This window comes from Rhinopithecus roxellana, chromosome 1 (genome assembly GCF_007565055.1).
Source record: "Rhinopithecus roxellana isolate Shanxi Qingling chromosome 1, ASM756505v1, whole genome shotgun sequence".
NCBI classification, from domain to species: Eukaryota; Metazoa; Chordata; class Mammalia; order Primates; family Cercopithecidae; genus Rhinopithecus; species Rhinopithecus roxellana.
The window spans coordinates 43,968,326-44,111,816 of NC_044549.1; the positions used below are offsets into that span (position 1 = coordinate 43,968,326).

Genomic DNA, 143,491 nt, shown 5'->3' on the forward strand with positions numbered 1-143,491 from the left:
GGCATGTCAAAATAAGACACAGAATTCGATTATATCAAGTTAGTGAAAAGGAATCACTTCATCGTGAAGTTGTAGACCAATTTTGGGACTTTTTCAAGGAACTCTTTTCTGAATACTGTCTCTTTCGAGCACTTTTATAGTTTTCTGAAACCAGTTTGTTATTATGTGAGGCTTAATGATGTCTATCTCAGTAAGTATCAGTGAATCAAATGTACTGGGGTTTAAGCAGAATAAAATAGATTAAAATCAAGAAATGTATAGTGAACCCTGTAGCAGATATTGTTGATGCCCTACCCAATAGCTACCTTTTTGTTAAGAGAATATATGTACTCTTCAGATATCGGGTAGTCATGTATTTCAAGGATGGATCACTTCCAGTCCCAGTCCAACAGTCTTAGTCATTCAAAACCATTCTGCTAATTCTGCTGGTGATTGGCTTTGAAAAGGACAAGTGACTGATTTCTGTCCAGTGACCCATTAGTAGCTACTGACTGGGTAGATTCTTCCAAGAGAGGTTTCTGAGTCTTAAATAAAGGCACAGGGCCAGGCACGGTGGCTCATGCCTGTAATCTCAGCACTTTGGGAAGCCGAGGTGGGCAGATCACGAGGTCAGGAGTTCGAGACCAGCCTGGCCAACATGGTGAAACTCCATCTCTACTAAAAACACAAAAATTAGCCAGGCGTGGTGGTGCATGCCTGTAATCCCAGCTGCTTGGGAGGCTGAGGCAGGAGAATCACTTGAACCCGGGAGGCAGAGGTTGCAGTGAGCCAAGATGGCACCAGTGCACTACAGCCTGGGTGACAGAGCAAGACTCTATCTCAAAAAAATAAAACAAAAAATAAAGGCACAAAAAAAAAGACTGTCCAGTTTCTGCTTCTGGATGGTGATGTGTGAGGATGTGATGTCTAGAGATAGTGCAGCTATCTAGTGACTGTGAGGAAAGCTAGCAAGTGTACTGAGAATGGCAGAAAGTAGAGATGGACAGAGCTGGGGTTTTTGAGGTTGTTAAACCTCAAATTGACCAATAAATTGACCAACCCAAGAAACTGTCCTTGTTACATGAAATAATAGTAAATCTCTTCATCATTTCATGCATTTTAAGTTGTTTTCTGTCATTTGAAAGCTCTTTCCCACCAGGAGTTTACAATCTTTTTTAGAAATTTAACTGAATGAATCTTTTAAATACATGACACCAGTTGCTCTCAGACAAATATATTTTTCCTAACTGGTACTAACGTCCATTTGAACTTTTCATGAATGATTATTTGAGAACAGCAGAACTCCCTAGGTAAGCCAAGCTATCTTATTATTAGGTAATTATAAAATGCTCCCCAAGGTTATGAGCTGACAATATTTTCACCGTCTCCCTGCCCTGCCTGCTCCCCTTCATCTTCTCCATGTTACTTTCCTGATCCGACCTGTGGAGAAGGGAGATACTCAGAATATGAAGTATTATTACAAAACAAATGTCATGAGCAAGCTGCTCTACCATGTAGACACTATAGAAGATTTTTTTCCAGCCTTGTGACAATATTAAAGATATGGCTTTCATATTGCTTGTGCTTAAGAGGTTGTTGAGAGTCAAACATTAAAAGAACTTGGGGAAATCATGACCAGTGGCATATCTGGAGAAAAGTGCCACCTGGTGATGAGAAAGATGATAATGTCAGTGATGGGATAAGCTGGGGTCAAAAGACACCTGTGCAGCTTCTTGGCAGTGGCAAAGGATAATCTTCCCTCACACTCTAAACAAAAACCTCCTAAATATAGAAGGCACAGCGTGTGAGTCTAGTTCCTGGGGGTAGAGATGCAGATGTAACTGACCCAGCTTCCATGGCTGCGCAAGAGTTAAAGGACACCAATGGCCACAGTGAGGAAGAAAAAGCTATTCTGGAGGTCCAAGCAATCACTGAGGAGGCAGCTCCGACCTTTGATTTGCTAATTAATTTTGCAAAAAGGCAACCTGCAGTACATGGCTCCCAAGAGCAGACAGGACACAACCTTCATCCAGCTTTCAGAGAGACAAACAAACAGCCAAAAGCAAGCTGACTTTGGGGCTTTTCCAAAAGAGCAATTTGCAGCTCGTTTCCTGGGGTCAGTGATCACTCAGCCCTCTGGGCCATCCTGTCTGCTGCAATTACCGCAGTACAAAGAAGTGGCCGATATTTGGGAGGCTGACCAAGGAGCCTGTATGGCACAGAGGTACACCCCAGGCTTTGATGCCACCTCTCTCTTGCCACTCCTGCCTCTAGTCTCCACCTATTGTTAGGAGTGTGACCTCAGCCATATTTCTTATCCTTTTTTTAACCTTAGTTTTTCTGCTTGTGAAGACAACAGGCCCAACTGCCTTACAAGATTATTGTGATAAAAACTAAAGGAGATGGTGTGAATGTAGTGAGTGCCTACTGTTTTGTGGAGCAATACCCCTTTGTCTGGGGACTCCCACACCCATTCCACCTACACGGTTTCCAGGGCAGTCATCCTATGGTGTCAAGGTCCCCTGCTCCTTGGCCACAGTTAATCGGTTCTGAGATGCACACCAACCAAACCAGGCCAACTACAGTCCTATCCTGGGAAGTTGAGGAACTGAAAAAATGAAGAAGGGCCAATCTCACTCCTGGAAACTGAGGACCAATAAAAGATGAAGATATCCTTGTTCTGCAGAGCAGAAAAAGATGGGCCTCAATGAGAGAGAAACCGAAAGAGTCCAAAGACAAGCAGGAGTGAGGAGAAGGAGTTCTTCCTGGGACTCCGCAGGGCTCCAGCCGGGTCCTAGTCAATTCTCAGTACAACAGTGCGTTTATAGGCCCCATAAAGCCCTTGGATACATTTCCAGTTTTGCCTAGCTTAGCAAAAGCCATTTTCCAACACGTACAGTGCAGAGAGTTCTTCATAATACAGCTTATTGGAAGTCAGGGGGTTCTCACTCACTCATTCAACAAATAGGTCTTGAGTGCCTCATTCAACAAATATGTCTGCGCCAGGCACATCCTGAGGGCTGGAATGCACAGTCCCCATCCTCACAGAACTTATGGTCCCGTGAGGAATATGGACATTCCCCAAATAATCACCCAAATAAATATATGATGATATAACTCTTGGTTCCTTTCCCTTGCATTATTAGAAAAACGCTAACTTTTGTCTTACACAGACATTTAAGAAGATCGAGAAGCATCTTAATGGGGTTAAAGGTCAACGCTGGCACTTCAACAGTTAAACTTCAGTCATGTGGAAAAGGCAGCAATCCCAGCAGCTGCTTCCCTTCTGCCAGATGAGGGAGGCGGCACTGTGTATCCGTGGGCTTCACGGTTCCCATCCTCACCTTTATTGCTCTCTTGAAATCCTGGGGTTTCAATTTTCCTTCCCATCAGAATGATTCTGCTTTTAACAACCCCAGACCTTTCTCCTTGTTATTCTCTAGCCCCAGGCTGGTGCATCCACATCATCTAAGAGAGGCATCGTTTCCAAGCAGAGGGCAGCACGGACCCCAAGGAGCTGTGTTGTCACTGATTTATGACTCCCCATCCTCTGCCTGTTGAGGAAAATCACTTTATCAAGATGAGAAATCAGGGCTGGGGGTGGAGCAGGGTTTCCTGATTGGCTCCAAACAGTCTCCCGCATATTTCAGAGACACTTATATTTACAAGTCATCAGGACTGCATGCAAGTGATGTGGAGAGAAATGACCAAATATTGAACAGAAGGGCGTGATTTGCCTTGTATTTATTCAGTTATGCTTTTCAGGATTTAAAGGGTGGAGTGTAGCAATTCTGAATGTAGAAATAAGGAGCCGGAGCAGCTGGCCTGCACACATTTTAGGACAGATACTTTTCTGCCTCTTAGTCTCCCATTCGATGGATCTGAATGCACTTGGGGTTCAATAGTATCATCTTCATCACCACCCACGTCATGATCATTACATTTCAGAGCCAGCAGGCTCTTGAGCATCCTCCTGGTCAAATCTATTGTTTCACAGATTAGGAAGCTGAGGTTCAGAAAAGAGGAAAAACTTGCTCAAGGTCACACTGTGAGGTTGAGAGTGGGGCTAAAAGCCAGGTCCTCTGACTTCTGATCCATTGTTGTCAGGCCTTTTGTAGGCAGCCTGAGGTGCTGCATGCTGTACAATGGCCTTAGCATTGTTTGCAGGGTTTTTTTTTTTTTTTTTTTTGGACGGAGTTTCGCTCTTGTTGCCCAGGCTAGAGTGCAATGGCACAGTCTCGGCTCACTGCAACCTCCACCTCCCAGGTTCAAGCAATTCTCCTGCCTCAGCCTCCCAAGCAGCTGGAATTACAGGCATGAGCCACCACACCTAGCTAATTTTGTATTTTTAGTAGGGATGGAGTTTCTTCATGCTGGTCAGGCTGGTCTTGAACTCCTGACCTCAGGTGATCCACCTGCCTCGACTTCCCAAAGTGCTGGAATTACAGGTGTGAGCCACTGCATGCCTGGCCAGGGATCTTAACATTAGGGTGTCTCCAGCCTCAGACAGACATATTAAAAAATGCACAAGAGAAATTTTTTGTTTTTACCATTTGTTTCCAGCTTAACAGTAATGTAATCATATTATAAAAACCTAGAAAGCAGGAAAAAGAAAGAATTAGTCTTATCATTCTAACACAATCTATGTTAGCATTTTGTTCTTTTACTTTCTGCTTCCTTTATGTTTTTTTCCCTCTGCCTGTAGTTGTGATTATAGTATATCTGCACAATTTTGTGTCCTACGTTTTCATTTAACTTTATGGCACAAGCATTTTCCATGTTATTACTTTGGCTTCATAACCATAATTTTAACAATTACTTAATATTCTACCAGAGAGATGTGCCACAGTTTACTTATCCATTCCTGTATCATTGGACATTTAGGTTTTGCCAGTTTTCCACTAACATAGATAATGCTTCAATGAACATCTTACGCATACAGCGTCCCCCTACATTGATGTTATTTCTGTAGGATAGCTTCCAAAAGTGGAATAACTAGGCCAATGATTCTGAACAGTTTTATTCTCTTGATACATATTGCCAAATTGTCTGCTAAAAGCTTCTTACTAATTTACATAAACAATTTTGAACAAGAGTCAAAAGAGCAACTAAATAAAAACTTGGCAAAGAATAAAATAGGAATAAAATAAGAAAATGTACACAACACGGATGTTAAACGCATTCTGGTGCATATGCTGTGGGATAAGCATCTCACTCTCATAGTTGAAAAGAGGAAGAAAGCAAAGACTCTCAGGCCTGTCATGCTGTTATTATTTCCAGGCTTAGGCACTATAGCTCTTGCAGTTGCATAATAGAATCACCTAAAATATTTCAAATTGCTGCTATCCAGGGTTGGTCCCAAAAGATTCTAGTTTACTTAGCCCGGGACGTGGTCTCACTCTGAGACGGCAGAAGTTTTCCCGGTGATTCTACTGCGAGGCCAGGTCAAGCACCCCTGCGTGGGTTGGGAGGTAGTCAGAAAGATCGAAGAGGTCAACAGAGACAGAGACACTGAGCGATGTCCCAAGCCCCGGTGTTTCCTCCTCTGTTTCCTGTGCCCTGGGGAGACCTCAGCCCATGGGTGCTGACAAGTCTCTCACTGCTCCTCCCATCCTGAGGCCGGATATGCCGGCTACATCCTAAGCTCCCACGGGCCCCAAGGACTCCTAAGAGGATGAAATGAGGAAGAGCACAAAGTCAGGGGCAACTGTGGAGCTTCCAAACTGCCAGCCTAAGGGACCTTAAAAGGATGGGAGGCCGGGCGCAGTGGCTTAAGCCTGTCTTCTCAGCACTTTGGAAGGCCGAGGTGGGAGGATCGCTTGAGCCCAGGAATTCAACAGTCTGGGCAACATAGTGAGACCTTCGTCTCTACAAAATTGTTTTTAAAAAATTAGCTAGGCATGGTAACGTGTGTCTACAGTCCTACCTATTTGGGAGGCTGAGGTGGGAGGATCACCTGAGCCAGGAGTTCAAGGTTACAGTGAGCTATCGTCACACCACTGCGCTGCAGCTTGGGTGACAGAGCAAGGCCCTGTCTCAAAAAAAAAAAAGAAAAAGAAAAAGAAAAAGAAAAAATGGGAATTCCAAATGTTCAACTTTAGCACTTGGTAAACACATCATAGTATATTCACATCCTGGAGTGTCATGTAGCCACTCGAAAGAATTTATTTGTGCTAAAATGAAAAGTTCTTCAAAATTCTAAATGAAAAAATAGGTGCAGAAGAGATGTACAGTATAACCTGATTTAGGTAAAAAGAACCCTATTACATACATACTCACTTGTGTACACACAGAAGGTGTTGGAAAAGATACATAAGAAATGAACAGGGCTGGTTGCAGTGGCTCACGCCTGTAATCTCAGCACTTTGGGAGGCCAAGGTGAGCAGATCACTTGAGGTTGGGAGTTCGAGACCAGTCTGACCAACATGGAGAAACCCCAGCTCTACTAAAAATACAAAAATTAGCTGGACATGATGGCTCATGCCTGTAATCCCAGCTACTTGGGAGACTGAGGCAGGAGAATCACTTGAACCCGGAAGGCAGAGGTTGCAGTGAGCTGAGATTGCACCATTGCACTCCAGCCTGGGCAACAAGAGCGAAACTCTATCTCAAAAAAAAAAAAAAAAAAAGAGAAAGGAAAGAAATGAACAGGAGTATGGATCTTAGAAGGGTGGGTTTGGAGGCGTGGGAGTGAGGAGAGTGAAGGGGAGTTGAACTGTTCACCTTGGGCCCTTCTCTACTGCTTATAGTATATGTCTTAAATATGTATTACTTTTGTAATTTTGTTTTTAAAAGACTATTATATGGTTTTCCAATAACGGGAGGGCAGGGAAGAAAGACAATAGTAAGAATAATAATCTCATACATTCCTCCTAGCACATTACAGTTCAAAAGTACAATCACTCTTTTGTGATGAGTTGGGTCAGTATTATTCTCATTTTATAAGCAAAGAAACTGAAGCTCCAAGAAGCAAACAAACAGCAAGATAATCAGGGCTGATCACATGTAGACTTGAGTTCCAGGCTTCCAACTTCTGACCCTCTGACCTTAGCATCCTTTCTGTGATTCCATGCTTCAGAAATAAATCCCAGAGAAGCAGGATTCGGATGTCCCAGAAAACACTGATTTCCACCTGCCATGGCTTTTCCTATCCTCAGTCACCCACACTGGAGCTTGGGAGGCATGGAAAAGTACCCCGGGGAGCCTGCTCCCACAGGAGAAGGGGAGAAGCAGAGCTGGGCAACTGCCCTTCAAGGAGGCCAGTGGTAATAATGGGTCCACTTAGCAAGCAGACCCCTCCCCTGGGAGTTCTGTGGTCTGAGGCTCCCTCTCTCCCAGGATGTGAGCTGAATGAAGGGGAGAGGCAGTCTGAGAGTGACCTGGCTAGAAGTGTGTGAGGGAAGAGGAGAAAACACAATCACTGATCATTGAAAATGCAACATGAAGCACGAAGCTTAGCAGCTAAAGTTAGCTCCCAGTCCAACCCTAATCACCAACTCTGGGACGGAAAGGGTTAACCACCCATCACCACTGAGTTTGGGCCTCAATTCCCCCTTGCCTCCAGGCAGAATTCTTCAGAGCAAAGCAGAGAGAGATAGTAAACAGCTCAAGCTCCATCAGAGCCCCATAAAACACCACACTGGCTGAGGCCGAGAGAATCTTTTAAAGGTCATTTGTGTACCTGGCTTCCACCCTGTACACCTCTCTACCACTCTCCTCTGTATCTGCAGTGCTTGTTGGGCAGGTGTGGGAGAGGTGCATCTTCCTGGCCTCTGTGTCCCCCACAGCACTTTGCCTCCAACTGGCATAAAAACACCTCCATAAATGTATATCAAAGTAAAAGGCATGGACACCATCAAAGATGGTGATGGCCAATAATTATTCCATTTAATTAATTAATGCCATCAATTATATACATTATACATTATATGTTATAAACATAACACATTATTACATTTCATCAATTTTATGTTTCTATATATTTTTAATTTATAATGCTTTTGTTTATTTACAGCTTTCTTTCTTTCTTTCTTTCTTTTTTTGAGACAGGGTCTGACTCTGTCACCCAGGCAGGAGTGCTGTGGCACAATCACGGCTTACTGCAGCCTTGACCTCCCAGGCTCAAACGATCCTCCCACCTCAGCCTCTTGAGCAGCTGGGACTACAGGTGCTTGCTACCATGGCTGGCTAATTTTGTATTTTTCATCGAGACAGGGTTTTTCTGTATTGCCCAGGCTGGTCTCGAACTCCTGGGCTCAAACAGTCCTGAACCGCCCCCCCTCAGCCTCCCAAAGTGCTGGGATTACAGGCATGAGCCAGCATGCCCAGCCTACAGCTAATTTTTTATGAAGCTTGTGAAATAGAAACTAACCCTTACTACTCCATGTTACAGATGCAGACACTAAGCCCTACAGAGGTAAAGGAATTGTGGCCTCAGGCTGCACCATGAGTAAGGGGAAGCCTGGAGTCTAGAAATGTGACTCAGAGTTAGCGCTGCTGCCCATACAACTTTGGAAGGACAGTGTGTTTCTCCAGCAGAAAGTGTTGAGCCATAATTAGTCAGTAAGAGGTTTCCCAGGGAAGGATGGGGTAGTCAGAGTGGTAGGTTCAGAGCTATGTTTGATAGGGAATTATTTGGAATTGTTAAGGTAAAGAATGAACCCGCGAGGTGTTTTCATCTGATGAAAAATCTATCAAGCCACACTTACGATTTGTGCACTTTTTTGTAGGTTATGCTTCAATAAAAATTAAATTAAAAAGAATGAGTGAGCAAATGGTCCCCGAGGCCCCTGGTGCTGTCTTATATAGAAGGATGACTGGTTAATGCTTTTGCCTCCCAGTGGGATAGGAGAAGACAGGTGTTCGCTCCCTTGGAATCTCTCCCTGCTCCACAGCATCCTCCACACTGGCACCAAGCTGTCATCCTGAAATAAGGGCCCAATCAGGTCCTCCTCTGCCAACAACTCCTCAGTGGCTTCTTGTTACCTGCAGAATAAATTCCACACTCCTTGGCAAAGCCAGTCACGTTCTGTGCCTATGCAGCTTTCCAAGCTAACCTTTCATAGGAGAGGGGGCAGAGGTAGTAATTGATTTCTTTCTTTCTTTTTTTTTTTTGTTTTTTTTTTTTTTTTGAGACGGAGTCTCACTCTGTCGCCCGGGCTGGAGTGCTGTGGCCCCATCTCAGCTCACTGCAAGCTCCGCCTCCCAGGTTCACGCCATTCTCCTGCCTCAGCCTCCCGAGTAGCTGGGACTACAGGCGCCCGCCACCTCGCCCGGCTAGTTTTTGTATTTTTAGTAGAGACGGGGTTTCACCGTGTTAGCCAGGATGGTCTCGATCTCCTGACCTCGTGATCCGCCCGTCTCGGCCTCCCAAAGTGCTGGGATTACAGGCTTGAGCCACCGTGCCCGGCCCCACTTCCCATTTTTCATCTGACTAACCTGACACCTTAGATTATTTCCTCACCATTCTGTGACCATAGGATCATACTCTTCCCCTCCCATTCCTACATCTTCTCTACCCACCAAATTCTCCCCTTGTCTCTAAGATGAACTCAACTGCCATTCCTCTGGAAAGGCTCTCTCCAGCCCCTCCCTACCAATGTGAAACTTCTCCACCCTCTCTTGTGGTCCCATAGTGCTTTGTGCCTCCACGGGAGTACTTATTCTGTGGCACTTATTCTGTGCCACATTTGTTCTTCAATAGGGGACTTTCTCCATCACTGTTGCATAAACATCTTGCTCATCTCCACGGACCTCCCACTGAGTGATGGGCACTTTACACATTGGAGAGGACAGCACCTGAGATGATTGTCCAGCATGTGAACATCCCAGCCCCTTTCTCTGAGACATGTCACTGTCCCCAGCAATTATTTTGTGCAGTGCAACTTCAATCCCACTTCCCAAGCCACTGTTGATAGGGCTAGGGCTGAGCAACCGATCCAAGCTAGCCTGATCAGTATATGCAGTCCTGGGAATCATAAGTGGACGGAACAGCTGCTGCTGGTCTGGCCAGCACTGCCCCATCCCCGCCTATTGTGGGTGGAATTGTGTTCTCTTCCCAGCAGATAATGTTGACGTCCTAATCCCTAGCACGTGAATGTGACCTTATTTGGAAATGGAGTCTCTGGAAATAGATGATCCAGTTAAGATGAGATCATTAGGGTGGGCAATAATCCAACAGGACCAGTGTCCTTTATAAAAAGGGGAGATCTAGACACAGAGCCAGACATGTACAAAGAGAAGATGATAAGAAGACACAGGGGAAACACCAAGGAACCACGAGGCTACCAGACACTAGGAGAAAGGCAGGGAAAAGATTTTTCCTCACAGCCTTCAGAAGGAGGCAACCCTGCTGATACCTTGAGTTCAGACTTCTAGCCTCCAGAACTGAGGCACTAAATATCTGTTCTAAGCCACCTAGTTTGTGACACTTTGTTACAGCAGTCCTAGGACACCCTCCTTTTGGTGAGCTTCTCCTCTCTTCTCAAGCATGTGGTTCAAGAAGTTACTCCTTTCCTCCTCCCCTGTGGTCATTGTCATTGTCGTCGTGATCATCATCATCATCATCAACATCATCATCATCATAACTAACCCATACGGAGCCTAACTTTGTGCTGCGCACTATTCTAAGCAGTCTAAATTTAATCTTTATAAAATCTATGGGATGGGTCCTATTGATATCCCTACTTAACAGACAAGAACACTGAGATATAGAGAGGTTTAAGTGCCAAGAGTCCCAGAGCTAATCAGTAAAAGAACCAGGATTTAAACCCAGGCAGTCTGACTTCAGAGCCTATGAGGAGTAGAAACATGTCCCAAGCAGGATCAAGCAGAGTTCTAAGGGTTCTTTCAAAAAAATGGAAATTTGGGGAAGAAGAGTCAAGCCTCTTAGGTGGTAAGATACATCAGTCGTCATCAGGGGTTCATGGCCTTCAACACGTGTAAAGGGCGGGTCTGTATTAAAGAAAGGATGCTCACAGTCAGAGAAGAGAAATGGGGATATGAATGATATCCAGTCCCTGTCACCCTCTGTCAAGGAGGCTTAGTCCCAGCCCTGCCCTTTCCAAGGCTTGCTTATAAGAGCCCATAAATTATGGTTTTGTCCAAGCTAGTCATGTTGGGCTTTCATCATTTGCAAGCAGAAGATCCTGGACCAGCACACCTGCAAATTACAAACTGGGACTGAAAGACTCCATTTCTATTGGGAGTGGTCTTTTGAGTGGCAGGGATAAAAATAAACCTTGGCTCCTTTGAGACAGGGATCTCCTGCAAGAGACTGGGTATCAGACAAAGCTGGGCTCTGCAGCCGGGGAGGAGGCAGTAAATGCCAAGAAAAGCAGAGAGGGGATGGAGAGAGAGCATGCCATGGAGTCCTGAGAGTTTTCCAGTTCTGAGGGTTGGCTGCGTTCTCCCTGAATCCTTGTAATCAACACCCCCTTTTTGGTTTAAACTGGCACAAGTTGGATTCAGTAGGTTGCATGCAAAGAATCATAAATAATACACATGCAATAGGAACTCAATAACTGTTAAATAGAATGGAAGGTTTTTAAGTGAGGCAGTAAGTAAGATGGGGATTATTTCTCAGGAATATTGCTCTGGAGCCTGTATGGCTGGGAGATGAGGTGGCAGAGTGCAGACGGGGGCAGAGACTATAAAGATATCCACGGAGGTGAGCATGAGAGGGGAGAGGCCAGAGTGGCTAAGAAGGGAAGTGGAGGTGCCAAAGGGAAGGACTTGGTAGAATTCCACAACCAAGGAGATAAGGGAGTAACAAGAGAGAGGATGTCAAAGATGACTGGGAATTTGTGACTGATTTCCAGAAGGACGGATGATACCATTAATAGAAGGAGGGAAGTCAGGAGAGAAGATGAGCAGGCTCTGGCTCTCACACACTGATGCTGAGCTGAGGCACCAGTGATAGAGCTAATTAGCATTAACTGAACAGAAAGAAATGGGGCCTGGTGTTCGGGAGAGAAGTCAGCTGCTGAATTAGAAATTCAGGGGTTCCCCTTAGCTGAAAGCTGAGGCTTGAGAGAGGCTGAGGCAGCCCAGGGAGAGCGCAGAGGAAGAAACCAGGGGAGACACATTATTTAGGAAATTAGAGACTAAATAACCTAAAAAATAAAGAAAGAGCAGTGGGAGAGCTGGGGCAGAAATGTAGCATGTGCAACACAGAGGAAATCGAGGAAGGAGAGGGTTTTCAGAAGAGGATCCTGGTGAATGGTACCCAAAACTGCACACAGGCCAAACAAGGACATTCTCAGGGGACTGAGACCAGGCGATTTAACTCACTGAGGAGGAGCTGGTGGGAAACCTCCACGGGAGCAGCAAGTCAGTGATGAGGGTGGAAGACAGATAGGAAGGCCTTGCGGTGAGGAGGCTGCAAGTCATTTAATGCCACAGTGGTCTCCAGCTGTTTTTGCCTTCTCAGTGAGTGGTGACAATGATTTTACAACTAGGAAAATACTCGGATGGCCTGTTTGACAAGAAAGGTTGAAGACTCCAGGACATAACCTGGATATGCCGGTGAGGTCATGAGAAACTTGAGCTACGCTGCCTAATAACAGGGCAGGGATTGAGGGGTTGGGGCTGTGGATTGGGAGTGGAGGTTAGCAGCCGCCACATTTAATAGAGGGAGAAGATGTGGAGTGGTATCAGCCAGGACTCTTGTTTGTAAACAACAGAAACCAGCCCTGACCCTAGCTAACTTAAGCAGAAAAGAAACTCACAGGGAAGGCTCACAGAATCCAGGAGAAGGCTGGGTGCGGTGGCTCACACCTGTAATCCCAGCACTTTAAGAGGCTGAGGCAGGAGGATGGCTTGAGCCCAGGAGCTCGAGACCAGCCTGAGCAACATAGTAAGACCCCATCTCTACTAAAAATACAAAAAATTAGCCAGGCGAGGTGGCACGGGCCTGTAGTCCCAGCTACTCGGGTGGCTGAGGTGGGAGGATGGCTTGAGCCCAGGAGGTCAAGGCTGCAGTAAGCCATAATGGTGCCACTACACTGCAACCTGGGCAATGGGAATGAGACCTGTCTCAAAAAAAAAAAAATAATAATAATCCAGGAGAAGTATATTAGCTATTATGGTACACAACAAATTACCCCAAGGCTTACAGTCAAAAAAATAACACACATTCATTATCTCATAATTTCTGCTGTTAAGGATTAGGGAGCAATTTAGCGGGGTAGTTCTGGTTTGGGGTCTCTCATTAGGCTGTAGTCAGGATGTCCGGTGGGCTTCAGTTTTCTGAAGTTTGACTAGGACTGGAGGAGCTGCTTCCAAGATGTCTCACTCACTGGGATGCCAATAGGAAACCTCATCACTTCACTGGCTACTGGCATGGGGCTTCATTCACACACAGGCAGGACTCTCCATAATCCCACCTGAGAGTCCTTAGGACATGAAAGGTAACTTCTCCCATATGGGCAGTCCGAGAGACAGAAAGGAGGAAGCCACAGTGCCTCTTCTGGCCTGGTCTCACAGGTCACACATGGTCACTTCTGCCATATTCTTTTTTTTTTTTTTTTGAGACAGAGTCTCACTCTGCTGGCCAGGCTGGAGTGCAGTGGCACGATCTCGGCTCACTGCAACCTCCGCCTCCTGGGCTCAAGCAATTCTCTTACCTCAGCCTACCGAGTAGCTGGGATTACAGGCGTGTGCCATCATGCCCGGCTAATTTTTGTATTTTTAGTGGAGACAGGGTTTCACCATGTTGGCCAGGCTGGTCTCGAACTCCCAACCTCAGGTGATCCGCCCACCTAGGCCTCCCAAAGTGCTGGGATTACAGGCGTGAGCCACCACACCCGGCCCACTTCTGCCACATTCTTTTCATGAGAAGTGAGTCACTAAGTCTAGCCCATCCTCACAGAAAGGGGGATTAAGCCCCAGTTCTTCCAGGTAAGAAGTATCAAAGAATTTGTGGACATATACTAAAATTAGAACTGTCCAGGAAAGTTGGAGAATGAGACTTGAAAAACAGGTAGAAAGCTGGACAGCTGGTGCCCCAGCCAAGGCCACACCAAGGAGTAGCCTGCTCAGGGCTGGACACCCTAGGCCATGTTGCCCAGACATGGGTGCCCCTCTTATAAACTATAAACATTTCTTCCGTTATTCATAGCACTCCCTCCAAAGATACAGTCACTGGCCTAGGCAGCTGGTTGGTTGAGTTTAGATCACTGTGCCCACCCCTCAGTTGCAATATGGCCTTTGGGGTTGCTGCAAATAGGAGGCAGGATTCTGACTGTCACCAAGACCTACATGGTTGCGGGTCTGCCAAACACACATACATCCACAGGTACCACTAGAGCAATCCCCATCACAGAAGGGTTTCTGTCTGATTCTCCAACCCCAGATGGGTGTCCAGCAATTCAATTCAATTCTAACACTGACTCCCAGAGTTAGTGTAGACCCCAAAGGTTAAGGGTCCGCCTCATGTTTGTGTCAGCACAGGATGGAAACAAACAAAGTGCCAGTATCTCTAGCTCCAATATCTCATTTCCACTGAGATGCGTATGCCTTGGTGGAAACGAGATATGGGAGCTAGAGATGACAAAGGAAAACATCTCATCCCCGGGAGCCCCCAGAATCCCACTGTGAGAGTCCTCGATCGAGACTGTCTAAAGGTATTTAGTGGGGAGAAGGTGTTGGGTTGTTTCCCCTCATAAGTGGGAAAAGGTTTTGAGTCATTTAAATGTAACTATTAACAGAAGGGTGACCCCACAAGATAGAGGATCTGAGGATATCCTGGATGCTGACATTTGGCTTTAAATATAAACTTGGAGCCTTCAGTAATGTGAATGTTATTGTTAAGGAAGAAAATGATGTCTTCTAAGGTCAGCCCTAGATTTGGTTATAGCAAGTCAATGTGTTTTTTTTGTTGTTGTTTTAAATGAGCTAGAGCCTGGGGCCTTGTAGGTAAAATCAGTTGGAGAACTAAGTTATGAGAAAAAATGGGGAAAGTGAAAAAAATACAGACACATTGGAGATATAATTCTCAAGGGAGACCTTCTGAGCAGGATGAAGTTCAAATGCACTACCACAGGGTCCTCTGGTTTCACTTAGGGTCCTTCAAAGAGGCCCAAAAGCACAGGTCCTGGAACTGGGTAGAGTTTGTCTGGGGGATGCCAGCCACAAGAGGGGGTGGTCATAATTCTAACTGAAGGCCAAGGGGTGGGCCTGCAGGACTACAGGGTTAAATAGCTCACCAGCTGGAGTCAGGATGGGTGGGTGGAAAGGAGGGCAAGATGGTCAGAAGAGATAAGGACCCAGGCTGGAGAGGACAGGCAGAAAGCACACATACCAACTTAAGAACTGGGCTTTGTAATGTGATGTTTTCTTAATGAAATGTCAGAGGCAGGCCCTACAAATGAGTCTATGATGAATGTCCAATCAATGTCCAATAATGAGTTACTAATTATTGTTCAATAACCAACCACATGCTTCCTAGGCCTGCCCTGAAACAAAGGTTGACTGTTGTCACGGTCAGTCTCTCCTGGGGAGATGGGCTGCTCACCCAGTTTCATTCTCCTGAAGCTGTCCTTCCATATGCCCATTTTTGGAAGGATGTAGCCTAACCCAGGCCTGTGACAGTTCTTTTTTGTCTTAAAATTACTTTATCAGTTTGTTCCGCTATTTGTCTATATTCATGTTGACAGGGTTTCCTTATCTGTGTTGTCAAACCCTCTTGCTACAGTTCATTTCAGACATTTAATGAGCTCCTACTATGTGCTAGGCACTGGGGATACCAAGATAAATGAAGTAAACCAGATGCCGTGCCATCTTTGTCCTTAAGAGTTAACACCGTGTGTGTGTGTGTGTTTGTGTGTATGTTGGGATATGGGTGTTGGAGTGGTTGAGAAACTGGATGTTGTAGGAAAATATAATATTTTGTAAAGAGGACTATCAAAGAAGAGCTAAATATCCATCCAGTACAAATGCTAGCTAGATATTTTACACAGATAATCTCATTTACTCATCAATATAACTCTGTAAAGAAAGTACTGTTACTATTCCCATTTTCCAGAAGGGGGATGTGAGGTCATGTCACTTCTCTAAGGCCACACAGCTAGTAAGTGGCAGAGCCAGGGCTGGTATCCATGCCTTTATAAGGCCACAGTTTCTTTTAATTGTAGTAAATACACATAGCATAAAATTTACTGTAACTATTTTTAAGTGTACATTCAGTAATATTAAGTACATTCACATCGTGGTACAACCAAACTCCAGAATGCTTTTTATCTTGCAAAATAGAAACCCTATACTTATTAAACATCTACTTCGTATTTTCCCATTTGTTTCTCCCCTGACTCCTGGCAACCACCATTCTAGTTCCTGTCTCTATGAATTTGACAATACTTGGTAATTCATAAGTGGAATCATACGGTGTATGCCTTTTTGTGACTGGCTTATTTCACTTAGAATAATGTCCTCAAGGTTCATCCATGTTGTAATTTGTATCAGAATTTCTCTCCTTGAAGGATGACTAATATTCCATTGCATACCATGTTTTGTTTATCCAGTCATTCGTCAGTGGACAGTTGCATTACTTCCACATTTTGGCTCTTGTGAATAATGCTGAATGAATATGTGTATACAAATATCTCTTCAAGACACTCCTTTCAATTCTTTTGGATATATGCTCAGAAGTGGAATTGCCAGGTCATGTGGTATTTCCACGTTTAATTTTTTGAGGAACTGTCATGCTACTTTCCATAGTGGTTGCACAGTTTTACCTTCCCACCAACTGTGTACAAGGGTTCCAATTTTCCACCCATTGCCAGCACATATTATTTCTTCATTTCTTTATTTAATTTATTTTTTTCTCCCTCCCTCCCTCCTTTCTTTCTTCCTTCCTTCCTTTCTTTCTTTCTCTTTCTTTCTTTCTTTCCCTTTCTTTCTTTCTCTTTCTTTCTTTCTTTCTTTCTTTCTTTCTTTCTTTCTTTCTTTCTTTCTTTCTTTCTTTCTTTCTTTCTTTTCTTTCTTTCTTTCTTTCTTTCTTCCTTTCTTCCTTTCTTCCTTTCTTTTCTCTTTTCTTCTTTCTTTCTTTCATCTTTCTTTCTCTCCTTTCTTCTCTCTCCTTCTCTCCTCTTTCTCTCCTCTCTTTCTTCCCCCTCTTCTTTCTCCCCTCCCTCCCTCCCTCCCCTCCCTCCCTCCTTCCTTCCTTCCTTCCTTCCTTCCTTCCTTCCTTCCTTCCTTCCTTCCTTCCTTCCTTCCTTCCTTCCTTCCTTTCTTTCTTCCTTCCTTCCTTCCTTCTTTCCTTCCACTATAGCAGCCATCCTAATAGGTATGAGGGGGTGTCTCCTTGTTGTTTTGGTTTTCATTTCCCTAATGATTAGTGATGTTGAGCATATTTTCATATACTAGTTGTATATTTTCTTTGGATATGTGTTTTCAAGTCCTTTGCTTATTTTTAAATGGTGTGTGTGTGTGAAAGAGAGTGAGAGAGTTCTTTCTATATTCTGGATGTTAACCCATTATTAGATATATCATTTGCAAGTATTTGCTCCCATTCTGTAGGTTGCTTTTTTACTCTGTTGATTGTGTCCTTTGATGTACACAAGTTTTAAATTTTGACACAATCCCATTTATCTATTTTTACTTTTGTTGTTTGTGCTTTTTGTTTCGTATTTAAGAAATAATTGCCAAATCCAATATCATGAAGCTTTTCTACTGTGTTTTCACCAATAGTTTTATAGTTTTAGCTCTTATATTTAGGTCTTTAATCCATTTTGAGTTAATGTTTGTATATGGTATGAGATAAGGGTCCAATTTTATTCTTTTGCCTGTAGACGTCTAGTTTTCCTGACACCATTTTTTGGTTCTCCATTGTTAGCCACTTCTAAGTGTACCATTCAGTGGTATTAAGAACATTCACGTTGTTGGGCAACCATCACCATTATTCATCTCCAGAACTTTTCATCATGCTACACTGGAACTCTATACCCATTCAACAATAGCTCCCTCCCCCTGGCCCCTGGAAACCAGGTTTCTACGTTCTGCCTCCATGAATTTAACCCAGTCTTTGTTCTTGAGGACCATGTTCTACATGGGAAATTGTAAGAGCACAGAGCAGGGACACTTAGCTCTGGACTGGTGGGGTGTCAGTAGGAGAATGACAAGTATAAGAAGAGGCTTTTGAAGGAGTGGTGCTCAAGCTGGGTAGGTACCAGCCAAGCAAGGAAGTGAGGGAGGAGCTGCATGTCAGCAGCTGGGATGAGCGGAAGCAAAGGCTTGTGAGGCAGCTTGGGGTATTCTGGGCACCACGAGCTGTCCTGGTCAGTCCCTCTTGGGGGGATGGACTGCTTGCCCAGGCATTGAGGTTACTGAATTATTTCCCAGCTGTTTCTTCTTTGGGATCCTCCCTTCCTTTCACCTTCCCTGTTCAGAGTTGACTTTTCTTTCCTTCCACCTCATTCCTCCTCTTTTTAAAAATCTTGAACTTCTTTGTGAAATGTAACATATGTACCTTGTATTATCAGTCCATTTTTGCATTGCTGTAAAGAAATACCTGAGACTGGGTGATTTACAAGAAAAGAGGTTTAATTGGCTCGTGGTTCTGCAGGCTGTTCAGGAAGTATGGCAGCATCTACTTCTAGGGAGGCCTCAGGGAGTTTTTACTCATGGTGGAAGGCAAAGCGGGAACAGGCGTCTTCACATGGCCAGAGCAGGAGGAAGAGAGAGAGAGGGGGGAGGTGCCACCCACTTAAACAACCAGATCTCATGAGAACTCACTCACTATACAGTACCAAGGGGGGATGGTGCTAAACCATTCATGAGACCACCCCCATGATCCAATCGCCTCCCACCAGGTCCCACCTCCAACACTGGGGATTACAATTTGACATTTGGGTGGGGCGACAGATCCCAACCATATCATACCTTATAATCCATGGATGTGTGTGATTAATTCTCACAGTGTAAACATGCCCGTGTGCCCCGATTCAGATGTGAAATCTTACCAGCACCCCAAGAGACCCCTTCCAGTGACTACTGACATCCTTTCCCCAAGGGTAACCACTATTTTGACTTCTAACAAAATAGACAACCTTCGCCTCCTGTTTCTCATATAAACGAATCCTACAGAATACACTTGTCTGTGTCTGGCTTCTTTGGTTCAACGTTTCTCCTTTTTTTCTGGGCCGATTCTTATCTTGCCTGAATGTCAGAAAATGGTCATTGTGCTAGTCCTCATCCCAGCCGAGATGATGGAGGGGAACTGGCTACACAAATGTAAGGTGGTGTCACAATTCGCAATAAACTGCAGGACAAGAAGTGTCTCTGGCCTGGCCCCGCGGGGCTGCTGCTAGAAAATGGATAGTGCCCATTGAGGGCTCTAATGGAGGAGGGACAGTGCTTGCCCTGTGCTATTCTCCTAATATTTCAAGGAGAGTGAAGTGAGAATTGGTAAGCATTCCCAGAAGGGCCACAAATCGCATTTTAGCTTGTTTCAATTGCAGAATGAAATGGCTTGTTTCTTGGACATTGTTATTCCACCCCCCTCAGTCCCTTGCCCTCTGTTTCCCTGGCTCTCAGGTGCATAGCTTCCTTCCTCCCTTCCTCCCTTCAACTCTTGCCCCTTTTGGCAGTTACATTTCTGCAGAGTTCAGCCCTCCCTGTACCCAGGAACTTTTAGCCAGTCTTGAACTTGGAAGATACAAGAGCTAAAAGGAATCCTGATGATTAGCTGACTCACACCACCCTTAAATGTTTAGACTTAAGAAAAAGACTGAGAGATAGTGTATATAAAGTGTAAAATCTTGGTATAGAGTTTAGATAATGAATCAATTCAGCTGGAATAATAAATTAATTTTAACACATGTTAAATGTCATGTAACTACCATTGAATCAAGATATAGGTTGGACATGGTGGCTCATATCTGTAAACCCAGCACTTTGGGAGGCCAAGTCAGGCAGATATCACTTGAGCCCAGGAGTTCAAGACCAGCCTGGGCAACATAGCAAAACCCTGTCTCTACAAAAAATCCAAATTAGCCCGGTGTGGTGGTGTGCGCCTGAGGTCCCAGCTACTCGGGAGGCTGAGGTGGGAGGATGGCTTGAGTCCGGGAGGTGGAAGTTGCAGTGAGCTGAGACTGCATCATTGCACGCCAGCCTGGGCGGCAGAGTGAGATTCTGTCTCAAAACAGAGAAACAAAAAAGCAAGATGCAGAGCGTTTCCAGTACCTGGAAGGTTTGTTCATGCTTTCCCCGCAGTCTGTCTCTATTCCTTGTCCACTTGTTTTCTTTTATCATCACAGATTGTACTTGCCTGTTCTTGAACTTTAGATAAATGGAATCACACAGTATATATTATTTTGTGTCTGGCTACTTTTGCTTAACATCGGGGTTTTGAGATTCATCCACGTTGTTGTATATAATCAGTATACATATAATTGTATATAATCAGTAGTTGTATATAATCAGTAGTTTGTTCTCTCTCTCTCTCTCTCTCTCTCTCTCTCTCTCTCTCTCTTTTGCAGAATATGCTATCAGTAATTTATCTCCTCTCCTGTTCTGACAGTTGGGTTGTTTCTGGTTTGGGCTACTGTACCACTTTGTTAGGGCTGCCGTAACAGACCACCACAGATTGGGTGGCTTCAATGACAGAGGTTTGGGTTTTTTTTATTATTCTGAAAGCTAGAAATCCATGATCAAGGTTTTGGCAGGGTTGATTTCTTCTGAGGGCCTCTCTCCTTGGCGTGTCCCATCTGTCTTCTCTCTGTGTCCTCACATGGGCTTTTCTCTATATATGTGTCCTACTGTCTTCTTTTTGTAAGGATACCAGCCATATGGGATTAGGGTCCACCACAATGACCTCATTTAACCTTAATTACCTCTTTAAAGTCTCTAAGTAGTGTCATATTCTGATGTAGTCGGGGTTAGTTAAGACTTCAACATACGAATTTGGGGGGGACACAAGTCCATAACAGCTTCTATGAATAAAGCTGCCATGAACATTTTGGCGCAGATTTTGCACATGTACAGTTGTCCAAAGTAGGTGAGCCAATTTACACTCCCACAGCAATGTGTGAGTGTTCCAGTAGCTCTGCATCCTCACCAACCATTTCATTTTACAGATGAGCAACAAAGGCCCACAGAGAGGGGTGCAAGGCTCACTTCCCCATGTGCAGATCATAAATTCGAGGTTGCAGAGCAGAGCATGCCATGGAAGCCCTGTCCCAAAACTGCTTTAGGAATTTCTGACACTTCCCAACACATTACCTCGCTCAATCATTCATTCATTCACCAAAAAGAACATTGAGAACCATCTGTGGCTCCGTCCTGTGCTAGGCCCTGGAAGCAAGGTGATGAACAGAGAGACAGGAAACTGACATTCAGGCTGGAGCAAAAGACAATGAACACAAGGACTCAGTAAGTCTTGTGGATGGTAGTAGGTGCTGGGCAGAAAAGCAACAGAACCTAAGCAGAAGTTGGGATAGAGAAAAAGGAGCTCGGCCGTGGGGAGGGTAAACTCACCTGTAGATGGACTGCTCTTGAAGGGCCTCTCTGAGAGGGGATGGATAGGAGAATCCTAAAGGATTCCAAGGCGCCAGCCAGACAAAGGCCTAGGAAATTGCTGAGGCAAAGAATTTAGGAGGAGCACAAGCCCTGAGGTAGGAGCAGCTCTGGAGAGGGGAGGAATGAGGAAATGATGGTCTGTGTATCTGAACCCAGTGGACAGGGTTTGGGGGAGGCAGGAGATGAGGTCTACCAGGCGAAGGCCTAGACCATACAGGGCTTGCAGGTTGTGGGAAGAGTTTGGATTTTATTCTAAGGGTAACGGGAAACCACTGGAGAGTTTCAGGGGAGGGGCAAGCAAGATTCAACTGACATTAACAAATGGATGGTATGGGGGAGAAGCAGGCACACTCTTTCAGAGACGGTTACCCTTCCCTAGGTAATAGTCACTGACATATCAGCGACTTAGACTCGGGAGGAGAGAGAAGAGATATATTTTGGAGGTAAAACTGACAGGATGCGGCGAGGGGTTGGATGAGCCTGTTGGGAATAGGAAGTGAGTGATGGATAGCTTCGAAGTTTTGAGCTTTGACTCTCCTGACAGAAGGCAAGGACCTTTCAGCTATAACTTACCAACCTCTGACTGTGCAGTTCTCTTGTTCATCTCACTACTGGATATCTTGAGCCTCAGGACGTAGTAAGTGTTCAATAAACATTCTTGAATGTATAAACTGACTGCATGCATGAATGCTTTAGTTAAATGCTTTAGCACAGCAGGGCCCAACCTTTTTGGCACCAGGGACCGGTTTTGTGGAAGACAAGTTTTCCACAGATGGTGGGGGGACAGGGGATGGTTTTGGGGTGAAACTGTTCTACCTCAGATCATCAGGCATTAGATTCTCATAAGGCACCCACAGCCTAGATTCCTTGAATGTGCAGTTCATAACAGGATTCACACTCCTACGACAATCTAATGCCACCACTGATCTGACAGGAGGCAGAACTCAGGCAGTAATGCTCGCTGGCCCACCACTCGCCTCCTGGTTCTTAACAGGCCACAGACTGTCCAGAGGCCCAGGGTTTGGGGACGCCTGCTTTAGCACATGGAATGGGTTAAATAAAGAGTTTTTCTCTTTTGAAAATGTTTACCCAGGCAAAATTCGCATAACATCAATTAACTATTTTAAAGTGTACAGTTTACTGGCATTTAGCACATTCACAATGTTGTGGAACCATCATCTATCTAGTTCCAAAATGTTTTATCACCCCCGAAGGAGTCCCTATACTCATTAAGCAGTCATTCCCCATTCCTTCCTCCCCACCCCTGGCCCTGGGCAACCACTACTATGCTTTCTGTCTCTGTGGATTTACCTATTCTAAATATTTCATAAGATGTAATCACATCATATGTGACTTTTTGTGTCTGACTTCTTTTATTAGCATACATTTCTGAGATTCATTTATTGCAGCACGTGTTAGCATTTTATCCCCCCTGCCTCTTTTTTTTTTTTTTTTTTTTTGATACAAGGTCTCACTCACTCTGTGGCCTAGGCTGGGGTGCAGTGGCATGATCTCAGCTCACTGCAGTCTCCATAACCCAGGTTCAAGTAATCCTCCTGCCTTAGCCTCCCAAGTAGTTGGAGCTACAGCTCCTTGCCACCACACTGGCTATTTTATTTTATTTTTATTTTTAGCAGAGATGAGGTCTTGCTATGTTGCCCAGTCTGGTTTCAAACTCCTGGTATTACATGATCCTCCTGCCTCAGCTTTCCAAAGTGTTGGGATTACAGTCATGAGCTGCCCTGCTGGGCCATTTTATTCCTTTCAATGGCTAAATAACATTCCATTAGATGGATGTATCACACTTTGTTCATCCATTCATCCTTTGACAGACGTTATTGTTTCCACCTTTTGGTTATTGTAAATAGTGCTACTGTGAACACTGGTGTACGTGCATTTGTCTGAATACCTGTTTTCAACTCTTTTGGGTATTTACCTAAGGGTGGAATTGCTGGTCATATGGTAATCTATGTTTAAGTTTTTGAGGAACCACCAAATTGTTTTCCAACAGCTCAATAATGTTTTACTGAAGTTAAATAGAATAAGCAGGGGGGAGTCTGGGAGGCAGGGATGAGGGCTTTTCCTGTCCTTCACAGGCAGCACTGGACTCTGCCATTTACCGGCTGTGTGATCTGGGTCAAGGTACTTAAATTCCCTGGGCTGCCTCCTAATCCTCAAAGTGGAGAAAATAAAACCTAATTTCTGTGAGCTGCGTGAGATACTGTTTCTGAAGCTCCAGGCACAGAGTAAGCCCCCCGTGCATTAATTGCCTTTCGTTACTCCCTGACCTTGCCTTTTCACACTTCACTCGCTGCCACGTGGCGTCGGAGCCCAGTTCGCACCCGCAGCCCCCAGCTGAGCCAGGCTGCAGACTACAACTCCCAGCGAGCACTTCTTCCTGGCCGCCTCTCCCCGGCTGCTGCGCATGCTTTGGCAGACGTGGCACCGGGAACTCGGAGGCGGGGAGCGGCTGGGAAGTGGCGGTGGTGGTTGGCCGAGGTGGAGCTAGCAGGCGGGCGGGCGGGCGCGGGCGCCGGAGTGGAGACAGGAGCCAGCAGTGGGCAGCGGCTGCGGGGATGGCGCGGGCCGGGCCGGCATGGCTGCTGCTGGCAATCTGGGTGAGACTGTGGGGCAGGGGTCCGGGCTGGGCCGGCACGTGTGCCCCGCGTGCCCTTCTGCGCTCTCTGCTCCAGCCCTCTCCGGGACGTGCGGGAAGCTGCCCCGGGGCACCGGGATGAGGGCGTGCATGCCAGGCAGGCGGGCACCGGGTGCTACGCGGGAGACAGCGGGAATCCCGGTGCCCTCCCCGCCAAGCGCTCCCGGGCGCAGGGGCAGGAGGCAGCTGTGGGGCGCCGGGCGATCCCTGGCAGGGTGCTTACGCCACGGCCACAACTTTGCGGGGATGCAGGTCGGGGCACAGCCACCAGCTCAGGCGGGACGCTGGCGGGCTGCGGGTGTGCTCAGCCCCAGACTCCGAGCCCTGCACCTGTGTGAGTGCGGGGTGGTATGGGGGTGCTTACTACCTGCACTGCCGGAAACCTTGGTTTAGGGGCCACCTTGTTCTTGGTTTCGACCCCAGGCGTCTGGGAAACTGCGGGCCACTACCTGGGCCTCCGCCCACAGGCCAGGCTCGGTGGGCTGGGTGGGGTCGACGCAGCCCGCCCCTGCTGAGGAGCTGCTCCTACACCCAACTGAGGGGCTGGCTCGAGTCTCAGCCACTTTCTAGCCGTGTGACGCGCCGGTTCATTTAATGTATCTGAGCTAATCTCCTCAGCCATGATATAGAAAGGCAAAGGTACCCCCATAGGGTGGTTCTGAGGGTCGGATGAGGTCTCAGAGAAAGAAGCTGTGTAAACTGCAAAATCTTACGAAAGTGGAAAAGGAGTGGGCTCCAAGAGGAGTTTGCTACACTTGTTGGGGGGACTCCAGGCATCCCTGAGAGAGGTCGGAATGGGTGTGCCTGCTGGCCCAGGACTGGGGTTTGGCCTTCGTGTCGCTGTGGGTGTGTGATGGGATATTGTGGCCTCCTTCCTCATCTTTTCCATAACTTATGCCCTCCCTTATTTTAGGACCATCCTGACTCCTTTTCTCCTGAAGTTCCAGGGAACTTCCTGCTCCTGGCACCCTCCCCAACCCAGATTTTCCGTTATTTTCCATTTGGGTGTGGCAAGGACACTGGGCAAAGGGGAGGAGAAAAAGAGTGTGGATTGAGTTGCTTGAAACACTTCCATCTCCCAATACCCTGGATCACCAGTGAGGAGTGGCCTGGTACTCTGGTTGGAAACGGCTGGGGAAGGAAGCCCCCTGTTCTCTTAGGTCTGTGTTCTCCCTCTCGGGGAGAACCAAGCTGGAGTGGGGCAGTGTCACTTCATTGCGTCTGGGTTTGTTGAACGCTGTTTTGCCATCAGTCCCCTGGAGCCATTTGGTCTGGGCGGGTCTCCGCCAGGAGGAGGGAGCTATCTTCTGCAAGGCCCCCACGGGTCTTTGCACTTGGACTGAGGAGGAGGTCCTGCTTTCCTCTCTTTCCCCTCCTTCTTGTGAAAACAGTGGGCTTGATAATCTGAAATTTCATTCGGCAGACGTTTATTTATCAATCACATTGTTTGGATCGATATTTTGCCCTCCACTGGGTTGGATTTTGGGTAGAGAGCAAAACACACATTGTGCCTGCCGTCTGGTGTTGCCCTGGATTGGGCAAAGGAGTCAGTCCTGTGAGCAAATAATGACAGAACAGTAAGTGCTGTGACCTTAGGTACTGGTACCTTCACTGAACAGGAGCCGTACATTGATTTAAAGGGAGGTCAGCCATGGCTTTCCTGAGGTGGTGGAGCTGAACAGTCCGAAAGGAGTGTGGTAGTTAGCTAGGCATTGGGGGGCTGCGGGTCCCCTTCACTGGGAGATGCGGAAGAGCAGGTAGGTTTGCTGAAAGCACTAGAACCTGGGAGTCCTGAGCAAGCAATTTCTATCTTCTCCTTTCCCTAAGCCCTAGAGTTGGCTTAGCAGGTAGGAGGTGGAGGGAGCATGCCAACAGGAGCAGTGGTGAGTGATTGCTGGACAGTGGGTTGGGCCTTTGTAAATTTAAATGCTGTATCTATCTGATAAGGGCTCTCCAGGTTCCTGGAAGCTGGTTGGGTTTCTTTGTTCACTCAATATTTACTGAGGGCTGATATGTGCACCTGGGCTGTGACCTGAAGGATATAAAGGCATCTGCAGGGATTCATGTACAGGGATATACACCCACCACATTTTTTTACAATAGCAAAAATGCGGAAATGGGTTAAATGCTCAATAATAGTGGCTTGGTTAAATAATATCTGGCCTTGTCCATATCATGAAAAATGATGTTTATTTTTGTCAGTTTGGCCTGCTATAACAAATATCCCATAGACTGGTGATGCAGAATTATCAAAATGTATTTTTTCAGTTCTGCAGACTGGAAGTCTGAAATCAGGGTGCCAGCATGGTTGAATTCTGGCAAGGACCCTCCTCCAGAAGACTGTTGACTTCTCATTGTATCCTTATATGATAGAAAGAGGACTAGACAGTTCTCCTGGGTTCCTTTTTCAAGGGCACTAATCCTATTCGTGAGTGATCCACTCTCATGACCTAATTACCTGCCAAGGGCCCCACCTCCTAATACCATCACTTTGGGGGTTAGGATTTCAACATATGAATTTTCGGGGGAATGACAGAAATATTCAGTCCTGGCTGGGCACAGTTGCTCACACCTGTAACCCCATCTCTTTGGGAGGCTGAGGCGGATCACCTGAGGTCAGGAGTTTGAGACCAACCTGGCCAACATGGTGAAACCCCATCTCTACTAAAAATACAAAAATTAGCCGAGCGTGGTGGCAGGCACCTGTAGTCCCACCTACTCAGGAGGCTGAGGCAGGAGAATTGCTTGAACCCAGGAGGCAGATATTGCAGTGAGCCGAGATTGTGCCACTGCACTCCAGCCTGGGGGATGTGGCAAGATGCCATCTCAAAAAGAAAGAAAAAACAAAGAAGAAGAAATATTTCAGTCCATTGCCATGTTTGTAAAGAATATTTATATTTACTAGAATGTTATGTTTATTATGAAAACATTTTATGATGTTTATGAAGAATATCTAAGGATGTGGAAAAATGCTCAAGTGTGATAACTAAGGGAAAAGCAGGATATAAAACCAAATCCCAGGGTGGTTGAAGTTACGTGCATGAAGAATTAGTGCATCAAAATGTTAACAGTCATTGTTCTGGAAGGAGGAGTTGTGATGACTTGTGCTTCTTTGCTTATGCTTTTCTGTGGTTTCCAAGTTTTTCACATGAATATGTATTAGTTTATAATCAGGAAAGTTAATGAAGATTTTTTAAAAATGTTCCTTTGGGAACCCTCAGCCTTCCAGAACAATACTGGGGTGGAAGGTGTCACAGTCAAACACATGGGACAGGTTAGTTCCAAGAGCTTCCAGGCTGGGTGTCTGTGCCCTCAGAGGCTATGGGTGGCGGTACCTTCCCTCCCAAGCACCTCTGGGCACAGGGGCGGGAGGTAGCCCTAGGGCACAGGGCGATCCCTGGCGGGCCATGCTGTCCTGCTCCCATCCCTGCACTGACTGCCTGCTTTCCTGCTGTCCAGCTCAGCTCCTCCCTGCAGCTGACCCTTCTCTAGGGCCATCCATGCTGATTGTCCTGTGGTCTCCACCAAGCCTGTAGGATGGAGAAATGTCGAGCTGGAGTGAACTCTAGGTCTCCTAGCTCAGTGATTCTCAAGCATCGGGCCAAGGACTGAAGTTGGGCTGGGCTGGACTTTTCTGGTCTACAGTCAAACTGGAAAAAAAAATGGCGTATTTGTTTGTTTGTTTGTTTTTCATGAATCCAAACGTTTTCAGTTTAAAAACTTGTCAATTTTTCTGACACGATGACCATATTTTGAGGGGGAGGGGGTTACAGCATCCTTTTGAAAAATAAGGCTGGTTGTGGTATATTGTGATTTCTTTTTAAAAGTCCTGTCTTGATAAAATTTATTTTTAATATAAAATCCGTGTTGCATATTTATATTTAAAAATATATATATTCTGCTGATCTGTGAGATTCAGAACTGATCTAACTCAGCCTTCTCCTTTTATAAGAGAATAGCGAGGCTTAGGGAGGGAAGGGACTCACTCAAGGCCACCCAGTTAGTGAAGGCAGAGCTGGGAGAAGAGCCAGATCTGCTGAATGTAAATCGGGTTCTTCCCACTCCTCCATCTCCCGCCTGCTTCTCTGCCTCTGCCCCTGATGGTCGCTTGAAGCTCAGACCCTGGAGGACAGTGGGTGGAGGTGCAGGAGGCAGATGTTTGCTCCTGGCTTCTCCTGTAGAGCTTTTAAGGTACACTTATTTAGGTTCTGTATTTCTCTGGGATCATTATATATTTAATAGGCTTTTGTGGGCTGGCCTGAGGACTGAATTGCCATTTAAAATGCTGTTTGGAACCTGGAATGCACATTTCCCACAGAAATAAACACATTACAGTGGAAGTCTTAAAACAGACCTGGCATATAAGGTAGAAGTGTGGCTGAGTGCCATAAGAGCGGCAACCCCCGTGTGCTGGGGATTCAGGACGAGGCCAAGCAGTGGGACACCGAGTGACCAGAGAAGGCCCCAGGAAAGAGCAGGGTATGAGCTGACCTCACAAGAAGGGCAGACTTGGAGCTCTGTGACAGCAGGGAGTACCCTGTCCTGGCTGTGGTGTCCCCAGCACCTAACTCGGTCTGGCATGTCATCAGCCCTGGTCTGTGTTTGGCTGATGGAATTAATGTCACAGGCAGAGAAGGAAACCTTCTAAGCCAGAGACATGGAAAATGAGGAATGATAGGCCAGGCTGGATGGAGGGAGGATTTGAGTCTGGGGATGAGGGGAATATGACTGAAAAACTGGATCGTAAAGAACCTTAAATGCCTGGCAAAGCCATGGGGACTCGATTCTGAAGGTAATGGAGAGACATGATGAAAGCTGCCCTTTTAATAACAAGATCAATCAGGCCACATGTAGGGTTGGGTGGGAGGGGGAGAGACTGAATTAATTTTCCCAGAACAACACTTTCATCCTTACTTTCCTCTCCGTTATCTACAAGATAAATTCAAGTGTTATGTAGTGGAAAGAACATGGGCTTTCAGCCAGCTAGACACTCAGGAGCTGCCTGACCTTGGGCCCTGCCTCAGTTTTCTTGTTTGTAAGTGGTGGTAATGATATCCATCTTGAAGTGTTGAAAGGATTAGAAGAGATACAGGAAGCACCCAACACAGTACTTGGCACAGGAAAGTGTCCAGTCACTGGGAGTCTCAGCAGTCATTGCCAATTGTTGAAGAAGAGATGATGGGGAAGTCAGTTAAGAGGAGGAGGTGGGCAGGGAAGGGCCAGAGAGAGGCTGCATGATTTGAATGCCTGGTAGGGGGCCCCCTGTGCTGCTAGGATTCTCCCCACGGGAGTTACCTGGAGCTGAGCTCTTGACTCCCTCCTTGCCCCCTCTCTGCCAGGCCGCTGCAGAGATCCCAGGTGGGGGCGGTGTGCAGAAGAGCTCAGGATATAAGTGTGCTTGGTTTCTCTCCCCTTTCTTCTGAAAGTAGATCCCCTCTTGGGAATGAAGACACCAAACACACTATATCCCTGGAGGTTTTGCCCCAGCTTTGTGGTTTTGTTCTGTCAGGCTCTTGTGTCTTGCTTGGTGGTTGTGGTAGCTTTTGAGGCTATCTGAGTGACAGTGGGCCAGAAATGAATGCATGGGGTATGAGGAGAGACTGAGGTTCTTCCACATTACCTGGACTTGGGATGGTTTATTTGCCCCCCACCTCTCCTTCCTTGTGCGTGTGCATGTGTGTGGGGGGGAGGGGGTGGGGATGGGGGTGGTGTTGTCTTTAACACCTGACATCTTAGGTCCCAACGGGAGAGGGAAGGAGCAGGAGTTCTCAGCCCTGGTGGGCTGGCCCATCCCCTTCTGCCTGGCCATCTTTCAGCACTGCCTGGAGCCTCTGGCTCCCCGTGTGATCTGTTGGCAGAATTGTTAAATCGGATGCATTTGTAGAGGGCTTTAGAGTTTGCAAAGCATTTCCATGTATTTCACGTCAGTGTGGTTTTGAGCCCCATGTAACTTAGTGAGGTGAGTAGGCTAGCCCAGTACCATTACCCCGGAGAGGGATGGGTGGCTGGACAGGGAGGTGGTAGGCGACATGCCCTTAGACGAGGTTGAGGTGTCTGTGGCCTGGAAGGTGAAGGAATAAAAAGATAGGTGGGGACCACAGTCAGAGTTCTCAGTGCCTGGCTTGAATGTGTAAGCAGCTGCGTTGGCAGCCATTTTCCAGGAGTGTCCCTGAAACTTGTTTTTTAGCTGCTCCCTGGTGGCTGTGACATTGTACGGGAGTGGCCAGCCAGGCACGTGCTGACTGTGTCCTTCCCCCGAGGAGCTCCAGTTCACTGTCCCCTATTGCCACCCTACATCAACAGGGCCTCTTTCCATATACCAGTTTGCTATCACTTATAAATAATTAGCTTTGTGATCTCGCACTGGGGGGTTGAAGACACTCATGGAGTGTGGGATTAAAAGAGTCTTTATTCCTCAAAATCATACTGAGGCACCAGTTTGATGCACATTCCATTCCTAGATGGTGTGATGGTGGGCCTGTGTCTGGCTTCAGAGTTTCCAACCCATTAAAGCTGCGGAGGCGCAGGGGTTGAGTGTCCATTTGCTGCAAAGAATCCTGCAGTTCCTCCAACCCCTTGGCGCAGACAGATTTCTTGAATTTGTGAGCAGGTCCTTTAGTCCTTTAGAAGATGTTGATGAAAATCAAGGTTAAGGGTTGTAAGCTGGGGCTTAAACATAAAGGTGATCCAGTATCTGAGCCCACATGTGGGCCTGGTAGGAAAGCTCTATTGTTGGGCCAAGCAGGGAAGGGTCTTGAGGACCAAGTGGATTTGTTCTCATCACGGGGTCTAGTCTTTATGGGTCCTGGGCAGAGTATTAGTACATGCCCCCTATTTCAAAGGAAAGTGGACCAGCATCAGCATCCTACATGTGCCACAGATGTTCATTCATTCAACAGATACTTCTTTTTTTTTTCCCAAATGGATATTTCCTTGAGAATCTTTTATGAGCCAGGCCTCATGCTAAGGCATTGGGGATAACCATAAATAAGTCAGACAACATCTCTTTCTCTCATGGCCTAGTGGGACAGCCACTGATTAATTATTTAGTTCAGGTAATAAGTGCTGGAAACAGAAAGTGTTAATATAATGTGGTAAGAGAATGTATAACAGGGCTCCCTAACCTAATTCAAGGAGTCAGGAAAGGCTTCTCTGAGAACCTCTGGGTTTTTCTTTGAATAATGTTTTTAAATGTGTAAAGTAAAATGCATAGAATTACAAAGAAAGCAGTTATATTGAAATACAGTTATCAAAATATAACAAGGTTGTGATAAAATAATATATATGTTTTTTTTTTATTTTTATTTATTTATTTTTTTTGAGACGGAGTCTCGCTCTGTCGCCCGGGCTGGAGTGCAGTGGCACGATCTCAGCTCACTGCAAGCTCCGCCTCCCGGGTTTACGCCATTCTCCTGCCTCAGCCTCCCAAGTAGCTGGGACTACAGGCGGCCGCCACCTCGCCCGGATAGTTTTTTGTATTTTTTAGTAGAGACGGGGTTTCATTGGGTTAGCCAGGATGGTCTCGATCTCCTGACCTCGTGATCCGCCCGTCTCGGCCTCCCAAAGTGCTGGGATTACAGGCTTGAGCCACCGCGCCTGGCAATATTTATTAATGCATCGTATGAAAAGATTGAAGGTACAAGTTTGATAACTTCTATAATTTTAAGTAGTGATGAGCATAAATAGTGTTTCAGGATATCTTGTAATGTGGTAAGGAAATCTGATTTCTGTTGGTGGCAAAGTCACAGACACTGCTACCCTAATTACTACTGTAATTTGTTATCTACATTCATAAATGTAGAAAGCATTTATACATTTATAAATACATTCATAAAATAGGAAAGGCTAAATTTCAGTTAGAGGTTAGTGAAGATGAAGATGTCATTTTTCTTCATCCAAATTCATAGACTACAGTGGAAAAAAATTATCTAAAACTTGGAAATAAAAGATGATTTTGTGACCTTTTAGTATCGTACTAGAGTATTGTATAAGAGACCACCTAAGGACCAGCTGTGCTCTAGGGAATGTAACTCTGTTTATTATTTGTTATGGGCCATACTTTGTAAAGTTAGGTAGGATGCAAATTATTTCTGTTTGGTAAAGAAGAGAAACACAAAGATTATTGCCCTGAAGGACATTAACCTGTTGGTATCTAATGTAGCAGTCTTATATCAGGATTATATCCTCTTTTTTAGGGTATCTTATTAGAGAGTTAAGTAAAACTTTGAAATATGCTCAATACCTATTTGTATGAGAATTAGGCTTTTAACATTTTAGAATTATACTTGACTCCAGTTTAAGAACTGCTGAGTAAGCAGGACGTAAAGATGTGTTGCTTAGAAGAGAGATCTGGTCTGGAGATGTCGATTTAGGGGTGCTATTCAGGAGAGTGGGTGAAGTTGGCTGGGGGACCATATAGGGTAGGAAGAGAGGGTAGACTGAGTGAGCTGCAGAACTTCAAATTTAAAGAATGGGAAGAGGAGGGTTTACAAAGGAGAAAGGAATGATTGTTAGAGAGGTAGGAGGGAAACCAAGTGTCGCATCCAGTTCAAGAGGCCAAACAAGATGAGAACTGGAAGTGCCTGTAGGGTTTATCTACAGGGAGGTCATTGTTGAGCCTTCACCAAGAGCCTGTTTGGTGGTGGTGGTGGTGGGGAGGGCAGATTTCAGAGGGATGAGCAATAGAAGGAGGCAGGAGGATGGGAGGAGCGGGGGAGATGGAAAATTCTGGCTAACAGTGGACAGGGGAGTGATGTGGGGCCCAGAGAGAGGGTTTTTCAAAGATGGGTCAGTGATGGAGTTTCTTCACCTTAAGGAGATATGTGTTAAATGGATTCCTGCGCTCCCAGACCCTGGAGATGTTTTTCTTCAAGAATAAAGCCCAGGAATCTGTATTCCCAGAATACTGAGTGCTGTGGTACAGCTACAAAACTAGACACATTTCGAAGTTAATCTTACATGGCTGGTGGTATTTTGCCAGCCGAGCTGGGTGCTCTCGATTGAGTGTGTAGCACAAGTTCTGCTCACATTGGAGCTGTGTCACCGTTGTCTGCTTGCTGTTACGTGACCTGAGCAAGTGCTTTTCTCTGAAGGGATTTGGGGGCTTGTGAACATGCTGGTAGCAGAGGGAAGATGGATCAGGTTGTCACTGTGGCTCTTTTCAGCAGGTCACACTCAATAGCTAGATTGGAAGGGAAAGCAGACTTGCCAGCCTCTCAGGTATTATTCTGGGTGGAGCAATGGGGAGTGGATGATGCTCCAGGGATGTCTGTCTGAACTATTCACATTGACAGGCCAAGAGAAAAGCATCAGATCTGTCCTGGCAGGGTCCTGGCTCTACTGTTTTAGGCTTAATCTGAGGCATATGCCTTCTCTGAGCCTCAGTTTTCACATCTCTAAAGTGGGGATAGTACCACCTCTGCCTATAAACACTGATTGTTTATGATAGTTTTTCAACTCCTGCAAGAATAGTTATACATTTTACAGTGTAACCCAGTAATATTCGGTTCACTGAATGCACAGTGTTGCTACCTATGCTACTCACTGATGTTTTCTAGTCAATGTAATTTTTTAAAAATGCTACTGTAACTCACTGATTTTTATGACTATACTCGGGTTGAGACCTGAAGGGTGGAACCAGTGGCTTAGACTCTCAACTTTAGAGGATGAAATGAGATCATGTGTGTAAAAGCATAGATGTACACCATGGGTCATGAGCACTGAGTTGTTATTTTCTTATCAGTTAACAGAGCTTGGAGGCAGAGTTGATTTCCGGAGTGGGAATTCACCTGCTCTTCCGCCCTCCCTGCTGCCTAATTCAATGTTCCCTCTACTAGTTCTTCCTCGTTAACAGGCCTGGCACACCAAGCTGGCAGTGATCCAGAGCGCTCTTGGCTCACGAAGAGGTTTTCCAAAACATTAAAAGCTTTAGGGACTTAAGTCCTGGCTAAATGCACTGCAGTTGCAATTTCAGGATAAGAAAACCTGTTTTCATAAGCTCTCAGATAAGTTGCCCTGCCCCTGAATTGTCTATTGTTGACAACCACATTTGTGCCGTGGGGAATACAAGAGGGGAGAAACTGTGCTGCGTAGCCCCAAATATAAGGTGTGGCTTTTTAAAGGAAGCGAAATAGAAGAAATGCAGCTGGCCTTGTATTTACAGCAGCAAGCAGTAAGATGTGTGTGGCTCTGGGAATCTGTCTTCCTTACGCCCCACCTCTGGTGATGGAGTCTGTCAGACTTGGGTCTGAATCATAGCTCTCTTACATGCTGTGTGACCTTCAGCAAATTTCTTAACTCCCCTTAGTCTCAGTTTCTTTATCTATAAAATGGGAACAATAACAGTGCTTACTTCGTACACTTGTCAAGATAATTCAGTTAGATAACACGTGAACTGCTTAGCTCACTGCTGGTCATACAATAAGCACTCTGCTTTTGGCTGTTGTTGTTATTATGGGCTAATCCCTAAGCCCTGGATTTGGGATTAAAGGATCCTCTCTTGCGTTCTGTTCCTTGCCAGGTGCTTTTGCATTTCTGTTTGTTAATAAGCACAGTTAGCTCTCTTGGCTCCCAGTAACCAAGGGTCTCACATCCCAGGGCCAGCCTCTCCTCCCACCTCTCTCTCTCTCTCTTTCTCTCTCTCTCTCTCTCTCTCTCTCACACACACACACACACACACACACACACACACACACCAGTATCACCACCATTCAGGGACTCATGGTGCTTGGTTTTATTTCAGAGGCTGCTGGGTAGACATTTGAACATTGGGAAGCATCGGTGGTGAGATCCCCAGGCTTGATTTAAGGTTAGGCCTTCACTCCTTGTGCAGAGTAGTGTTTAGCTATGGCGGCTCATGGCAGATGTTTAGAATTTACCCTTTTAAGGGGCATACAGTATGCATATTTTAAAATTAATGTTCTTTCTTTCTTTCTTTCTTTCTTTCGAGACAGAGTCTCACTCTGTTGCCCAGGCTGGAGTGTAGTGGTACGATCTCAGCTCACTATGACCTCTGCCTCCCTGGTTCAAGTGATTCTTCTGTCTCAGCCTCCCAAGTAGCTGGGATTACAGGCACGTGCCACCACGCCTGGCTAATTTTTGTATTTTTAGTCGAGACAGGATTTCACCATATTGGCCAGGCTGGTCTCAAACTCCTGACCTTGTGATCTGCCCGCCTCAGCCTCCCAAAGTGCTGGGATTAAAGGTGTGAGCCACTGTGCCTGGCCTAAAATTAATGTTCTTTCTTATATCTCTCATCAAAACCATTCTACAAGTATTTGCTAGGTATGTGTTGCATGCCAAGTACTTTGCAGATTCCATATAATAGTTATAAAAAAAGCCAAACCACCCAGTGTCACATGAACAGAGGCGAGACTGTTCGGCTAGCAGTGCAGAAGGACACATATGTGGGAAAGGACACAGAGCAAGTGCTGGGCGGGGAGGAATCAGAAGGCCTATGCAAGAGCTGGGGGCAGTATCTGGTTGTGTTCTGGAAGCCTCGTTCTTTCCTTTCTTCTTTTTTAGGCAAGTTTTTTTCTTTTCAACTTTTATTTAGAAATAATATCGGATTTATAGAAGAGTTGCAAGAAGAATCCAAAGGATTGTTATGTGCCCTTTGTCTCGATTCCACAAATATTAATATTTTATCACATTTGTTTTTATCATACTTTTCTTCTACATATATGAAGTTTATATATGATATTCCTTTGCCCCCTAAATACTTCAGTATTTCCTAAAACACAAAAACATTCTCTTATGTAACCAAGTACAACGATCAAAACTAGGAAGGTAGTATTTTATTCAGGACCCAAACCAGAATCACACACTGCATTTAATTGTCCTTCTTTAGTCTCCTTTAATCTGGAACAGTTCTTCAGGCTCTGTCTTTTGTGACCTTGACATTTTTAAAGAATTTTCCTCAATTTGGTTTTTGACGATGTTTTCATTTAGTGCATTATATCAGGGGGCACCTGACGTCAATTTGACCCATTACTGGTGGTGTTTCTGTTGGCCCCTTAGTTAAGGGGGTTTCTGCCATGTTTCCCCACTGTGAAGTTACATTTTCTGGTGGGGAGACACTTTGAGGCAGTTAATTATTTTCATAACGGTAGCCAAGTGGTGGTAATTTTTTTCTTTAAACATTTAGATTGGACATGCTTATTATGACAAGTTGAAAAAATAGAGAAAGGGGAAGAATAAATACTACTGAGGGCAAATCCTCAGTGTTTTTCTGAGCATACTTTTGTTTACTTACAGTTGTGGTTATACCATGCATATTTTAAATTCTATTTTTAAAGACAACATTAAAGCAAACATTTTTGCATTGCAAAGTCTTTAAAAACACCATTTAAATAAAATACCATCTAAATGGCTTATTCTTCTATTGAGTGGCTTACTCTGTGTAACCATTCTGTTGTTGCTGGACATTTAGGTTGTTTATAGGTTTTAACTCTTATGAGTAGAATGGTTGTGAGTCATATGTGTGTCAGACCTCTGCTAATTTCCTCAGGACACATTCCCAGAAGTGGAATTACCAAGTCAAAGAGCATAAATACTTTAGAGATACATGATAAATTATGCCAGCTACCTTTCCAAAAGAATTGTACTAGTTGAGATTTCTGCCAGCAGTATATGACAGTTGAGCTCTGTATTTTAAGAGATTCACTAATGGTGTTTCTCAACCTTTTATTTTTTTTTAAACTGTGACCCACCAATGAAGATTTGGGTTGAGATTAATTTTCTATATTTTGATTTATGAGAGCCTAGGTATTTATTTCTAAAAACAAATTATGGTATAAAATAGCACATTACTCTTTTCAAGCTGTAACAGTATGAAACAAAGCATTGGGAAGAGCTCTGGGAATCACTGAGGTGGCGGTGTCTGGACAGTGGGGGATTTGAGGTCACACATGAGGAATTAGGATATTTCACCTAGAGAATCCTAGAAGAGACATGTTTGCTGTCTTTGGAGTGTGATAGGCTGACAGATGTGCGTGTGTGTGGGAGGCGGGATTTAACGTTTCTAATGAGGAGCGCTCCAAGATGATATGGGTATGGTGTAGGACATGGGACTTCCATATATTAGCATATTGAGTTCCCACAGCCTCCTGGGTCCAGCTGAGTTGAGTGGTCTCAGGAGATTTTGAGTCCCTGACTCTGGAGGGCTACCTGGAGGCTGGAGATGGTATGTGAGGAATTTTGAGGGGATTTCTATATTTGTGGGAAACCAATCAGCCCAACTCAAATCTGAATTGAAAGAGATGTCCTGGCTTTTTTATCTCCAGAATGGTCCTCTTACCAGAAAAGGGCTGGGGTAAGGAAACTGGAGAGTTCCCGGGCTAATTCTTCTTTCATTTGTGGATAGCTGGCATCAGGTGACCAAGGTACCTGATAAGAACAGGCACACTGAAAATTTGGGCTACTAGGAAGAACACTGGGTAAATCAATCCCTTGACAGTCTTTCTGTCTCCTTCCTTATAGATAACATATCTAAAGTTTAATGCATGATTTGGTGCTTGAGGCACTTTGAAATATCCCAATTAGAACAGATGTTTGTATTTCTTTCTAGTTAAAGCTTTTGTTCAGTGGGCACTCAAGATCTATTTGTATGTGTGCCAGAAGACCCAGAATGAGAACTCCTTAAAAAGATCATTTATTGGCCGGGCGCGGTGGCTCAAGCCTGTAATCCCAGCACTTTGGGAGGCCGAGACGGGCGGATCACGAGGTCAGGAGATCGAGACCATCCTGGCTAACCCAGTGAAACCCTGTCTCTACTAAAAAATCCAAAAAACTATCCGGGCGAGGTGGCGGGCGCCTGTAGTCCCAGCTACTCCGGAGGCTGAGGCAGGAGAATGGCGTAAACCCGGGAGGCGGAGCTTGCAGTGAGCTGAGATCCGGCCACTGCACTCCAGCCTGGGCGACAGCGCGAGACTCCGTCTCAAAAAAAAAAAAAAAAAAAAAAGATCATTTATTTCATTCATGCAGAAGCCTGCACAGGGATATTCCAGGGCCAGAATATCCCTGTGTAGTGTCAGGGACCCAGGTAACATGTATCTTGTTTGCTCCTCTTTAGCAGGCCCTTCCTCCCCATTGTCTCAAGGTGGCTGCTTGAGTTCCAGCCATCTTGTCCAAATTCCAGCTGGCAGGAATGAGGCAGGGTCTAAGAAGAGTCATATCAGATGTCTGTTAAAGTTGCCACATCACACTTCAGCTCGCGTTCCAGGGGCTAGAACATGGCCACACTGGCTGCAAGGGAGACTGAGAGGTGAAGAGGTTTTTATCGCAGGTGGCCACTTACCCAGGGAAACTCAATGGTTTCTTCACAAAGTATGATTACCTCACAGTGCTGCTCTGGTGGTGGTCATGAGAATAGGTTTACCAAATGATACGACTGTAAAGAACTCTGGAAATCACTCTCAGTTCCTCAGTTTTCCAGAGTAGGAAGCAGACTTGGAGAAGGAGAGACGACAACCAGTAATAAAGTCAGCACAAAACTTGAGCTTCTGACTCCAGGTACAATGCTCTTTCCGCCAAACCACAAGCTCTAAATTCTCAGCCCACTCAAGTTCTCTGACCTTGGATTTAGGGCCACACCTGTTTTCTCAGGTCCTCCACTTTTCCCTGAGTCCCTTTAGTACCAGCTTCTTATGAGTCTAGACTTAGATTCTGACATTTCAAAACTATTTTGAGCAAAATGTGGGTTAAACTAAATTAAACCTGTTTCTTCACAGTTCTCAACATAAGGGTATCTTTTTTCCAGGTGACAGAGCAAAAGAGGTTGAGTCCCACCTTCACCCTTTTTCCTCAGTGTTAAACTTCTGTTCCCAAGTCTTCCTCCGTTGGCAAGCTGCTTTTATATAATTGAATATCGCTGGCTTCATGGTCTGCATTGAATAGTAAATTCATAATGACAGACGGCTTTGCTAGTTATAGAGAATGTGAGGGTGCTGGCACACGCCCCAGAGATGAGGAGCTTTTTAAAGCTGAGGTGTAATGTGGCAAGGACTGTTCTCACTGATTATCTTCCAGCATACCAGGACTCTTACCTCTTTAGTTTGATGGTGATGCTGGGTGGCGATCAGCCTCATTAAGTGAGGTAAGTGAAGAGGGGAGTTTGTGTGTGCTATGTTAGCAGATGGAGAGGACCGCACACTTCCTGCACACAGTCTCTGGCTGGGAATAGACCTGGGCTAATTGCCACATTTAGGATCTTCATGCTCTTGGCCCCAGGAACCTTGGGAGACTCCAGGATCTGCTGGGCTTGCAGAAAGCAGAGGGTTAGTCTAAACCCCTGCTGGGACCCTCCTTGCCCTGGGATTCTGGGAGATGGGGGCATTTCCTGGTTGCTTCGGCAGGCCCTGCCTTGGAAGGAGATGTTCCTTTTCTGCTTGGGTTGTGCCATCTGTTGCAGCAGTCCAGGGAGCCTGTGGGGTTGAGAGAAGCAGGCCTCCTCTGGCCAGGAGTCGGGAGGCCCAACTTGTAGTCCTGGCTCTGTTACTTACCTACTGTGTGACCTTCGTAATTAATGTAACCTGTCTGAGCCTCAGTTTCCTCATCTGTAGGATGAGGCAGGTACCTACTCACTGGGGTATTGTGAGGGGTAAATGAGTTAGTGGGTATGAAACCTGGGAAGTGTGCTCTAAATGTGCCGTGTGACCTCTTGGTCTGGGTCGCTGTGCAGCTGGTGATGATTCGAGGCTTTCTGGTGACTAAATGTGTGTACGTGTTCGCTCCTTCCTGCCTGGACCTGCTGCCCTGCCTGATTGCAGACAGGGCCCCTGGAGAGGAAGAGTTGGTCTCCATGTTACTGCTGTCCTTGCTCCCCTTCTAAGTTGTCTTGCTAATACAGAGAAGTGCAATTATTCTGTGCTTCTGCATGCCAGACGTTAGATTCTTTGTCATTTCCCCCCTCATGTAGTCCTGAGCCACCCTGCAAAGTGGGCATTGGTATTCTCCTCTCCACCTTGTAGGTGGGGAGTTGACACTCAGAGGTCTAGTAACAGGCCTGAGGTCATCTTGCTGTAAGTGGTGGCACCTGGATTTTCCCCAGGTCTGTCTGACTCCTGAGCCAGTGCTCTTTCTGTGGTGTCTGGAAGACTGCAGAGGGAGGAAAAGAGAGTGGGTTTCTAAGTGGGATGGTGGTTTGTCTGGCAGGCTCTGAATGAGCAGACACCTGTTACAAGAGCACGGCGGGGGGTCTGGAAGATGAGGAAGGACTCGGTCTCCACCCCATTGCCTCCAGCCATGGCAGAGATAGGCAGTGAGAACCTCCGTGCCCGGCACTCTGTTGCTGCTGGACTCTGAAGACAGCCTATACTCAGGGTAGGGATTGGGTGGTAGAAGGGGACTGGTGCTCTGGAGGGAGGGGGTGCAGTGAAGCTCTGTGAGGGGGGTTGGAGGTCGGGAGCATTGGTGCTCTGACAGCGATGTGCTGGTTGGCTGATAATAGGCAGGACCTGGCAATGGGGACCTCTGTTTCCCAGAAGCAGAAAAGGGGAAAGCCATTTTTGCTGGCAGTGTTCTGCCCTGCACCAGGGAGATGCTTTATGGGTCTCAGCTCAGCCAGCGGGGGCAGCTCAGCCCTGATGTAAATACTGTTAAAGCTGAGAGTTGTGAGCAGAAAGAAAGCAATTATTGGAGAAGGTCAGAAGGGGTTTGCATGGTGAACAAAGGGGATCTTTTTTCTCTCCTCTACCTCTAGAGCGATTGACTTCGAATGTAAAGAACCTGCCAAGCCCAGGAACAATGCCGTGACTGGCATGGAACCCTGGCTGCCTTTGGAAGCACTTCTCAAATCCTGCCCTTTCCCCCCAAGGGCTTGACAAAGGAGCAGATAGTTTTTGCATCATTAACGTTGTTATTGTTGCTGTAGTTATTGTTGTTATCAAGGTTTGTGGGTTGTGACTTATGAAGTCTGCAGTAAGGCTCTTGGCAAGGTGCTCCGAGGTTTGCTGGGACTGCATCTTAAGGAAAGGAAGGAGCGTGTACATTGGAAAGGTTAAAATAGACTGAAGTGGAGGAGAAAGGAGAATGTTAAGTGGCAGGAGGAAAGTCCCCTTGGGCTTATGGGGAGGGAGGAAACGGCTCCCACTTGTCTGCCCCTGTGGTTGTTTGCTAGGGTGAGGGTCTATCTGAGGCCAGACACAGAGGGGCCTTTCATCCTTCCCCTTCTCAAAAGCCCGGTTAGTGTCTCAACTCTTTGGACCCCATGTCTCTGGATTCTCCCTGGATCGGCCTATCCTGATGATTTTTCCTCTGTTGTTCTCAGATCCTGCCACTCTGGGCAAATCCTGTTTCGCCTGTGCCCACTAATGCCTGCACGCCCCCATCTTCATGGGATACAACTTATCCTTCTTCTGACCCTGTGGAACCTCCTTGCACCTTCCCATTATCACCCCAGCTCCTGTGCTCGGTAGACTTTCTCTCCTCTGCACCCTGGCTTCAAGCTCCCGCCACGTGTGCCACTGACATTCTCACCAGTGTTCCCAGGGACTTCACCGCCTTTGGCCCTGTCCCAGCCCCTCCCCACTCTGCCTGCCTGTGGATCACTCCCTTTTCTTTAAAAGCATCCCCTCCCTAGTCTCTATGGATGCAGCCCTCCCCACCTCCCTCTTGGTCCTGCCTCCTCCCTCACTGAGGGTGTTTCCTGTCTTCTCCCTCTGAGCCTGGCCCATGGGGACTTCATTTACTTGGTGGCTCACCTTGCAACCTGGAGGATGCCTGTATTTGATGCCTCACTGTCTACCTGTCCAAAACCTGAGCCTATTATCATCTTCCTTAATGTGAGAGAAAAGCATCCTTCGCTGCTGCTTGTCCGTTCTTCCATCTTTGGCTGTTGTTCCTGCCTCCCAGCCCAGAATTCTGGGAGTCATTTTAGACTTTTTTTCTCTTTCTTCCTCACTTACCTACGAATAGGCATTGGGTTTTGTTGTTTTTCCCTCTGAGGCTTTTGCATTGATCCATGTCTCTCCACTCGCGCAGCCACCCAGCAGGGCCCTCCACTTCCGGCCTCCCTGGCTGCTGCCCAGTCTGAGGTCACGGCCAGATGAGTCTCTACAATACCATGTTCATCCTTTCACCCCCCTGCTAACTGGGCAATGATGCTTCCCACTCTCTTCTTGCACCAGGTCAGGCCCTTGGGCAGACTTTGTAGAGCCCAGCCTGCCCCGCTGACTTCTGCCGTGCTCCAGCCCAGATACCCCCTGAGCTGTGGTCTGTCTCGTTTCCATAGTCCCTTTGGGCCTCCCAAGGGCTGCTGTGGACTCACGCCATCACATGCTGATAGTGGGTGACCTCTGCTAAGGTCAGGTGTGTGGTAACAGTATAATTTGTCATGTTTATAATACAGGGCAAACATTTCCTGAGGGCTTTCAATGGACCAGGCCCTGTGCGGGGCCCTGCCCTCCTCGAGAGCTCTTAATCTTGGGGGTGGGGGTGAGTGTAGGGAGATGGACCCTTCATACGGCTTCCAAACCGGCTTGGCTGTGGATGATGCCCAGTCTGAGCCCCAGCGTCATGTCCAGTGATGGTTTTCAAGCAAAGTAAATTTGCTCAGCACGTTTCTGGTTGGGCTTAACTTCTCTACTGCGTGACTCCAAACGCTGGGTGAGGGGCTTGGCTGGCTGGCTGGAAAGTGGTTTGTTAAATCTCAGTGGCCCTTGGTTAGATGACCTGCGGGATGGACAGGGTTTTATAGGAAGGAAGCTGAGGGTGTGCTGTGAGCCTCAGCCTCTTGTGGTTTCTCTTGTACACACTTTGTTGTCGCTGCAACTCAGCTGCACACAGCGCTGCCTGGCAGATGAGCTCTGGGCTCACCCTCCCTCCTGCCTTCCCTTTTCCTTCTCCCCACTTCCAGAAGTGTGGGTGCCTACCAGCCCCAGGAGAGGCTGGGCTACAGGTCAGAGTCCTGAGGCCCTGGGCAAGAGCAGTTGTTGCTCTCCACTGGTCAGATTATCTGAGGATTAAAAACAGCAGTGAGGCAATGTGTTTTTCCAACAGATTATTTTTTTCCCTTTAATCATGTGCATTGAGCTGTGGAGTTTTCAGTCTGAAGTCCATTAGCTCCCTGGGAGCAGTAGGATAACATATAATAATAATAAAGTTTAGCAAGCTTTTTGGTGAGCTCTTAAGGTGGCCTGCATAAGGGCAGTGGGTCCTCAGGCATTTTACCCTGCTCTGCAGGGTGTGATGAGGGAGAAATCATTCCTTGGCTTCCTCTTGGATGGCTTTACTCTGGGGAGAGGGAAACTTTGAATTCCAATGGCAGATTATATTTAGAAACACTAGAATATGCTCATGTTTCAATCTTCTTCTCTGCTGAGATGGAAGTTTGTGTTGCGTATTATGGTAACTGATACTCTCAGAGTGCTTTCTGATTTATAAAACACGTTCAATAAATTATCCCATTGCATCCTCACAGCAATCCCACGAAGGAAGTATCATTATCTCTATGTCAGACGGGAGTCACTAAGCCTCTAAAAGGTTGAGTGACATTGGCTAGGCATCTTAGCTCTTGAGTGGTAGGGCTCCGACTCAATCCAAGGCTTCTGGCTGCAAAGAGGCAGGGGGCTGAGAAGGCGTGAGCTCATATTAGAAAGACTGGGATTCAGGTCCTGGCTGTACCTGACGAGCTGTGTAATTTTGGTCATATTATTTTTTAAAAAAATTTTTGTAGCAGAAATTAAAACTCCTCTCAGTATGACCAAGCATATCAAATAAGCTATGGTTGCCTCTTCTTATTGACCGTGTTCCTCCATGAGCTCTGTCCTTACTGTGTTCTGGTCTGGTTGCTCTGCAGGCTGTTGAACAGTTGTCATCCTGGGATTTCTATTCACCGTCAATGCAGTAATCCTTTTGTCTCTCTCTTTCATTAAATTCTTTGTTTCCATGTCTAATTTTTCATTTACTTTTTGTTTTAGTGGAAAATGGGTCCCAGTATCTTTCTGAGAAAGGGTGCACTGGTGGTAAATTTTATACATCTGATATCTTTCATCTGTTCAAGTAAGTTTATTTTCATGATTGATGGATAGTTTAGCTGGTTACAGAATTCCAGTTAGAAATCATTTTCCTTGAGAATTGTGAAGCCAATGTTACGTTGTCTTTTGTGTGCTGATGAACAGTCTTATGCTAGTTCTGACTCCTGATCTTTTGTATGTTGTATTTTTTTTTAATTTGAAATGGTTAGGATCTCCCCTTTGTCAGCAGTGTTCTGAAAGTTTTCAGTGATGTATTTTGGTAAGAGTCTTTTTATTCATGATGCTGGGCCCTGCCATCTGAAGACTCATATCCTTCAGGTTTGGAACATTTTCTTGAATGATTATTTTTAATTTATTTGCTTTTTTAGAGATTGAGTCTCACTGTTGCCCAGGCTGGCCATGAACTCCTGGGCTCAAGTGATTCTCCTGCCTCAGCCTCATGAGTAGTTGGAACAGCAGTCATGAGATACTGTGCCAGGTCTCGAATTAACTTTTTGATAATTGATTTTTCTCTTTTTTTTCCTCTCTTTTTCTTTTTCTTGAGTCTCTTTAATTTGGCTCTTGCACTTAATAGGTCCGTTCTCTTATTTTTCTTAAGTCCTTTTTTATTTCTTGATCTTTTTGTTGTATTTTCTAGGAGTTGTTTTTGTTTTTGTTTTTTCAATTCTGCTTCCAACCCTAATTATTTCTGTGATAGTTTTACTTTCCAAGAGATTCTCATGATTCTTTTTGAGTATTTATTTTTCTTCATATCATTCTATTCTTATTTTATGGATGCACCATTTTATTTCTCTGAGAATAATAATTTTCTTGTTTTCTTCTGTGCTTTTAATTTTCTTTTTCTTCTACATTTCATCTTTCCATTGGTTTGTTCTGGTCTCTGTCTTTTGTAACTGGTGAACCTTGATCATCTGTCTGTTTTGAAGAGCAAGGTACTAGCCCATGGACTGGCAGCTCTGTGAGTGTGTGGAGGGAGTGGAGAGTGCTTGTTTACTGGGAGAGCCTCACAGTGGAGATTTGAGCAGGAACTCAGCTGATTGAGGATCTCCAAATCACTGTCTTTAGGTTGTTTTACTTATGCTTCTCAGTTTCCCCAGAGGGAAATTCTCTAATCTCTTGCCTGGGGAAAAAGACTGGCAGGTGGCATTCCAGAGAAGGGAAGGGAGATGCTGGAGGCTGGGAGCTTGGAGGAATGAGTGATCTCACGATTCAGTTTGTAGACTTTCTCTGAATCTCCTTGTCTTTTCTGACGGCCATCCTCCTACCCTCTGCCGGGTTATCTCCCAGTGGAATTTTTCTTACTCAATCTCTCCATATAGTAACCCTCTTGCTTTCTGTCAGGTGGGCAAGGGGCTGTTGCCCAGCTGTGCAGTCTGGGCAAGGGGATCTGCTTTGTGTCTACTCCTTATTCACACTTTTAATAAACCCCCACCCACTGCTTTTAGCCCACCCTTCATTGTGCCTGCAGAGGTGCCAGACACCTCCAGTTCCCAGAGTTTCCCAGGGTTCTCTGGGGGAGAATTGGCTCATTTCTTGTTGACTAACCTCCTGAGATCACTTGCCTGAGTAAGAAAAGCTAAAAGTCTCTCACCCATCCATTCCCATCCTAAGCATTAAGGGATGATCTTATTTCTCTGTATATTTTATGCTTTGGTGCTGCTAGATGGGATGGAGTTTTTACATTGCCCGAGAATATGACACTGGGGTAGCATGAGGAATATGGACAGACATTGACCTCCCAGGGGGCTCTCGACTGATGTGTACCAATGCAGAATGTTTATACAAACCTCCCTTGGTATCCTTGAGGGATTGGTTCCAGCATCCCGCCTCCACAGGATACCAAAGCCCATGGATGCACAAGTCCTTTATATAAAATAGCATGGTATTTGCATCTAACCTATGCATGGCTTCCTGTATACTTTAAATCATCTCTAGATTGTTTATGATATCGAATACAATATAAATGCTATGTAAGTAGTTGTTATACTGTATTATTTTTATTGGTATTATATTTTACTGTTATCCTGTTATTTTTTATGTTTTTCAAACATTTTCCATCCATGGTTGGTCAAATCTGTGGATGCAGAACCTGCGAGATAGAGGGCTATGTATATCTGTAGTTCATACAGCCTTATAAAAGTGCATGGGGAAGGAAGACTGGGAGTGGGCTGCGGAGCGTCCCTAGAAGTGAAGAAGTAGGTGTGGTGCATGAGATGTGTTGGTTTGCCTTCATCCTCTGGAAGGAAAGCAGCTTTAGGCAGCACATCTGTGGGCACCGATTCTTCTGGGGCCCAGCCAGAAGCTGGAACTCACGGTCGTTGGCTCCTTGATCCCCAGGTGGTCCTGCCATTGTGGCTGTCTTCTGCAAAGGTCTCCTCACTCATTGAGAGAATCTCTGACCCCAAGGACTTGAAAAAACTGCTCAGAACCCGGAATAATGTACTGGTGCTTTACTCCAAATCTGGTGAGTGTCCCTTCCCAGCCTTGAGGTCAACCATTGGGGTAGGAGGGGATTCAGGGGAAGGAAGGGGGTGGACATGGAAGGCAGGAGACCTTAGGATGAAAACCACTCAGGGAGGGTCCAAGGGACATGGGGTTTGTCAGCTTTCCTCAGAAGACAGAGGCAGAGGCATACAGGAGCATTAGCTCTGCCACTTTCTCATCCCAGGGGGTGGTTCCGTTTCTTTTGATGAGTGTTTGTTGGGAAAGTCCTCTGGAGCCCCTCACTCCTCAAGAGGGAGAGGGCATGTGTGAAGTAGGATGGAGGATCACAATGGCAGGCACTGGGGATGGATGTCCTGGCTTCCTGCACAGGCATGGGGCCGATTCCTGCCAGGGCATGCTTTGCCAGAGCTGTTGATTAACTGGCCAGGCCGGCCTGTTGCCAGCTGAATGGGCCCCAGGCTTGGGAGCACTCACCCCAGCTGGCAGCCCTGGCCCTGCCAAGCCCATCTGTCCTGCTCTGGGATCAGATGCAAGACTGAATTTGGAGTGGGCTCTAAGCTTGGGACACAGCATTTCTTGGGGGCAGGAGCAGCAGCCTGCCTCTCTTCTGACCTTGAGACTGGCAAGGACATAGCAGATGGAGAGAGGTTTGCTTGGCTCTTGGCAGTGACTTTGGGGGAGGGTGAACGCTGACTCCGTTGAAGTTGTTCCAGCGGAGTTAAGTGTTTTTTGCTGCTTCTAAGGATGCCAAGTTTTCTGTGGCCCTGGAGAAGCAGCAGCCAATGGCTGGGCCAGTTCCGGGCCTAGGTTTCCCCGGCAGCTCGGCCTCAACCCTCACTGGCACCTGAGGGATGATAGAGGCTCCAGATGTGCCTGCATTCTCCAGGCGTCCCTGGCGCGTGGGATGTCTTCACTGCCACTTGCGGCTGCTGCTTCCCCTTCTGAGGGTCTGACGCACATACCCCGAGTGCATTGTTGGAAGCCCAGCATGTGACTAGCATTTCTCTGCTGTCACCTCTCAGGAATAGAGGTGACAGCAAGGGAAAGGGAAGCAGTGTACTCTTGAGGCCTGGGGCATAGGGCCCTGAAAACATGTGGCTTGCTGCTTTGGATACTCCTGGAGTTGGAGCTAGGATGATTGTCAGTGATAGACACGTTCCATTCGTTCTCTAGGGTAGATCCTATCATATTAGCTCATCATAATACAGTCTAATTTGCTCCTTTGCCAGGAGGGAGGCAGTGCGGGTTGTCAGAGGACATCCAATATACAAATGAGGAAATGGAAGCTGGGAGTAGCAGACTCGTTTGAGATCTCCTAGCAGCAGGTGGGAGCTGGTCCCCTATGCCCCACTGCCTCTTATTTTCTCTGATGGAGGATGGGAAGAGAGTATTGATTCTGCAATGAGAGAAGGGCTTTGAGATCAGAATGGGGCAGAGGCCGGAAAATCATTAGGGAAGTTAGAGAGTGGAAAGGTGGGGCCTGTTGTCAGGAGCTTGCAGGGCAGGAGGTAGCGCCTAACTTCTCTTTCCCTCACCCGACCTGTCTTGAGCCATTGCGAGTAGAGCCCCCGGTGCTTCCCACTTGTCAGCCTACCTCCTGCTTTCATTGCCTGATGGGGCCTGGGCAATTATTTTAACTTCCTGCCTCCTTGCCCAGGCCTGCTGCACGAGAGACATGTGACCTTCAGTGGGGTTTTGAGCAGTGCAGAAACTGGATTTTCTTTGCTCCCTCCCATCCTTCCAAGCAGTGCCTCCTTTTCCATGGCTGAAATGCAGGTTAGGGCAGGGGGTACTTTATCTTGCTCTAGTTTATTTCTCCCCCTCCCCTGTTTCCCAGAACCCAGTCCGAGCAGTGAAACAATGGCTTCCCCACTTCAGTGGCTCGCCCTCCTCCTGTCCCCCAGCCGTGGTTTCCTGGGAGTGCCTCCTCCGAGTGACTCCGTGCATGTCTCTTGAGCGGTACTTTTGTTTGCTTCTGTGAAAGGCTCAGCATGCTCTGTATTCACAAACAGCTACCATTATCCACACTAGAAAAGGCGATCTGTGAAGGCACATGATTCAGACATCATTTCTGCTTGGCGTGGGGATGTATCACACGGTTTCTGGCGGGAGAAAGCGGCAGATTGCTCTCCCCACCAGTCTTTGTCTGGCAGGACTTTCAAGTGAGCTCACAGGTGTCACCTAGGAGAATGTAACTCAGGAGCCTGCTGGCCATAGGAATCAAACACTGGCCACAGCCACTTTGCAGTGGATCATTGCAGGCTGGCAGTGCTGAAATCCTGGCCACAGAGGCTCTGTCCCTAAGACCCTGCCCTCCCACAGTAGTATGCGGGTGCCTTGCCCTGACCCATCAGGATTGACACCTGCACCAATGAGAAAGTCTTCCTTTCTTGCGATCACTCCATCCTGTCCTAAGGTGTGGTCCACATTCCTGCAACTGACTCCTGGAGGTGCTGTCAGGACCAGCTCTTGCCCCATGGCTTCTGGGGAAGTGGGCTGTTAAATGGGGCTTAGGTGTCTTTGGCATTGGCACATCAGAGCCTAGTGTCACATATAGACCTCATTTTACCACCAGGTTGTACTGAGCTCCTAGATAAGTGTGTGCTCCACGAGTAAAGGAAGGATCTGACCCCAGCTCTCGTCAGCTCCTAGGTGGGGTGCCAGGACATTTGAACCTGGAGTCAGCAACATCATTCCCTACTTTAGTTATAGGATTGTCGTTGTTTATGGAATTTTCAAAATGTATCCCAGAAAGACATGAGCCAGAGACTTTACTGGCCTTGAGGATCTGGCTGAGAGATTCTTGGAAGAGTAAAGTGTGAGGTGTGGCTTAAGGTAGGGTGACTTGGGGGTTCTGTGTCCAAGAGGAAGGCCCCTGAGGATGGTGGGATCAGGGGTTTCTGAGAAGAGCCAGGACTATTCTTGCAGCACAGGCCCTGGCACTGTTGAGTGCAGGGATGGGTGTTTTACCTGGTGCTCAGGACTTTTCCACCCACTCTGGGATTGGTCTCCATCCTTCCTCACCCCTGAGGGAAGATGGCAGAGGTGACCCAGTGCCTTTGGGCAGAGGTGTTTAATTTTCTGTTTTTTTACAGAGGCGGCAGCTGGAAATCATCTCAGGTTACTGTCCACAGTGGCCCAGGCGGTGAAAGGGCAAGGCACCATCTGCTGGGTGGACTGTGGGTATGTGCTGGGGCCATGTGCCGTGTGGCTGCTGGGTGGACTGTGGGTATGTGCTGGGGCCATGTGCCGTGTGGCTGCTGGGTGGACTGTGGGTATGTGCTGGGGCCATGTGCCGTGTGGCTGCTGGGTGGACTGTGGGTATGTGCTGGGGCCATGTGCCGTGTGGCTGCTGGGTGGACTGTGGGTATGTGCTGGGGCCATGTGCCGTGTGGCTGCTGGGTGGACTGTGGGTATGTGCTGGGGCCATGTGCCGTGTGGCTGCTGGGTGGACTGTGGGTATGTGCTGGGGCCATGTGCCGTGTGGCTGCTGGGTGGACTGTGGGTATGTGCTGGGGCCATGTGCCGTGTGGCTGCTGGGTGGACTGTGGGTATGTGCTGGGGCCATGTGCCGTGTGGCTGCTGGGTGGACTGTGGGTATGTGCTGGGGCCATGTGCCGTGTGGCTGCTGGGTGGACTGTGGGTATGTGCTGGGGCCATGTGCCGTGTGGCTGCTGGGTGGACTGTGGGTATGTGCTGGGGCCATGTGCCGTGTGGCTGCTGGGTGGACTGTGGGTATGTGCTGGGGCCATGTGCCGTGTGGCTGCTGGGTGGACTGTGGGTATGTGCTGGGGCCATGTGCCGTGTGGCTGCTGGGTGGACTGTGGGTATGTGCTGGGGCCATGTGCCGTGTGGCTGCTGGGTGGACTGTGGGTATGTGCTGGGGCCATGTGCCGTGTGGCTGCTGGGTGGACTGTGGGTATGTGCTGGGGCCATGTGCCGTGTGGCTGCTGGGTGGACTGTGGGTATGTGCTGGGGCCATGTGCCGTGTGGCTGCTGGGTGGACTGTGGGTATGTGCTGGGGCCATGTGCCGTGTGGCTGCTGGGTGGACTGTGGGTATGTGCTGGGGCCATGTGCCGTGTGGCTGCTGGGTGGACTGTGGGTATGTGCTGGGGCCATGTGCCGTGTGGCTGCTGGGTGGACTGTGGGTATGTGCTGGGGCCATGTGCCGTGTGGCTGCTGGGTGGACTGTGGGTATGTGCTGGGGCCATGTGCCGTGTGGCTGCTGGGTGGACTGTGGGTATGTGCTGGGGCCATGTGCCGTGTGGCTGCTGGGTGGACTGTGGGTATGTGCTGGGGCCATGTGCCGTGTGGCTGCTGGGTGGACTGTGGGTATGTGCTGGGGCCATGTGCCGTGTGGCTGCTGGGTGGACTGTGGGTATGTGCTGGGGCCATGTGCCGTGTGGCTGCTGGGCAGGGCACTTGGGGCTTTGATGGGTGGGGACGGGAATTGTCCCTCGATTAATAATCTGGGAGAGAGGATGCGATGGAAAGGTTCCCTCTAGTGATACTTCAAGGTCACTCTGGACTGGAAGAGTGGTGTCTGGCTTTCCACCCCTTTCTTCACAGCCCAGCCCCCTTTCTTCCCTTTTTCCATAGAGCTTTCACTTTCTTCTCTTTCTGTGTGTTGCTTTCTTCTGTCTTCCCAGAGGGAGGTGAGTGGCAGAGGGGGCCTTCCTGTCTTACAGAGGGTGGCCTTGATACCCCGAGAGGCAAGGTGATTTTCAGGATTACCCAGCAGGTTTGCCTGTGATGGGTCCGCAGCAAGAACCATGAGCTTTACCCCCAACCCAGGACATTACCACTAGATGCCTCTGCTGCCCAACATGCAAAGGTAGAATCAGTGGGTCGAGCTGCCTGTGCCTTGGCTTCTGAGGGGGCCCAGGCCTGTAAAGGTCTTCTAAATCTGCAATATAGCTACTATTGCCTGAGTAATACGCCCTGTTACTACCCTGCAGGTTAAGCGAACATTTATGGTACCCACCCCAGTGTAATCCTCTTCCTCTTCAGTCTGAGTTCTAAATGGTTACTTTTCAAGTGAATTTTTGGGACACAACTGATTTATAAGTTGATAACCTCAAGTTTGTTCTGCCTGTGATTAGAGAGCATTGAAGGAGATTCATATTTTGACAAAGCACTGAGTGAAACTAGGATAATAAGTCTTAGCCAAGTGGTGTGTGCTGTAGAGGGTGTGCGTGTGTGTGTGTGGCCTCATACTTCCAGATTCATTCAGATACTAACTGAAGAGAAAAGGCTGCTCACCAGGCAGTAGGTGAGATCTTAGCCATTGGTTAATTCTAGTTCATAGTTGATCCGAAAGAGTGCTTGCCTTCCAGGCATCTCTCTGTCTCCCATATTTGACCAGCCATGCTCTGTGTGACTGGCAGAGTAACAAAGCCTGTTAGGTGGAGACAAGGCACTTTGGAATTTCCATATCTGGAGATGACAGCAGTTCTGCCAAGCTGATGGAGGCTTATTGTAGGGAGTTCTTACAAGGCTTGTAGGTGGCAGAAATGGGCAGAGGAGCTTTGACTTAGTTGCTATCTCCACCTGGGTCCATGTGGCAGACATTACCGGGCATTTACTACGTTCTTTGAGAACACACAGATGGGTAACTGCATCCTCAAGGAGCTCAGTATGTGAGAAGAAGGCAGACACTTAGCCCAGTGATTCCAATGTCAGGTGAACAGTGCTGCAAACACAGACTATATGTATAGAGGGAGAGCCCCTCCATTCTGCCTGGAAAGGTTGAGAAAAGCTTCACAGAGGAGGTTGTGTTCACATTTGGTACAAAGACCTCAGAGCACAATACCACGTGCTCACAGTGCCCTGGCTTTCCCTGCAGGCGGCCACCTATGGAGTGGACCCCCAGAACTGCCTGTGGAGGTGAAAGGCCTGCTGCTGTCCCTGAGTGGCCTGGAAAACATGCAGCGCAAGGTGCCTGAGTGAAATGGGGTCCGGGGTAGTGGGTGAAGACAGACTATGGAGATTCAACTTCAGGACTCAAGTTTGGAAACATGATGTCTGGAGTCACTAAAAGTGCCAATGAGAACATCCTGTGAATTTCCACGTGCTCAAATTAAAATTGGGGCAGGGAAGCACCTTGGAGCTTGAAAGAGTTAACCCGAAGACAGAAGGATGGACTATTCCATGTAGTTACCTCACTCTGTTGAATTTATTGCTGTAAGAGGACATAGAAACTGAAATGTTAGATAGCTTTTAAAATAGTGTGGATAAGTAGGTGAATTATGGAGCCAAAGTGGATTAAGTTGGACTCAGGAATATCTGGGTATGAGTTTGAAATTAGAGGCAGGGTGCAATCTTTCCTGAGTAGCCCAAGGTTCAGAACTCTGGGCTGTGGCCCAGGTAGGCCACCCTAGGTGGCAGCTGTCACGAACCACTGTTGGAAAAGGAGATCTCCAAGAACTCAGCTGCTGCCCTCCAGCTCATTCACTCCTGCTTCTAGACTTCTAAACTTGCCTGGAATCATCAGGACATGGGGAGCCCCCGTGTTAGCTCCACAGAGCCCTGCAATGAGAGCTCTCACGGTTGTCCTAAGTATGTCCAGTCCATGTCTGTGGGTCTGTGAATGAGACACACCCAGGGATGGGCAGAAGTGCCATTGGGAACTTTGCTTTCTGGTGCTGTCTGCCGAGGAGTGAGTAGGTGGCACAGGGCCAGGCTACCTTCTTTATCCTTGTCACTGTAAAATAGCAGGTAGCCAGCCAGAGCTCACCTCCCTCAAATGGGCCCTGCTGAGGCACCCATCTCTCATCGTTCCCAGCTCCACTTCCTGCCCTGCCCACGAAGGGTTGGTGGCTAGGATGGGGACAGGGCTTGGGGTTGGGGTGACCAGGAAGGTCAGGAGTACACAGGCCACCCTGCTTTTCCCTTTAAAACGCAGGTGAGGGGAACAGGGAGCGTCTGGGGTGAGAGAAGATGCTACTCCAGGGTTGAGGTGTCTTTGCAGGCGTGTGGAATAAGGGAGAAAGCCTTGGGCTTTGGAGGGGGCCCGGGCTGACTGCTGACTAGTTAGTTAGCTGCGCTGCTCACTAGCCCTGTGACACCAGGCAAGTCAGTCACCCTGAGTCTGTTTCCTCAGCTGTGAAATGGGACAGCGATACACGTTCTGCCTTCTTTCCAGGTCTGTGATGAGGATCGGGTAAATGAAAGTTCTTTCTAAAACAGGAAATACAATTTAAATGTGAGACACCATTCTCCTAGTGTTGTTTTTCATCTAGACAAGTTTGTTCAGGAGGAAGCTGGAGGGGGAGAAATGGTATGCTTATTCACTCAGCAACTGTTTACTGGGTGAGGACCCCTTGGTTCTTGTAAAGATGAACCTGAAGAAGGTTTTGGGCATGGGATTGAGCCCCAGGCCATGGGTGTTTTGCTCTGACCCTTAAGAAGTATAGGGTGCAGGCTGGGCACAGTGGCTCACACCTATAATTCCAGCACTTTGGGAGGCCGAGGAAGGTAGATCACCTGAGGTCGGGAGTTTGAGACCAGCCTGACCAACATGGAGAAACCCCATCTCTACTAAAAATACAAAATTAACTGGGCATGGTGGTGCATGCCTGTAATCCCAGCTATTCGGGAGGCTGAGGCAGGAGAATCACTTGAACCCAGGAGGTGGAGGTTGCAGTGAGCCGAGATCGTGCCATTGCACTCCAGCTTGGGCTACAAGAGCAAAACTCCGTCTCAAAAAAACAAAAGTACAGGGTGCAGTGGAATTTGTAGGACTAAAGGTCAGAAGACCCAGCTTTGAGTCTAGGCTCTGACATCAAATAGCTGTGGGGCCTTTGGTAAGTCACTGCCCCTCTCTGGGCTTCAGTTGAATCTTCTGGGAAATGTGGAGTTGAGTCTTCCAAGTTGCTCTCGTCCCTAAATAGCCTGGTTCAGAAAATGCTGGAAGCTTCCAGGCTTGGTGTGTGTGTGTGATAAGCATGGTGGTGGGCGCGTGCCTTCTAGTCTTTGAGGGGGGTCTTTTTCTCTTTGTGCCCCTCCCTCCCCATTCCCCATTTTAGAAGGGTGCCTATCCTTCTCTCTGAGGTTCTCTCATGTCTCCCTCTTTTCTCTCCCCTTATTAGGTTTCTGTTCTCTTTTCCCAATCCTGAGTCCAGGACTCCCCGCAACCTTGCACGGCCCTTTTTGTTTTTGAGACAGTGTCTGTTGCCTAGGCTGCAGTGCAGTGTCACAATCTCAGTACATTGCAGACTTGACCTCCCAGGCTGAAGCCTTCCTCCCAACTCAGCCTCCCCAGTAGGCACATACCACAATGCTCAGCTAAGTTTTCTATTTTTTTGTAGAGACCAGGTTTTGCCATGTTGCCCAGGCTGGTCTTGAACTCCCAGGCTCAAGCAATTCACCTGCCTCTGCCTCCCAAAGTGCTGGGATTACAAGCATGCGCCACCGTGCCTGGCCCGGCCTTCTTTTGGCCTCTTTTCTCCTCTCTCCTTTCTATATGGATATTTCTTTTCCTTTTCTTTTTTTAATTTTTTTAATTTTTTTTTTTTTTTTTTTTTTTTTTTTGCTTTTCTGGCTCTTTCCTCCCTATTCCTCTATGCACACCTGCAGGAACACACAAACACTTCTCTGCTGGTTTTCTCCCTGCTCCAGGTCCTGTAACTTGTTGCTCTGGGGTGTCTGTAGGGCATCTGACTTCTGTCCAGGGTTTTGTCAGCTTTCCTTCTCCCTCACTCCACTCCTGGCTCAGACCTCGACAGCCACGCTCAGTCTGGCTGGTGGTGGTTGTCCGGCTGTTAAGCGGGTTGTGTGTGCGGGAGTTGGTATTCCCCTCGTGCCCTGCCAGCTGGGCACTGGGGCTCAGGCTTGGCGTGGAGTGCTGCTGTCTGTGAAGTTGAGCTGGAGCCAGCATGGAGCTGTGCCTGGTTTGCTAATTCCTGAGGCTGCATCTCACAGGGGGCAAGGCTGTCCTATCAGGTGCTTGCTACTTTCTTTTCCTTAAGGCTTAAGGTCATTGCTTAACCACATCTGCTTTCTTCCCTGCCCTCCTCCCCATCTGCTTGATTTCTCTGGAGCGGTGACAGCTTCCCAGATGTAAGATTGGGGACCTGCCAGAGCAGGCATAGCATATTTTAAAGACTTATGTTTTCTCCTAAAAACTATTTGAATTTAGCATTTGCTCTTCAGCATGTTCAACATTACTTACCAGGGGGTAAAACAGACTCCCAGAAGAAGTGCCATGTTTATCTTGTGGTTTCAGATACCGTCCAGCATACCACCATGCCCTTGTTGGAGTGACACATCCCCTTGAGGAGCAGAGCCTTAGAATTGCTGGGCTGGGAGGGCAGCGGAGGGGAGGCACCTTACATATGTCTTCAGAAAAGCCATGTTCCTCTCTCTTTTTCCCACCACTCTTACTAACTGTACTCTGTAATCCAGACCCTGTGATGCACCTTCCTGAGGCATGTACCGAGGGAAACAGCCAACTCGGGGAGGAGCCCTATTGTAGGGAATCCTTCCTCCAGAGGGTGCTACGTGACGACCACGGCCTGTCCAAGTTCAAGGTTCAGCTCTTCCAGGACTTCTGTCTCATTGCCTCCTGCCTTGTATCCTCCAGCCACATTCTTTCACATCGTCCTTGGTACTTGGCATCAGGCAGTCACTCAGTATTTCTTGCTCAGCACTCGCTCCCCTTTTCTTCATGTCCTTGAAGTGAGGACACTTTCTACCTTTCTTCTCCTACCTGTCCCCAGGGGATCACGGGTCCACCTGACCAGAATCCTGCCATGTTAGACCGGGGCCGGTGGGAGGAAGAGAGTTATCCCTTCTTTGATGGGGAAACGGAGCTAGAGAGGCTGGGGTAGCCGTGGGCACAAAGTTAATGTTAAGACAGGCAGAAGCCTTCCTTCTTGTCTTCAGTGTGGTCTTGTTTCTACCCCACCAGGAGGGGCTGAACATGGTCTGCCGTGGACGTGAGAACCCCAACTGTGGCTGACTGAGGATCCGGTTGGGAGGCGAGGAGAGAGATGACAGGGGTTCAGAGGTTGTTTTGTCTCCATTTTTTGCCCCAGGTTCTGGCTCGTGGTTCATGTGTCAGGATATAAGGCAGCCTGTCTCAATGCTTTATTTAGTCTGACTTGACCCCGTAGAGAAATCAAGCTCCATTCAGTTTATGTGGATAACTCTGGCATTTTGCAGCTCAGGAAACTAAGGGTCTTGCCAGAGGTCGCTAATGGCAGAGCCAGATGTTGAAACTGTCATTCTAGTGGGCTGTGGTACTTAGGCTGGACTCGTGAAAGACCTCAGACCCCCACCTCCTGACTCCGCCGTCTCCCAGACCTTGTTTTTTCTCTTTCTTCCTGCTCTCACCCCCACTTGGATCCCTGGGCCTGACTCCCGGGAGTGTGTGTCTCCAGTCTCTTGGATAGTAATTACTACACAGGAAAATCAGTCTGTGTACCTGCAGCAGCCACTCCTGACTAGCAGCCAGCTGTCCCATGGCAGATGCAGATGGAAACACCCATGCCCATGTGTCTGTCTGGGTGTGGGGGTGTGGGGTGGGGAGGGAAGTGTATATAGGCCTCTGCAGTCTTTCCTTCCACATTCTCCGTGGAAGAGAGCCAAGTGAGGTGGGGAAGGATAGGATGGAGCAGATCAGTGGCCTTGGTGCCTCATTCCTTGGAACAGTGGTGAGTAAATGGGCAGAGGGATGGCTGGTTCTTGCAGGACAGGGGCCAGGGGAGTGGCGGGTGAGGGTCTTTGCACTGCCAGCCCCTTTTCCATGACCCATGGTGGCGTTCTCCATCCCCTCAATTCTAGCAAAGCGTCTCGTTTTCCTGCTCACTGCTTTGTCTCCTTTCTCCCCTAGAGCCTCAATCACTGCCAGGGGGAGGGAGGTAGGCAGTAGATCAATTAATTGTACTTAATCTCTCAACTCAGATCCTTTTAAGTCTCTGAGCTTAGGTAATTTTCTCCCCTACTTGAACTCTTCTGGTATTTATTGTCTGCACTGCACAATTAGTGTGTGCGCACATGCTTGCGCACACACACACTACTCACACTTATACACTCTGAGAGACAGAACTATGGGAAGGAAGGGAGCAGTGCTGAGAGAACATTGTCAGGAATTGTCATCTGGCAGGATTCCTGGAGCTCGATAGACGGAGCCCAGAGATCCCAGAAAGCCAGAAACGCAGAGCCTCACCCCAGCAGCGGTAAGATAATATCATTCATTTCAGCCATTCAGTCAGGTGATTTATAGAGTGCCTACTATGTGTCAGCTGCTGTTGTGCCACTGGGGAGATAGCTGTGCACAAAACCAAGCCCTTGGCTTCACGGAGCACATGTTTCTGATGGGGCAGGCGGTGGACAAGTTGGTCAGATGTTGATAAGCGCCGTGGAGAGGAAGACAACAGGGGAGGGGAGATTGGGAGTGCTGGATCCAGTGGCCCTCAGGTCTGTGCCAGAAGTGTGCTCAGAGGGGACAGGAAGCCTCCTCCCCACTCACCTCTCAGGGAGAGAAAGAATGCAGGGGATGGGGAGAGGAGAGAATCCTTAGGAGTGTTACAAAACCTAACAAGGAAGGTGGCACAGAGTCTGCAGTGAGGGCTGGTGGGGTACTTGCTTAGGTGGAGTGAGGGCAGGAGGCTGCGCACTGGGCTGAACCTTGGAGGCCAACTGAAGAACAAGCAGGGGTGCCTCTGTGGCTCCAGCTCTACCAGCCAACTTAGTTGATTTGGATTCTTAGTCCTAAGACTTGCCTGGGCCCTCAGGGAACCTAAGGCTGCCGTCGTGGGACTTTTTCGTGGAAGGGTTTCCCACAGAGTGGACCGGGATTGGCGTGGGAATGAACCAAGCCCCTGTTTCCTCCCTCTGCTTTGTGATAGTCACAGGCAGAGGCTGCCAGCCAGGCTTGATGGAAGAGAGAGGGACATGGGGTGGGGATTCTCCCCTCCAGTTGCTGCCTTGCAGCGTCTGAGCCGCCCAGGCAGGCACTGCAGCGTGAACGGAGAGGCGATGAGCTGGCCCTTTGCATGCCGCGGGTGCCGGGATGGGGCTGATGGGGCTGAGGGAGGCCGCGCACATCCCATCCCAGCCTTGGCTCCTGCCCCAGCTGCTATTTGTTGTTGCATTTGGGTGGACTGTAGGTGGTCACAGAAACAGTGGAGCACAGCAGAACAAAGACCAACGAGGAAAGTGCCAAGTGAGTGGTTGTAAACATCCCGAGTCGAGCCCTCTGTCCCGGGAAATTAACTCAAGCGGGGAAGGGGCACCTCATTCGCAGTTGTTCTCAAAAAGACCCACCACCCCTCAGTGCAGGTTCACCACAGAGTCCCTGCGGGACAGGGCACACCTGAACTTTAATAGCGGTTGTCAGAAGAGGCATATGTGGACCTCAGAGGGCTTTAGGATAAGAAAGTTTTCAGCGGATGCCCTGGGCTGCCCTCTGTATTTGGAGAGCCCACTCCCAGCTTGCCCCTTCTCTCTGGACTCTATCCTAAAATGTCCTTGCCACCTTGGGGGAGGAACTATTGCAGTTCCTCTCTGGATTCTTCATGCATTTCATGAGTCCCCACTGTTTGCCAGGCCCAGGGCTGGAAGCTACAGTGGCTGCAGTGATGGCTAGACAGCTGGGACTAGTAGGGAGGAAACCCCTGGGCCTGAGGGAGGAAGGGGGCAGGGAGACACTCCTCCTTTCTGACCATCCCACACCTCTCCAGTAAGACATGCTTCTTGAGTTGCAAATTGCATCTTTACACTTAAAATGAGGTCCTGCGTTTTTTTACATGTCCACTGATGAGTGTTGCTTTTAGAATTGAGCTGAGTGGTTTAATTAGTCCATCTGTTCTGGGCTGGGGCACAGCTGTGTGAAGCTGATGGCTGTTGGTGGAGGTGAGGCATGTAAGCAACTGGGGGATACAGTGCCTTGCCTCAGGTGGCTGTTGTACCTGTCCCAACAAAATTCCCCAAAAGATGACTCCAGTTGTGTAGTCAGTGGTGACCAGTGGGCATTGGGTAGCCAAGATGCCCTCACTGAGTCCTTTCAGGGCTGGGGAGATGGCCCCCAAGTAACAAGCAGAGCTCTCTGACTGGCTGAGTGCAGGCAGGATGGGGAAGCTGTGAGAGCAGGTCAGGTCTCTAAGGGGCTGGTGTAGGGCACAGGGGAGCCAAACCTCGTGGAGGTAGGGGAGAAGAACATGAGCCAGTGAAGGAGCTAGTCTAATGCAATGAGTGGTTTCCAAACTTGAGCACACATCAGAATCACCTAGAAGGTTGTTCAAATGCAATTGCTCAGGTATCCCCAGGGTTTCTGATTTAGTAGGTCTGGGATGGGGCTGATAATTTGCATTTCTAATAGGTTCCTGAATGATGCTGGTGCTACTGGTTCAGGGACCACATATTGAAATCCATTGTTCTAACAGGCAGGGCACTAAGATGAAATGAGGTTGTGCACGAGTGCTTTGTAAACAGGGAATGGTACCTGACAGGCATTTCTTATTGGAAGAGAGTGTAATATCCCAGATGCCAAGGGAGGGGCTCCTTTAACCACAGCCTGGTCCTTTCCCCTTTTGTCTTTTGTCAATACCTGGCCAGATTTCATAACTTCTTCAACATGGTCGCATGTTTTCCTCTTCCCTTGGTCACATAGTGTATAGCACGTAGCCTATGTCAGAGCTCTAAAAACAAAAATCTTGCTTGTCCCACCCCTGACAGTGATTCCAAATTAACAATCAGGGGAAGGCCAGGGCATCGATCTTTTTAAAAACTTGCCTGGTAAATCTAAAGAGTGGCCAGGATTGGAGTTTATTTTCTTGTTACCATGGGCTGTCCACACCCTAAGCTGCTGAGGCACCTCCTTTGTCTGGACCTGTCTTTGTCTGGGCCTGAGGGAGGAAGGGGGCAGGGATTCCAATCCAGCTAACATAGCAAAACCTGATCTCTACTAAATGTCCTTCTCCCTCTGTCTCTCTGTCTGTGTTGCCACCCACAAGTCGTGACACACCTGCTCCTGTCTGCTTGTCTCTTTCTTTTCTTTTCTTTCTTTCTTTTTCTTTTTTCTTTTTCTTCTTCTTCTTTTTTTTTTTTTTTTTTTTTTTTTGAGATGGAGTCTCTCTTTGTCATCCAGGCTGGAGTGCAGTGGCACGATCTTGGCTCACTGCAACCTCTACCTCCCAGGTTTAAGCGATTCTCCTGCCTCAGCCTTCTGAGTAGCTGGGGTTACAGGCATGCAACACCACGCCTGGCTAATTTTTGTATTTTTAGTAGAGACAGGGTTTCACCATGTTGGCCAGTCTGGTCTCGAACTCCTGACCTCAGGTGATCCACCTGCCTCAGCCTCACAAAGTGCTAGAATTATAGACATGAGCCCCCGCAGCCCGCCTCTGTCTTTCTTGATCAGCCCTTAGCCTCCTAGTTAGTCTCCTCCCTCCAGTTCTCACAGCCCATCTGTAGTAAGGCCCTCATCTGCTATTGGGAATTCCAAGTTACCTGGCTTATTTCTTAGGACACCAGCAGATTTTGCTGTCAACACCTTTATGAGGACTTCAGGTGATAAATGGTTCCCGACATTTGTGTCTTTCAGTGATGCAGAGAGTAGGAAATTGTGCAAGAAGATGAAAGTTGACCTGAGCCCGAAGGACAAAAAGGTCGAATTATTCCATTACCAGTAAGTACACATGGGCATTTCCAATTTCCAAGTAAGTGCCAAACGTTTTCATTGGTATTTTCAGTGAACAGAAATTTTTAGTTAGATTAATTTTATTTTGGAATGGTTTTCTTCCTGTGTTTACAATTGTTTCTTTAAAAAAATAAAAACCTGAACTGCATTCAAAAGCTGAACCTTATTAAGATGCTGCAGAAAACCAAAGGTATGTATCTTCACAACCATTCTTAAAGTTAACACATTTTTCTCCTCATTTGACAGGGATGGTGCATTTCATACTGAATATAACCGAGCTGTGACATTTAAGGTAAATTTACCTCCCTCATTCTCAGCAGAGGTGGAGTCTGAATGGACGCCCAAAGTCTGGCAGGTTTTCTCTCTGAGAAAAGAAAGGGCAGATTGCACAAATAGCTCTTCTGAATGACCTGAGAGATTCTTATCTCTAAAGCATATGTCAGCAGAATATCTGGAAAAGTTTGTAGCTCTTAACACAACAGATTGACCCAGCTTTGGAGATGGGCTTGTGAATGTATCAGCAGTTGTCCAGTGAGGCAGATGATGTCACCTCTCTCTCTGCCAAAGGCCTGGGCCTGCTTTTGCTGTAGCTTCAAAGTCCTCCCCTCATCTCTGCGGTAGTGGCCACCCTCAGGCTGGGTGGGACGTACAGTGCCCAGGTTAGCACAGGGTATCACACATGGGCAGGTTGGCACCTTTGGCCTGATGCATCTTGTTCCAGATGAGATATGGGTATCATTGAAGAGTTCCCTGCTATCAATCCAGTTTAGAAGTAGATGAAAAAGCATAAATGGAAAGAAATATGAAATCCTGTAATCTATCCATGCTTTGTAACCACAAAGCGGCTGCCCCAGCCCTTAGTCCTCCTGAACTGCAACTCTCCTCCTTCAGGGTTAGGATTCCCTTCCTCCAACCTGTCTTCTGCTTTCTGGTCCTGTGTTGGCTGAAGCCATATATTTCTTCTGGTCCTGACATGTTTGAACTCACTTCCTAACCCTCCTGTTTCCCACACTGGGTTGGACCCTGTGCTCCTGTCTCTTCATCTGCTCCTCTTTCTCCATCTGTGTCTCTTCCATTTTTTTCCTCTCTGTCCATCTGTCTGTGCAGCTGTCAGAGACCCTATCCCTCTGCCCTTCCTTCTCCCTCTGTCTCTCCCCACCATCTCTCCAGGTCATTTCTTGCTTATCCACTAACACTCATTCTTTTTTTAAGTTGCTACAGCATTCACCTTATATAGGGACTCAGCCTGATTACTCATCACCTTAACACCTACTTAGACACTTAGAAAGTTCTTCCAACTACAGTTGCTCAGCCCTTCTTATTCTGTGTTCAGACGTCAACCGAAGTTATTGGAGAGAACACATGTTCCCCAGGAACAAGGTTTAATTGGGTGAGATGGGGGAAGTGCTTATGCAATGATGGAAAGAGGGCTAGGGTTTTGTTTTATTATTGGAGGCTGTGTATATTTTATGTTTAACTGAGACCTCTGAGGAATCCGTCTTGGGCTTATGGAGCAGGGAGTTCTGAGCAGCTACTCAGAACTGTGGTAGCAGAGAAGCAGCAAGAAGCCCAGGCGGCTCCAGCATGCCACTGGGTGTCTGGGTGGGAGAGGCAGAACCCTGGCTTTGCCCCACTTCTTACAAAGATCAGGTGTGTGAGGTCGGCGTTCTCTTGACCTTCCCGTGATTTTGGCATCAACAAGGTGAAGAAGTGGCTGAGCATTGTATGGGGCCAGAGTCTTCAGTTTCAGATGGCACTCTTAGTCCCAGCACCCCCAGCAGGACTGGGGCAGAGTCCCTGGAGTTCTCCGGGGCAGATTCCCTGGAGTTCTCCAGGGCAGAGGGAAGGGGACAGGATGGTTCCCTGACTGCTGATGGCTTCTGCTTTTTCAGCTTGAGACAGCTGAGATCAGAGCCCACCTTAGTCACTGATTAACTTTCTATTCAGTGTTTCTCCTGGGACCCTGACTCCAGAGAGACGGAGGAGCCCCCAATAGGAGGGGCCCATGGCCTGCAGGCCCGTGTTCTGGCTGTGGTTTTTGTCAACCCACATGGTTGGGCAGAAGCCTGGTCACAGATGCTGTGCCACGGCATCTAGAGAGGTCACAGGCCAGATAAGTGAGAACTTATCTCCCCATTGGCAAAGAATAGGAAACTCAAAGCGGGGAACATCCCCTTTAAGCTGCCTTTTCCTTGTTCGCACATACTCCCCAAATCCTTACTATAGAAGTGGTGAGGGCCAGAGGTGCCTGGCAGTCTGCATTCAGATGACTCACTGATGACCTCAGGGCCCAGTAGCTGTGAGCCAGGATCACAGCCGGGAAGGTGTCCTGAAGGCCACATGCAGTGTCAGGCAGTGCCTGGGACTCAGAGCACCCAGAATAGGACAGTTAAGGGTGGGCTTCCAGGTACTGCTCCTCACAGACTTTCCCCATGAGGTCTTGTCCAGTTAGATCAACTCAGAGAGAACCTATGGGTGGGGTTATTCAGCTTCAGTTAAATGAGAATAATCCTCACCTGAAAAACAAGGTTGTGTGAATGGACATGTCAGTTGTCACATTAAAAGGTCATTTCTCTCCTTTTTCCATCCACTGCTGTCTTTTCTTCTTGGCCACCCTCAGACTGGATGGGACCTCAGGCTGAGGTGGAGATGGGGGCGGGGGGCTGGGCGTGGGGCCAGGAGCCCCCCAGAGCAGCAGTTCTTAACTTGTTCTGGGGTCCTGATCCCACTGAGCACCTACTGAACACAGACCTCCCTGAAACAGTGTGTATGCATACAATCAAAGTCAATGTTTTCACATGAGCCTGGGGTTTCTCTGACTCCTGAAGTCCCTTGTGCACCCTAGATTAAGAACCCTGTACCGGGTATTTCTGGAACCCCAGGCAGGTGGGCGCCTACCAGCATCTTTCTCACATGGCCTCGTGGACAGGTGCCTCTGCAGCTGTGGGTGAGTGCGGGTGTCGGGAAGACCCTGCCAATTCCATAGTTCCTTAGGTTGTCATGGCAAAGCCTTGACAAGGGACCGAGAAAGGGTGGATCCGCCTTTTGCTGTGGCAGAAATGGCTGTTCTCTTGCCAGGAGGCGTTTCACAGCTCCACTTGGACAGGCAGGAAGCACTACCTGAATGAAATCCTATGAAGGATTCATTCTTGGCTGTCTCCCATTCTCCCATAGTAGTTCTTTCTAAATAGAGTTTCCAGAAATAATAAGCCTTTCTAAGGTCCTCTCTGTGTGTGACCGGTGGATGGGCTGAATGCATACCCTTATTATTATAGAAGGGCACTTCCCTTTCTCATCTCAGGCCACACACACACACACACAAACGCACACACTCTCAGTTCAGCATCTGCTCGCTGGAGCGTGGTCAAAGTTGACAGAAGTAACAGAATCTGACTGGGGTCTGGTACCTGATCCTGGCTCTCACAGACTTTGAGCACCATCTCTGAGTGACTGAGGGGGAAGGGAATGCTGCTTCTGCCCTGAACCGATGAGAGTGGCAGGGGGGTACGGAGGAGGGTGGAAGGACAGTGCCCCTCTTCCCTGCCCCTGTACGTCTTCCCCAAAGGGAGTGGAGATTTGAGTCATTGTACACATAACAAAGGCCAGCAAAGCCCTTTATCTGTAAGAACTTTGCCAGATCTTCAATCCAGGCAGTCTAGAAGAGGGGCCCAGGAAGAGAAGTATAGCCACAAGGGTGAGGCCACATTGGTGCTCACCCTGCCCTGGGGGCTTCCCAGCCTGGACCCCACTTATTCACATATAGTGGAGGATAATCAGGATTTAATCCACTCCAAAACCAGTTTAGATCATGAAATACCAAGCAGGTCATAAGTAGGCATGATGATCTGCTTATGGGATGACAGTTTTAGTGGCTGCAGGAATGTGGAAATGTTTCCTTTGGACAAGACTGAGACCATTATTCCATTAGTCAGAAAGACTTCTTGGAGGAGATGAGATTTAGTAGAAGCACTAATATGTCTCTGGTTTGAATAAGCCAACTCATTGTCTAAAATGTTCTTTTTTTTGTCTATGAAGATGCATGTTAGGCATGGACCACCTGACTGGAGTGGGCAAGGTGTCTTGTGATTGAAAAAGCCTGGTGGGAGTGATGGAGGTGCATTTTTGGGGCACTTATCCATGATGTCAGTAGACAGTGGAAATAACACAACCTCCAAGCTTATGCCACATGCAGTCCTGAACCCAGCACCTGGTGTGCCCAGGTCTCCAGGCAGGGAAACAGGACAGGTTCCTGATTCCCCCACCTCCCTCTTTTCAGGACTAAAATGCATTTTCTCTTCTCTCTTTTTTTCCTCAGTCCATAGTGGCTTTTTTGAAGGATCCAAAAGGGCCCCCACTGTGGGAGGAAGATCCTGGAGCCAAAGATGTTGTCCACCTTGACAGTGAAAAGGTAATGTATTCCTGTCAGTTCTGATGGATGCTGGAATCTTCCCTAGTACTAGGGCCTCCCAAGGAAAGGAGCCCAACGAACTGAGAAATGGGACTATTCCAGGATCACTTGTATTTCCTCTAGGGAAGCTAGGCCAGGACCCTAATATTTGACTCCCCTTCCCAACTCCATCTTGTAACCAGTGGCGATCACACGTTGCCTGAGAATTTTCTTCATTCTTCACCTTCCTTATTTAATGTATTTGAACACGTTCAGATTTTCCATACATTAATATAGATTTAAATGTTCTCTATTGTGTAATCCAGATGTTGCTAGGATTGGCTTTACATCTTGTTTTTTTTTTTTTTTTTTTTTTGGTTTTTTTTTTTTAAAGAATAACCTTAGAGATTTAGGTTAGATTTCCAGAGACTTGAGGCAGATCTCTACAATTCTGGATCATTCTATAGCTTTCAACCAATTATTTACCCTCTTATGCTTTGATTTCCAAATTTGGCCAGGGGTGGAGGTAGAAGGGTAGATCTAGATTATAGTCTTTGTTAGTTCTTAAGTATTTAACAAAAGCTATGACAGGCCGGTTGTGGTGGCGGATGCTTGTGGTCCTAGCTACTCAGGAGGCTTAGGCAGGAGGATCGCTTGAGCCTAGGAGTTCAAGGGTAGCCTGGTCAACGCAGTGAGACCGCATCTCTAAAAAAATAAAGAATGCAAAAGCTGTGACACACATTGCCCCTCCGTCCACAGCCTGCCCACCTGACCTGAATGTGCATCTTTAGCCATGTGCATCCGTGTTTCTATGATGCCTTCACTTAGGATGGGCAAGAATTTCTCTGTGATAGTCCAGATGGTCTGTGAGGCAAGCAGTGCTTTCTGTAGATGGAGGGAGAAGGTTCATTCCTATCTCGATAAAATAAAACATAGCTTTCATCTTTCTCTTCCTCCTCTCCCTTTTCCTTTAAAATTGTTAACTCTTTTTTGTTGTTGTTTTTAGAGACAAGGTCTCGCTCTGTCACCCAGGCTGGAGGAGTACAGTGTTGTGATCATAGCTCACTGTACCCTTGAATTCCTGGGCTCAAGCAATCCTCCTGCTTCAGCCTCCTAAGTAAGTGGGACTACCGGCGTATGCCACCATGCCTGGCTAGTTTTTAATTTTTTACTCACGCCTGTAATCTCAGTACTTTGGGAGGTGGAGACGAGTGGATCACTTGAGGTCAGGAGTTCAAGACCAGCCCGACCAACATAGTGAAACCCCATGTCTACTAAATTACAAAAATTAACCGGGCGTGGTGGCGCATGCCTGTAATCCCAGCTACTCGGGAGGCCAAGGTACGAGAATTGCTTGAACTCCAGAGGCAGAGGCTGCAGTGAACCAAGATCATGCTACTGCACCCCAGCCTGGGTGGCAGAGTGAGACTCTGTCTCAAAAAAAAAAAGACATCTTCAAGATGACAATACTGGCTCTTTGTATCCCAGAAAATGTTGTGCCCAACCCTTAATTTGAATCACCACTGATCCACTTGGTTGGCCTACAATGATGACACATTTTACTTTCCTCCAGAAAGTTAAAAAAAGTCATCATTTTCTTTTGTGCCAACAAGCATTAAGAGTACAGTCAACAGGCAAGTTACAGAGGCCCATGCCTGTAATACCAGCACTTTGGGAGGCTGAGGTAGGAGGATTGCTTGAGGCTAGGAGTTCAAGACCAGCTTGGGCAACATAGTGATAGCCTCCGCGCCGGGCCCACATGTTTTTTAAAAAGACATCTTTAAGGCCGGGCACAGTGGCTCACGCCTGTAATCCCAGCACTTTGGGAGGCCGAGGCAGGTGGATCACAAGGTCAGGAGTTCGAGACCAGCCTGGCCAACATGGTGAAACCCCATCTCTACTAAAGATACAAAAAATTAGCCAGGCGTGATGGCGCATGCCTGTAATCCCAGCTACTGGGGAGACTAAGGCAGGAGAATTGCTTGAATCTGAGAGACGGAGGTTGCAGTGAGCCAAGATCATGCCATTGCCTCCAGCCTGGGTGACAAGGCGAGACTCATTCTCAAAAAAAAAAAAAAAAAAAAAAGCGTAAGAGGGGCAAGTGCCAGGAGAGAGTGGCACATGTGCCTAGAACCATGGAAATACAAACAGCCTAAACGGAGAGCTGCTCCTGTGATGATGAATGTTGAGAGCCCCTCTGGAAAGTGATTGCCTGGTGCCTTCCTCCCCCAGATACAACGTCCTAACCTTCCTAAGGTTGTTCTTCTGTAACTGTAGGAATATCGATCGGAAATATTTCTTTCACACCTGTAGCGAATCCTCTCGTTCTGCTTTGTGCTCTTTTCTCTCCTATGGAAATAAGAAGTATAGCTGGTTGTCTGCTAATAGAATGTCCACATAAATAATGAAAAATTCCAAATTCAAGTTTGAATTGCTGATTCAATTTGTAGGCTTGGAATTTCATACTTTGTGAAGGTAATTAAGCATCTTTGAATGTAATATCTGTTACTACTCAGGATATGAAACCAAATTGCTATAGGCTCAATGAAAATCTCTTCTCATATCTTTTACTAGCTTTTATCTCCAGAAATTCCAGAAGACAATTTTAGCAGTGTTTGCATCCTGTACCTCTAGTTAGGGTTAAATATCTTGGTTACTAATTTTGTTTGGAAATTAGTGCAAACAAAATTTGTTTGAAAATTAGTGTCTTAACCCTATCTCTAGTTATGTAAACAAGGGTAAACTTTTCTAGAATTTATTCTAGTGTTTTGGATATCCACAAAAATTTAATCTTTTTTTTAAACTAACTGAAAAATTTTAAGTTAATGCACATTGTTGAAAATTTAGAAAATACACCTTCAGCATAAAGAAAAAAAATAAATCACCCCATACCTTTACATTGAGAGAGATGCCTGCTGATATTTTTGTACTCTTCTAGGCTTTCAAGGTAATGTGTACATAATGTTTTTACTCACAAAGATGTCATTACATTTTATATGCTGTTTTGTAACTTGCTTCCCCCCGCTTTAGTGCACCGTGCACATCTGATTGTGACATTAAACACTCCTCTTTATCAGCTTTAATGATGTAGTAGTATCCCATTGTGCTGGATGTGCCATCATTTATTTACCTAATGCCTTCTTGCTGCCAGAAAGCTGCATTTTGAAATTTTCTTACTTTCCTTATTATTCAAAAGAGAAAACCCTCTCATTTTCTTCTGTAAAATGTGGTTGAGCAGCTTACTTTAATCAAAATATGCTCTTATCATCGTGCTTCACTGCAGTCCTTGATGGAGTTGCTTTTTGCCATCCATCATTGGCTCTCGTTGGAAGAAAAGTCTCTCTACCCTGTTCACACACTCAAGTCTTTACATGAGCACTGTGTGGCCATTTGTCTTTTTGCCTTTATTGTACGTATCTAACAAATCATTATGTATTGCTTAATAACACGCCTGGCACTGTTCTAAGGGTTTTACAAATCCATTTTGCCTGTAACCTCCTGGAGGGTGGAGCAGGCCCCCTCCTTCTGCCCTGTGTGCTCGGTGGACTCCTGGGGACAAGGATGGTGGTGGCACAGCTGGAGCCTGAGAAGAGATTAGCAAGAGATTAGTGGGTATGGGTTAACCCCTCTTCCCACAGTGAGCGGATCCCCATCTGGCCAAGTCGGGCACACATGAAAACAGCCATCCGCACCACGACAAAACCGCTGTGTAAGTCACAGGAAGGGGCAGCCTATTCAACAACCCCATGGGACAAAAACCGCTCTTTGCCATCTTTGAACTGTTCAGGTGGAACTGAAAGGAAAGCCAGCAGCCTGGACCTCACGACTCCCTCTCACCAGGTGGCCAAAGCCATTTGTTAGCTTGGGGCCTCAGTTTTCCCATCTGTAATACACGAGGGTGGTCTCAAATAGATCATCTCTGTGGTTCTTCCAGCTCCGGACCTGCCGCGGCTCTGCCCCCACCCACAAATCAGCTACCAGCATGTACTTTCTGAAGTGCTCACTCCTGCTCCCCTCCCCATCCCTACCCTTCACCCCCGCTGTGTGCAGAAGGGTCAGGGAGGGGGTCTCATCCTGTTATTGTGTTGTGTGTGAGCTGCTGGTATTCTCTTTTTGTGCCTCAGGACTTCAGACGGCTCCTGAAGAAGGAAGAGAAACCGCTCCTCATCATGTTTTATGCCCCCTGTGAGTGAACTTTCTCCCTTGGGCCAGAGTTAGTTGTTTAGTCTCTTTGTGGGAGGGAGGCGGGTGGGGGCTGCGGGTGGGGTTGGGGGGACTAGCCCGGGTTCCTCACTTAGAATGCTGAAACTCATCTCTCCATCTGCTCCTCTTTTCCTTGGTCTTTGCCTTTTCATCTGGCTCCTCCCCTCCTGCTGTCCGCCCTGCACTCTGTCTCCACTAGAATCTGTGTCCTTCTACCCTCTTTATCCAGAGCTCCACCCTGTCTGGTCAGCTCCACCTTCCCCAGCCATGTCCCGTTTCCTGCTGGTGGTGCCATGCCTCCGTGCTGGTCACCCTGTGGCTGTTCTCCACCCCTCAGGCATGGGGTCGTGGTCCAGAGCCTGGCCCACCTCTGGGGCAGCAGCTCGTCTAGCTCTGACTCCTGCATCCTCTGCTGGCATCCTCTGCAGGTGCCACCTGGGAGGATCGGGGAACCAGGAGCAGAGAGAAATGGGTTCCAGGATTTGGGCTCAGTCCCTGTTTGAGGCAGGAGGATGTGGAAATGGCAGGAGGATCTTTCAGATGACAGCCCGAACATGTGGGTTTGAATCCCAGCTGTGCCACCAGCAAGCCGGGTGAGCTTGGCCAAGTCCTTCACCTCGCTAGGTCTCAGTTTCCACATCTGTAAGAGAAGGGACTGGATCACAGTAGTAGCTTTCAAATTTTTTGACTGAATTTCACAGAATTAAAAATGTTTTATATTGCAACTCAGTATTAAAAGTATATATAAATTATATGCAAATAAGCTGAAACAAAAGTTTTGCAAAACCACTCTTGCCCTTACTATTGCCATCTGTTGTTTACCAAATGTAATGCCTACTATTTTCTGTTCTGTTTTATTTAAAAATTATTGATTATTCCTACTGCTTCATAACTCTCTGACAAATGGTCACCAAATTATGGCCCACGGGCCAGCTGCCTCTTTTTGTAAAGGTTTATTAGAACCCAGCCATGGCCATACATTGATGTGATGTCTGTGGGTGCTCACGATCTATACCAGCAGAGTTGAGTACTTATAACAGAGACAGTGTGACCTGCAGAGCCTCAAATACTCACTGTCTGGGCACCTCCACATTCTAATGGGTCCCAACTCACAGGTTGAAAATAACCCTGGATTTGAGCCTGGCAAGGCCCTTTGTGCTGCCTCTGTGAGCTGCATCGGCCCTTCATGAAGCCAGCAGGGTCAGTGTCTCCCTGAAGGCTGTGGTGACAGAGGGGCTGTATATGATGCAAGGCAGGTGAGCCCAGGTGTGTGCGTGGCTCAGGAGGGTGTCATAGGCTCTGGTTTGTCATAGCAAACGAGAGTTCTGTTTGCTCATGAAAGCCCATCTCGAATCCCACTTCCTGAGTTATTTGCAATGGTTCCTCCCATCTGTGCCCTGGGGATGACGCCCCCTGCCGGATGCCCCTCTGTGGCACTCTGGTGGTTCTGCCTGACTTGAGCCAGTAGTTTATTCGCCATAACAGCAGCCTTTCCTTAGCCTGTTTTTGGTTTGTTTGTTTGTTTGTTTTTTGTGACAGAGCCTTGCTCTGTTGCCCAGGCTGGAATGCAGTGGTGCCATCTCAGCTCACTGTTTGTTTGTTTTTTGTGACAGAGCCTTGCTCTGTTGCCCAGGCTGGAATGCAGCGGTGCCATCTCAGCTCACTGCAACCTCCACCCCCCGGGTTCAAATGATTCTCCTACCTCAGCCTCCCAAGTAGTTGGGACTACAGGTGCCCGCCATGACGCCCAGCTAATTTTTTTATTTTTTGTAGAGATGTGGTTTTGCCATGTTGGCCAGGCTGGTCTCGAGCTCCTGACCTCAGGTAATCCCCCACCTCGGCTTCCCAAAGTGCTGGAATTACAGGCGTGAGACACTGTGTCCAGCCCTCCCAGCCCTGTTTTGATTGCTGGGTGTCCTCCAGTCTCAGCCTCCTCCCCAGGCCTCCTCGCTGGCCCCAGGGCTGTGCTCACCTGTGGGAGAAAGCCCTGGTGTCTCACTTGCTATAAATCCAGCTCTGCCCTGAATGGTAGCTACTGTAACCCTCCCTCCTTCTCTTTATTAATGTTCTTTAGTTGGTTTCACCCCTTTTTGTTTCTTTGTGGAGGAATATTATTAGCTACCCAGCTGTGAATTGCTTTAGGAATTATCCTTGTCCACACAGATCCTAGAGGATGGGCCTCCTTTGGTGTATCTTAAAGTCCTTCGGGATGCAACACATTGGTTAAATGAAGCTGTAAAACGCAGTGTATGTCAACATGCAGCATGTGCCACAAGACAGCATCCAGGTGTAACCAGGCAGGTCTCAGTGTGATGCCATTAGTCATTTAGAAGTGGTGCACTGGCAGTTTGCGCCTGCATGCTGTGCCCTATCCCGCCACGCACCCAGGCTGTGTGGCAGTGTGCTCATCCCACCCTTCACAACAGAGATGCGAGCACAGTTATCATCTTTACAAAAGAGAAAGCTGGGGCAGGGGAAGTTAGGTACCTCACAGAATCACAAAGCTTATTGGTGGTCGGGGAGGGAGGAGAAAACTCGGAGGTTAAGTTAAACTTTTGGTAGAGGGTCAGATTGGTTGGACTCCTAGGTCCCAAGGAACCTCAGGACTCTTCTTTTGATTATACACGTGTGTATGTTTTTTTACAAAATGAAACAAGCTTGTGCTTTTAGCACACTAGTCTAATCAAGTCTTCATGGCATCAACATTCAGCTGATTCCTGGGATACACAGCAGTTCCCTAACTGGGACGTCTATTAGGACTCTGTGACCCTTTGGTCACACGTGGGGTGAATGGGCCCAAAGGCAGTGGGAACCTTCGGTGGTGACAAGGAACCTGGCTCCCCAGGTTTGCTTTCTGAATTAATGATAAAATAGAAAGGCTGACTACTCTGACTTTTGGGGTTTGAGAGTGATAATTAGTCTTACCTCTCCCCCTTTCTCCCAGTGGAATCAGCTAGAAGATAAACTCAGGAATCACAGGGCCAGCTCTATTTTTGGTAAAGTTAAATTGGAAACTGCCTTGGCCTGTGGTTTCCTACTCCTCCTCCATCACCTTTCCCCCACCAGTAACCTCCACCCAGCACCGCTGGCCCTGCCCACTGGGACAGCTGGCCGACTTATCCCCCATTTCAGGGTATTGTTGCTGCAGGCTGCAAACAGGCAGAACAGGAAGAGAGAGGCCACACTGTGGAGACAGATAGTAAATAAAGTTCTTCATAGATGAGTGTGGCCCAGTGGGCGTCAGACTCAAGTCACTGAGCAAAGAATGAGTGAAAGGCTGCAGGTGTCCCCCGCTTTATTTTCCTTCCTGGGGAGTGGAGCGACGTCCTCTTCCCTCACTGGAAGTGTTTCCCCCACCACGGACCGGGAAGCACGTTCTCAGGCCTGGTGTTGAACTAAGATGTCTCTGCAGGCACTGAACATTCCCCAGCTCTATCTAACACCTGCGGGGCACCTATCCCCACTGCACAGATAAGGAAGCCAAGGCTTGGAGAGCCCAGGCCACTTGCCCAGGATCACCCAGCCAGCGGGAGTTATGGGGAGATGCAGACCTCGGTCTTGGCCTCGTTCTTCCCAGAGCTGAGCTCCTTGCTCTGCACCACCTGCAGCCTCCTGTTTTCTACCCGGTGCATTTCTCCCAGAGCATTGTTCCTGCTTCTGTTCTCCTCTCTCTGAATCCCCACAGTGGGAACAATGCCCCTGACAAGTGTCATATTCCTTCCTTCATGCTGCTGGTGGTGTTCGCACTGAGGTGGCAGGTCCTGAGGAGAGGTGCCTCTTACCTTCTGAGGGCAGGTTCGGCAGGCTCCCACTGCGGTCTGGCCTCAAAACAGCCCCTTCTCTCCTGCCAGGACTGATGGCAGAACTTAAGCCCAGGGTTCACGTACTGGGGTGTGTGTGAGTCCACCTGTCAGGAATGTCAGGAGGGGGCTGTGGGGCATTTTTGGAGCCTCATGGCCAAATGTCCTGTGTCTGCATCTTGTCCAATAGGCTTGGTGCTGGAGAGGTTCTGGTGACCCAGAAGGAATGTTGGCCTTCTGGCTTCACAGCCTGTCTAGGCGTCAGCTAAGCATGGATTGGAGCTAGGCTGCCTGTCACCACATGGACCCTCTGCCCGCTGTGCCAAGCTGAGATCAGCCTGACACATGGTTCCAGGCAGCTTTGATTCTATGGTCTTCAGATGCATCTTAAGCCCTGTTTTGTAGCAGAGAGGCGGTCAGAAAGGGTAATAGCCTGGCACTTCAGAATCACTGCTGTCTGAAGAAACTGCTCATGTCCTGTGGGATTGGTGCTGAAACATGGTCTGCTCTGGTTGAAGGGAAGGAGTTTAAGGTCACTCTGATGTTTTAGTGGATGTATGGGACCTGGCCTTCCTGGTCGCTTGAACCCAGGAGGTCAAGGCCCCCTATCAAGGCTGTGGGTCTTCACCACTAGGAGAGGAGTGTGACCATGGTAGATCACAGAGCCCCGGAGGGCTGAGCCAAGGCCATCGCACGCAGAATCCTTTGCTGTCAGAGCTGGAAGGGGCCTGAGGTTGTGTGGTCCAGCCCCCCTCATCTGCCAGAAGAAACAGCCCAGGGAGAGGAGGTGACTTCTCCAAGGCCTTCAGCAAGTTGAGCAAAGATCAGAGTCCGCGTGGCATCCCGATTCCTGGCCCGTTGTTCTTCCCACGGGCCAGAGCCAGCACTGTTCACGGTCAGCCTGCCTCCGGTCATTGCTTAATTATCCTTGTTAATGAAAGAGAAAGGAGGCATGGACATTCCAAAAGTGATTGTATTCGTGGTCACACGTTTTTCTTCATAATGGCGTTTGACTCTGGCTCATTTGCAGGCCCTGCCTGGGTAGTGAGGAGTGGCTTTTCGCTGTGCACGCAGCAGTTGCTCTCTTGACACCTGTTCTGGTTTTCTGAATTTCTGTTGAATTCATTATCAGCACTGAAGTATTCTGGGCTCTGCTCTTCTCCCATCGTGTCAGGTTTGTTTCTTCAGTTCAACATTTATGAGTGGTTGCTGGGCAGTGCCTTGTTTTGCACCACTGATACTGTAAGCTCTTTGGGGGCCGGGACTCCCGCCTCCTGTTCCTTTTGTGTTCCCAGGGTCTGGAATAGTCCTGAGCTTCTCAAGGCTGGATAAGCTTGTTGGGTAGAGGATGGCCTCTACTTGTTGGGTAGAGGATGGCCATGGGGAGGCAGGGCAGAGTGCAAGGGCTCAGCCATCTCTGTAACCAGATGTGGTCTCTCTCCTGCCTGTGACCAGGGTGCAGCATGTGCAAGAGGATGATGCCACATTTCCAGAAGGCTGCAACTCAGCTGCGAGGCCACGCCGTAAGTGAGGCACCATTGCCTGGCAGGGCTGGGTCACTCTTGGACTTGGCAGAGGAAGGGTGCTGGGGGTGGGGTGGAGACAGGTTTTGAAATGGTGAGGATGGCTGACCCTGCTGCCTGGGCCATTGCTGAACCAAAGCTTTGCTTGGAGCTCAGAGACCTGTTCTCTGTGAAGGTTGAGAACTCCACCAAGTTGCTAGGACCAGGAGAGTTTGACACCTGCCAAAGGCCAGTGATAAAATAGGACACCAGCAAGATGCACATGTGGCATCGTCAGGGGACAAGGGACCAAGGTCAGAACATCATGAGTCCAGAATTTTGAGGGCTAGGCTCCAAAGTGAGCTGAGGCAGCTGTTGGGGAGCCCAATGGCAAAGAAGAGGGTGCGATGACCTTAGGGGTGGACCAGAAGCATAAAGGGGGCTCACAGAGGTGACGGCCTGTCTAGGCTTCCCAGGCTCTGTGGTTCCTGTGGGGCGAGAAGAATGGTGGAAACCAGAGGAGGAGGAGGTGGGTCTGGATGGGGAGCGAGACACCTAGGAATGCAGGCATTCTCCCAGGAGGGAGTGTAGGGAAGGATAGGCAGAATGGAGACACGTGTCCTAAGGATGCCCACCTCTACAGGAGGAGGAAGAGAAGCCACTAAGGAAGTGGGCCTTCAGAGAAGTAGGAGCAGCTGGGGTGGGGCAGAGAGGTAAAAGGGGAACAAGGAGTGTTGCGGGGGAGAAGAGAGCTGGGAGGGGGTACAGACATTATCCAGAAGGGCCAAGGGTCAGTCACCAAATGCTCCCTGGTACCTCTGTGTTCCCCCACCCTGCCAGACTTTTTTGTTCTCTGCCTTGTGTCTTATTTTTTCATTGTGGTAAAAAACATGTAACATTACATTGACTATCTTAGTCATTTCTAAATGTACAGTTCAGTAGTGTTGAGTATATTTACACTGTTGTGCAACCTTTCTCTAGAACTTTTTCATTTTACAAACCTGAAATTCTATACCCACTAAATATGAATTCTGCCTTCTCATCCCACCCCTGCCCTTGATAAACTGCCTTTCTACTTTCTGTTTCTATGATTATATATGTATATATATCTGTCTGTTTTAGAGACAGGGTCTCACTATGTTGCCCAGGTTGGACTTGAACTCCTGGGCTCAAGCAATCCTCCCATCTTAGCCTCCTGAGTAGCTGGGACTTCAGGGGTGTGCCGTCTAGCCAGGCCTATTTCTATGATTTTGACTATTTTAAGTTACTCCTATGAGTGGAATATATAGTATTTGTCCTTCTGTGACTGGCTTATTTTGCATTATATCCTCAAGTTTCATCCATGTAGCATGTCATAGGATTTCCTTCTTTTTTTAGGGCTGAATTATATTCCACTGTATGTACGTACCATATTTTCTTCACACACTCATCTGTTGATGAGTTGTTTCCAGCTTTCTTGGATGCTGCGAATAATGCTGCAATGAACATAGGTGTACAAATACCTCTCTGGGATCCTGCTTCTAATTCTTTTTGATTTCTGTTTGTCCATTTTTGCACTTTCCCCAAGTAGCAGAAGTATCTTGTTTTGATGGCAACATAAAAACAGCTGCTGGCTCCTCTAGGGAGCGTGGAAAAATCCATACATCTTTCATGAAAGGTTATCGAGAGGAGCCATCTCAGTGGTGTGGCCAAAGCCCCATTAAGGGAGATCTGAGGTCCTGAAACTGCATCATGATCTTTGTGGATCAAATTAAGTGGTGATTAGCTCAAAGTCAACTTAAAAAGTTTAAGTGGCAGCACCTGGGCATGGCGATGGCCCTGCTCTCCAGCTGCAAGATGGGGCTGCAGAAAGCCAATGCTTTCTCTTTTGACCTCATTCTGGGGTGACACTGAGGTCCTGCTTGCTTCTCACTAATGAATTCTTAGTAACTTGCCTGGAGACATTTGGTCTTGGGGCACACATACATCACTCCAGGGAAGTTTCACTTCACATTATTGGGACCTCAATAGATACCATATTTTGAGATTATTTAGCCTGGAGAAAAGAATTAATTACCCACAGTATTTTCTCTGCCTACTCCCGCATACACTTAGAAATCTGCTCAGCTCAACTTCCCAAATTCTGTGCTGTTGAAGGTAAATAGCTCAGCCCCAAATCAGATCACAAGTTATCCTGGCTAGACCCACTGAAGCAGAAGAGGACTTGGTGCCAGTCTTGGTGCATCTCGTGGGCCATTCTCAGCCAATGCTGCATCCACTGCCAAACTCAGTATTCTTCCAGGTCCCCTCCCACACTGCCACAGAGCTTGTCCCTGTCAAGCACAGCCAGATATGTTCATCTTTGCTTTTGTTCCAGATCACTTTGTTCAGCACTTGAAACTAATTATGATATGTGAGTTTCTTGGGCAAGGGAGTCGTGTTCATGTCTATTTCTTTAGCACATAGCACAGGGCCAAGCTCACATTAGATACCCGGTATTTGCCAATGAATGAATAGGCTTGTGGCTCATCACTCCTGGTGGGTATGTTTTATTTTAAGCTCTATATTAAGAGTGATGGTCCTCTCTTTTAAAGGAATTCAGAGCATTTGTTATTAAGGCCAGAAGCATAGTGAGAAGGACATTTGTGGGACAGGTTATAAGGTTAACTGCAAAGACCACTCAAGTTCAGAATACCAGCTTCCGGCAGGGCATGGTGGCTCACGCCTGTAATCCCAGTGCTTTGGGAGTCTAAGGCAGGAGGATCACTTGAGGCAATACCAGCCCGGGCAGCACAGTGAGACCCCATGTCTACAAAAAATTTTAAAAATTAGCTGGGTGCAATGGCATACACCTGTAGTCAATGCTAGCTACTTGGGAGGCTGAGGTAGGAGGATCGCTTGAGCCCAGGAGTTTAAGGCTGCAGTGAGCTATGATTGTGCCATGCTCTGCACAACAGAGTGAGATCCTGTCTCTAAAAAAAAAAGAAAAAATGAATTTCAGCTTCTCCTGCCTGGCCCAGGTCTAGAAATATAAAAGTTACCCATTCTAATTCCCTCAACATTACAGAAAAGTCAGGGGCATTGTCTACAAAGCTGGGCAAGTCAAGTTGTGACCAGGTGTTGGCTGCCTTGGCCTAAGACATCTGGGTTGTGTAAACTCATTTCTTTGTTTGTATATTTTCTTGCTTGGGTTTGTTTTGTTTTATTTTCGCTTTCATTTCCTAGAAAAGCATCTTCTGGAAAGTTCTAGCCCTTTCCCAGCTACATAAAGGGGAAAGGGCCCTGGCCACTGCAGGCATCACCCATGTAGGAGGCCCCTAGAGGCTAGGGCCTTACTCTGCAGGGGCAGCTCACCAGAAACTGGGGACCGGGCTAGAGGGGTTGAGTGACCACAGGTGTCAATTGCTTTTTGTTTTCACACACAGAGAAGAGGTGGGACTAATAAATGGGCTGCTGTTCCCCAGAAATCCTCCTCCTCGCTGCTAAACACAACTAGATTAGGGCCTTCTGTCTCCTCTTCATCTCTGTCATCTTTGAGCCTTTATGGCTGGCTCTGTCTCTGGCAAGGGTCAAAAATCTTCCTCCTCGCACTCCAGCCTGGGTGACAGAGCGAGACTCCGTCTCAAAAAAAAAAAAAAAATCTTCCTCCTCTACAGATTTCTTGGGAGGTATTCAACCTGATGATATCATTAGGAAGGAAGGCATGCCAGGTCAGGGATGCACAGCCTTTGCCATTTCCAAACTTAGGGCTGCCTCTTTTTTGCTGTCATTGACGTCTAGTGACTCATCGCATCTGTCCCATCTACTCCTGCTAATTGACATCCTCATTAGCAGCCACGCTGCCCCCTATCTCAGAGCAACCGTTAGAATGAGCCCTGTCTCCATCTGCCTCTTCCCAGCCTTGCCAGTTATTGACATCTGCACTGAGCCTTTGAGCTTTGCCAGTCTTTGGTGGACCTCGGCCATGATGGGCCAGTCTGGGTATAAACACCATGAAATAGAACCGTCATGACGACAGATTTGTACAGACCAGGCTCTAGTGCTGGTTCGTGCTAACCAGCTGGGAGATCTTGGTCCAAGTTCCTTAGCCTTAGAGCCTCCATTTTTCCATCTATAAAATGGAGATGATAATGCCAACCCTGCCCACCTCACTGGGTTGTGGTGAGGAACAAATGGGCTGTGCGGAAGAAGCCCTGTACCCCACAGAGCGCTCACAGACAAAGATGACTGATCCCCTCTCTTCCCTACAGCTGCCCTGCACCATGTTCCTCCCACCGGCTAGATGGGGGTGCTCCCAAGGTTCCGCTTTCCTGTTAACACATTGGAGCAAGGGTTTGTCTTATTATGGTTTGCCCTCCAATGACTGCATCTCTGTCCATAGCTTCAACAAAACATAACTCTGTGGAGCCCGAGTCCTTCCCCTAAGTGCCAGTGTCACATGTCAGATGGCTTGCTTCACATCTCCATCTGGATTTTTTCACTTGTGTCTCAAATGCATGTCTGAAAATTCAGTATCTTTCCATCTGGCAGACTGTGAACTTTGCATTAAGACCTTTCCCCAGGGGTCAGGCTCTTTCCCCGCCCCTCACCCCCACATCTCTTTACTGAGGCATCATCAGGCATCTTCCTCATGCACCCTTCATCCTCTCCCTGCCCACCAGTCCTGTCCACGCGCTAGTGGGCCATGCTAACTGGTTGCCAAAGGCTGCTGACTTGTCTCCCGACCACAGCATTCCCTCATAGCTCGTCCTTCTGCTTCGAGAGATGCAACTGGGTTGCAGATTGCTTTCTTACTTAGAAACCCTCGGGAGGTCTCCATCACTTCCTGAATACAGTCCTGATTTCTCAGGCATTTCAAGCCTTTCCCAAAGTGATTCTGGCCAACTCATTCAGCCTTTTCTCTCATGTCTTCTCCTTTCTGTGTATCCTGCCTTCCAGTTAGAAGGAAATGTGCTCCATTTCTTGGGCCACATCTTTCTTTGCCTTGCCTCCAGTTGCCCATCCCGGGACGTCTGTTGAAATCTTACTCTCCTCTGAGTGCAAGCTCACATACAGCCTACGCTGAGAAGCTGCCGTGATGATTCCTGGCAGCAGGGCTGAACACCCAGAAGAGCATGTCACGCCAGCTGAGTGGCCCCAAGCATGCAGATGGCGGTGGGGAGGGGGGAGGCTGTGTTCTTATCTTCTCCGTAGGCCGAGACCAGGTGTTTCGCCTCGTTTGACTTCACAAATTCTAACTCCAGAGAGTGTTTGTATGTAGTTGTTCAAAAACCTTTGTCTCATTAACTAATAGATGCCCCCAAAGTGGCACAAAAGTGCTACAGAAACTTGGAGAATTAAGAGCTCACCCCAAGCAAAGGTGGTTTGAAAAGTCTGCCTAGAGAGGTGAGGTTTGATTTGCCTTAAGGGATGGGTGAGTCTGGGGGTCTCCAGGAGGTGAGGGATGGGTAGCCTCAGCAAGGGGACTGAAAGGCACCAAGTGGGGACCAGGAGAGAACAGCAAGTGTTCCAGAAATGTGGGCAGAAATAGAGCACCTCCTAGTCCTAGTAACAAAAATAGCTAATACATTTTGAGTGTTATTGATACTTTCCTTGTATTATCTCATTGAATCTTCTCAACAACCACATGAAGCGGCTGCAGATGAGAAAAGTGAGACACAGAGACAACTGTGACTCTTTGAAGGAAATACACGACCACATAGGGAATCGGGACTCAAACCCAGGCATCCCGAGCCCATGCTTCCAGCCACTACACCATGTTGCTGCTGCACTCAGCAAGATGTCTGAGAAGGCAGACGGCCCAACTTCCTTCCTGTGCAGAAATCTCCGACTGTCTTGTTCCTAGGAGAATAAAAAATCTAGACCCTAACAGGTGTACAATGAAGAGTTTTGTAAGAAAGAAAGATTCAAAAATGAAATAGGTAACATATGGGCATTGAATATGGAGCTGGATTTTCGCCTATATTCAATGAAATTGGAACGTTTTGTGTAGGGAAGTGATATAATGAGCGAGGAGGACATGTAAGATTAATCTGTGGTGAATGTGCACTGACACTGGGGAGATCAATTAGGCAGAAAAAAAAAGGACTTTTAAAGTAGACAAATATTACTGGAACAGGCCACTGGAGCAGTCTGGGAAATGAGCAGAATGACTTTTATAGAACATTCCAGGGCTTCAAGTAAATTTGAATTCAAATTTATTCTTCCTGTATTATTTACTGCATCCTAAAATGGGTTAGGAAAAAAAAATCAGTGATTTAGTGAGCATTTATTGTGTCCTTGCTGTATGTGAGGCCTTGTGCTCGGGACTTAAAACAATTGGAAAGATATCCAGGTGCCCCTAGGAATGGAGAGGCCAGAGGCACAGTGGCTCCCATCACCAGGAAGACTTGGTAGGAAGATGACAGTTACTGAGCTCCAGTTTTGTGCTAAAACCTCTCATCTCATTTAGTTGTCTAAAGAGCCCTGTGATGTTCACATCTTCCAGCAAGGGGCCTCAGTGAGGGTGAGTGACTTGCCCAAGGTCACATGACTCATAGGTGGAAGCTGTCTTTGCAATCAAGTTTATTGTCCGCTGAAACCACTATTTTTCTCTCTGTGTGTGTCCTTATATATTATTCAGTGAAGTCCAGCTTCCTGGGTTTCTTCTCTCTGCTTCTGTAACTGCTGCTGGCTTTTTTTTAACTTACTTTGCCCTCGCTTCTATGCCACTCTGCTTTGTGGAACATCCTTTGTGTGTCTGGCCATTCTAGCTACGTTCTCTGGTGAAAACAGATTCAAAGTCCTGCCTAGGCATGCTGGCTCATGCCTGTAATTCTGGTGCTTTGGGAGGTTGAAGGGGGAGGATCGCTCGAGCCCAGGAGTTGGAAGCCAGCCTGGGCAACACAGCAAGACCTCATCTCTACCAAAAAGAAAAAAATTATTAGCCAGACATAGTGGCACACGCCTGTGGTCCCAGCTACTCAGGAAGCTGACGGGGGAGGATTGCTTGAGCCCAGGAGTTAGAGGGTACAGTGAGCTATGATCATGCCACTGCAGAGGGATTTTTAGGGGATTCTTTATTTGAGTCAGTCTTAGTATTTAGCTACATCATCAGTTACCCAGCTACTAAAATACTCTTTCTGATTCAGGGATAGTGGACATGTGGACCCCTGGAGCCAGAATATGTTCAGAATTCTGAGATGATGATCCAGCCAGGCTGTGGGTAATGGTCACCAACAGGAGGAAACACTGGGGAGACACAGCACGGCCTAGAGGGGGGAGAGTTAGGCAGGTGCCTCGTTTCTCATGTTGTGTTATGAGAACCACACAGTCTCCCTGGCCACATATAAGTGTGAGATTTGAAAACGTCACACTCAAGCCTAGGTGGGCAAACTGTGAGGTATCGAGGAAGGTGTCTAAGGATGTTGTGCAGAGCTGAATTGGTGTATGAAAGCCACTTACTTCCATTGCTTAGGAAAGAGTACAACCCTAGTTGACATGAGCAGAGAAACAGGCGTTAACACATCCTTGACTGTGGCCCCTCTCTGAGAGCAGTTGATGGCAAGGCCAGGCTTCTTCTGCAACCCTCAGAACATTTGTGTTGCTCTGGGGTGGTTCTTCCTGCAGGGAGCCAGAGGGAGCAGGCATGTGGAGTGTAGCTCTCGGCCCAGCTGCCTGGCTTCTCCAGCGCCAAGTCATGATTCCTGGCTGGCTTCGCTGGCCTTGTTTCTCAGCAGCCCTGATGCACATCAGTCTGTGGGGCTTTGTCCCACATGTCTTTCTGGTGGGACAGCAGCTGGACAGATGGCGTGTGGACTAGAGGATGTCTGTAGGGCATAGGCTCCACACGGCTGTTCTCCGCTTCCTCCCAGGTGCTGGCCGGGATGAATGTCTACTCCTCTGAATTTGAAAACATCAAGGAGGAGTACAGCGTGCGTGGCTTCCCCACCATCTGCTATTTTGAGTACGTCCCCCACTTTCCTTCTAAAGTTCACCTCCCTCCTTGGTGATTGACCATAATCTCAGGGTGGTATTTGCATCCCTGACTGAGCCCACGTTGTTTCTCCATGTTTCACAGGAAAGGACGGTTCTTGTTCCAGTATGACAACTATGGGTCCACAGCCGAGGACATCCTGGAGTGGCTGAAGAAGTAAGTGGGGTGTGTGTGTGTGTGTCAGGGGGCGTGGACCCAGAGGGCAGGGCACCTGCTGGGCCTGAGGGTCGCAGGGCTCTGGCTGGGGATTGGGGGAGAGAATGAGGAAGGGAATTGTGGTACTGCCTACATAGCTGTCTCTGGCTTGAGTCTAGGTCATATGGGGATTGTGGGAATTTAGGTTGCAGGAGCCATTTGGTGTGACTTTGGCCTGTGATGATCAGACCTGCCTCGGTGTTGGGTGTGGAGTCTGTCTTCCCTACCTCCCTTCTCCATGGGTTGGAATTGGGGAGGGGCTGTCTAAGCCTGTCAGCTCTTCTGGAATAGTCAGGGCCTTTCTGAAATCTTCCCACATTTCACATCAAGTTTCTCCTCAACACATCTATCTGGTGGATAGAGGTATTTCTCACCTAGGCTACCAGGTTTGAGAGAGGTTCCACTGCAGGGCTCTCTGAAAATAGAATTGTCAGTTGAACACTTATTTCAAACACAGCACTGTCTTAGGTGCTGTGAAGGTACTAAGAAATATTCTAATGCCTTAGGTTGCTGAGTGCTTTACTGTTCAACCCCCACAGGCATTGCTTCATAGCAACCTGTGATCCCTGTTTTATAACGTGGTTAGATCATTGTAATGCCAAACCCCACCACCCTGTTGGCCCCTGCCTCCTTACCTGGAGCCCCCACTGTGCTAGGCCTGCTGCTTTGTGCTGCCAGATCACCCCATTCCCACTTCTCACCAGCACTTCCACAACAGGCTCACGATGTCCCCTTCTGGAATCCTCCCCAGGCCACCCTCGCTGAGCACGCACCTGGCTCAGGCTGCGCTCTGTGTGTCACGAGTTTGGCACTTACCAGCCACTGCTGCTTCATGGGTATTTGTGCATATGTGTTGGAATAATAACAGCCAATGTCTTTTGGGCTCTCCTTTGTGGCTGACACTGTTCTAAGCTCTTTACATGGATTATCATTTTAATCCTCACAACAGCACTGTAAGGAAGATGTTACCGTTCTCTTCGTTTTATGAATGAGGTTCCTGAGGCACAGTGAGGGGGTGGTGCTGCCAGTAAGCAGTGGCAGGGCCCTGATGGATCCCTGCAGCCCCTACGGTCCAACTCAGCCTCCTCAAGTTCTGCTCAGACCCCCTCCCCTCGGCTACTAACACAATGGATATTTATTGACATCGTTACCTTAGGGACATAGTGTGCAAACCCCAGGGTTAAAGAATTAGTTATCCAAAGATACAGAGGTTGAAAATGCGTATTTTCAACAAAATGGGAAAGAAGGGTGGGTTTTGTACCAGGAAAAAAAAATGCACATGAAACTTAGATTTCTAAAGGTGGAGAATCTCCATCTTCTGTTCTGCCTACTCCCAGGAGATAAGACACAAGTGCTAGCACATGTTTGCATCATATCTTTTATTTCTTGGAAGCGTTCTCACATCTCTGTCCCCATCGGCTACCTCATTTCCAGCCCCCGCCTGGGAAGGCTGCTGCCCATTATCATGTGTTCATTGTCTTAACCTGGGCCTTTGCTTTCCTGTTTTCCTTTTTCATTTGATAATAAGCGTGTCCTCTCCTCCAGCCAGACATATCTCATTCTGCTTTGGGAGAAGGTCTCAACAAATAGCAATCTCATTTGTCACCAGAGCATAAAATCTGTCTGCTTCCCTTCCCTTCTCTAACCTTTTCTGATTTCAAAACACCCTCATATCTTTTTTGGAAGGATAAGGTTTGTGTGTTTTTTTTAAGTGTTCAGAATTGCCTGCTAACCCTAGACAAAGGGACCACATCAATGGCGTTTCTGAACTAGGTTGTTATCTCCCCGTTGGAGCCTCCCACCCCGTCCTCTCACTCCTCTCCTCTCAGTGTACCCCATCCCGGCTCCCCCACCCACATTGCTCTGGCTGGCCTGCACCCCACAGCTGCCTCCAGATTCTGGTCCTGGGTACCCCATCCCCACTTCCTACTTCCCCCTATCCCCCGCCGTGGACGAGAAGGAGCTCTTGTTAACGGCCTTATCCTCTGCAAGAGCTAGCAATGTCATTCTGCTACCAGCTGGCTTAATTTTTAAAAATCTTTTCTGATTTTAGAGATACTCAACTAAGATAGGCTTATTACAGAAAAACCTAAAAGTGTGGTTAAACAAAAAGTCCTCCCCCACCCTATTACCCAAAGATAGCATATTGTTATTATTTCCCCTGCATAGATCCAGCTCCGTATGTGGGTTTTCCCGGAAAAACCCACATACGGAGTGGATTAAGCCTTTTCCAGTTTCCCCTCAGATCCTGGTGGGCAATAGTGACCTCATCTTTCCTGCTTCCCTAGGTTTCTCCATTGGCCCTTAGCTGCTCAGGGCTTCTGTGCAGCCAAGTATACAAAGATGAAGGTGAAGCCAGCCTAGCTAATTCTCCAGATGGCTCTCCAATGCCTAGGAGAGAAGACCCAGGTCCTGCCCTTCAATGTGTGACACTGGTGGTTGGACCAGGGAAGGGTGGCACCAGGTGAGGCAGGGCAGGGAGTCAGCCCTGGCGTCTGAGTGTATGAGGGCTCTGGAGTAGATACGTTGATTGTGGCGCTGGTGTCTTTTGTGTTCCTAATGGCCACGTATCTCATTGGCCCCTTGAAGCTGTCACTGGTGAGTTGGGCTAGCAGACAGGGGAAGGGGTGCATAAGCAGTGATCCATTTTGTGCAGGGCCATTTTGGCCTGTGTAGCTTCATACCAACCAGAAGTGAACTGAATTAACAAACACCAAGTTTTCTGGACTCATAATGTGTAGAGTTGTGTCTTCTCATCTATGGTACGTGCATCTCGCTTAGATGAGGGTCTGACTGTGTGACCCTCCCAGTCCTGGAGAGCCTGGGACAATTGCTGTCCCCAAACTGTGGAGCTCATGAAATCAGTCACATGAAGGCAGATCGTAAGGGAACATACAAGTCATCAAATCTGCCCCAGCAATTCTCCTTTCAAAGTTTGCATTTCCTCACTCCCATTGGACTCATTCTGAGGTTCCCCATTCATGCTCGAATGACTCTTATGATTTAGGTGATAAATTATATCTAGGAGCATTGGGGTAGTACTTTATAAAGTTACAAAGCATCTCACATCCATTCTCAGCCTAGCTGAATCTGAGAGCTAGGTAAAGAAAGGACCACAGTGCACTGTCTTGTCACTGTTTTAAGCTGTTTGATTGTGGCTAGTGGAGGAAACAGGACTCAGGCCAGGTCTTCTGACTCCCAGTTTGGCCTTCTTTCCCTCTCCCCTGCTATAGACAGAACACTCTTATTTACACCAAACTGAAGTTTCTTTCTCTGGAGCTTCCACTTGTTAGTGTTGATTCTCCTCTTCAGGACCCTGGAAAACAAATCTGAATTTCTTTTCTTAATGCAATTTGGAATATTTGACGATAGCCACTGTGTTCCTTTATGTCCTCTCTCGGAATTAAACACTTCCGTTTCCTTAAGCCATTTTTCCCCGAATGAGAGAAATGAGCATTCCTTCATTCAAGGAATCTCCTATTCAACGAGCATGTATTGAGCGTCTGCTGTGTATTGGGTGCAGGAGTTAGTAAAGAGGTCAGGGAGAGCCCAGTCTTCAAGGAGCTCACAGCCTGGGGTAGGCAGGGAGTGAAAAGCATCATTCAGTGTTTTGGGTTCAGACTCCCACTCAGTTCGTCTCTTCCCAGTACATCCTCTTATCACGGTGCCCAGTTCTCCAGTCCTCTCCCGAAAAGAAACTTCCAGTCTCCTGGGTGGGAGAGGGAGGCGCCCTAGGATCTGAGGATCTGACGACTCCCATGACCGCTAAACCTCCTGTTCTCAGCTGTAGGCTATAACTCTGCTTCAAGGAGTGGGCCTCCGGGCTCTTCAGAGCCTTGTCTTCTGTGTGGGTGTTGTTCTTGGGCCCCTACTCTGCTTTTTCTGCCCAGAAAGTTTTTTGTGTTTTGTTTTAAACTCCTGAACTGTTATTTTAGCAGTTTTAGAGTGTATTCGCCTCTGTGGTTAACTAGAAGTTCCTCCGGTTATTTCCTTCCGGTGCCTGTACTCCTGCAAAGCCATGGCTTCTCCATCCTATATTTGTACACTTGCTGCACTTTTTAAAAATTTAGTTTTTGAGTTGATTACATTCACATAATTCAATTTTTTTTTTTTTGTTTGTTTGTTTTTGTTTTTTTGAGATAAGGTATTGCTCTGTAACCCAGGTCGGAGTGCAGAGGGTGCCATCGTAGCTCACTGCAGCTTTGAACTCCTGGACTCAAGCAATCCTCCCGCCTCAGCCTCCTGAGTAGCTGGGACTACAGGCATAGGCCACCATGCCTGGCTAATTTTTTTATTTCATATTTTTGTGGAGATGGAGTCTCACTCCGTTCCGCAGGCTGGCAAAATTTTAAGATTCTTAAAAAGAATACATTCAAAAGTCTCCCTTTCACTTCTTTCCTCCTTCTTATCCTCCCCCCATACCCTAGAATTTACAACTTAGACCAGTTTCTTTCATGTTCTTAGAGTGTTGCTTTATGTAGATATTAGCAAATGTGAATAAGTATATTTTATCTCCCCCCTTTTAATGCAAAAGTTAGCAAATTCTAGACTGTTCCATCCATCTCCAGCAGTTTGTCCACATCAGTGCGTACAGAACATCATTCTTTGTAGCGCTCAGCCCTGCCTCGTGTAGATGGACAGCATCTTTACTTCAGAGTAGGATGAATGTGGCGCTTTGCAACGTGAACCCAAGAAGCTTTACCTAAGCCGTCCTTCCAGTCTCCGCTATGACAAATAACCTGCAGTGAATGCCTTCAGATGCACATAATTGTGCACATGTGCAGGTGTATTGTAAAGATAAATTGCTCTGAAGTGGAATTGGTAGTGTTTTGAGGGGTCAGTAGTTTGAGCCCAAGTATAGGAACCTAGATTGCATGATGTTTGTCTAGGACCATTGTCTGGCTGGTGACTCATTCTGAAGCTTGATTTTGTCACCAGTCCCATCTGACATTGGATATGCATGGGCTGAGACTGATTTGCCCTCTCCCTGCCTCCTTCCATTTCTTGGGACCCGGGAGGCCGTGGCAGCCAGTGGGGCCCAGTCAGAAGGGCCAGAGATGGCTTCTGAAGGCGACATCATACCCGGGCTTCTGCGGAGGGAAGCGAGTGGCAGATTTCCATTGTGTCAGCCACTTCGCTCCCTCTGGATTATCCAGCCCTGGCTGCTGGAACTTTAAAATGTTTCCTCCTGTAGGCTCTCAAAGGCGGGACACAATGGTTGTCTTTTCACATTTGTCATCCTCGAGGGTTTTTTCAAAGCTGCAATTAAGGTGCTCTGGCAAGGGTAGTTGTGGCAATAAAGCAGCAGAGAGACTGTGTCACCACCAGCCGCCTTGTCCTGAACTTTGGAGCAAGGGAGGGTCCCTGCAAGCCTCCCTCCTCCTAGCAAGATGATGACATAGGACTGGCACACAGTCACGCTGCGGAAACGGGCTCCAGAGAGGTCAGGCGGCTGCCTAAGGTTTTGCAGCTGATGAGTGGTAGAGTTGATTTGGCTTCTGGGAGAACTAAGTAAGTTGGTTGTTGGCCTCTGGGAAGGATTAGTGATGTAGCGTCCACACTCTCATAGTTAGGATACCCCCAGCCTTCCTTCCCTCACTGCGACCTTCCCTGCACCCCTATGTGGCAGCTTCCCCTTGCATGGCCTAAATCTGAACTTTCTCAGATACCTGGCCTCTCTCTCTCCTCCTCACTCCCTCCTCTCTGTACCCTCTTCCTCCCCTCCACTGCCCAGGGGGCAGTTTTAAACACAACAGTGAGCTTTTCCAAAGGTCACCATTCACTGTTGCTATTTATTCTTTCCAGTTTGCTGAAAGTTTGAAATAGGTTGAGAAAGCTAACAAGCCCCCAGATTCCCAGGAGGAAGTGAGATTTCTTAGGCTATCTAGAGAGCTGTAGCCAGAAGCCACGGTTTATAACAGGATATCAGCTAAGTACCTGTCTGGGGCTTTGCGGGGAAGGTGGAGGTGGGCAGGACAATACCACTCACCCCACGACCCCTCCATGAGGGCAGTTTCTGGTTTGTTAAAGGCTGAGCCCCTGGAGTGGGCCATCCTGAGCCTGTGGGGAGCTTTGTGTCCAGGGGGCTGGAATTAGAAGGGCTGCCCAGGCCCCAGGGCCTGCTCTGAGCTCTGCCTGTTTTTGGTCTTCCAGTCCACAGCCGCCACAGCCCCAGGTCCCTGAGACTCCCTGGGCAGATGAGGGCGGCTCCGTTTATCACCTGACCGATGAAGACTTTGACCAGTTTGTGAAGGAACACTCCTCTGTCCTCGTCATGTTCCACGCCCCATGTGAGTGGAACTTTGCTCCTCCCCCTCCACACCCTTCCCTCTTTCAGAGTAGGATGAACGTGGCGCTTTGCAACGTGAACCCAAGAAGCACTTATTTGTTGGATGCCAGGACCCGTGCTAAGCCGGGGGATGCAGTGGTGATGGGCAAGGTCCCCACCCTCATAGTGCACATGGCCTACCCCCCATTGCCATGGAAACAGCACAGAAGTCCTGATTGGGCTGCATTTGTCCCTTAGCTAGAGCTCAGTGAGGCTCTACCACCCCTAGCTCTGAGCATCTTCCTCCCAGTCAGCATGAATTGGAGAAATTAGACTGGAAGCACCCTGAGATGTTACCTAGAACAGACTGGGCCTGGAAATAAAATTAGGGCTGATGCCTCATCTGGGGGCTCATGCCTATAATCCCAGCACTTTGGGAGGTCGAGGCAGGAGGATTGTTTAAGGCCAGGAGTTCAAGACCAGCCTGGGCAACATAGCAAGACCCCATCTCTACAATAAAAAATTAGCCGGGCATGGTGGTGCACACAGGAGGGCCTGTGCTTGCCCGGGAGCTGAGAAGGCATGGGGAGGCCAGACTGGAGCTGCAGATCACCTAGCATCTAGAATGCCTTCTGTCTGCTTCACCTAGTTGCAGTTTCAGCCTGAAATGAGCACAGTGAATCAAGGAAGTAAAATGCTATAAATGCTATCAAACATGCTTGCAATAAGGGCTGGAAGGCCTGTGGCTCAGGAGTTTTCTGGGCCAGTGTCCTCCCTACTCCCATGGAGTGTGGAAAATTGACCATCGGTGGTTTCCAAGAGGGACAGGGCTGCCCCTGGGAAGGCAAACAAGGCCACGTGAGAGCCAGGGGATGGCAGGTGCAGGCACAGAGTGTTGTGAGTAAGAGATTGTGAAGGAAAAGCAAGAGGTCAGTGCCTCATGGAGCAGGGCTGAAATGGCGAGGTCACGGTGCCTGAGGACTGCTAGTCCACAGAGGCATATTCTGTGAGGAGGAAATGTTATTCCTCCTCTTAATCATAGGGTCCTCATGCCAACAATTGTGTGTCACCCGACGGCAGTAACAAATTGTCTTCCTGAAGGGTCATCTTTCATTTTACCCAGAGTGCCAAAAGTGAGTACAATTAGCCCCATTTTACAGATGAGACTATCACACAGGGAAATGACATAGACCACCCATGGCTCCATGAGTCCTGAGCTGCTTCAGGCCTCGAGAGCCTTAGGATCCAGGAAGAACAGGGTCAGAGCCTGAGCCCTGGTCTCCTGGCCGCCTCCCCTTCCCCTACAGTAGCTGTGGGTTTGGCTAGCCTGGAAATTGTTCACAAACCTACTCTTACCATGGATTTTCCTAACTCTTTCTTGCAAGTGCTAAATTCTTAAGGGAATCCAAAGGAAAGGTTTCCTATAGCTCTTCTTCTGAGTTCCTAGAAAAGAGACCAAAACAAGCCCCCAAAACTTAGTTTCAAAAACCCTCCAGTCTTGTGGGCCTCTCCTGATGAAGCGCAATGATGGGGCCTTAGGGGCGTCTGCCTCAGGTCTGCTAGGGCCTTGGTGAGGGCATCCTCGAGGGTAAAGGTACCCGAAGAAGTGCCCACCATGAGGCCAGCCAGGCAGCACTGCAGTTCTCTTCCTAGCTATAAAATACACTCCCTGGCCAGCCTCAGAGCTGCTGGAAGCAAGTCTTTCAGGAAGTTATGTTGAACCTAGAGCCGAAATCACCCTGCTTGCACCCCGTCCCAGCCATGACGGCAGATACTGGCTGGCTGTTTTCAGTTCCTCCTTGGGAACCTCCAACGTCTTCACCCTCATGTGTCTGTCCTTCCAGTTACAGTCAGGAGAGGCCACCAGTCCCCTGGTCATTCATGGTTCTGCGCGTGTGAGTTTATTTCTGCTGGGCGGGCAGAGTGAGAGGGATCAGGGCAAAAGCACGTGGTTAGCTTCCTGATGTGCCACCCTTTAATGTTCCCATCAGATGGTAATAGCTCTGGATTAATTCTCTTTCTACACACTCCTTCATTAGGAGCATGGTCTTTAGCCTAGGAAGGGATGGAATATACATGCTTTTTAGGGAGTTCAGAGCTCAGGACAGGTGAATTGAGAGCAGAGAGCTCGTAGCTGCCTGGCTTTGTACCTCGTGCCAGAGTGCTTCCGAGAACCCCCAGTGATCAAGAAACCACTTTTGCAGTGTTTGAGGGACCTGGAGTAAAGGACAAATGCCAAGAGGCCAGAGACCAGCAGTGTCATCCCAGGTTTCCTAAGTGCAGAAAGGGTGAATTCCGGAAATCACAGTGTTCCAGGTGTCAGTCCCAGGCCAAATACGGAGTGCTTTGGAGACAGACCATTTTAGAACCTCACAGAAACAAACTGGGATCCATCTAACATAGCAGACCACAACTTCTACTCCAGATCGCTGAATGTGCTGCTTGGTTTGTTTCTTGGTGTAGGATTGCTGAGCTTGATGAATTAGCATGTCTTTCTTTTATCAAGACATTTGACAAAATGAGTGGCTCTTTTCCTGAGTGTGATGGGGAGAATCAGACAGGATGGAGCTACCCTGAGGGGAAGCATCCCCTGAATACATTGTGACTGTGAATCTGGTCTGAGTCTGTCTAGGGGGTATGTACTTGTTTTTAATCAGCAACTTTGTTAACAATATAAAAAGGCATACTTTCACATTTGGCAGGGTTAGCCTTGGGAAAAAGCTAACCAGCTGACATATCAGGCCATGCATTGACATTTTGAAGCACCCCAACAAACCAAAATAGTGGGGTTCAAACTAAAAAGCTGAATTTATTTTTTATGACTCTATGCTAATTATAAAAGTAATGCATATACATTTTGTCAAGCGATAATACAGGAAGGTATGGAGAAGAAAATTAAAATGCTTCCTGATACTGATTCCCAGAGAAGACCGTGGTCTTTCTTTGCAGTGTTGTTTGTTTGTTTGTTTTCTTTTCTTTCTTTCCTTTTTTGACACAAGGTCTCACCCTGTCACTCAGGCTGGAGTGCACTGGCACAAACACAGCTCACTGCAGCCTCAACCTCCTGGGCCCAGGTGATCTTCCCACCTCAGCCTCCTGTGTAGTTGGGACTACAGGTGCACACCACCACACCTGGATAATTTTTAAATTTTTTGTAGAGATGGGATCTCACTTTGTTGCCCAGGCTGGTCTGCATTGTTGCTTCTATGCTCATAGTAAGTATCCAGTCAATGTTAGTTTCTTTCCTGTATCCTGCTTAGAAAGGCCAGGAAGGGAAAGGGCCTTCAGCTTCCTCCTGATCTGTGCTGCCCCAAGGCGGTGCTCTCTGGCACCTGTGGGTTCTAGAGGCAAGTCACTTGCTTCTCTGCCTGGAACTGATGGGATGCTTGTGAGGCCGCCCTGCTGGGCTCTTGGTAGGAAAGGCACACAGCACCCCTCCCTGTTCTGTGTTACCTGTCACTGTGAGTGATGAGCGACCTGGAGATGCCATGGGCCCTACTCCTTTACCCTGTTGCCAGCGCTCCCGCCACTCACTTCCCACCTCAGCCTCCCCCGTCTCCCCATTGTCTTCCTTCCCTTTGTCTCCCAGCGACAGCCCATTAGAAACCCTCCACAGACACTTCAGTGGCCTCTCCAACTGATGCCTAAGTTGTCACTAAATACATGAGCCTGAGGCAGCCACAGTGCTAGGCCCTTCATATGGGTGATCTCCATCCCGCCGCAGGCCACACTGTCCCCCAGGAGCTGGGCTGGGCCTCCTAGGCAGGACAGGCTGAGTGTGAGCAGAGGGCTCTGAGAGGGGCGTTTGTAGCACTGCCAGTGACAGAGCCTGGGCCCAAAGCCAGGAGCAGCCTCTCTTGCTAGCACTTGGCTTCCCCTTTGTAGCGAGGCTCCGTGCCTGACCTCCCTCTGGTCCTCACGGTGGGGCCTCACACGTAGCCCCAAGCCCAGTTTTCCCACCCTGCAGGCGACAGAGATGCTCTCTGCAAAGGGTGTGTCAGCAGGACACTGGCTGCTGCCACCCGTGGCACCTTTTGTTTTTCTGCAGCGTTCTGTATGAGAGAAGTCAGTGTGTGTGGCCATACTCATCTCCGCTTGTCACTGTTTTTTGTCTCTCTCTAGTAACTCCAGGCCTGCATTAGCAGGGGAAGGACAGGCTGCTGTGGGACCACCTGAATAGATATCATTTATGTGGGGATGTTCAGGGGGTGAAGGGGGGCATCCCAGAGAGGGGTGTTCCTGAGGAGCACCTTGTCTCTGCTAGGCCCGTGGACACCCATGCAGGTGCTGGGGATCCTGAGCACCCCCTGCCCTTCCTGTCCTCTGTGCTGCAGGGCCTGTTGGGGGCCACATGGCTCTACCCTTGCCCACCCCCTGACTCATCAACCCATTTTCCTTGGTAACAGGTCTGAGATGGGATGTTTTCTTTGCCATAACTCGCCTCCAGCAGGTGTCTGCACTGCCTTCCAGGAGCCGGGCTGTTTCTGGCAGCAGGTCCCCATCAGACTCAAGATTTTCTGCTGCCAACTTTTTTTTTAAGCTTTTAACTTTATTTTTGTCTTATTCTCAAAGCAATATATAACCTCTGTAGAAAACCTAGAAGGTACAGTAAAATATAAATGATCAAGGAAAGAAACTACCTATAATCCCATTATCCAGAGATAACCACTTTTTTTTTTTTTTTTTTACACTTTTTGGCATCATTCTTGCTATTGTCTTTCATTTATTTTTCCCCTTGTTTTTAACTTTTATTTTTAAAATGAATATACCATAAAATTGACCTTGTTTTTTAATCACATGTATAGATTTGTGTAACTATCATGCCACTAAGTGCCTTCATGCTGTCATTTTACTTTATTCATTCATTTATTTCTTTCTCTTTTTTTTCTTTTATTTTTTTAGAGATGGAGTCTCACTATGTTGCTCAGGCTGGCCTCAAACTCTTGGGCTTAAGTGATCCTTCCACTTCAGCCTCCTGAGTAGCTGGGACTACAGGCACAGGCCACCACATCTGGCTAATTTTTCGGATTTATTTTTGTAGAGATGGAGTCTCCCTGTGTTGCTCAGGCTGGTCTTGAACTCCTGGGCTCAAGTGATTCTCCTGCCTCGGCCTCCAAAGCAGTTGGGATTACAGGCATGAGCCACTGCACTTGCCCACTTGTGTTTTCTAATTACACAAATAATTTAAGAATAATATTAACAGTATTCTTGTTATCAGCAGTGCAAGGTTCAAGGGATACATAAGAGTACAGTGTAGACAGTGAAAATCCCTCACTTCCCACGCCGTGCCCCTTCTCAGGGCTGGTCACCACTCACAGTGGAGGATGGATCCTTCCTTCTCCTTCTGCAGTGCTTCTACCTAAACAACAGCGGTTGGGTTTTTTGTGTTTGTTTTTAACATAAATAGCACCACTTTCTATCCATTTTTCTGTGATTTGCTTTTTTTAACTTGTCAATAGGTCTTGAAGATATTTTCACGTAAACGTAGATATTGGCACCTAAATCTACCTCAATCTTTTTAACCATTGAATAGTATTTTATAATTTGGATATGCCAGAAATTTTAAACCATTCCCCTATTGATAGGTTTTGTATTTATCTCCAGTTTTTCACTATTCAAACAACATAGTGAGCATTGGTAAACATATATAATTGGGAACATGTATAAATATTTGTGATTAATTCCTAAAAGTGAATTTCCCTGGCCCTGGGGTAAGTAAGCTTGAGCTTTGGTAGATGCTACCAAATTGCCGTACAGAAAGGTTTTCCCAACCCCAGCATGTGACAGAGCCTTTGTCCTCGCAGCCATGGATACTATCTGCCTTTTATATTTCTGCTAAGCTGGGCAAAAGAGCAACTTGTCTGCAGCTATCTGACCTCTCGGGAAGCTGGATATCTTTTCATATGATAATCAGCTTTTCATGTTTCTTCCATGGACCACCTATTCATATGCTTTGCCCATTTTTCTGCTAGGTCTTTTTATTTATTTGTCTTTTTATTCTTGACCTAGAACTCTACAATTATAGATATTAATCTTTGTCTGTTTTCTGTGTTTTCCATGTTCCGACAGTCTATTTCTTGCTCTAACTTTGTTTATGGTGCCTTTCATTGTACAAAGCTTTACATCCTTTTTAGCTAAATAACAGCTATTATATTTATTGGTCACTGATCACACTTACTATGGATCAGGCGTTGTTCTAGTACTTTCCATATTTTAACTCATTTAGTCTTCATTAAAAAATTCTGTGAATTTGATGTCATGATTAATTATTCTCATTTTATAAGTAAGGAAGGGGAGACACCAAGAGGTCAAGAAACATTCCGAAGGTCGCATAGCCAAAAAGTGCAGCCAGGATGAAATCCCAGGCTGTCCCAGAGGCCACAGCCTAACACTGAACCATTCTGCAAGTCTGCCTTCTCCCATCCTGACCTCTGGGGTTTGTGGGTTTTTTAGGAAATTCTCCCTTAGGATATAAAAATAGTGCCCTATATTTTGTCATAATGTTTTTATTTTTTCATTTCTTTCTTTAATTCATCTCTATTTTTCATTGGTTTGTTGTGCCAGGTGGGAGGAAGGGATCTGATTTTCTTTCTTTCTTTTTTTTTTAGACAGGGTCTCACTCTGGTCACCCAGGCTGGAATACAGTGGCATGATCATAGCTCACTGCAATTTCAAACTCCTGGGTTCAAGTGATCCTCCTGCCTCAGCCTCCTAAGTAGCTAGGACTACAGGCACACACTACCAAGCCTGGCTAATGTTTTAAATTTTTTATAGCAGTGGAATTTCACTGTGTTGCCCAAGTTGGTCTCAAACTCCTGGCCTCAAGCAATCTTCCTGCCTTGACCTCCCAAAGTTCTAGGATTATAAGCATGAGCCATTGCATCTGGCCCTAATTTTATTTATTTAAGTCTTTCATATGCATCTTTTTCCTTTACATTTACCCCTTAACATTATCTTGTAGGCATTTTCATATGTTACTAAAAGTGTTTTTTTTGTACATGCTTTTTGTGGCCACATAATATTCCATTGTATAATATGATGACACTGTAAATTAGTTAACTAGCATCATAATATTGAAGGTTTGAGTTGTTGACCATATTTCCTATTATAAATCGTGCTGCAAAGAACATTTTAATGCATAAATATTTGTCTACATGTCAGATTATTTCCTTAGGATAGAAACCTGGAAGTAAAATTTTAAAAGCTTGTTTATCCACATTTTGCACGAACGTAAAGGAAAAAACAAACTCTTTGCATAAAAGGAGGGGCCATGTGATGAATAGAGGCATCTGTGAGTGTGTGAGTCTTCCCCAAGATGCCTGTAACTGTCAAGGAGTCCACTTTGGTGCTTATGCATTTGGAAGCCTTAAAAGAGCTCTGAGGTCTCTGTAGGCCCCTCCGTGTCCGTATTTCTGCTGGCATTTGTAGGAAACCCTCCCTCCCTGGCATGCCTCAAGCCAAATTCCAAGCAAGGCAGGAAGCAGGCTCTTCTAGAGGCCCAAGTACTACCCCAGTACCCTGGCTACCAGGGAGCTTTACAGATTAATCTAGTCCCCTGGGAAATTCTGGTTCCAGCATCCAGGAAAGCCCTATAGCTGGTCTGTAATAAAATCATAAGAATAATTGAATTTAATGAAATGCAGAGGAATCCGAGGGCTTGGGGTCGACAGGAGGCCAACATTCCCACAGCCAGAAAAGAGCATGATCAAGGAGCTGATGTGCAGACCTCTATGCCAGATCATGGAAATCAGAGTAAGTGCACTTACACAGATGATAAAAGCCCAACAAGGAAGTTTAGCAATAAAACTTAATGGCCCCTCAAATCACAATGAGGACACGGAATGCAGTGGGCCAGAGTCCCGCTCCCCGCGTGTAACCTTCCTCCTCCAGCTGTCCCACAGCCAGAGACATCATGAAGGCCAGGCCCAGGGGGCTGGTGCTCAGGTCATGGCCAGCTCTGTCCATCACCCGCGGCTCCCCAAGACAGGAGGGTGTCAGGGAGGGAGGTGTTTGCTCAGCCAGACCTTTCTCCTCCTCTGGGCCTGGCCAGGTTCCTCATCTTAAACTCTGTTTGCAGAAGTTTATTGCTTAGCCTTAGTGTCTTATTCAGGGTCAGAGGGAATTGATGCTAGAATTGAAAACCATAACGATATCAAGAGAATTCTAGGGTATGTATGGGAAACTTTAGAACAGCATCCTTAGATATTAGAGATTTGGGGAGACATTTTTCTCCTAGTGAGGTGCAGAGGAGGTGCAAAGATGGTAGTGGTAAGGGGAGGAGAGGGGATGTGCACAGTAAATGGCTTGGTTGCCAGTTTTGCTCATTAGAGGTGTTTAGTCATATTAACAACTATTTGAGTGCAAGCCATGACCCTTGCCCATAAAGAATTTAGTCCTGCCAAACCTTGTGTGCACAGGTGTAAACCTAACAACCTAACAAGTCATGAGGCTAAGTCATTCAGAAAGTGTGTGGAGCAGCGTGGGCAATATCAGGAATACAGTGGCCAACTAGACAAGATAGCTGAGCCCCTGCCTGCACATACGGAGCCTCCATTCCAGTTGAGGGGATGGGCAGGGAACAAGTGAGCAGATTACTTCAGCTGCTTTGAGTACAATTAAGAAAACAAAACAGGTTATTGGGAGAAAGCATGATAGCGTGAGGCGCCTTTGGGATAGGTGGTCAGGGAGGGTCTCCTAGAAGGTGAAATTTGAGTGGAAGCCTGAGTGGCTGATGTAAAGGGGTGAGCCGCACATGGGAAAGAACATGTTGCAGGGCCCTGGGGTAGAAATGAGCTTGGCGTGATTGCAGAAGAGAAGGAGAGCCAGAGGCTGCAGTAGGAGTGACCTGAGTTGAGGTTGAAGGTAGGCAGGACTCAGATTGTGTGGGGTCTGTAGCCATAGTAAGTTTGGATTTGAATCTACCTGTGATAGGAAGCCACTGGGAAGTTTTAAGCAAAGGGATTTGATATGATTGATGTTTTGAAAATATACCCCGGCTGCCCTTAAATAACAGAAGACAGCAGTATCACAGTCACAAAGCAACACAAAAAATTAAATGCCATAGAAATACCTGAATAAGAAGTATTTTGTAATTAGAAGAGAAACAGATCATTTGATGGGGCTACAGTGAACTGGGAAGACTCAAAGCAGGGGCCAGAACCAAGGCAGGATTGCGAAGGGTTGTCCAGGGTAGATGCTGCCTGTGGAGAGGTCCTATCCATCAGGGCAGGGGCTGGGAGGAAGAGGGGGCAGGTGGTGATGGCCCTGGGGGATTTGTCACTTTGTCTTCCAGAGCCACAATTTCTGGCACTGTAAAACGGACCTACTGAGCTGTGTCACGTGTCTGGTGGGGCTGCTGCAATGCAGTGTGGAAGCCCAGCACAGATTGCGAGTGCTTTCCTTATAGAGGTGGGGAATTCTGGGAGCTGAGGCCCAAGTTCAGGAGACAGCCACGTGTGTGAGCTGCAGAAACTGGTTTCCTGGTATCGACCTCAGCTGGCTTCCCATGTTTGTGGCAGACGTTGCAAGGTGGTCACTGCTTCTCTTCCCAGTGAGCCAGTTCTCAGACTCAGCCTCTGTCTCAGGCCCACTGCTGATGGAAGCTGGCAGGTGGAATGAAACCCGCTTGCCACCCTAGCAGGGCAGTGGCGTCAAAGACCTGGAGCCTGATAAAGGGATGAAGGAAACTCCCTACCAGCACACAGTGAATTCTCATCTTCAGGAGTCCTGCCACATCAGCTGGGTCACTTTCGAAAGAAACAGTGATTCTCAGTGAATGGCAATGGCTGGCTTTTCTTTGTCTTCCCTCCCCCAACTCCTACTGCAGTCCCACTGTCCACCTTGACCATGGGCCCTGCCAGCAGCTGGCCTGACAGCACCATCCATATCATGGAGGGTATGGCGAGAGTGGTCAAGGGAGCCTCTCTTCCCTACCTCTCCCAACTCCCATGGAGGCCACCCAGGGCCTCACACCTGTATTTCCTGAGGCCTCCCTGTGTGTCCTCCACTATGTGCTGCTGGGCTGAGTCAGTCTGTCTCAGGGCAGTGGACCTTTGAGGACTTTGCAGGGACCACTCGCGTCTCTCCAGAGCAGGTTGAACTCTCACTCACAGCTGCAGGCGAGTCTCTGAGCTTCCTTCTCCTGCAGTTTGTTCATGCAGGGTGAGCTCCTCACTCTGCCCCAGTCGGAGGAGGTCAGCCTGAGAGCAGGAGAATGAGGGGCCCACCTTGGACAGGTGTAGGGAGCAGCAGCCTGGGGGTGCCCCAGGGGCAGGGAGATCCCTTTAAGAGCTATAGAATTTTTTCATCCTGACCATGGCCCCAAAGGATGGTTTACTCCACTCTATTTTAGTGAAAAGCAAAAAAATAATTTTTAATCTTAATATACCTCATATTAAGTCAGTAGTCCATGTTCTTCCACTTCCCCTCCCAATGGAAAGTGATTGGCTTGGAGTCTGGTGGCCTCCCTTTGTCCTGGCTCCTAACCCCAGTTCTGAGGATCCTGCTGGAATTATACATACGTGTGGAGTATATGTATCAGTGTGGGGAAGGAGAAGAGAGGGTTTTGTGACAGTTTCAAGAATGTGACTGCCCAGGAGGCTCAGACTCCTGCCCCAGCTCTCCCTGGTCCCTCTTGAAGTTCTTCCTCCTCTCACTGCTGAGGTGGGGGCCACTGCCTAGAGGGAGGGACCTGCCTGCTGTCCCCCATTGGATCACGGGCTGTATGTGTCCCATTGGGAGCAGGCTCAGAGAAATACAAATAGCACTGCATGCTTTTGTTTCAGGTGCATCCTATTAAATGGGCTTTTGTGGTTGCCCCTGGGAATCTGCATGTAATCGGTATGTAAAATTGTTTCTGTGGGGAAAACAGCCAACTTAACAAAACAACCCTTTTGTAACTGGATTATTTAGGCGACACATGGCTTGTGATGATGCTAATGTTCATTTCTGGAAAGTGATATTCTTGTCATTCAAAATAATGATGACCTTGATACCTCTACAGCTCATGATAGGGGGGATCCCAAGTGGGGTCTAGTCAGACTGTAAACTCCCAATGTCGTCTAACCCTGTGTGCATTTTTCTGGAAGAAGGGTTTACCACTTTGATCATGATCTCCATAGTGTCTGACTGCAGGGGACATTAAGAACATCTGCTGTGGAGAACCAGGCCAGGAACAGCCAAGCTGCCCTGCCCAGCCCAAGGGCAGCCTCTAGGGGGCTGAGCTCAGCAGTCCCAGAGAAGCCCTTAGGAGCACTTAGGAGCACAGCGGAGTTCTGCACTGCTGAATTGGGCATGGGGACATCCTTGTTTCTCTGAGGCTGCCTCTGCCCTCTTGATTGGGACCTCTGTCCTCTGCCTCTAACTTGCCCCCATGTGTCCTTTCATCTGCCACCTCCTGGAGGTCTTCTCAAGCCCCTGGTCACCCCAGGAGTTGTCTACTAATTATTTAATTAGGTCTCTTCATTGCTGACCAGTAAATATCATGTATCTATTAAATGATGATCCTTTTACTTCATGGGGAGGTAGAAGGTAAAAAAAATCCTCAAGTCCCACCTTTAGAGTCACCATCTGGGGCCAGGCATGGTGGCTCACGCCTGTAATCCCAGCACTTTGGGAGGCCGAGGCAGGTGGATCACGAGGTCAGGAGATCGAGACCATCCTGGCTAACACAGTGAAACCCCGTCTCTACTAAAAATACAAAAAACTAGCCAGGCGTGATGGCGGGCGCCTGTAGTCCCAGCTACTCGGGAGGCTGAGGCGGGAGAATTGCTTGAACCCAGGAGGCGGAGGTTGCAATAAGCTGAGATCGCGCCACTGTACGCCAGCCTGGGCGACAGACCGAGTCTCCATCTCAAAAAAAAAAAAAAAACAGAGTCACTGGTACCTAGAGCCCAGCGTGATGAGTGTGTAGTATGGGTGCAATATGTAATAAGGCTAAAAGCAGCTGCCGGCTCCCCCAGGGCTGCCAGGGCAGGTGAGGAGTGCTCTTCCTCTGGTTCATCCCTTGAAGACATCATGTGTGCCACTGTATTCCCCTCTGGACCAAAGACCATGGTCCTCTCTGTCATTATGCTGGAAGATTCTAAGGGCTAATGCCTTTTCTACCCTTTCTTCTGCATCATAGCCCAACAGGAGTAGGGAGCTTCCTAGATAGTGGCAGCAGAGATGCCTGTATACCCAGCAGTTCCTCCTCTTCTTGTTGTGGAGCCTCCCAGTTGAGGGTTAGCAGCGTCTCTCTTCTTGGATCCACCTGGGAAGAACAGACATGTTGGTGTGGCTCAGAACTGTAGTCACTCCCTTGGCTGCATTCCATGAGGGTCAGTGCCCTTGACCAAGTCATGTCTCCAGTGCTCTGTCCAGAGGAGGAGCTTGACAACACTGCCTGGGAGCTCGAGGATCGGTTTGGTTTTCTGTTATCAGTTAAGTGGGGAGTAGCACTCCAGGGTCCCTTGTCCCTGAGAGGGACAGGGTGAGGATGAGCTGAGGAAGCCAGGTACAGGCAGGAGTGGAGTGGAGAGATTAAGAATGAGACAGGTTCATGTCTCACCTGGAGCTGAGTTCTGCAGAAATGGCCTTGGAGGAGGAGACAGGAGCTTTCATCCCTGCCGTGTGCTCAGCTGGAGGCAGGAAAGCTGATTCCATAGCTCAGTGGGAGTTCTCCTCTGATTATACTGTTTGACTTTCTGTCTTCCTTTCTTCTTGTCTTTCTTTTTCCTAACAATCAGTAGTAGAATTACAGCGTTCTCAGCTCCCACACAGTTGCACACCCCTGAGAAGGTTGAGTCACGACCTATCATCCACTGATCCTGGTTAATGCATGGTTCCCCGCACAGCCGGGCTCACCTTCTGAGCAGCCTCCAGCCTGAGCCAGTCTGCAGACCCCTCACTTCCCAGTCCCTCCAGCATCAGAGGCCAGAAAGTACTCTTTCTATTAAAATGAAAACAATGTACAAATGTCGAGGTCTGTCATCTACACGAAGTGCTTAATTTCTTTTTAATGCATCAAATTTTATTATTTGTGACATCTTACTGTGTTCATGTGGCTGTAAGAAAAGGACGGAGCAGTTTCTATCCCAAGAAAATCCCATCATGTCATGTGGGGACAATTGGAATGTAATTATGTCCCATACTCATGCTTCTGTGAATTTTTATGCCCAGCTCAAGGCCTTAGACTGCCTTCTGTCCAGAGAAGATGATGATGGTGATCACAGCATAGTGCCACAACCTACACACTGCCTGCAGCTGGGGCCTCCCACCAGATCGGTTGGGTTTTCAACCCAGCTCTGTGTATATATACAGCTGTGTATATAGCCCTGGGCAGTCACCTGCCCTCTTGGTGCCTCAACTGTCTAATCCATAGAATGGAGATAATGTCAGTTTCTACTCTGTGGGGTGGTTATGAGGCTGTAAAGCACTGGTCAGTACCTGGCACACCAGGGCTACATACACGTTGCCCATATTCTTCATGTAGTTGTTTTATTTTTGTGTCTGGAGTACCTTCCCAATACCCCAACCCACTTCTGGTGGATTAAGCAAAATATTTCTTTTCTTTGAGCTGGTGCTGCTGCTGCTTTTCTCCCAGGTCCCCCCAGTGTCTGGGAACGGGGCTGAGTTGCCTTACACAGGCGGCGCAGGGGAGCATACTGAGGGCCTCTGTGCCATAAGCGTGGTTTCTCTTGATCTCTCCCCACAGGGTGTGGCCACTGTAAGAAAATGAAGCCAGAGTTTGAGAAGGCAGCAGAAGCCCTCCATGGAGAAGCGGATGTAAGCTTCCTTTCCTTCCCCTCACCGTTCTCTTTGAAAGAATCATTGACAGGTGGAATCATTATGACTTTGCCCTACAAGCCCTGCTGCATCTCCCCTGGTCCCTGGAGGCCAGCGGTGCCTCTGTGTGCCCAAGTAGAACACCTTAGACAGATGGGATCCTAGAGGAGGGCAGAAGGACTGTTGGGCCATGTTCCTGTGCCCGTCCGGGTGACCTCTACCTGCTCCCTCTCTTCTCTGGGACCCTGGCTAATGGGAACAGGTGCCAATCTACTCAACGTGGCTGGTGGGGCAGATTCAAAAGCCTCATCTCAGCTCCTAAATGAGAAATGGCCATGCCAGTGTTCAGTTGTTCCCTGGGATATGGGAGCCCGTTGGGCTAGCCACCCCAGTTAAATTCCGGCAGGTCCAGGATGGGCTGTGGGGGCAGTGTCTGGGCTCCTGTGTTCCACCAGCACCGCATCTGAGGCTGTAATGCATGGTTGGCCTTTCCCCCATCCCAGAGCTCTGGTGTCCTTGCAGCTGTCGATGCCACTGTCAACAAGGCCCTGGCAGAAAGATTCCACATCTCAGAGTTTCCTACATTGAAGTATTTTAAGAATGGAGAGAAATATGCAGTGCCCGTGCTCAGGACAAAGAAGAAGTTTCTCGAGTGGATGCAAAAGTAAGTGTTACAATCTCAATAGCACATCCTAACTGCCGGCTGGTGGCCCCTGGAGACCACCTTGAGGTGGTGAAGTAAACTTTATGGTCAATGTCCTGGGCTCAGGCCCACAGGAGTCAAGACGGATCTGACTTCCTCAACCCTAAAGCCACCCTTTATGTGCTGATCACGTGTCCTGATCAGCAGGTCACTGCTGGCAGTCCTTCTGGACGCAGCTTCATCGACACACTAAACCGTGTGTTGCTTTTTCTCTATCTCAGCCTCCTTAGGCCCAGGTCTCATTGTCTGCATTTTATTCCAGTCCCTTTGAATAAATGAAGGAGGCACAGCTCTTCATAGCCAGAGCTAGACTCATTTCGTCCAGGTTTACTAGTGGTTGGCCAGGCCTCCGGTAGTGTCCACGGGGCAGACTGTGGTGGTTTGCAGCTGAGGATAAAGATTTTGAAGAGCCCCCTCAGCCTGTGTATTAGTTTGCTAGTGTTGCCATAACAAAGTAACAGACCAGATCGCTCAACGATATAATATAACAGTATAACAGAAGTTTATTTTCTTACAATTTTGTTTTGTTTTTGTTTTGTTTTGTTTTGAGACAGTCTCACTCAGTCACCCAAGCTGAAGGCACAATCTCGGCTCACTGCAGCCTCCACCTCCCAGGTTCAAGCGATTCTCCTGCCTTAGCCTCCCAGGTAACTGGGATTACAGGCGCATGCCATCATGCCTGGCTAATTTTTTGTATTTTTAGTAGAGACAGGTTTCACCATGTTGCCCAGGCTGGTCTCGAACTCCTAAGCTCAAGTGATCCACCCGCCTCAGCCTCCCAAAGTGCCAGGATTACAGGCATGAGCCACTGTGTGCAGCCTATTTTCTTACAATTTTGGAGGCTAGAAATCAGAGATCAAGATGTTGGCAGGGTTGGTTTCTTCTGAGGCCCCTCCCCTTGGCCATCTGCCTGTGACTTTCCATGGCCACCCCTCTATATGTATCTGTGACCTAATCTGCTCTTCTTATAAGGACACCAGTCGTGTTGGATGAGAGCACACCCTAATGACCTCATCTTAACTGAATTATCCCTTTAAAGGGATAATTTATCTCTAGATATAGTCACATTCTGAGATAATGGGGGTTAGGACCTCAACATATGAATTACAGGGGGACACAGTTGAACCTATATGGTCTGAGCTACTTTGTTAGGACATTGGTCAGATATGAGGTGTTTATTTAAAGCACAGACTCTGAGACTCTGATTCAAGAGGTGTGAATAGGTACCTCAGCCATGGTGTTCTGAGAAACACCAGCTTGTGGAATGGCAGCAAAGTTGCCACTAGATTCAGGGGAGGCCTCTGGTAAGAGGTGAATGGACTGGTAAGATCCTGGCCTCAGCTTCTCCCACTTTGTCCTGCTCGTCCACTGGGAGGATTTGGAAAGTAGCCAGGCCTTTGCCTTAGGGACCAGAGGAAAATGATGGTTTGCCTCTGAAACGGACAAGGTGCTCACCCGTCAAGGCCTTCTAGCGTCTGAAGCAAGTGGCTTGTTCACACCCACTTTTCCAGCCTTGCTCTGGTGCCAGGGCTGGTTCACTGGAAAGGACTGGGTGGGGCGGGGGATCTGGCCAGGTCCCTGTGATGCTTGGACTTGTGGTTAGAGAGCCGAGGGAATCCAGAGTGTCGATCATCACTAATCAGTGCTCCAGAGTCCTGGACACAAACAGCGAGCATTGAGGGGCCTCTGCCCTTTCTGTGTGCCGCTGCTGCTACTGAGAGCCTGGAAAGCACTCAGGCTAAGTGCTTTCAGGTTTAAGTACTTTCTGAAGCGTTTTTAGGTCAAGAGCATGGGCTTTGGAGTCTGAGAGACCTGGGCTCAGATCGTGACCTTGAGCCATTTCTTTGACGCCTCTAAGCCCCAGCTTCCCATCTGTAAGATGGACACAGTAATTTCCCCATAGACTTGTCTAGGGAATTAAATGATGAATTAAAAAGGGGAGTTGGGTTATAGAGAGGGGAGCAGGGGAGCAAAGGCTATTGCAAGGCCCTCGAGATCCATCCTTGCATGAGGCAGAGTGGAAGGACCCAGTGGACAGCAAGAGACTGAGAAACAATAATATTTATCCAACACCTGGCATTTATTAGAGCATCTAGGCTCTCAGTAAATATCAGTTCCTTGACTGAGTAGATGCTTTACATATATTCTGTGCTCTTCATAAAGATCCTATTGTCCTCATTTAACAGAAAAGAAAATGGAGACTCAGAGGGGTTTAGTAACTTACCTAAGGTTGCACAGCTGGTAAGGTTGCACAGCTGGACTTGAACTCAGGCCCGCCTCACTCCTTGGCCCATGCTCTCCACCAGAACAAAGGCTGAGAAGCAGAAAATAATGAACGATAATGTAGGGTCCTAGAGGGGGCAGGAAGGAGGGGCCTGGGAGCCCAAGTGGAGGTGGCTCTATGCCCTTGTCAAGGAGTTCATGGCCCACAACTGGGGGGCTGCCCTGCCCTAAAATGGGGTCAAGTCTTCCGTATTTTACAAAATGGCTCCTTAATGGGCTCCTCAGAGGGAATCAGGGAAGATCTTTGCTGGTGGCACACATTTGTTTGCATTTAAACTATGGTTTTAAAATGAAATTTTAGAAGGATTGTAGTGGTTTCTTCATGCATGTTCCCCTGAGTGGTTGGGACATTGAGGGTGGACTTCCTTGCCCATCTAAAAATCTCTCCTCATGGCTGCCTCCCCCTCCCCTGGCTTCTTGCAGCCCTGAGGCCCCCCCGCCGCCAGAGCCCACGTGGGAAGAGCAGCAGACAAGCGTGTTGCACCTGGTGGGGGACAACTTCCGGGAGACCCTGAAGAAGAAGAAACACACCTTGGTCATGTTCTACGCCCCTTGTAAGTAGCTTGGGTGCTCACTGAGTGGCACGGCAAGAGGTGTTTGGCCCCACCAAACCAAGAAGACCTGCACACCCACCCCAGGGACCAAGGCAGCTATGAACCAGGCTCTCCAATTTTATTCCAGGCTGAGAGGCCCTTCAAATCCAGGGCCTCCTTTTGTCAGCCTTGTTGGACTCTCCTTCCTTTGGGGCAGCCTTTCTCATGTCCTAAATCCCTCTGCCTCTGTGCTGGTTCCCTCTTGTCCCTGGGCTTCTCCATGCCTCTGTCCCCTACTTGCACACTTACCACCCCTCAGCTGCCTCCACCCCCTCGTCCTCCTCCAGACACTTGGAACCCCCTCTCCCTGCCCTTCCAAATGGCTCTGGAGCCGTGGCATAGGCACAGCCACATTCACTCCTGAGCTCCTGTGCTGTTCTCGTTTTAATAAGAGCTTAAGCTGAAGAAGTGACACGTCTGCCGACACTGACGTCTGTGACCTCGGGTTTCTGTGTATTCCCATTTTGAAGTTGTTAATTGATACTTACAATGAAAGGTTCTTAGAATTTCCCACTCTCTGCTGCCCTTCTCTCTCTCCCCCAGGTTACAAGTCAGCTTAATGGAGTGAGGATAATAAAAGCTGCGGTCTACAGAGAAGCCAGGCAGCTCAATCTAGCCATAAACCCGCTCAGTTGTAGCCGGCCCTCCTGTTGGCTCCCCCTGCCCCCACCTTTCAAGTGTCAGTAATCCATGGAGTCTCTGTGATCTCAGGGTCTGAGAGGGGCCACCACAGCCTCAGCCCCCTCCCTGAGGCAGCCTCCTTGCCCATTTCTTTCTGCCTTTCCTTCTCAGAGTGGGACTTGTCCTCTCCCAGTCCATTAGGGAGCTTCCGGCTGTCCTCTTCAGTCTATACAGTGTGCCCAGAAGCCTGAAAATTTTCGGGAGCTGACGTCTTCCTTCTGGCGGACTGAGCCTTGCCCAAGGCCATGGGGCAAGTTAGTGGCAGTCCCCTCCCGCAGCCTGGGTGGCTCTCTCTCTGTCACAGGCACAGTCCAGAGAGTGAGAGTGTTTTCAGGCGCAAGTGAGAACCTGGCTGCAGGATTGGGATCCCTTGACCAGCCCTGAGGTGAACTTTACAAAGTCCAGATGAAATACTTTCCCCCAGACCTCTGGACCAGAGCCACAGTGCTTCCTCTGCCTCTCTTCAGCTCCTCCCTGACTGAGGGCCTTCAGAGCAGACATAAGCCCTCCGCTACCCTTGACCCTGGCTGCTGGGGCAGACAGGTGCTTGAATCCCCAGGGAATCTGGGAGAGACTCTTACCCCTTTGGGCTGCCAAAGATCTACAACTCCTTCCTTCCTCCTTCCTTCCTTCTGTCCTTCTTCCTTCCTTCCTTCCTTCCTTCCTTCCTTCCTCCCTCCCTCCCTTCCTTCCTTCCTTCCTTACTTCGTCCTTCCTTCCTTAGTCCTTCCTTCCTTCCTCCTTCCTTCCTTCCTCCTTCCTCCTTCCTTCCTTCCTCCTTCCTTCCTCCTTCCTTCCTTCCTTCCTGCCTTCCTTCCTACCTGCCTTCCTTCCTTCTTTCCTTTCTTCCTTCCTTCCTTTCCTCCTTCCTTCCTTCCTGCCTTCCTTCCTTCCTGCCTTCCTGCCTTCCTGCCTGCCTGCCTGCCTGCCTTCCATCTGTCCATCAGATATCAGCTCCGTGCTGTGCAGTGTCCAGGGCCCAGGGTACAAGGGAAGGAGACATGTCCCTGCCAGGCCTTGAGAGGCTCACTGTCTACCCTGACGAAACTCTAAACTCAATTCATCCGGGGCAGGGTCACTGAGTGACTCAACCTCTGGCAGAGGGCTTGCTCCTTAGAGTTTCTTCATCTCTCTTACTGTGTTTTTCTGTCCCTAAACCTTGCCCCAGGGACATACATCTTTATCAGTGGGTTACAGGGGAAAGACTCTCCAAGGTCAAAAATCTCTTTTGACTTTTTAATAATAAAAAATACTTATTTTTATATATAAATATAGCATATACTATACACTTTTTATATATGAAGGATCTAAACACTATAGAAATGTCAAATAGTAAAGTCAAATGCCTGATAGAGGTCTAAAGGAAAAGCAGCCTGCCGACACATTTCCTGCTCCCCTTCTAGCTGCCCCACCCCAACACCTTAGCTCCCCTCACATCTTTCCACCTCCCACATCCCTTCTCCCACCATGTCTGCCCCCACATCCTGTCTCCCCAGCTTCTGCATGGCTCTTCCTCCTGCTGTTTCTTTGCTCCTTTTATGCTGAATGATCTGGTCATGGTGACTGCCCTTCTTAGGCCAGTTTGGCGGAGTCTCTAGAACTGCAATTGTCCAGCCTGTCCTCAGTCTTTGTTCCTCTTTCCCCTCTCTGAGAGGCTTCTTTGGTTTTCTGCTACACAAAGGCAGTGCCTTTTTTTTTTTTTTTTAAGCCCACATTAAAAAAAAAAAAAAAATCATCCACATCTGGCCCTCCTGACACCTCTTGGAAGCATCTTCATGCACTTTCTGAAACAGCCCTTCCTCCCATTCTTCACTGGCCCCGCTCTTTCTTTTGGATAATGAGAAAATTAGATGCAACAGAAGTCCATTAATCTGAGGCCTAGATATTTTAAATTCATGGTAACAGGAATTTACACTAGGCTCAGTTACCTTTAGACTTTCAATGAACAAAGAGGTTAAAAAGGAAAAATTAATAGTCAAACCAGATTTTCAGGAAGGGGTGGTTATTTTCAGCCAGACTAATGCTATTATGGGCTATTATTATACGTCACACACAAGGGGCCTGCAGCTGCCTGCAGGAGCTGTCTGTGACGTACCTTGTTAACCAGTAGATTGCGCTCTTTAAGTGTTTTGAAAATTTTATAACATCATCCCTTTATAGTGTGACATTTTCATGAATTTGAGCTATTTTTCTTTCTGTTATGTCAAATTAGTGAAGTGTTACTTGTAATTGCCATTTTAGGCTATTAAAGCAGCCAGTCTCTGCCGTGAGCTAGGCTATGCTAGACACATTGCTAAGCCGTGCTTGTCTCATTTCTGATATAACCCATCACTGGCCCAGGTCTCTTCTGCTCCTTCTGCATGAGACTTGGTAAATCCCTCTACACCCCCACCCCCCGTCACCCCCCACAATGCTCTAGGCCAGCTGCCAGCCAGGCCATGTGGGTGGTCCTGCTCATCTCAGGACTGGCTCAAGGACTAAATTCAGATTAAACTTGTAGCTTAGCCTTAATTTGGTTTCACAAAACCCTTTGAAATGCCAGTCATTATTATCTTATTTTAAGAAGGAGAAAGTAGATGAGCAGAGCCGTTTCTGTTCCCACCGTGGCATCTCTGCCTTCCCGAGGCAGAGGTAGGCCGGCTGACACAGGAGGTGTAGGCTGGAGCCTCCCCTTGCTCAGGGAAACCCTCCCCTCAGAGCCCTGCTGCGCCCTGGGCAGTTCTGTTCACCAGTGACTGGGAAAGGGCTGAGAGAGGAGGGGGGTTTGGGTTCTGATCTGTTAGTGCTGAGGGAAGGGTTGGGTCAGCCTGCAGCTTCCTGGGCTCACCAGGACAGGAGGAGAAAGTGGCCCCCACAGAGGTCCCTACCCTGCTTCTGAGACACTGAGGTCAGAGTTGGGGCTCAGGGTGATGCCCGGAACAAGAGACAGATGTTGGAGTTAGGGGGCCCCGCATAGCTCAAAGGCCTTAGGCTGCTCTGACAAGCTTTCTCCCTGGGACAGAGAGTGTCAAGGGATCTGAGGACTGCCTGGTGACATCCTGTAGCTTCTCTCCCTCTTACCCCGACCATGGCCTTCCGGTTCCTGGGTTCGAGGTTCTGGTTATTGTAGAGCAGAGGATAGACGGAGACCTGGGGACCAGGGCCTGGTTTGGCTGCTCATAGTCTAGGCTGGCTGGGAGTTGCTAGGAATACAGAAGTTAGCAGCAAAGCATGAGTAGTGGGTGCCCTGAAATCCTCCCAGCCTGCATTTCCCAGTGCCACTTCCTCTCAGTCAGGAAATGGAGAGATTTGCTATTGTCCCTGGAGCAAGAGAAGATTGTAGCAGGCTCTGAGAATTCCGTGTCTTCCTCTTTAAGCCCAAAGCTCCCTCTGCCCCCAAGATTAGACTCTTCCTCGTCCTCTGTGGAAGGAGCAGAACTATACTACAGTGACCATCGCCCCCCAGCCTGGCAGGAGCATATGATGCTTGTGACAGGGACTCCTACCAATCCCCCCACCAATAGATCAGACATGGGCGGGAGGTGTTTAGACTGGCAAGGTTGATAAAAGACAGTGTGGCAGGCTGGGCTGGGGCTCCTGGAGAGCCCTCTCTGGAGCTTTCAGGAAGGGCCCCTGGCCCTGCAGCCTCCCTGCACATGCATCACTGTCCTGTGTGCTCTCTTCCCCTCTCACACAGGGTGCCCACACTGTAAGAAGGTCATTCCGCACTTCACTGCTGCTGCTGATGCCTTCAAAGATGACCGAAAGGTAAGGATAGCCCTCTTCATCTCCTGATCTGCCTCCAGCTAATTCCTACACCTTCCTCCTTGTCATTCAAGTCCCTTCCCCAAACAGGGGCAGGTCAGCTAAGACCTGTAAGCAGGGAATTCCTTGGGAACCAGGACGTTCTCTTTATAAGGAAGATACAGCAGGCTGGATTTATGCTGCAAAATCAACTAAAAGGGATACGCTAAACATTCCAGCACTTACTTGGAGAAGAGGGATGGTTAAAAGGGTCATCTGTTTACTTTTTTAGTGCTTGAACATTTTTACTGTAGGATTATCATCATGCATTACTTATATAATTAAAAATACAAATTTAAAAATCCAACAAAAGTCAACTGGAGGATGCCACGGTGGAGGAGAGCAAGGCTATGTCAGTGGAGCCTCGCCCTGCCTAAGTGAAAGGCTCCTGCAGCTGCCGACTGATGAAGCATAAAATTAACAAGCTAGAGCTGCAGATTGGATTAGAGTGCAGGGCCGCCAGGTGCGTCCCCCAGGCACATCCCCACCCGAGGCAGCTGGTGCAGTGGGAGCTGCTGCTGGGAGAGGGCTTGTGGGACAGGGAAATACCCCTGAATTTGGGGACGTGTGATTGACTGCCAGGCTTTGAGTTCCCTTCTCATCCATGCCAGGCAGTGCTGATGCAGAAGACTGCAAAGATTCCTCCCAACCCTGAAACTCAGTCGTGGGAATCTCTGCCCTAACAGGCCCTAGAAGCTGGCAGTCATGTGGGATCCGCATTCACACACACCCAAACCCAGAGTCACACGTGGGTTTACTTACTTTCCTGGGTGGAATCCCAGGTGGGGCGAGGGCAGGCTGGAAGGAACCAAGGCCAGACACAAGCTGAGCAGAGAGTCCCGGATGGTAAACAGGCCAAGCAGGCCTAGATGGAGGTTCAGCCAAGGCAGGGAAGGGGAGCTGGTATCAGTGGAACAGCACTCACAAGCAGAGACAGATGGCCATCCCAGGGCTGGGTGGGCAGGGCTTGCAGTTTTGATCGAGGCCAACAGGAGGTCAGGCCTGAAGGTACCATCCAGACCTTGTAGGAGCAGAGATACGGGTGCTGGGATCACCTTAACGGGCCCAGAGAGAGTGGCAGAGATGGGGTGATGAGAACTTTACAGGGACATAAAGCCAAAAGAAGCCAGGCTGGGGACAGGCCCATGTAGGGAGAGTAGGGACGAACTGGGGACCTGATTCCCACTTAGACCTAGAGCCCGGGATTCTCTCTGGAGTCAAGAGGTCCCGTTGTTACCCACAAGCCTTGGCTGCAGCTTTGAGGCACCCTCACTCCCACCAAAAGGGAGTACAACGACCAGAAGCATTTCCTCCTCTGCCTGCCCCTTTCCCTGCACTGAGGGGTGTGTGGCAGCGGAGGCTTCCTTCCCATGTCCATGTCCCTCATGGTCCCCACCCACTTGTGCACAGCACAGGGTGGTTGCTCCTGCTTGGGGGTCCCAGGATATCCAGCACGGCCTGGGCTGCCAGTCCACAGGACTGGAATAGGTGCCACTCCGCATCAACATCCATCACACCCCACCCAGAATGCTGGGTACTCTGGGCAGCAGGAGAAAGGCTGTGGTGTGCCATCTCCCTGTCCCAACGGCCACTCAGGTCTCCACAGGCCCCAGGAGATCTGTGAGGATCCTGAGGCATGACTGGCACACACAGCCTGGGCTTGCCCTCCCAGCCATGCTGGGGAGCATGGTGTCAGGGAGTGTGGTCCAACTGAGGCACCTGGGGGACTGAGGAAACCCTGGAGGGGCAGCCCCATTGACGTGGCCCCTTTCTGCCCACTAGACCGCTGCTGAGGCTGCCCTATGGCCTGACCTGCGTCAGTGCAGGTGAGGCCAGACTTGCCAGGCCTCCAGCGGGCAACTGAGAGCCCATGTCTCCTCTTCCCATTCCCCCTCCACTGCTCCACGGGGGCCCATTTCCTTGATGCTCCCTTCCCCTTAGACACTGACACACCTTTGCTTGATTGCCTTGGACCAGTGGTGCTGTAGCCTTTTCCTGGGTTCAATCCCTCTGTCTCTTATTCCCTCTGTCTCTCCTTTCAGCTTCCTTTATTCCAAGCCAGGGATCACCCTCACTTGCATTCAGGAATGTACTTCATAACCTCTCTGTCTGAGGCAGGTGGACTGCCTGGGTTTCCTGGAGATTACATTCATGACATCAGAGAAGCCAGCCATCTCGCCTGGGGGGCTGAACTTACTGGTGCCCACTCTGTGCTGCAGGCATGGCACCGTGACTACTGGGTCCCATCCTACAACTATCAGATTGGAGTCTCTGGGGGATGGTGCTGGAAATTTGTGGTTTTTAAGAGCTGGCTCTTGTGCTGGCCACAGGCTGGTGTGTGGGGACTGTTGGCCTGTCCCTTCTCCCTTTATGTGTGAGGGATCCAGGCCCAGAGATGAGCTGTGTCCCTTGCCCAGGAATGTCCAGCGGGTCACTGACAGCCAGAACTGGGTCTCCTGACACCCCATGCTGCCACTTCTTAGCTGGAATCGTGGGGTTTTTCCACCCAGAAGCCAGCCCCTGTTCCTTTCCCAATCAATATGCAGTTGGTTGTTCACTTCCATTTTCATAGCCAAAGTCAATATTAGGTCCTGCAGAGATTTATTTTACTGAATCAATAAAGCTGTGTGTGGCAGCTCATATTTTAGCCGGGGAGCCTCCACCCCCTCCCGGGAGCTTACTTGGGGACTTAATCGGTTGGCACACTGATGGGGAAAGGACTGCAACGTGTTAGTGTTGGAACAGATGGTGTTATTGAAGGGGCAAGGCAGACAGGACCTGTGGTGGGCTGGCAAGCAGGTGGGGGGCTCACCTTTCACTGCACGTCAAGGTGTCCCCAGCCTGGGGCTGGGGTGGGGCTAGGTGTGAAGGTCACTCCTAGAGGGAGGCCCTGAGGCATTGGGGGCCCCTCCTCTGCGATGAGCCCACTTCACTGCCGGAATCTGGCCATGACGTGTAGGTCCTCCCGTTTATGAGTCTGGCTACTGCCTTTTCCGAGTGAAAACTCCCTGAGGACAGAGACCTCATTTGTCCTTGAACTCCCCACAGTCATGACCCCTTAGACCTTTGTAAATGTTGACTGGATGAAGGAACAATACAACATATTTGATATTTACTGAGAGCTCTTCTTCCACTGAAAGCATTACTTACATCATGTTGTCCTCACAATAGCTTGCTCAACTAGGTATTGTTACAGTGCTCATTTTGCTGAAGAGGTAGGTGATTGAATCTTAGAGAGATCATATGCTAGTTTCTCAGCCGGAGAGGGGCAGAGTGAGAATCGCGAACAAGCATTGTCAGAGTTTGAGTTCTCCCAGAAGCAGACTCTGCTCCTGGGCTCATGTGCAGGGAATTTATTTGGGAAGTGACCTCAGGAAGTTCACAGAGGATCCTGGAAGTGAGATACGAATGGGGAGGAACCAAAGCAGGTGTTTTCTGGACAGATGACTGTATGAGTCACCAAGGCTCAGTCCCACGGGAAACCTCACCAGGAAACGTGACACAGAGCTGTTCCACTCAAAGGCCAAGGAAGCCAGGGTCCTTGTTCTAGACCCCCATCTGTCATTGGCCTTACATCCAGCTCCTTGAGGCTGGGAGGATGCTCTGAGGCTGATGGTCCGAGGGAATGTGGTAGGACACCAGCAGTGTGTGCCCCAGGAATTTGTACCAACCACCATAAAACAAACTGAGAAATCATAGGTGTTCGTGTTGCAGGTGATCAGTGCAAATCTTGAGTTGGATGTAGGGGTGCAGGCGTTTAGGTGAAATTTCAATAGCTGAGAAGAGCTTTATTTGCTGCCTTCTTTCCAAAGAGTCTAAACTGCTGCCTTTGGGGAGGACGCATTTGTCTCCTCTTCTGTGGAAACTACACATGGATTCGCCTTGCAGCTAGAAGTTGCACTCTGTGTGTGCAGCTGGCAGCTAGTTTAGGTGATTCAGAACAAGTATACATTTCTAATTTAGTAGATTTATAAAACCATACACTGTGTTTCCAACAGCTCCAGAGCATGTATACAAATTAAATTCATAATTTAAAGCAGATGCAGGGAGAGCAGCAGCCTGGAGCCATGTTCGTCCAGCACTTTCACAGCGGAGCAGCAGCTCCTGGCCCGGGCTGGACATGGGGCCTTAGCCGCTGGCTGCAGGGAAGGAGAGTATGTGGATGCCCGTGCCCCTGGGCAGGGCCCCATAGCACCTGCCCTAAGAAATAGAACCCCACCGTTTGGCCAGGGGAGCATCTGCCTCATGTTTTTAAATAATAAACTGCTTTAGAGGTGGGCTGGGGTTATCAGAAGTGTGTAGGGGCCAGTCTGGTGGCCTGGGTGAATTGGGCTCCAGGGGATGCTGGGGAAGGTACATTTAGCCTACCTGAAGGACAGCTGCCTCTCCGCCCAGCCAGTTGTCACCTGTGAGACTGCAGGGTAAGTGCCATTAAGTCTTCTGACTTTTAAAGAGAAGCTGGAAAGCCAAATTGTTATATTAAATCTTCTGGTTCCATTTCTATGGTGGAGCTAATTCAGATTTATTTATTTATTTTGTTGTTGTTGTTAAATTCAATGTGGGTCAAATAGAACAGGACTGAGAGCCAGACACAGATTGCAGGCAGCAAGTCTGTAAACTCTGTTTTATAAGTCTCACCATATAGAATGTTACGTAAATAAAGAGTAGAAGGGGAAGCATGAGGGTGAGAGGGGTGAGGGTGGCGCCTGGTGGCCAGGGGAGACCGCACCTTACTCTTCTCTCCAGCTATCCATCCCGCAGCTCACCTGGGCATGAGGGATATGATGAGTAAATGTCGCCATGGGGGCTGGCAGGACTGTCCTACTTGGAAAGGGGCCTTTGTCCAAATGCAAATAACCGTCAACCAAAGAACTGTGTGAATCTCGGCTATTCGACAATTTTAAATTATCTTATTGAATCACCCTCTTTTAATTTCTTCCAAGCATTCGTTGAGCTCTATCTAAAATGATCTCATTTGTTATACAGCAGACGCTTGATAACTGGACTTTGTCAAGGTCAGCATTGTTCCCCCAGCATCTAGAACAGGCTTGGCACACGGCAGGGTTTCAGTGTGTGTTGCCTGGTGGGAGGACTCCCTCTCATGGGAGTCTGCCCCATCTTCCTTAACACCTCTGTGTTGGGTGTGGCCATTGAGGACCTCTTCTCCGGCTTCCCTGGTGTATGACCCTCAATAGGAAACAAGTTCCTCATTTCTGCTTTATACTCTCTTCCTTCAAAAAAACAACTAATGATGAGGAAAAGCTGCCCAGCATGTGGAATTTACTAGATGGTCAAGAAGAGGCCAGTGGCCAATGTGGGAACCACTTTCTGACCAAACATTCTGATGACTTTAGTCATGCGGGGCTCCTCCAGTTTCCAGATGTGCTTCCCTGGTCTCCTCCTCTTCCAGTCTTGACTCAGATGGCGAATCGTACAGAACGCCTTTGCCCCACTCACCTGGCACCTGGACCACCTCCCTCATCCCTCACATCACACTGCATTGGAATTGTCACTTTACCCAACCCCTGCCCTGACACTGAGCCCATAAGTGGGGACAGAGCTTGTGTATGGGGTCGGAAGAAGTGACTGTAATAGCAGCTGACATTTCCTGACCACGAATCCAGTGCCAGGTTCTGTGCTCATTGGCCTCACTTGAATTCTCTTATTCAATCTTCACAATATCCTGATAGCCTAGATACTGTTATCATCCCCATTTTACAGCTGAAAAAAATGAGGCACCAAGAGGCTGGGTCATTTTCCTTAAGTCTTAATGTCCAGGCAAACCAAGAGTGCACTTGGGGAACTTGACTTGAAAGTTCTTGCTCTTAACCTTTGCACTACACTGTCCCCCAAGCAAATGTTCCAGAAATATTAGTTGAGAAATGATTGAATCCTACAGTCCCTTACAGAGAGCACCACAGAACCTGTGGTGTTTACAAATGCTTTCAAGTCATCATTTCCTTTATGATCGTCATACTCTTGATTTTAAAGGACAGCCAAAAGGCACTCCAGGCCAAGTCCCCTAACCTTACCCATCTGGAAATTGAAAACAAGCACCGTCAGTCTCCAAGGAGCCCTGAGCTGGGTGGGGGTGCTTTGGTTCAGTTCCTACCTGCCACTGAGGAGAAAAATCAGAGTGAGCCTGTGATGTGGACTAGATGTGCAATCTGTGTTGTGGGGTCCAGGCCTCAGCCTGGGGACACCCTGTACCAACTCTCCTTACCTTGCCCCCTAGATTGCCTGTGCTGCTGTTGACTGTGTCAAAGACAAGAACCAAGACCTGTGCCAGCAGGAGGCTGTCAAGGGCTACCCCACTTTCCACTACTACTACTATGGGAAGTTCACAGAAAAGCATGACAGCGACCGCACAGTAAGTCGGGGAGAGGCGTCTGCCCAGAGCTTGCTCTCCTGATGGGCAGGGAAACTGCCGCCAAGGAGGGCCAGCACTGGGCAGCACTCCAGAAACCGCGGAAGTCAGCTGGAACACTGCACCGAGAGGCCACAGGCCCTTGGCCTGGCTGAGGTTTGACATTGCTGGAGGAGAGTCCCAAGGGGTTGTCACAGATGTCCTGTCCCCAGAGCCAGGCTGGACTCCAGATGCCGAGGGTTTTCTCACTTGCTGGTCAGGGCTGGTGGAAGCCATTCAGACCCTCTCCGCCTTTCAGACGTCTGCCCACCTCTCCCTGTCACAGGAGTGAGCCCCTGCAGGGGCCGGTGGGGTGGGGAGGGAGCGTGCATAGCCAGCTCAGGGATTAAAGCTCCTTTCTCTCTCTCTCTCTCTCTCCCCCCCTTCCCTGCAGGAATTGGGATTTACCAACTATATTCGAGCCCTCCGGGAGGGAGACCATGAAAGACTAGGGAAAAAGAAGGAAGAGTTATAATTCCTGCCTCAGAAAAAGCTTTTCCATTACACTGTGAATGATACCTGTTTTGTTGTTTCTGAATTTCCACATGTTCTGAAGACAAAGTTTTTTATAGCCGCTTATGGCCATTTTGTACAATTTTGAAATAAAATTAAACCATTTATTTGGTGGTATGATTTATTTTCATGGAGCCTGTACTAACAAAGGTGGATACTCACATCCTTCTCCTTCCACCTCTGCTGGGAGGTACAGAGCTGTGCTCCAGTGCCCTGTCTGCATGGAGGTCACTCCTGAGAGTGCCAGCCCCCTGTCAGTCATTTGAGAGCAGAACAGGGAAACTGGATCGCAGAATATCCTGCTGGAAAATGACAAGCTAATGAGAGGAAATACGTCAAGATAATCAATGACTTTGGGAGGCTGAGTTGGGAGGATCACTTGAAGCCAGGTGTTCAAGACCAGCCTGGGAAATATTATGAGACCTCATATCTACAGAAAATAAAGTTACTGGGCGTAGGGGTACATGCCTATAGTCCCAGCTACTTACAAGGCTGGGGAGGGAAGATTGCTTGAGCCCGGGAGTTCAAGTCTACAGTGATCTATGATCACATGACAACTCCAGCCTAGCTAGAAAGCAAGACCCTGTCTCAAAAATAGAAAAGTAAAAGAAAAAAAAAAAAAGATGATCAGGGAAATTGGGATGCTGAAGCAAACGGTAATCAAACACTAGCTGCTTCTGGATCGTTGTGGTTTCAGTATTGGTGTGTTTCCTCTGTATGTTTTCCTGGAACTTACTTAGGTATTTATCTTTCTCCAGCTGTTTGTCTTCTCTTCCTCTCTCCGTTCCCTCCCCATTCTCCCTTTAAAGAAAATTAAGTTGCTGCTTCAGAGGCATGAATGGAGTGGGGGAAGGGGGTCTCTGTGCCAGCTGCTTGCTGTGCACCCCAGATGGAAGGGATGGTGTGTTCTTGAGGTGCAGATGTTAGATCTGCTCACCAGCCCCCACCACTGACCACAATAACCCCAAATCTTTACACCACATTTTCCATGGATGGGTGCCTCGCTCGGCCTCCTGCCTGTGTACATCTCTTTTTTGACGCACCTTTCCGGTGAGTCCTCATGCTTTCTGCATGCCTGCGTGACTGACACCCAGCCCTGTGCCCAGCGGTGCAGTCAGAGCCTGAGCACAGTGGTAACATGTTTTGTCTGCTCGTTGGTATTTCTCCATGGACAGCAGAGCAGCCTTGCTCTAGTACCTTGTCTTTAGTTATAAGTAGCGGTCCTAGAATTGGATTCCTCCCGTAGTTCAGGAGGGTGTTGCCTAAGCTGCAGTACTTGGAAGCACGCTCTGGTGGCCTTGATGGGGACTTGGCCTGCAGGAACAGCCCTCCCTTCCTGGACCCAGCTCGCTCCCACCTGGCCGAAGTCCTTCCTGGTGATAAATCTGCTGAGAGCAGGACAGAGCCTCCAAGTTCTACACGGCTGTGTTGACGATGGTGCCACTGTTGGTGGTTTCATTAAGGGAAACCAAGGTTTTGAGAGCCCCTGTTCTGTGCAGTTCTCCAGCTTTCCAATTGACCTTCCTGCCAGTTCAGCCCTTCTCTTTTCCTCTAAGTACCCACTTCCTTGGCAGTGGCCCCTGGACTTCCCCCAAGGATTGGATATGAAAGACAGAAGCATACATTTAGACATCATTGAAGCACAGTTACTGAGTCGCTTCCCGTTGGGGACCATGCACATCATACAAGGTGTCATTTAATCCTGACACAGGTGTTTACCATTCTAGCATGTGTGTGTGTGGACATGGGTCTCCTTCGTTATTTGGAGTATTTGTAGGGGGAATATATTTGCTTGTGTTTTCAAAAGGGTGTTTTTTTGTTTGGGTTTTTTTTTTACTGCACCTTTTAAATAATAACCTCGCAAGAGCCACTTCCTGGCTGGGGACCACTAGTGCCCACCTGCGAGGCACAGGGCTTGCTTTCTGGCCATTCCACAGCCTCAAAGTTCAGGTTTTCCTGGCCTAGCTTCTGTATGAGGACTTTAAAACATTATGAAATATTGTCAATTATAAATTTAAAAAAATTTTTTTAACACATCATGAAATGGAATCCTCTTCACATCCCTCTTTATTGACTTTGGGCATGACCTCAGCAAATTCATCGCAGCTCTGGGCAGCTGACGCCGCAGACAGAACTCCCTTCCTCCACTTGCCTCCACCTAATACATCACACACACACACACACACACCCTACCCCGATTCTGGGAACTCTGAGCAGATCAAGCCAGTACTGTGGCATCTGGGTTAGTTCTACTCCCCGTTGCCACGCTTGGTTCTTTGAGGCTTCACTGTTGTTCACTGAAGACCTCCTCCCTCTCCCCCACTGGAGGGCTTGCCATCATCCTCCTTTGTTCCCTTAGATCCTGCATTGCAGGCTGATTTCTCTGCAGGTAGTAGGTGAGTTAGGGGAGAACTGAACCCCATCTTTATTCTGGTGCCCCTTGCCCAGTAGTGAACCCCCATCACCACCTAACGGGAGCCTCCAGAGCAGGACCCCAACTCTTCTTACTTTCCTTATGCTGCTTCCTCCCCTTCTAGAGGTGTTTGGCTTCCAGGGACTGTTCTGTACCAGGCATGGGAAGGTGATGCTTCCGGGTTCAGAAACTGGTCTGCTCCACCGCAACATAAGAAGATGTGGAATCTCATCTGGAAAGCATCAGGCCCTCTTAGGAAGACAAAGCCTATGCTCAGGGGTTATGTGACCTGCCCACATCACATGGAATAACACAGGCACCAGCCCTGCCCACAGAAGGCTCCCAGTTTGAGAGTGAGTGCGCATTGCTGCTCAGAACCAAACTCTGTGCATTGTTCCCTTACTGTTTCCCATTATGTTATTGTTGACTAGAAGAAGGAAGCTGATATTCTTAAGCTACCTATCAAAACCAAATTACACTTATGGTCCCACCAAATATATGTCACCTGCAAAATCCTCTATTTTTTTTTTTGAGAACGGAGTCCCGCTCTGTCGCCCAGGCTGGAGTGCAGTGGCGCGATCTCAGCTCACTGCAAGCTCTGCTTCCCGGGTTCACGCCATTCTCCTGTCTCAGCCTCCCCAGTAGCTGGGACTACAGTAGCCCGCCACCATGCCCGGCTAATTTTTTTTTATCTTTTAGTAGAGACGGTGTTTCACCGCGTTAGCCAGGATGGTCTCGATCTCCTGACCTCGTGATCCGCCCACCTCAGCCTCCCAAAGTGCTGGGATTACAGGCGTGAGCCACCGCACCCGGCCCCAAAATCCTCTATCTTAGGCCTGTGTTATCCAATAGCCATTAGCCACCTGTGAGTATTGAGTACTTGAAATTTGGCTACTGCAGCTGAGTGAAGGTGTATATGTCTGTGCCTTTTTATATTGTGGTAAAATATATATAGCACACAATTTACTATTTTAATCATGTTTAAGGGTACAATTCAGTGGCACTAAGTACATTTGCATTGTTGTCCAACCACCATTACTATCCATCTCTAGAACTTTTTCATCAACCCAGACTGAAACTCCGTAACCATTAAAGAACAACTCTTCATTCCCCACTCCTCCTGGTAACCACTATTCTACTTTCTGCCTCTATGAATTCTACTATTCTGGGAACCTCATATAAGCAAAATCATACATCGTTTTGTATCTGGCATATTTCACTTAGCACACTGTTTTCAAGGTTCATTCTTGAAAGTATGTAGCATGCAATAGAATCTCATACCTTTTTTTTTTTTGAGATGGAGTCTCGCTTAGTTGCCCAGGCTGGAGTGCAGTGGCACATTCTTGGCTCACTACAAGCTCCGCCTCCCAGGTTCACACCATTCTCCTGCCTCAGCCTCCGGAGTAGCTGGGACTACAGGCGCCCGCCACCACGCCTGGCCAGTTTTTTGCATTTTTAGTAGAGACAGGTTTTCACTGTGTTAGCCAGGATGGTCTCGATCTCCTGACCTCGTTATCCACCTGCCTCGGCCTCCCAAAGTGCTGGGATTACAGGCATGAGCCACCGTGCCCAGCCAGAATCTCATACATTTTTTAAGGCTGAATAATATTCCATTGTATGTACATACCATATTTTGTTTACCCATTCATCCATCAATGGACATTTGGGTCAATTTCACCTTTTGACTATTCTGAAGAATGGTGCTATGAACATAGATGTACAAATAAATACCTCTGTGACATCCCATTTTCAATTCTTTTGAAGGTGGAATTACTGGGTCATACGGTAACTCTATTTTTAATTTTTTGAGGAATGGACGGACCATTTTCCACAGTGACTGCACCATTCTGTGTTCCTACCAGCAAGGCATGAGAGTTCCAGTTTCTCCTCATCCTCGCCAACAGTTATTTTCTGGTTTGGTTTGATTTGGTTTCGTTTTTAGGGGTAGCCATCCTAATGGGTGTGAAGTGGCATCTCACTGTGGTTTTGAAATGTGTTTCCCTAATGATTAGTGATTTTGAGCATCTTATTTTTATTTTCATTTTTTTGAGACAGAGCCTCACTCTGTCACCCAGGCTGGAGTACCATGGTGCCATCTTGGCTCACTGCTACCTCCTGGGTTCGAGCAATTCTTATGCCTCAGCCTTCTGAGTAGCTGGGATTATAGACGTGCACCACCACACCTGGCTGATTTTTGTGTTTTTAGTAGAGATAGGGTTTCACCGTTTTGGTCAGGCTGGTCTTGAACTCCTGACCTCAAATGATCTGCCCACTTCAGCCTCCCAAAGTGCTGGGGTTACAGGTGTAAGCTACCTCACCCGGCCCTGAGCATCTTTTCATATGTTTATTTTCCATTTGCCTATCTTATTTGGAGAAGAAGATATTCTCTTACTCTCTTTAAGTTGTTGCCCATTTCACATTGGTTTTGTGTTGTTCCCTTGTAGGAGTTATTTATATATTCGGGATATTAATCCCTTATCTAACATATAATTTGCAAATATTTTATCATGTTCTGTGAGTTGTCTTTTCACTCCCTTGATAATGTCCTTTCATGCACAAAAGCTTTTAATTTTTATAAAGTCCACTTTATCTTTTCTTTTGTTGCCAATTATATCCAAGAAATCATAGTCAAATTCAATGCCCTGCAGCTTTCTCCCTATGTTTTCCTCTAGAAGTTTTATAGTTTTAGCTCTGAAGTTTAAGTTTTTTACTCATTTGGAGTTAATTTTTATGTAGTGTAAGGTAAGGGCCCAACTTCATTGTTTTATAAAATATATATAACTTAAGATTTACCATTTTAACTATTTTTGTGTATACAATTCAGTGGCACTGATAGCACTTTTGTTGTTCAAGTCTTAACGATAAAATAATGGGGAACAGTAAGAGCACAAAGCACAGAGTTTGGTTCTGACCAGCGATGCCCAGTCACTGGGAGCTTCCTGTAGGCAGGGCTGGTGGCTGTGTTATTCCATGTGATGTGGGCAGGTCACATAACCCCTGAGCATAGGCTTTGTCTTCCTAAGAGGGCCTGATGCTTTCCAGATGAGATTCCACATCTTCTTATGTTGTGGTGGAGCAGACCAGTTTCTGAACCCGGAAGCATCACCTTCCCATGCCTGGAGCAGAACAGTCCCTGGAAGCCAAACACCTCTAGACAACATACATAATATTTTATGTTATGTGTATTTTACATAACATAATGGATATCCAGGCTGGGTGCAGTGGCTCACGCCTATAATCCCAGCACTTTGGGAGGCCAAGGTGGGCGGATCACCTGAGGTCAGGAGTTAGAGACCAGCCTGGCCAACATGGTAAAACCCTGTCTCTACTAAAAATACAAAAATTAGCCGGGCATGGTGGCGGGCACCTGTAATCCCAGCTACTTGGGAGGCTGAGGCAGGAGAATTGCTTGAACCCGGAAGGTGGAGGTTGTAGTGAGCCGAGATGGCGCCACTGCGCTCCAGCCCGGGTGACAGAGTGAGACTCCATCTCAAAAAGAAAACAAAAAACAACAGATATCTAGTTTTCCCAGCACTATGTGTTGAAAACACTGTTCTTTCCTCCCTGAATAGTCTTGTCACTCTAGTTGAAAATCATTTGATTACATATGTGAGGGTTTATTTCTGGGCTCTCTATTCTATTTAATCAGTCAGTATGTCTGTCTGTATGTCTGTACTACACTCATTACTATAGCTCTGTAGTAAGTTTTGAGATCAGGAAGTGTGAGTCCTCCAGCCTTGTTCTTCTTTTTTGACATTGTTTTGGTTTTGGGGGGCGTCCCTTGAAATTTCATGCAGTACCATTTATCACCTGTGTAGATTCGCATAACTACCGCTGAAATCAAAATACAGAACTATTCCATCACAAGATATCTCATGCTTCCCCTTTATATTCATACCCTTCCCCACCTCCCCTGAACCCTGGCAGCCACTAACTTGTTTTCCATCTCTATAATTTTGTCATTTGGAGAACGTTATATAAATGGAACCATATAATATGTAACCTTCAAGATTGGCCTCTCTCACTCTACATAATGCTGTTAGAGTTCATCCAAGTTTTTGCATAAGTCAATAGTTTGCTCCTTTTTATTGCTAAGTAGTATTCCATGGTATGGATGTACCACAGTTTAACCATTTATCTGTTAAGGGATGTTTTGGCTGTTTCTGGTTTTGAGCCTTACAAAGAAAGCTGCTGTGAACATTTATGTATAACCTTTGTGTGCACATAAATGTTCATCTATGTGGGATAAATGCCCAGGAGTATGATTGTGTTTAGCTTCTAAAGAAACTGCCACACTGTTTTCCAGAGTGTTTGTACCATTTGCATCTCACCAGTAATGTGTGAGATCCAGTTTCTCTGCATCCTCACCAGCGTTTGCTATTGTCTCTCTTTTTTTTTAATTTTAGCTGTTCTAATTGGCATGTGGTAATATCTCATCATGGTCTTAATTTACCTTTTCCTAATGGCTAGCAGTGTTGAATATTTTTTCATGTGCTTATTTGCCATCTGTGTATCATCTTCAGGGAAATGTCACTGCATGTCTGTTGCCCATTTTCTAAGTGGATTGTTTTATTACTATTGAGTTTTGAGACTTCTTTACATATTCTAGACACATTCTTAGTCAGAAATGTGCTTTGCAGATGTTTTCTCCCAGTCTGTAGCTCGTATTTTCATCTGCTTAACAGAGTCTTTCACAGAGCAAAATTTCTTAATTTTGATGAAGTCTAATATTACTATTTTTTCATGGGTTATGCTTTTGATGTCACATCTAAGAATTCGTCACTAAGCCCTAGATAGCAAAAATTTTCTTCTTTTTTTTCTAAAGTTTTACATTTAAAGATATGATCAATTTTAAGTTAATTTTTATATAAGGTGTGAAACTTAAGTCAAGGTTCAGTTCCCATTCCATTTGTTGAAAAGACTATCTTTCCTTCACTGTGTTTCTTTTGCACTTCTGTAAAAAAATCAGTTAACTGGAAGCCAGGTGCAGTGATGCACACCTGTAGTCCCAGCTACCCAGGAGGCTGAGACAGGAGGATCACCTGAGCCCAGGAGTTCAAGGCTGTAGTGTGCAATGATCACACCTGTGAATAGCCACTGCACTGCAGCCTGGGCAGCAGAACAGACTGCAGCTCTAACACAAAACAAAACAAAACAAAGGATTAAAGTTGTAAACAAAAAAATGTATAGCAGTTGGCTATACTTACACGGGTATATCTCTGGACTCTCCATTTTGTGCCTTTGATCTACGTGTCTATTCCTCCAGTAACACCACACCATCTTAACTACTCTATGTAATGCCTTGAAATCAGATAAACTGAGTTCTACTACTTTTTTTTTTCGCGAATTCCTTTAGCTGTTCTAGTTCCTTTTGATTTTCATATAAATTTCGGAATAATTTCGTCCATATCAAAATTTTCTGGGATTTTGATAGGAATTATAGTAAACCTGTATATAAAAATTATCAAATGATTCAGAAAAACAAATATATCTATGTGTATGTACATGTGTATCTGCTATACTATGTAGATATATTTGTTTTTCTGAATTGTTTATCTACTACGTAGATACCCACATACACACACATGAGTACAAACACAAAGAGAAAGGAAAAAAAGGCAAAATGTAAACAACTGGTGAATCTGGGCAAAAGGTGTGTGCAATTTTTTATAAGTTTGAAACTACGTCAAAATAAAAAGTGCTTCCTAATCCCCTGCCCACTAAAAATTATACATGGAAACAAACAGCACACCGTTAATAAATAACTCAGCAACCCGTTTTAGCAGGAGGGCTGAGTCAAACTCTCTCCAGGCAGGCCTGCTTCCTGTGTGGCCAGGTCCCAGGATTTCCTCGGACCTCCACAGAAGGTTGCAGACAATGTCTGGGAGTCTGGCTAAGGAGCTTACCAGATTGTGTGACCTTGGTGAGATCACAGGCCTGCTTCAGGGGTCCACAGCACAAAGGGGAAAGAGGTGGCGCCAGCGAGCATGAAAGACAAAGGGCTCCAGTCAGGACTAGAGAAGGAAGGAAGGTTCCTGAGTCTCAGGCGTTAGTAGCCGCCACCCCATGCAGCATTGATTGGTAGAGGGAGAGAGTATCTGCAGGACCAAGGGGGGACCCTCCTCCTTAATTGTCTGCAGGACAACGTGAAAGTTTGTGCACACCTCATGGGGAAGGGAGGAGAGGAACTCTGAAACCCTGAGCGTTCACCCAGAGTCATCCCAAAGTTACCTAAAAATGACTTTCAGTGTATTGGATCAGACTGAGATCATCATTTCTACTAAATCAAGGAATATAAACACACACACACACACACACACACACTCACACCCCTTTCTCTGCATAATAGGCACAACGAAAATATGCAACTCCTCTATGCCTGATAAAATGTGGTGCCCAGCCCTGAACACAAGACTGCAGGTGAAACCTGGCCCGCACAGGGTTGAGAGGACCGTGAACTCCTCATTCCAGATCTTTTATCTCGGTTAATCTGATCTAAGAACGTAGGCTCGATGTCAACAATATCCATTAAAGCATTTTCACGCTTTCCACAGGAAAGGCCAATCCTTGATAGCTCATTTTCACCAAATATTTTTATTTGCTGGTTTTCAGGGTAACCACACATGTTATAATAAACCTGGAAAAGTGCAGAAAAGCACACAGAAGGAGATTTAAATCACTTGTAATCCTGGTACTCATGAATAACTATTAAACGTTATTTTCCCACACACACACAGACACACACACATGCACGAAAATCTTACCATCTTGTAACCTTTTAAAAGTTTTTACAAGATATTTTGAGTATTTTCCTATGTCATCAGGTATTTCTCCTTAACATAATTTTTAAAGACTGTACAACAGGGTTTCTCGATATTTGCACTATGGACATTGGGGTCAGATAATTGTTGTTAGGGGTTTTCTGAACATTGTAGGATGTTGCAGACCTCTGACCTCTACTCACCCGATGCCCGTAGCATCTCCCAACTCTGCTGCATGTAACAACCAAAATTGTCTCCAGACATTTTTGTCCCTTAGAGGGTAAAATCACTCCCAGTTGAGAACTGTTGTTATGTAGTACTTTATCCTGGATAAATGTGATCATTTACTTAGAAATCCATCTTATTAGATGTATGTGTTATTTATAATTATTCCCTGCTATGAATAATGCTGGATATACCTCTCTGGTTTTGTTATTTTATACATTTTTGAATTTTCAGAAGTGGCCTTCTGGGTCAAAGAATATGCATGTTTCTAAAACCTGTGGTAGGGCCGGGCACAGTGGCTCACGCCTGTAATAGCAGCACTTTGGGAGGCCGAGGCGGGCAGATCACCTGAGGTCAGGAGTTCGAGACCAGCCTGGCCAACATGGTGAAACTCCGTCTCTACTAAAAATATAAAAATTAGCCGGACATGGTGGTGGGTGCCTGTAATCCCAGCTATTTGGGAGGCTGAGGCAGAAGAATTGCTTGAATCCAGGAGGCAGAGGTTGCAGTGAGCCGAGATCATGCCATTGCACTCCAGCCTTGGCAACAAGACCAAAACTCTGTCTCAAATAACTAAATAAAGCCTGTGATATATTGTCGATTTCCTTTTAAAAATTACCTATTTATGTTCTTACTAAGAGTATATGAAATGACCTGTTCTCCTAAACTCTTGTTAGCTCTGGAAATTATAATTTTTAAAGATCTTTGCAAATTTTATTTTTGCTGTAAGACAATTATTTCAGTTAAATTTTTTCTTGAAAATTTTAGTTTGCCAGGATGTTTTCAATCCTGTCTCCGTCTCTGATAAGTTTTCTATCGTTAACTTCATGTCACTTGCAAATTTGACAAGAATTTAAATGTTGTAAAAAAGAAAATAGAGTTTAACCTAGACTCCTGTAGCAGGCCAATAGAAATTTCCCATCAATCCACTAGCTCAGCATCCCTAGATACAATCATTCAGCGAGTCCCTAACCCACTTAATTACCTCAGCCTCTAACTGATATTTTCCAACCTTTCCTAAAGGGTACAATGAAAGACAATGTCAAATGTTTTGTTGAAGTCTAGATTTAGTATCTACCACATTTCTCTGGTGAACCAATCTAATAACCGTATGAAAGAATAACTCTTTACCTGTGTACAATGCCTTACAGTTTGGACGCATTTTTAAATTCGCTTATTTTCATTTGGACAAATGAAAATATGTATTGCGCGTACTCAGCCTATCCCCCTATTTTCAGCCTCCCTTTTGGATGTAGTTGGGGCCTCCAAACCCTACGCCTTTCCAGAGTTCTATAGCATGAATCTGTTTCTTGGCTTTTCTACTGCCAGGTTGGGTTTCTGGTCTGCTGAGCCAGTGCCACCCAACACTGTTCTTCCCTTAAGAGTTACATCTCCTATGAGCTAGGCACAGTGGCACACACCTATAGTCCAGCTACTTGGGAGGCTGAGGCAGGAGGATCACTTGAGCCCAGGAGTCTAAGGCTGCAGTGCACTGTGATCACACCTGTGAAGAGCCCTGCAGTCCAACCTGGGCAGCATAGCACGAGCTCATCTCTTAAAAAAAAAAAAAAAAAGAGTTACATTTCCTAGTCTCCCTCACAGGCAGGACTGCCAGGAATAGGTCTGCAGTTCCTGAGGTTTAAAGCTGATGCAATTTAGGACCCACTTTTTAAAAAATATACAAAAATGGCCAGACACGGTGGCTTACGCCTGTAATCCCAGCACTTTGGAAGGCTGAGGCAGGCGAATCACCTGAGGTCAGGAGTTTAAGATCAGCCTGGCCAACATGGTGAAACCCCGTCTCTACTGAAAATACAAAAATTAGCCTGGTGTGGTGGTGGGCACCTGTAATCCCCGCTACTCAGGAGGATGAGGCAGGAAAATCGCCTGAACCCGGGAGGTGAAGGTTGCAGTGAGTCAAGATCACGCCACTGCACTCCAGCCTGGGCGACAGAGTGAGATTCTGTCTCAAAAAAATAAATAAAATAAAATAAAATAAATATATATATACACACACTATATATATATATATATACCAAACTTAGGCCAGGTGCAGTGACTCATGCCTGTAATCGCAGCACTTTGGGTGGCTGAGGTAGGTGGATTGTTTGAACCTAGGAGTTCAAGACCAGCCTGTGGAACATGGCGAAACCCCATCTCTACAAACAATACAAAAATTAGCTGAGTGAGGTGGTGTGCACCTGTAGTTCCAGCTACTTGGGAGGCTGAGGTGGGAGGATCACTTGAGCCTGGGAGGTGGAGGCCACAGTGAGCCGATGGCACCACTGCACTCCAGCCTGGACAACAGAGTGAGACCCTGTCTCAGAAAAATATATAAATATATGCAAAATTTGTGACAATGGTAAATATCTATTTACTTGAAAAAAGGAAATCACAAGTTAAACACTTAAAAAGCTGAAATATACCACAAATAACATAAAATCCAGAAAAACAATACAATGTTTTTATTTCTATTTATTTTTTCTTAGGAGTCTGCTCAGGAAACTCTCCTCTGACCAGTCTATATAAAGAGCCAGTCTCCATTCTTCGCCCTGCTTTCTTTTATTTGATAGCATTTATCCCAAGAGCATCACATCTGTCTTATTTGTTCACGTATTTTCTTTCTTCCCCTCTAGAATGTAAGATCTAGAGGGCAAAAACATTTTCTGTCTAGTTTGCCATTTTGCCCCCAAAACCAGAAAAGGATAAGTACTCAAGGGGTGTTGAATAAATGTTGGAAATTTTCACATAGAACCCCATATCTCACAAACTGTATGTAGAGTACGATCCAGTTTTTGTTTAAAAATATGCATAGAAAAAGAAGACCAGAAATAGATCAAAATATTTAAAGTGATTATCTTGGGTTGATAAAACTAGGATTGATTTTCATTTTCTTAATCCTATTTTTCTAGATATTCCAATTTTCATTTCAGTGATGTATTTAAAATTTCACATAAGTGAAATGCTCATGATTAAATGGGAGATGGAAAAGCTAGAAACAAAATGTATCTACTATGATCCTGATTTATTTAAGACATTTTTTAATTAAAAAAAGACTTGAAGGAAATGCAGCAACAAATTGAAAATGGCTACCTCTGGAAGTTGGAATAACAGATAGTTTTCATTTCTTTCTACTTGTTATGTTTTTGTAGATTTTATAATGAGCATGAATTACTTTGATAATGCATGATAATAAAAATAACAAATGTTACTATGGAGGAAAGAATGGGGGTTGAGAAAAATGAGGTTCCATTAAATTAGAGATAAGGCTTGATGTTTATTTGGTAGTGTTCAAAGAAAGGTCAGGGAAGACAAAAAAGAGTACCAAGAAAGGGGGAATAAGGTGGGAATGGGAGGTCTTGATGAGATCAAGATGGTCATAAGGAAAGAAAGAAGGGATGAATATAATAATGTAGGTGGAGCAGTGGAGCAGAGGAAGCAAGGTGGGCTTTCCCTCATTTGGATTGAAATGAGAGCCCGCTCTCAGAACTTCCTAAAGCGGCCCTAGAATAATAAATTAATGAGAATGTGAATGGAGAAGTCCAAGTTGAGTAGCAAGTAAATGGATATCATTTTGTAAACTTTTTTTTTTTTTGAGACAGCGTCTTGCACTGTCGCCCAGGCTGGAGTGCAGTGGTGCAATCTCGGCTCACTGCAAGCTGCTCCTCCCGGATTCTGGCCATTCTCCTGCCTCAGACTCCCAAGTAGCTGGGACTACAGGTGCCCGCCACCACGCCTGACTAATTTTTTGTATTTTTAGTAGAGACGGGTTTCACTGTGTTAGCCTGGATGGTCTCGATCTCCTGACCTCATGATCCGCCCGCCTCAGCCTCCCAAAGTACTGGGATTACAGGCGTGAGCCACTGTGCCTGGCCCATTTTGTAAACTTCTGATGGGCTCTTTTAAAAATCAATGAAGAAAAAATATATTCTGAAATTGCTCCAAATGTCTTCTTATCTCCAGTTTTTCAAGACAGGTTTCTGAATCAGGATATTCATGACTTAATTGTGCATTAATTCAGGTGGTAATGATTGACCATAACTGCGAATAACAGGACACATTCTTGTGGTCTCCTGAGGACCACCTGGGTAATGGAATAATAATGACAATTAGGATGTGGTGAATCCAACTTCTCACTATGAAATAAAATGCCAAGTAGAAGTAGTTAGTATTCATTCAAAGCAGCATGTGAATAATCAGATAAAAGAAAAGTACTTAGTGAAGGCAAGAAACACTTAGTGAAAAGTCTTTTAACATTTATTCTTGTAGCACAATAAAATAAAAATGTGAGTTAGTGTTAAAATTCATAGCTTATCTAAAGAAACTCCCCAGGACTTACTGCCTACATATAAAGTTACTTTAAAGACAGAAATAGAGACTGTATTGTAAAATAGAATTCAAAGTTCCTTTTTATTAGAATACACATTGATGTGTGAAAGTACTTTTAATTAGAGATAATTAAAATAATAGGCTATATTTAAAATAATTACATACTAAAAGATGTCTACAAAATGATGGGAACTTGGCTATAAAATTTTAACATGAGCAATATTAAGCATAATAATACCTTATCTAGATGAATATGTTTTTTTGCTAATCCATCTTTTCACCCCACTTGCCCTTATTCTGCCTAGAAGGGAAAAAAACTCACCAATTTACAGACCTTGATTCAGCCAGTATGGAATAAATTTACTGGAGTTATAGCTTTATGACAAAGTTATAAACATAAATTTCCCATTGAAATAAAACTTAAAAATACCGGATCCCTTGAAGTATCTATCTATACACATATCTACAGAATAGATAACTACATATTTAATATTTGACAGGTCTGACTGTGTTCCTGACATTGATAGTTAACTTAAAAGAAAATAAAACTAGAAAGCCCTAGCTAAGAAGAGATGTTTAACTTAAGTATAACCTAAGTAGTAATAAAATGAAATACAAATTAAAACAAGGAACTTTTCTTCCCCCACTCAAATTAGCAAAGCATTTTTTAAATGATAGCACCCAAAGAATTGTTATCAATCATCACCAATAGTGTTTTAAAGTGGTTCAAACATTTTGTAAAGTAATCTGGCAATATATATTGAGAGGCACAAAAAAGATCGTAACTTTCAATTTAGCAATTCCAGCTGTAGGAATGTGTCCGAAGGAAATAATCTCAAACACAGAAACAGCTACAACCAAAAAATAATAATCATCTAAGCATTATTCATAATAGAAAAAAAGGAGGGAGGAGAGAACCCTGAAAAAATTGAAATAGCTAATAAAAGAACATGTAAATTATAGCACATTCATTTGTTATATTCTGCAGGTGGTAAAAAATGATAGTTATTAAAAACTAGGGGAAAACATGGAAGAAATCTTACGGTGGGTTAAATTTTAACAGCAGAATGTCAGTTTGAATATATTTATGATTGCAATTCTTCAAAAATATGCTTTTTAAAAATACAGAAGAAAATACATGAAAAAGATAATGATAGGGCTATTAGGTGATGAGCAGATGGATACTTTTATTCTTTTTCTATACTTACTACAATTTTGTGATGTGATTATATTACTTTAAAAATAAAAATATTGTTAAATTTTTGAAATGGAGATTTACTGGCTTGGAGTTGTTGGTTTTTTCCCCAGCGTTTTTACTGGCTTGGGGTTGTTTTTTACCCCCAATGTTTTTCCACCTTCTTCTTCTCCTTTATTTTATTTTTTATTTTATCTTATTTTGTTTTATTTATTTTGAGACAGGGTCTCACTTTGTGCCCAGTCTGGATGGAGTGCAGTGGCACAATCACAGCTCACTGAAGCCTCAGTCTCAGGGGCTCTAGCCGTCCTCCCATCGCAGCCTCCCGAGTAGCTGAGACTACAGGTGTGCGCCACCATGTCCCGCTAATTTTTACATTTTTTTGTTGAGACAGAGTTTCACCATGATGCCCAGGCTGGTCTTGAGCTCCTGGGCTCAAGCATTCCTCTCGCCTCAGCCTCCGAAAGTGCTGGGAATACAGGCGTGAACCACCGCACCTGGCCCTCCAGCTTCTTGTTTAATGCCACTAAATCTCTGAGGCCTTGATAAAACTAGACAGCATAAACATAAAGTAAAATGGAGGGGGGGTGGGAATTTTTAGGTAAATACAGCTGAAAATGCTTACGATGAAATATGATATTAAAAATTGGATACAAAGTGCTTTATCTAATGTATTCTGATTTTCATTTGTTAAAAATATTTTTATTAAAAATAAGGTTTGACCTTAGATATGACAAAGGGCAAGCAAGAAAAGAGAAAAATACATAAACGAAAATTCATCAAAATTAAAACATTTTGTGCTTTGAAGGACAAAGTGGGTGCACTTTATACCCAGTAGCATGACTATAATAAAAAGATACTGTTGACGAGGATGTGGAGAAATCAGAATCCTCATACATTGCTGGTAGGAATGTAAAATGGGGCAGTTGCTTTGGGAAACAGTTTGGAAGTTCCTCAAAAAGTTAAACATGGAGTTACCATATGAGCCAACAATTGCATTCCTAGGAGAAATGAAACGTACAGGCAGAAAAACTTACACATACATGAAAGTTCAGAGTGACATTATAAATAGTCCCAAAGTAGAAACAACCCAAATGTCTATTAACAGACCAATGGACAAACAAAATGTGATATACACAAGCAATGAAATATGATTCAACTGAAGGAAGTTCTGATACATGCTGCAATATGGATGAACTTTCTTGTTGTATTTTTTGTTTGTTTGTTTGTTTGTTTGTTTGTTTGTTTGTTTGTTTTGAGATAGGGTCTCACTCTGTCCCCCAGGCTGGAGTGCAGTGGCACAAATAGGGCTCACTAAAGCCTTGACCTCCCAGGCTCAAGTGATCCTCCCACCTCAGCCTCCTGAGTAGCTGGAACCACAGGCGCCTGCCACCACGCCTGGCTAATTTTTGTATTTTTTGTAAAGATGAAGTTTTGTCATGTTGCCCAGGCTGGTCTCCAACTCCTGGGCTCAAGTGATCCTCCTGCCTCAGCTTCCCAAAGTTGTGGGATTACAAGAGTGAGCCACCACACCCAGCGTCATGGATGGACTTTGAAAACAATCTGAGTGAAAGAAGCTGGTTTCACACTTTTACACTGTTCATGGGACTGTAAACTAGTTCAACCATTGTGGAAGACAGTTCTAGATCCTCAAGGATCTAGAACTAGAAATACCATTTGACCTAGTCATCCCATTACTGGGTATATATCCAAAGGATCGTAAGTCATGCTGCTATAACGACACATGCACACGTGTGTTTATTGTGGCACTATTCACAATAGCAAAGACTTGGAACCAACCCAAATGTCCATCAATGATAGACTGGATTAAGAAAATGTGACACATATACACCATGGAATACTATTCAGCCATAAAAAGGGATGCATTCACGTCCTTTGTAGAGACATGGTTGAAGCTGGAAACCATCATTCTGAGCAAACTATCGCAAGGACAGAAAACCAAGCACTGCATGTTCTCGCTCATAGGTGGGAATTGAACAATGAGAACACTTGGACACAGGAAGGGGAACATCACACACCAGGGCCTGTCGTGGGGTGGGGGGAGGGGGGAGAGATAGCATTAGGAGATATACCTAATGTAAATGACGAGTTAATGGGTGCAGCACACCAACATGGCACGTGTATACATATGTAACAAACCTGCACGTTGTGCACATGTATCCTAGAACGTAAAGTATAATAAAAATAAATAAATAATGAAAGTAAAAAAGAAGTTGGTTCCAAAAGACCATATATTGTATGATTGCATTTATATGAATATCTAGATTAGGCAAATCTATAGGGACAGAAAGTAGATTAGTGGTTTCCCAGGACTGGGGAATAGCGGGGTGGGAGAATGGATATGGGGCTTCTTTCTGGATCCATGAAAATATTCTAAAATTGCAGTGATGGTTGTCCAATTTTGTGAAGGTATTAAAACTGTCAAATTCATATGCTTTAAGTGGGTAAATTATATGGTGTGTGAATTATATTTCAATAAAGCAGTTTTTTTTAAGTACAACACCTCTACTAGAATGACCGATGATTTTCATTTTCATCTGTATTTTGGTGGTGAGCAGTGTTCATAACAGGCATCATCTAATAAAGTGTTATCAATGACAACAGTTATGTATCATCAAAAAGCCAGTGAGGCAGAGCTGCTGAGCACTCTAGTAAGCTCAGGAGCCAACAGAGATCTGGATCACAATCCTTGGCTAGGCTGCTATTAATTATTAGTTGGGTGATCTTGAGCAAGTCACCTAACCTGTCTTGTGCCTTAGCTTCTTTCTCTGCACAGAGAACAGCATGATGATTTCTTCGTACTAGATTGTTCTGAGCATTAACGTAGAGTTTGCTTAACATGGCATATGGCAAACTCTCAATAAATGCAGGTCAGCAATAGGAGTAGGAATGGTAGAGGTATTAGTGCTAGTGGTAGTCGTCATAGGGCATCCATAGTGCAAAAACGGTTATGAACCACCACTCTCAGCCCACATCATGTTAGCAAGGCCCTCTCTCTGCAGGTTGGTAGGTTGTTGTAAGTGAGGAGGCGGGAGAAGATGCCTCCCCAATTCATATGGCTTTTGCAGAAAGTGTTGAAAGAAGAATTCTTTTGGCTTTCTGGGCATTTCAAATTCCTAACTCTGATTATTTTTTTCTCTATGCTTAGGGGAGGCCAGAGGGAGGCCCTTCTCTGAGCTCTGTGGAGGCCAGCAAGTAGAACATTTCTTTCCATTTTGCTTCTATGTATGTTTCTTTCATTTTCTTTCTTCTTTTTAAAATTCACACCAAAATAAATGATTGAATTTAGATTTTTTCCAACTTAATAAAATTACCTTGCATTCAAAAACTATATTTGAGAGATATAAAGTAATGGACCTCAGTGGAATATGAGGTTTATCACTATTGGGTCTGTCCTGTTAGGAGCCTCATACATTCCACCATTTTACAGAGCTCTACATAATTAAGGAAAAATTAGGCTGGGTTTTCGCTCTTTTTGAATTTAGATTTGCTGTCTGTAAACACAGGGTCACATATTCTAGAGAAATTCCTTCACATGTACAAAAGAGGATGTGTTTGATAATGTTGGCATCGACGTCATTGGTCATGGCAAAAATAAATTTTAATCATGCAATTAAAAACAGGTGGCAATGGAGTTTGAATGAATTAGAGCCATACTTATTAACAAGAAAAAAACTCCAAAAATTAAATTAGAAAGTTGAAAGATACTGGGAGTGTGATCTCATTTATATGAAGCTCAAAATCTATGAAACAATACTATTGTTTTGGATGCATATATGAGTAGTAAAAGCTAAAAGAGTTGCATGGGAATAATAAACACGAAATTCAGAATAGCGGTGATTTGGGCAGTGAAAGAAGGGAGGGGAATGGAGTCAGGAAGGTGCCTTCAACTGCATTTGTATGATTTTAGTCTGTGCTAGAACATGGAAAGAAGAGATTTGAAATTCTCATTTGATCTTATCAATTCTAAGGGATGCAGGTGTTGTTAAAACTATTTTACAGGTCAAGAAATGTTCTTTATATTATTTTAATGGCTTTTCATATATTATTTCACACTTTATAAATCATTTTTTAAAGAAAAAATGTGGAGGCATGTAGTTTGCTCTACTATTCTCTTTACTTTTCTGAATTGTAACATTTTTCAAATAAATAAAATACTATATGTTAATGTAAACTCTACACGTATAACTTCCCCTTTTTGTCACCTATGTTTAGTACTCCAATGAATTGAAGGGAAGATAGAGTGAGTAGTGATATTATTTCAGAAGTAGTGAACCAAGGCCTCCTCTGCTGAGAACCAGAACTTGAAATAAATTAGGTTTGGTTCAGTCTGGAGTATTAATTGGATTTAATAATTTATGAGCTATGTGTCACAAGGGTCCATGATCCTTAAAAGAATTAATCACATTTCAAAGGGCATTGAAAACCATATAAATGCAATAAAGTTGCTTAGTCTATTCATCAGCACATTACCTTAAAGTCCTGTGGAAAAAGTGGCCTATTTAACATTCTAAAAATTAGTCCAGACTTTTGCATCAGACTTTGTGCAATGTCATTTACTACCCATGGGAAAGAAATGATTACACAAATACTGTAACGCAGCACATGTTTTATAAAGATACATACATATTTAACAACATATATATTAGATACATGGGTGGATGACTACCTGGAGGGTGGAGGAGATTGGTTAAAAATAAAATAAAATGTCTTCTGGCGGGTCTGGCTGGATTTCCACTGGATTAGCCCACTTTCAGAAGGTGAGGACAGCCTGAGGCAGTGGAGGCTTGGGTCTTGCTCACTTCCTTGACTGGTGGTGGGAGAAAGCTGGAGACCTGTATTGTTGTTCAGTCTGCTTGGGAGAGGGAGGGGCCAGCCCACTGCACCCCAACATTGTCTCCACTTGACTAGAGCCAGGAGAGGAGGAGGAGGTAAGGGTTGTTGCTGGGCTCTTCAGTTCTTGTTACTACTGCTATTGCTGTGGAGCTATGACTAATTATACTGCTTCTGTATCTGCTAATGACACCGCCGTGTTTGAGCCCTTCATATGTGCTAGAACATGGAAAGAAGAGATTTGAAATTCTCATTTGATCTTATCAATTCTAAGAGATGCAGGTGTTGTTAAAACTATTTTACAGGTCAAGAAATTAAGATGCAGAGAAGTCAGGTACCTTATCCAAGATCTCATGATGAATTACATGGCACAGCTAGTCTGAGCTTTTCTTTACGTCTCTGGGGTCACACCTTCCAGCTGTTGTCATAAAATGGGGCAGTCACGTTTTTGTCAGCTGCAGAAATTCTCACTGTCAGAGAAGAAACCAACTCCAAACCCAGACTCATCAGGTGAGAAAAGAGTTTTTCTTTTTAATAGCCTAGACCACATATACATTGGTAAATGTACTTAGGAACCTGTATTGATAATCAGAAAAGTTATCTATTCTGTGACCCAGCCATTCTACTACTAGGAATATATCCTAAGGAAATCATTAGAGAAAAGAGTATGCATTTATTCACAAGGATGGACACTAGAGCGTAATTATAGAGGTGAAAAAGTGAAAGCCACCCTCAAGTTCAATAATAAAGGGCTGATAAATTATACATACAGCTTATAGACATATCCGTAGTTTAATAATTGCTAAGATGTATTAAGTGCTTACCACATGCCACTGATTGTTTTAAAGAACTATATATGTATTAACTCATTTAATCTGTGCACTAGATTACAGTGTGATCCTTACAAAAATATTATATAGGAATATTTATGACTTGAAAAAATGTACATGATCTATTGCTGAATGAAAAAAGCATATTACAAAACTGTTTTAAAACTATAGATAGAAGCAAAAAGGCAGTCATTAGAACTGGGAAGAGGCATGAAATTAGTTACTTTCTTCTTTGTGATTTTGAGATGTATCAACATTTTCTATAATAATAATCTATTACTTTTTTTATAAACTGATTTAAAAATAAATACATAGCCAAGGTATTAGGCCATGCCTGAGGATCTCACACCCCAGCAGTATCAGGCCTCCCAGGAGATGGGGCCACCGATGAACAAACAGGTGGGGAAGCCCAGCTTGTGCCATGGCCATGGAGCCAGTGACACCTAACTAAAGCCAGCTGCTGCCTCTATCTACCAAGGGCCCTGCCCACAGCCCAATTTACTAGGAAGCTCTGCTGCTGTGAGGCTCTGGCACCAAGACCTGGATCACCAAAGAGAGTTCAGTCATTCTGGACAATACTAAAAACAGAGTTACTCAGGCTGTTGCTCCCAGGACTGTGATCAAAGGTCTTAAAAGAATTAAAGAGGAAAGAAACACAAAACGCGGCTCGCCAGTCAAGACGGGTTTATTTTAGAGAAAACAAACCTGAGAGGAGCTTCTGGCTGAGTTAGGTCAGAGGCACACTCTCTTACAGACTAAGAGTTTTTAAGGATTCAGGGTGGGAGAGTTCATCAGAGGCTTGGACAGCTTCTGTGTCTTTTTGTCGTGCTTATCTGGGAGGGAGAGTTGTGCGTCTGTTTCCATACATCTTTCTGCAGCTGCAGGCATATCCCCCGAGTCTGCATTTAGCTTCCCTATCTTAGTGCACCTGAAGGGAAAGGGATGTGCTTATTAAGGCCCACTGTTTTACTGGGGCCCATTGTATGAGGGTGAAGTTTGGCAGTTACCCAAGAGACTTTCCCCCCACCTCCCCCTCAAGCTGTCTTATCTGTGTTTTACTGTCTGTTCTTTCTGGTTGCTTATAGTTAGAAGGGAAGTGATTTCCTTGAAATGCATGAGGCTAGAAAGGGAGCTGGAAGTTAAAGTGGCGGTGTTTGTCCGAGAAGATGGTGCTCCTGCTCTGTCAGGTCTTATTCCCTCTTTAAGAAGCTTTCACTGTCTCTGGCTCCTGCTGACTTCTTGAACCCAGTTTCCCATGACTCTCTGCAGCCCTTCACACTAGAAAGGCCATTTCCTCCTAACTTTCCCTGGTACCTGTGATGCATTTTCTCCTTCTCCATATTTTCCAGACTTTTCTTTCCAATCCTTTGCTCTAAAATGTCTTTTTCCAAGCCTATGGATTGTTCCAAGCCTATGGATGATGCTGACATAACTGATAATAGTGTCGATGCAACTGCTATAATCATAGGTGTAATAGCAGTAACAGCAATTAAATAGTATTTAAATAATACATAATAAGTGCTACTACTCTTAAATAGTAATAGCTTTATTTAGTAGCTAAATAAAGCTACTATTTATTTAGCACTTACTATGTGTTGTTCAAATACATTAAATCCTGTTTAATCCATATAGCTCATCTGTGCACAGATACTAGTGTCCTTCTTTACAGATAAAAGATTTATGGCTCAGTGAGGTGAAGTAATTTTTCCAAGGTCCTGCCACCAATAAATGGTAGAAACAAACCTCAAACTGAGGTCTGTCTGTGCAATTCACAAAGCACTTCCCTATCCACAACCTCCCAAAATCTGTGAGGATGGCAGGTATGATCATCCCTGTTTGACAGTTGAGGAATCGAAGTCTGATTGCTGATAATGGTGGTAGGGAGAGGAAGTCTAAGAATCCCAGTTTCCTGAATACTGGGTGCAGAAAACATTGATTATGTGGAAAGACTTGTCATGGCTGCCTTAATGTGAATTCAGATGAATCTGGAGTTCAGAATTTCATCTACTCTCTTAAGTGCAATTCTGAATTCATCAATGCCCAGGAAAGGCACGGATGGAAAACGTCACCCTGTGAATGGACTATCAGATATGTGTACATGTGAATGTGATATATATGCACATAGAGAACAGTCTTGTGAGAAAGTCTCCAGCAAAAAGCTGGGTACAAAGAGATTTAAAGTTAAATTTAAGGAGAAATAAATATTTTTGCTCCTTTTTCTAAAAATATTCACTGAGGTCCTATGAATGGGGAATAAGAAGTCTCCCCCTTTGTGAATTTGTGACCTTTGACTCCTGTTATAGGGAACTAGAACTCCATCTGTCAGGAGTCCTGTGTTCCAGAGAAGATATGCCGATAAGACAGTTTGCCAGGCGTGGTGGCTCACACCTGTAATCCCAGCACTTTGGGAGGTCAGGATGGTGAATCACTTGAGGTCAGGAGTTCAAGATCAGCCTGGCCAACATGGTGAAACCCCGTCTCTACTAAAAATACAAAAAATTGGCCGGGCGCGGTGGCTCAAGCCTGTAATCCCAGCACTTTGGGAGGCCGAGACGGGCGGATCACGAGGTCAGAAGATCGAGACCATCCTGGCTAACACGGTGAAACCCCGTTTCTACTAAAAAATACAAAAAACTAGCCGGGCGAGGTGGCGGGCGCCTGTAGTCCCAGCTACTCGGGAGGCTGAGGCAGGAGAATGGCATAAACCCGGGAGGCGGAGCTTGCAGTGAGCTGAGATCCGGCCACTGCACTCCAGCCTGGGCGACAGAGCGAGACTCCGTCTCAAAAAAAAAAAAAAAAAAATTAGACAGGCATGGTGGCACGCACCTGTAATCCCAGCTACTCAGGAGACTGAGGCAGGAAAATCACTTGAACTCAGGAGTCAGAGGTTTCAGTGAGCTGAGATTGTGCCTCTGTACTCCAACCCAGGCAACAGAGCGAGACCCTGCCTAAGAAAAAAAAAAAAAAAAAACAGTAAACGATGATTACTTAGGGGTCTGAGTGGCTTGTCCCCTGACCCTGCAGTTCCGGACTGTCTTATGCAGTATCTGATCTATTTCTTTCTTACAAAACTCTCATGGGCCACGAATTCCTTGTGTTAGACTCTCAAGGGAGACACAGGCCTGTGGTTCATCTCTTCCTTACATGCTTATACAAATATATTCAGTCCATTATTTACTTAGACTTGGTAACTTCCAGTCAATGTCCCAGGAAAGGCATAAAGTGTCCCAGAGTGGAATGAATTTTCAGGAAACCCTCAAGCCAAATCCTTTGTCTGATTTCACCTGTCACCAGAACTGGGGTCTCAGCTTACTCTGAGTGGCTCTGAGCTCAGCCAGGCCTCTGTGTCCTGCTCAAGGTTTGGCAGGAAGGAAGAGTGCTCCAAGAGTATGGATCCAGCTTGAGGAGCCGCATTGAAACAACTGCTAAAATATATGCTTTACACACACACCGGACATTCTTTTCTTAGAGGATGTGGCATTCTCCTTGGGAGATGGCATTTATGAAAAAGTATATGACTACACCTTGTATTTTATTTTGTTTCCATACATGGGGTTGACTGAATTAAAGAAGTGACATCTTTTTCACAGATGCTTTGTTACAGCAGGTGAGTGAATTTCACCCACATGTGTATCCCACACTTCTTATAGCAATTCCTGCCTTAAATATGTGGTAATTGAATTATATTTTAAAATGCACTTCTTAAGTCTGCCAGTTAAGGGAATTCTGTTGTAAATTATTTTAAGGTAAGGACTCTTTTTAAAGTAACTAGTCCCTACTTTTTTAAAACAGCTTTATTATCACATACTTTACAATTGATTCTTTAAAAGTGTGCAATTAGGCTGGGTATGATGGTTCACACCTGTAATCTCAGCACTTTAGGAGGCCGAGCCGGGCAGATCACAAGGTCAGGAGTTCAAGACCAGCCTGGCCAACATAGTGAAACCCCGTCTCTACTAAAAATACAAACAATTACCTGAGTATGATGGTTGGCATCTGTAATCCCAGCTACTCAGGAGGCTGAGGCAGGAGAATCGCTTGAACTCGGGAGGCAAAGGTTGCAGTTAGCTGAGATTGCACCGTTGCACTCCAGCCCAGGAGACAGTGCGAGACCCTGTCAAAAAAAAAAAAAAAAAAAAAAAAAAGTGTGCAATTATACCAGGAAAGGGAGATGGGAAAAATAATAAATAAAAAAGTGTGCAATCCAATGGTGTTTCACAAAGTTGTGTGATCATCACTATAATCAACTTTATAACATTTTCACCACCCCCAAAAAGAAACTCTCTACCCCGTAGCTATCATCCTCCAGTCTCCTAACCCCACCTTCCAGTCCTAAGCAATCACTAATCTTATTCCTGTCTTTATAGATTTGCCTATTCTGCACATTTCATATAAATGGGGTCATACAGTATGTGGTCTTTTGTGACTGACTTCTTTCATTTAGAATAATGTTTTGCAGTTTCATCGATGTTGTAGCATATATAAGTTCATCACTCCTTTTCATAACAAATAATATTCCATTGTATTGGTATATTATATTTTATTTATCCATCAGTTGATGGACATTGGTTTTTTTCCACTTTTTTTGCTATTATGAGTAATGCTGATATAAATATTAATGGGCAAATTTTTGTG

The 143,491-nt window shown here is 46.8% G+C and overlaps 1 protein-coding gene across 2 annotated transcripts; it reads left to right on the plus strand.

The window, feature by feature from the left end:
- The first annotated feature begins 23,920 nt into the window (after positions 1-23,920).
- Positions 23,921-118,356, plus strand: PDIA5 (protein disulfide isomerase family A member 5). 2 transcript variants are annotated; one of them, XM_030942101.1, is made up of 17 exons: positions 23,921-24,113; positions 46,462-46,588; positions 49,665-49,752; positions 61,119-61,202; positions 61,461-61,506; positions 65,530-65,622; positions 69,726-69,786; positions 75,060-75,127; positions 82,939-83,030; positions 83,145-83,216; positions 89,409-89,545; positions 103,217-103,287; positions 103,791-103,951; positions 106,697-106,827; positions 111,224-111,294; positions 117,566-117,700; positions 118,131-118,356. In XM_030942101.1, the coding sequence occupies exons 1-17, from the start codon at positions 24,072-24,074 to the stop codon at positions 118,209-118,211; spliced, it is 1,560 nt and encodes a 519-aa protein (XP_030797961.1). In that variant the 5' UTR covers positions 23,921-24,071; the 3' UTR covers positions 118,212-118,356. The 2 variants fall into 2 exon arrangements, with proteins under 2 accessions (XP_030797961.1, XP_030797963.1); XM_030942103.1 differs by lacking the exons at positions 23,921-24,113; positions 49,665-49,752 and having other exon boundaries at positions 46,461-46,588.
- The last annotated feature ends 25,135 nt before the right edge of the window (positions 118,357-143,491 follow it).

Bases quoted from the DNA above. Each gene is read 5' to 3' on its own strand.
- PDIA5 (XM_030942101.1), top strand. From the start codon at position 24,072: ATGGCGCGGGCCGGGCCGGCATGGCTGCTGCTGGCAATCTGG. The intron at 61,203-61,460 runs GTAAGTACACAT...CTCATTTGACAG, and splicing joins GTCGAATTATTCCATTACCA to GGATGGTGCATTTCATACTG. The intron at 69,787-75,059 runs GTGAGTGAACTT...GCCTGTGACCAG, and splicing joins CATCATGTTTTATGCCCCCT to GGTGCAGCATGTGCAAGAGG.